General features: G+C 42.7%; 1 protein-coding gene across 8 annotated transcripts; it reads right to left on the bottom strand.

The window, feature by feature from the left end:
• Positions 1-36,527: 36,527 nt before the first annotated feature.
• osbpl8 (oxysterol binding protein-like 8) lies at positions 36,528-112,310 on the bottom strand. Of its 8 annotated transcripts, none has more exons than XM_075471906.1 (24): positions 111,964-112,310; positions 95,424-95,521; positions 79,207-79,243; positions 76,241-76,441; positions 57,803-57,876; positions 55,308-55,388; positions 54,794-54,895; positions 54,090-54,293; positions 52,407-52,491; positions 49,594-49,759; positions 49,213-49,438; positions 48,488-48,672; positions 47,034-47,115; positions 46,829-46,927; positions 46,579-46,675; positions 46,395-46,493; positions 45,447-45,544; positions 43,779-43,868; positions 43,567-43,703; positions 43,292-43,477; positions 42,288-42,441; positions 40,228-40,330; positions 38,615-38,720; positions 36,528-38,086 (listed from the first exon to the last, which is right to left on the bottom strand). In XM_075471906.1, the coding sequence occupies exons 2-24, from the start codon at positions 95,466-95,468 to the stop codon at positions 37,957-37,959; spliced, it is 2,787 nt and encodes a 928-aa protein (XP_075328021.1). In that variant the 5' UTR covers positions 95,469-95,521; positions 111,964-112,310; the 3' UTR covers positions 36,528-37,956. The 8 variants fall into 8 exon arrangements, with proteins under 8 accessions (XP_075328021.1, XP_075328024.1, XP_075328023.1 ...); XM_075471909.1 differs by having other exon boundaries at positions 42,354-42,441; XM_075471908.1 differs by having other exon boundaries at positions 76,241-76,399.
• Between the last annotated feature and the right edge of the window lie 1,278 nt (positions 112,311-113,588).

Genomic DNA, 113,588 nt, shown 5'->3' with positions numbered 1-113,588 from the left:
CAATTGTCATATGTCTGTGCTCTCCACAGATGTGTCTTTTGCGATCTGGCATCATATGCAAAATGAATAATTGCAATTACAGACATCAATGACAGCTCACCTAATGCTGAAAATTAAACCAATTTCATTAGGCTACCCAATACGTATTATTATGATTATTTTTCATTAGTTTATTAGTTTTAAATCAATAAGTGAACAGTGTTTGTCTATGTTTCTCCTATGTTTCTCCTTTTTGTGTAATAAACTATTTGAATATCATTAATTTGCTTTTGGAGTGCGTTTTGACTCATGACATTGTCAGGATCTGACGGTATCTGACACACCTACATGACAGCTGTTACACGCACACACCAGATTTGAACTGAATTGAATTGAAAACACTTTATTTATCCACAGTGCTCCAGTGCACAAATTACATGATTAAATATAACAATTTATAGTGAAATAGGAACAACACAGCCCTTCTGGATGGATCCTGAGTGCCATCATTTTTATTTTTATTTTTAAAATCTGAAATAAGCCCACATCCAACTGCTCCTCCCCTCTGACTGTAGATTTGACCCTTAAATCTTCATTCAGTATCAGTTTAATATCATTCAAACATCACAAGCTTTGAAGAATAACAGGCAGAGAGAGGGGGAGAGGCTTTAATTACGCTTTTAAAGACTGTATCACATCTGTACACAGGTCTTAAAACATGTAAAATGCATGAACAGAAAGAAGGGACCCACCTGTTGAGTAACGCACATTTCCTTATATGGAAAGCCTTGTTGGAGTGGCGGGATGTCGAAATGGGTGGTGCAACCCACCCAGCGACATGGGGCCATTTTCTTCTTTCAGTAGGTTTGTCAGGTGTTAAAATGGAATATTGCTGATTATAAAAGTGTTGGGAAGTACTTTGGCTACTTACTATGGTGAAAAACATTGTATTCAGCTCTTAGTATATCCAATATGGGTGATAAATATCTTAAAGTAAGGTCACGTTGGTCAGCGTCAATTGGGCTTAAAGACCAAAAGTCAGGGGGAAAACAACATAGTGCAGTGGAGTTTTGTTAGCGAATGTAGCCCAAACTTTGTTTCTGCCTCAATAATTTCAGGATTACATAAAAATACTCATGATGATATAGTTTTATTGCATTACCAGCTGGTGGCATGGCTCTCCTGACTGTTGAATTGCCACATGTCAGCCATATCAAAATGAGATTTTGATATGGCTGACATTTTTCAAGCCACTATCATCCAGTTGTAATGACATAGCAACAGCAATGAGCAAATTGGTTTGATTATTTAATGCTTCATTACATGTCCTATATATGAAAACTGTTTAACTTCTTGATGACAAATCATCTTAGTAACAGACATAAAGGTTTATATGAGTATTGGCTGGAATGAATGGATTGGAAATCCTAATACTATACCAACAGAAAATGTCCTTCTGCAACACAACCCAAGTCTTTTTTTTTGTTTATTTCCATGCTCTAAATAATTGAAAGGAGTAGAAATATTTGAAATTGAGCAAAAATGCTGTAACAGGTCATTGTAATTGTTTCTATGTTGTTGTTACCATATGTGCCTGAGACTTGTTGCGTTGGGATACCTATAGGGGTAGATGATTTTCTAAAGTGTAACAGAAGCATTGCTGAAGGACAAGTCCTGCTTAGAAATGCCATGGAAGTTTAGTTGTTCCATGAAAATAGTAAGAGAGTGTGAGAGCGTACAGAACAGAAAGAGCCTACAGAGGAAAAGAGGGATAACATTACAGGTTTGGTGTATATGAGTATGTAAAGCATAGCCTCTAATGGAGACTTACACTTTACAACTTATTGAATAATGATAATTACCTGAATACTCAATCATTCATTTTCCAGTGCTGGTTCTTTCCTCTAAGGGGTCCTTTGTGAAACCATGTACACACTGTACTTTAATTTCTTTCCAGCAATCACATTATGATAGAAAACATAATTCAATTTTAGTGGACTTCATTGTTTAAAATAGCAGTGATGCTCCCTCTCTAAACACACTCTAAAGTTTGCCTTTACAGAAGCAGCCTGCCAGCAGGATGTCTGATGTGTATCAAGTCAACTGGATCCTGAGAGCAACAGCATGCAGCAGTTGCACTGACATCATATTACAGTACATCAAACGATGATGATGGGAATTTTAGTCGGTCTTCACTGCATACTCCTAAGAAATTCTTCTTTGTCTGTTTCTCCCAGCTGCGAAAATTGAAGTTAGTAAACCCCCCATAACATATACTGGCCACACACTACATGCTCCTAAGCTCTAAATGGTTAGGGAATTTGTCTTCAACCCTTACATTTCTTCTACATGAAAAGGACACATCAGTAAGACATGTATTAGAAAAAATTGCTTCGCTTTAAAAAAAAAAAAAAGGGTCATGTACAAAACCATCCATAGACTAGGAATCAGTTGGAAGGCCTTAATTTGCGTCAAATACATCAGTTGGATATGACTGTTAACAAGCATTTCTCATGTCCCCACTGGAATTTTGAAAGACTCCTGGGAAGATCTCCATGGATTTTAGATCTTTAACTCCTCCTTTAAATCAGGAACCATGAATGATTGAAGAGATTTAGGAAAGGACTTTGATTTGGTCCCTAAAACAATTTTGTTTTTGATCTGTCACCTCAAGGAATTTCAAAGATACTGCTCAATTGAAGCCAATTACAATCCAATTCCTTGTAATACAACCACCACGCTATCACTTCAAACTAATTAAATTCCAAATTACTCCAATTCATAGCAAGCCAATTATTTTTTTTTAAAGTTGCCTTAGTAGCTAAGGAAACCAACAGATTGCACCGAAACTTCACAATCTCCCATCCTGTGCTTCCATGAGGCGACGGCGGAAAGAAAAATTTCCCTTTTAACAGGAAGATATATCTGGCAGAACTATCTGTCTCAGAAAGGACGGCCATCTCGACCAGCTGGGGAATAAGAGGACAGGAAAGAGGGAACAACAAGTTCCATAATACCAAACCAGGGATACCTGCTGAGAAAGAGAAATACAAGTTAATGACAAAAACAATGTTATATGCATCATGGGAAGTCCCACAGCAGTCTAGGCTAATAGCAGCGTAACTATGGGATGTTTCAGGGTCACCAGAGCCATCCCTAACTGTAAGATTTATAAAATAGGAAAGGTTTAAGCCTAATCTTAAGGGTAGAGAGGGACTCTCCTTCCTGAACCCAAACTGGCAGTTGGTTCCACATGAGACGGGCCTGATAACTGAAGGTTTTGCCTCCCATTCTACTTTTAGAAACTCTCGGAACCACATGTAAACCTGCAGTCTGAGAGCGATGTGCCAAGGACATTTCCCATGTTGTTGTGGCAACACATTCTGCTCCGGTTCCATTTCTAACTTGGGAAACCTTGATCATCCAAAACTCACGCTCATGCATCAAAACCAATGCAAGGCGCTCCTGACCAAGGATCAGGATGTGAGAACGAGTTGGTCCAGCAGACACAGCAAGAGGGGTCTCCGTAGACACTGAACAAAGAGGACTCACTCATCCAAGACAGGCAGCCCCCCCCCCCCTTTTTTTGTAATGTAATGTAATATAAATTGATTTTTGGTGGATTTTATGTAAAAAACTGAAAGAATTTAAAAACAGAAAGGGGTGAGTGCAAATGTTTTTCTCAATAATTCCCCTGTGCTAGCACCATCCATCATTCCCTCAATTTTGATCTGATTCTTCCATTAAGTCAAGCTCTGAGTATAGGGCTTATAGTGGTCATACGGACACATACACCAGTTTCCTCTGTGGAGCTTTCCAGCTCTTTCAGCGTTACCTTTGGTCTCTTTGTTGCCTCTCTGATTAATGCCCTCCTTGCTGCAGTCTGATTCACTCCACGCCCATCATGTTTTCTTTAAAAAGGCCAGGATGGCGATGGCTAACTTGGCTAACCATGAGTGACATCACATTGGCCACATCCATCTTGTATAGGTGGCGTATGCGCTAAGAATAATAACTAATCTGAGGTAGTCAAATATTTTTTGCCATAGATTTTGTTCAACCTACAGATTATCCATTAAATCTGTTGATAAACCAACAAAAACACAAAAAAATCATGTCACACCTAAGTATGATTTACACAGTTTAAACCCTAAATGCCAGCTTTATGACTACTGGTGAAGGTGCTGTGGGAAGTTCATGCATCTCATGGTGGTCCGAATAAAACTTTTTATTTGTGAGTAGTAACTTCCAAAGATAACATCTTATTGGCCTTTACAGAGTTAAATGTTTCTAATCAGTTACTCTCAGCTTCAAAGAACTTTGTTAGCAACTACAGAAGTAGATCTGTGAGTTGTTAGTGGCAAGCAAGTGGAAACATGGCTCATGCAATGCAGTTCCTAAAACCAATAGTCATCCCGAAGCTTCAATCTTCCTGGAAATAATTATATATCTGTTTACGGTAGAGAAAAAATGTCACGATTTGCACGCCGTCAACATGTTATTCTTTATTTGATGAATAATTAGCCCCAAATGCTCACAGCCGTATTATTCCCTCCGTTCCAGAGTGTCCTTCCTCCATTAATAATGCAAAAGGATGGTGAAACTTTAATTTTCAACTTGAATGCATTTGCAGTATCTATCTGGTGTGCATTTCCTGTCCTCACACAGTCAGGTCCCTTCCACTGTGTGCAAACAAAGGGGAGCTATTTATATTCTAAAACTTGAGAGCGTTCATGTATTGCCTTGAGCAGAGTGACAGTGGAGCCTTGAAAGAGACGCCCAGACCGAAATATGCTCAGGGAGAGCTTGAACAATTCCGATAACACTTAGAGACCCACCTGATGAAAAGAAGCAGAGGTGTTTTCTGACAGTCTTGTTAGCAAATTCAAATTTGTCCCCAATTACTTCAAAACAACTACTCTCTCAATACACCTGACAGAGTCTTTTGCCTCCCAGCACGAGTCCCTTCACACATGTAGTCTCACACAGAGGGCCTTAAGTTAATTGCTGATCAGTTACTCTGGTTTCATCCCTCTGTAACTCTGGTCATGTTGTTTTTCTTTCATTCTATGGCCACAAGGCCTATGTCAGACACAACTATAATGGGTGGTAATTAAATGATTGGAAGCTTAAACTGAGAGGTGATCAATTCGATTGATCATGAGAATTCTAAGAAAGAGTGGTTAGTTTGACAAAGGTCAGCCTGTGATGTGCACTTTGACTATGGTTGCCTGTGACTGAATCAGCAGCTCACTGATAGACCATTGGAAAGCTGTGACCCACGATGGAAAGGTGTTAGGAATAGGCAAAAATCAGAACACTGAATGCAGGGCTGGCCACAAAATCCATTCATCCATCTGGAGGAGCAGCACAGTGGTGTCGTTACTTGGTTATCACAGTAAAAAGGTTCCTGGTTTGAGTCCTGGCCGGGGCATTTCTTTGTAAAGTTGGCAGATAATGTATTTGGTCTACAAGCCTCTGGTTACATTTGCACATTTCATCAGGATTTTTGTCAGGCACAGGCATCAAATCATGAGTAAAAGCATACTATAAGAAAAAGGAAAAGGGGTTTTCTCCCCATTCTGCTGAAAAAGCTGAGAGAGACATCCAGATAACATTAGCCATGCTATTCAACAACAAACGTTTGTGGGTATCTGGCAGAGGAAGAAGAAAGTAGCCTCCTAAGATCTACCATTCGAGGCAGCTGGATTCTCACAAGGCTTGTAAGATGACAATTGGGAGAAAATCCTTCTTGTTGAGCTTCAAGAAATCTGTTTGTGGAGGTGGTAACACGGCATAAAGTGAATTAATCTCTGTAGATTCAAATCTGCACAGTCTAGGGATAACAGTGACAGTCATTGCAGAACCTACACTACTCTCAGATCAGGTACAACACACGGCAACACTCGACCATCATTATTGAAGTGAGAATCTGTAATTATGTCACAACTGAAGTGTAATAATAGCATCTCACAGTTAACAGTGTTTTTAAGAGGTGAAATGCCATCCGCTTCTCAAGGGCACCTTGAAAAAAAAAGCAGAGTAGAAATGCATTCCGTGGCCACCAGACTGTAAATTGTTACAGAATGCCTCCCGTCCACATAGCGAGGCACCCTAATGGGCTGTTTAATGAGACCATCAAATGCAAATGGGATTGTAGTTGTGACTCTCAAGTGGCCAGGCGAAGCATTCGTCTCCTGAGCCTGTGGCGTTGAATATTCCACCTTTGTAATTTTCCATTCAAGAAGTAGATATAACACTTAGCTCAGACTAATTATTGTGCCAAGTACAGACGGATGTTATTGCACAGTGATAAGCACTGCAGTCAACAGTGTCATAATAAAAAACTCATATCACAGCTGAACAATTCCCAGCATTCTTCAAATACTCAATAAACTTTTATTATGTATAATTTCTAATGCATGTCTGCATATATATATATATATATATATATATATATGTATATATATATGTGTGTGTGGCTAAGCTCTGGAGACATATCTACATATACTGTATAGTAGAGCTAATTCTTCTATTCCTCAGTAACTCATTATCTGCTCACCAACTGTTCATTGACTTAATTTGGTATATTTCCCCAAAACGTGACTAAATGTTAACCCCCAACATGCAAAAAAAGCTTGTTTTCAAGAACTTCCTTAAAGATTTATGACTAAATAAGCAATTTACAATGATATAAGAAAAAAAAATAGCTACTTGCTAGCTCTTCTTAGATTATACTTAAACTCTGGGCTAAGTGCTAAGTGCTAACACCAACAAGCTAACATGTTAAGACTACAGTGTACAATAGCATGTACAAGCACAATATTGACCACCATTATCTTTTGTTTGTGAACAAGCTAATGCTTGCTAGCTTGCACTTTTCTTGGACAAGAAAAGATATCTGGACATCTCACTGAATATCCATAAATGTCATTTGGAGGACGTAAGTGAATGTCATCAGGTTAATTGGATGGATCACTGTGGAACAAGTGTCTGTACAAAACTTTCTGTAAATCTTTCAAATGCTTGCTTGCATGGCTTAAACACATGACTGCTTGTGACTAAAACCATTCAACTGTGTCATTGGATTTTGAACGCAATGAGAAATTTGAAATGCGATCACAAATCAATTTATAATTTTTTTCTGAGACTCAAGAAAAGCAGCCGTGTATGTCATCTGAGCAGCTGCCTTTTATCAGCTTTGCTAGCTGACTTTGATTGTGTCTGCTAAGAGGGAGCTGGAGTAGTTATTCTGGAAAAATGGAAGGATTTGGGTTGTGCAGTTAAAGAGCAACAAAGACTGTCAGAAAGAGAAGGCGAGAGCTGAAAAAAAAACGGTTTTCACACATGAACTCTGGAGATTTAAAAAAGAGAGAGTGAGGACAGCTTGCTCCATACTTTTTTGGCAGTTGCTGTTCACACAAGCCCATCACAGCGGGAGACTTTCTGCTGGAGATGTGAAATTAAAATTAAAAATACTTTATCTCAAAAGCAAATTATATAACTTGGAAATGGAATGTGCTCTCCACACTGGAAATGCAAGGGAGGACATGTGGAAAAACGGGTGCTCACATGAGGCAGCACGAGAAAGAAGAAATTACATCGGGGAAATTGCTGAGTACAGCATGTATCTGTTCATATCCACAACAGTGGGGTGTCACGGGTGAAGGAGGAGATTCAGGAGCCAAAATGCAGACTCAAGGCACGAGGTAGATAGGGTTTATGACAAAAAAAAGAACAAAAAGCGCAGACAAGCCATGATACCAGGAGGCAATAATGACCAGAATAATGACCAGAATCTAAATACAGGACAGAAAAACATGGAACAAAAGCATACTGAGAACATAGAAACAAAGATTAAATACCTAGATCATGAAAAAAAGACAGTAGAAAGGACAGTGACAGCAAGTGCCTCCAGAATATTTGCTTGCACATTCATATATTGTCTCATCCACTGATGTAACAGAGAAAAGCTAAGCAAAAAGAAAAAAAAGTGACAATCCAAGCTTTGATCATGTGGGTTTGAATTGGGAGTGAACAGAGGATTAAACTATTTGTTTTCTAGTATCACTCACTTCCAATTGTTGCGCAGAAATCAATCTAATCAAAAATAGACATAACAATGGTGCATGCACTGGATGTAAGTATATAGCTACTGTGACATCGCCAGTTCACTTGTTAATTGACATTTCAATTTGTTGTGTTCGATATCTGGCCATCACCATCTCGAGTCTTTTTGGAGCCAGAAGTGTCAAAATTTGAACATGAGGGAAAACTGGGGGAGTGTTGGGTGAAACGTGAAAAACATGACATCCTTGAGACAAATTTACTATAATGGAACTAGTTTTAAAATACTAGTCCAACACAATGATCAGAAAGAGTGAATATAAAGAACTGTCATGTGTTGCTTATTAGCTTCACATTGCAGGCCCGGTGGCTTAATCCATCATTTATAAGCACTCTTTAATCCTTTTCAAACAAGGTTGTCAGAAGAAAAATAGTCTGTGAATGTGAGGCAGGATAAACGATTGACTTTTGCAGGCCCCCCGACGTGTGGAAATGTAGCAAAAATCAGTCAAAAGATAAGACACACACTCAATCAGGTGGTTTGATTGGTTGGCAAGGCTACGTTAGCAGAGCAAACAACAGGCCTAGAATTAAAACTGGCAACACGAGATGTCAGCCGATTCAAAGTGAATGAGAAATGAAACCGCTGAAGCCTGAAACTCGTAGGTGTGTGTCTTGACTCAGGAAAAGCCAACATTGCAGAACACGCTGTCGTTACTCAGTTTGACAAGACAAACTTGTTGTGTGGAACCTCATATCGCTACTGTGCTGAGTAACATATATTCGATATGTGTTAATTCCCAAAGAAGATAAGCGGCGACTTCATGAGAACATATGTTTTGCTTCAAAAAGGTGCAACCATCGGGTGTAAAGGGCTTATGGGTTCATGCCAATGTGAAACATCGAGAGCATCCTAGGGCCTACCTTATGCCATGTTGCTTTTACTTGATGTGAGCTTTGATTTTGATATCTTGCAGCTGCACATTGTGCTCTTCAAACCCAATTAGAATATCTGTAAAACCTGTTCAATGCCAAGTGTTCCCCTCATTCTTACTTAGGCGTCTAATGGCGCTTTTCCACTAGCTCGCCAGGGCTCGGTTTGGTTGTGTTTCCGTTACAAACGAGTATACTTCGTGCCTCCTCGACGTGGGCGGGGTCGTCGTAACACGTCTGCGCGTGTTGCTGCTCACCCAGTGGCTTTTTGTCGCACAGAAGACAAGAGCAGAGAGCCAGAGAAGACTCCTGGCCGCCAGACAAAACAGTATTGAAAAGTACCGGAGAGTTTTGTTACGAGCTTCACGACGTTTGGAGGTAAGCTAACGGTTGCTCACGCTAGCTTTTATTATCCGCGTTATGACGCTTCCAGTGACGACACTCATCGCCCAATCAGTGGAAGGCAGTCGGCTGATCTCACTTTTTAGTAACGCTTCGGCCCGCTTGGAACCAGGGCTGAGGTGATACGGAAAATCGTACCGGTTGCAGGTAAGGCGTGCTAGTGGAAACACGCAATAGCGCGTCGAGCCGAGCCGAAGCGAGCTAGTGGAAAAGCGCCATAAGTATACCACCACCATGAGGACTGCATGCAGATACAAACCTCAAAATGTTTTCCAATTGTGGGGTAAACCACTCACATCGTGACTATGGTTTTATCAAGACGAGCTGTCTCATTGAAGTGTTTTGGCCTGTTCTGGCGCACAACCTGTGATAAACTGTGTTGAAAGGTAAAACAAAAACTTCTAGGAATGGCCCAGGGTTTTATTTCTATCATGGCATCATTAAAACTATTTTTTTTTGTCCGGCTATCCTGTGAGGTTTTAATATTGACAGCTTGGTATTGGCTGACCGTTACCCCTCGAGTTTCAGGTGAACTGTCTGGTGGGCGCAGTGATGAAAGGTAATGACGAAGAATAATACATGGATACCGCTAAACAGAGGCAACATTGTTAACACCTGCATGACTCGACGAGCTGTAAGAAGAGATGGCTGACTGACGTAGCAGATTTAAATATTAATGACAGTTTACAGCTTCCTTTAACCTTTCCCTGGTCGGCAGATGGTCCCCAGCTTACACACTTTTATGTTACCCACAGGAACATAACTAGATTCTTGTGCCAATGGCAAAAAATCTATTCGCTGAAAGATAGCAGGGGAGAAGGGGCAGCAGTGTCTTGTCTCCAAGGCTCCCTTAAATTAGACACTGGACTAATCAGCAATCAACCAGTTTTAGGAATGCTTTGAAAATAGTTTGGTTCTTGGAACACCTGAAAATAGACCATTTACGTCATTTTTGTAGAGATGTGACAAAGAGAATAAAATGAAAGAAGAAGAAGACGTCTGAAGATTATTTATCCGGTTTGCAGTGCAGAATTTTAACAGAATCGGCTGCACATCTCATTAGAATGAGTCACAAGTGCCTGAGCATTTACTTCACATACTTGGGATGAAGAAATGGAATTTGGTGCTACTTATATTTAAAATATGCCACCTATAATATGGGTTGAAATATTATTTCACCTCAGCTGCCAATTGTTTTCCAATCCTTGATGAATGACTGCCTCCGTTTTCTTTGATTTATGAGCCACTCTAATTTAGTGTTGCACTGCATCTTTACTGTCTCAAAACAGCTAGAGTAATGCAAGACTGCAGTCATATTTGATGGGAATGAATCCTGGAAAGATTTGTGATACTGATAATAAATTTGGTATGGCAATCCATTAGAATTTCATGGCAGCACTTATGTATCTATCTGTGTTGCTTCCAACCAATGCAGAGTAAAAGATTATGAGTATTCAACAAATGCAAATGGACCTGCCTGCAGTTCCACCCCTAAATCTAAAAGCATGACACCCCCAGCAATGGTACTTAGTGTTGGTTGAACGTTGACAAATTTCCAGAGTAAAAAAGACATGTGACAAACAATTAAAAAAACAACACATATGTGTATCTGAAAAGCACAGTGAATAGCTGCACAAGATAATCTTAATCATTTTAAACCTTAGTGTCACTTGTCAACAAAGCAGAACTTTACCCACGATGACTTCTGTCTTTACCCCAAGTTGGGCAAAGCTAAAGGACCAAAAGCAGCACCAACACAAGTAACAGTCCCTTACATCTCAGATTGTTCCACACATTTTACCCCAAGATGTTGCAAAAACCTACTAATATTCTAACAAGGCTTCATGAGCAGATGTAGAACTACGTAGAGCCCTGAGAGCAATATATACCAACCAAACCAAACCAAAAATTGCTCCAATAGCAGCCATCGGATACAAAGGCTTGCTTTAGAAGACAATCCTTATACAGAGGCATAAAACGCTTAATTAAGCGTTAAGCAAGCTGTTTAGTTTATCTAATCCTTCCTCGGAAAAAGGATGCAAAGTGTAGTTATTAAAAGGTAGCTCTCCCCAGACCTAAAGCAGTATTCCTTGTATTTATGCATCATTCTGCTTAGCAAAAATCTTGTTCTAAGTTTCCCGATCGAATTACAGCAACACAGCAAGTTGCTCCAGGTTCTAATTAAAACTACAGATTTTGACAGTGGCCAAGACCAGTGAAAAGCCCCGAAAAACATACACATCAGACAAGTCAAATCTGGAGAGACATCAGTCATTTACACGAGTTTATGTCTCTGTCCCTAATTCTTGGTGACAGGGATCGACACTGACTGGAGGACTTGTTATTGATTCCAAAAATACTTAATTTGATCCGACACACTGCAGGTGTAATTTTGCTACAGAGGGAGTTAATGCCAGATCCAGTTGAATCTTTAGAGCGTTGGGGGGAAAAAAAACACAGAGGAAAAAAATGAGCTCTTTGCTTGCAAAAGCATGGAGGGTTTTTTTTTTTTTTTTGGGGGGGGGGGGGCAGAGCATTGCAATAAATTAGATGACATTACATGCATTGTTCAGTTGATACAATTGCAACTGGAATGACAATAAAATGTCAGTTGATCACAAGCTGACAGGCAGCTTCAATATAAACCATTTAAAGGTTGTTTTACACCATTGTTTTTTCTGCTTTATTGGACATGACGCGCGATCTTTCATCAGCCAGGACATATCAAGAAACGTCACCGTAACCCATCTGTTTAAGTCATATTACATTTTTCCTTAAGTCCTTGAAGACATCATTTCTCCTCTCGCAGCTTGACTCCGGCAACAAGACACAGAGGAGCCGGGGCGACGAGTTTTACCTTTTCACACACTGCCCTCTGGCAAGCGATTCTGCTGACAACACTGTGATGGGTGTAATCCACCCTTCTTCTCACAGACTGGAATCCTGGCCCACTCTCTCTGTCTACCACCACAGAGCACAATTGGAATTGCAGTTTGATCTGCCAGATGGGATTTTCGGCCCAAACTTCCAGTGTAAAACTAATGACTAGTGACTTTAGTCGACTCACGTTTGATCGTCTGTCTTAGCCTTTGCTTGTGGGGGTGATGTACAGCTGAGTCTACGCTCACATTATTAGGGATGCGGCACTACCCTCAGAGGACAACGAGGGGGGGGGGGGGAATTAGGTTGCAATACTGCATCAGAATTGAGCATAGTCACAAAATATCACGCCTGATGCCTCACACACGAGGGTGGCTCATGGTGGCTGATTTGGAAGGACCGGTTGAGACATCTGGGTATCCTGTGAGCACACTCAATAAGTGGGAGGAAAAATAGATCAAGCTTGGCAGGAGAAAAAGAGGAAGAGTGAGAGGCAACTGGCAGCCGCCTGCCATCCCTAGCACACGTAAGAGGCTTGATAAATACTTAACTAGCATGGCATAAAATGGCATAAACCCCCGTTGTGTAACAAGCAGAGAAAAGGGGGACTGAAGGCTGACAGCAAGGAGCAGGTCATAGGGGAGGAGGAGCGTTGGGGATTAGTATTGAGAGTTTACGTCTAGTGCACGACGCCACCACCCTCTCCGCCTTCTCCTCTCTTTGTTTCTGCGTGAAGCTTCCAGCTGTGATTTCCTGGATATTATTCTGATGTTGCGTCACAGCCTCATGCCCGCTGCTGAATAATGTGGCACTGACATCCAGTTTTTCTCCAGCAGCAGGCAACTCACACGTTCAAACAAGAAAATGTGGGGAAAAACACGACATAGAATTGTTAAACGATCAAGTCACGAATTTAAATGTTAATTTCTCCTGCCCACAGTCGCTGTGTTTTTCAGTAAGGACTACGTACTGCATGATAAAATTCTTTTCAGAGAGTGAAATGTGCATCAAATGGAAGGATATTACAGAATGCTAACGAAAGAGGCTGTTAGGTTATATTTCAAATATTATCCGATTATAAGAAAAAAAAGAGACATAGGAGATGCATCCAGTGCACATATACAGTGCTGACGCAAGAGCAAATTCCTCCCACTGGAGAAAACAGCTAAGACTAAAGCTGCCTTCGTGTTTAGAGAGGCAAATTAGTATTTTAGCATCTTTCAGGGTGTTTCTTTGGTTTTACGCTTTACTAAGTAAATAAGCTCTCATTAATCCACAGCCCTTTATAAGCAGTAGAGGTAGAGTTGGCAGCTAGCTCGTGAACAAAATAGAGCATCTAGCAGCTAATAGCTAGACAGTTTTCTCAGGGGATAGATAGATAGATAGATAGATAGATAGATAGATAGATAGATAGATAGATAGATAGATAGATAGATAGATAGATAGATAGATAGATAGATAGATAGATAGATACCTTATTGATCCCGAAGGAAATTCAAGGAGAGTAAAAAGGAACAATTCTGTGACTGAATGTTGAACTTGTATTCTCGAGGTGGATAGAAACACGACACCAAATGGATGCAACGCATGGACATGTTTCTATTAATGCTCAAAGTTTTAGGCAACTACTTGCTGACGCCGTGAGATTTGTAAGGTGATAAATGGAGGTCGAAATAATTATTATGAATGAGTGTGACTTTGTAATGCAAAGGAGATGTTTTGTAAAACTCCACAACATAGGGGTTCGCTGAAACTGGAATGACATTTTTTTGAGGTGTGAGTTGTTTTAGATGGTGAAGTTTTTGCTCTACTGGTGGCCCTGTTTTGACTAGCTTTTTGTTAGCTCAGACACCCTGTAAGAATTGCTCCCCAGTTTACCAAACTAATTGCGCTCCAATCACTGTCTTCTGCGGGTAAGACACTGAATCTTCATAAGTACTTCACACAACGCCACTTCAAAAGAAGGTTGAATTTAAAGCATATCCTCAAACCTGACTTCTTTTGAGCCAGTTATGAAAAACATGAAGTATTTCCACACTGTAAAGAATTTCCCCGTAAAATCATCATCATCAACCATCATCATTAAATGACTAAGCTCTGTCTCTGATTATGCGGGCCGGTTGGACAGTGCTTAAAAATAGCCCTACATTGAAAAGAAAAAGCCTCTCTCTCGGAGCTCTGGTTGGTCCATCGAGCTGCTCTGTAATCCTGTTCACCGCTGTCACTTCGGCCCTTGATAGTTAGCGTCACCCCGTAAGCTCAGCTCCGCTGACTTTTATCAGTGATGCTCGTTGACATGGCTGCCTCCGAACAAAATTAATGTAATTATTTCGAATGTCAAGCAGGGATTGAACTCTGTGCCTGATAAGTTAAACCATGCAGTTGAAAGCCATTCATACTGATTGCAGACCTCAGCTTGGAAATTTCCATCTGCACTTATGGACCGTGATGGGCACAACTTCCAATCCTTAAAGGGATAGTTTGCCTCTTTTGACATGAAGCTGTATGACATCCCATATCAGCAATATCATTTATGAACATTGACTTACCCCCCGCTGCGTCCTGTGAGCAGAGTTCCAGTCTCGTTTTGGCGTTGACGAAGGTAGTCCGGCTAGTTTGCTAGGGTCCCGAAAATAAAGCGTCTTGCTTCTCAAAACAATATGCGTTCAAAAGAGTAATACATTTGCATCACAAAATCGTTAGCCAGAAAAAGTCAGACCTCACAATCGCTTGGTGCTATTTTTGCCTCCCTTCATATCAATGCGTTCAGCCACCTAGCGATAGCCGCACCTGTTACGGTGTTTACTGCTCGGAAGCAGGGGACTGCTCAGTCTGCACTTCGGTCTGCACAGTTTACACAGCCCGTAGTGATACGAAGGGAGAGATAAAATAGCGCCAAGCGATTGTGAGGTCTGACTTTTCAGGCTAACAATTTTGTGATGCAAAAAAGCAAAACGCTTTATTTTCGGGACCCCAGCCAACTAGCCGGACTACCTTCGTCAACGCCAAAACTCAGCTGGAACTCTGCTCACAGGACGCAGCGGGGGGTAAGTCAATGTTCATAAGTGATATTGCTAATATGGGATGTCATACAGCTTCATGTCAAAAGAGGCGACCTATCCCTTTAAGATTCCAACGCACAAAAAGAATCTCCACAGGGCCGTAACAGAATTATACAGGTGAGGATTTAGAGAGTGGTTCAGTTTCCGAAGCCCTCACTCATCAAATGAAGAACGAGTAATTTAATTAATAATGTGTTGCAAAATCATGGGTCGAAATGCTCTGAAGTCTGAGCTGAACAAAAAGAATGTTCAGCAGTTGCAAAAAAAGAAAAGCAAAACCTTCAAGGGGGTCCGCCTCTTCCGTCTTCCTTCAAAAGCTGCGTTTCAACGAAGTCTTTCTCGAAGCCGGAAGTCATTTAAAAAAAAAAAAAATTTGCCTCAATGCATTATTCATGGCCTGGCTGCCGCCGCCGGCCTGCTCGTGTGCCGTGGCCTATTTACAGAGCCACTCGTGAATCCATTAGCTGCGAACGGCGGAGTGCCGGGGCTCATCTGTAAGCAGCTTCACAAGCACATGAATCCATTCATAACATCGGCAACAATAAGAATAACAAAGAGCAGCCGGGCTTATTTTAACCTGACTGTGGCTAATTCATGGATTATGTTGTCAATAACAATATCGGGGGGGGGGGGGGGGGGGGGGGGGGCGGGCTGGAGAATGAATCCTCATCACTTTGATGATGCTCTGACTTTCTAACACTACGGTTTTTCCCATTAGCCTCACCTATATTGTACAAAATATAGTTCTAAACATCAGCGGCATTATACTACTTGACATGATCATGTGAGTTTGAGTGTGCATTTAACAGAGACAATCGCGTGAGAATGGGTGAAAAACTTCAACTCTAAAGCTTTTGGAGTGTTCAAAAAGAATATAGAACTGTATGAATGCAGTCCATTTAGCTTTAAGTGCAATTGTGCCAAAATACTGCATTTATGCAGTCACACCAGAACATAAAACAAACCTGAAAACGATTATTCATTATTCCCAGATGATAGTGCCCACAGCCAGCGAGTCACGCAGTTTACCCAGCATGCATTAGCTTTCTTTTGTTTGTTTTTCAGCCGGCTGAGTTGATTCCTGGGGCCAGATGCGTAAATGATGTGTACACTCAAAAAGCCGTGTAGGCCTTGTCCTCCACACAAGCTGCTTTTTATAAAGAATGTACACGAGCACTTTTCATGCATTTTTCAGCTCACGCCCACGCACATTCTTTTTAGAGCATTGCAACCCCGATATAAGGAGGAAAAGGTATAAAAAAGGGTTTGCGATTTATAATTTACGAATAATCTTTTTACCACCCACAGAACTCACAGAACTGACTGCTTTGTTACTTTTTTAAGCTTGAACTGAGATCACCAAATAAAAAATCTTCAATTATTTGGCAACTGCCCTTCTTTTTTATAGTAGCTTTCATTATTGTGCCTACCATGTGCATTGATGTAGCAACCGTAACATCATGGATGCTTATTTTTGAACATTCCTCTGATTCCTATGAAGCTGGATAATGAAGCTGGATACCCCCGCTCCTCTTTTACCAAGTGGATTTGGACTCCATGCCTTCCGAAAACAGAATTTCCCTATTTCCCAATACTTTTCCGATGTCCACTTCACACCCAGTATGTGCTTTTAGCCTTATTCCATGTGTATGCATCTATGCTGCATGACATTGTGTACCCTGGATTATAAAATCTCTAAAGTCTTTTCCTGAATTCTTGAAATATTTACATTTATATTTAGAACTTTGTGAGTTCAAAAGAAAAGTCAATGAGAATTAAATTTCTTACTTTCAGCATTTGCTGTCTCTGAATATAAAGATCGAGTTTGAATTATTTGTACATCCTGCAGCCATTTTGCTTGCAGTTTGCTTAAAGTTCATATCATCCAAGAAATATTTTTGGTTTAAACTCTTATACCCATTTGACCGTCTTGACCTTTAATCGAGAAGAATTGATGATGTAACATTGTACCCACGTTGGGACCTTTCCACTGATGTTGCGTGAACATAGGTGAAGTGTGTCATCAGTTGTCCATAGAAAGAGCCATTTGGGCCTCTGAGGAGGCAAGGGACAACTGGCCTCTAATCCTGGCGCTCAATGCAAAGCGCCACATCAGCTAGTTTGGACAGAGTGGGGTCATTGTAAGTGGCCGTCGGCCGGCATGTGGACAGCTGGGTCTGCCCTTCAGATCATCTAGAGCCGAGATGAACACTGAAAATCCGCAGGCTGAAAAAAGGGAGCGGAAAAGGGGAATGAACTGAATATGTTGATTAATGAATAAACAGCAAGCTGTGATGCAAATTTCAGGCCAGTTTCAAAGTCGGAAAAATTAGTCACCCGAGCGTTTCTGTTATGAAAGACAAATCCCTCGATCTTTTCAATCATGAAACACGAGCTCATTGATCTCTGTCATGATCAGGATCAAGGATAAGGTGATGATGTTCTTCAAGTTAAGAAGAGAAGCTAGCACTATGTTTCAGGACACATGTTCCCTGCAGCTCTTAGTGCACATGGGTGGTCCAAAGTCTGGTTTTAACCCTTATCAGTCATGGTAGTTTTATGTATCAGGACATAAACACATGACATATCCCACTGTGCTATTATTTATTGAGCAAAAAAACTAAACCAAAATGCATAGCGTGTGTGAAAAAGCAAGTTAAGAGGGTATGTAGCAGCTCCATGCTGCTAAACAAGCTAAACACCAGGCGCGAGCGCCTTTTTAAAGCAGAAATGTTGGCAGTTTGCTGGTCTGAAGCATTCAGACATGTGCGTTAACACAGTGCTAAAGAGGAAAAAAAAAACTCTAAAAGCAACGATTTTAGAGAAGCAATGGTTGCTTTTATGGTATGTCTTAGAAATAAAAAGTTATCGTTCTCAATTGTCCTACACATGCACATTGGTTGTATGTTTTAAGAAGAGAGCCAAATTAAAGTCAATAAAATAGTTGCTTCCAGGTTCATTTCCTCGCTCTTTTTGGCTGAGTGACCATATGAGCTACAACAAAGGAATTTGTATCCCTGCAAACATCTCCCACTAACTTTAGAATAGTCCCTGCAATCCCAAAACAACACAATCTTTCATTGTAGAGCTGCTGCTGCCCTTTTAGATTAACAATATACACGCACCAAGCAATAATCAGTGCATACTGTGTCCAGAGCCAACCATCCAGCGGGGACATGTGGATGATTGTTCGTTCCATGTTTTTCACAGAGAAAGCTGACCTTTTTTTTTTTATTAGTATCGTTTAATGGGTGCCAATTTCCTTTGTTCCAATGCACTGGAAAAAATGCCCCTCCAAAAATAAGTCAAAAAACAACAAATACAAGACGTTTTTGCTTGAAATAAGCAAAAAAATCTGCCAATGGAACTAGTGAAAATCGGCTTGTCAAGATTTCTTGAAATAAGATGTGATATTTGGGACTTTTGAGTTAAAAGTGATCTTGAAATTAGCTTAAAAACCTCTTCAAATGAAAAAAAAAAGCTTGTTTCATGTGAAATATGACTCAAAATAAGATGTTTTCAATACTTTTTTACTTAACAAGATATTCAAGATGTATTGTATTAAAACAAGTCCCTATATCTTGCTGAAATGGTACTTGTTAGGCAATTGTGTCTTATATCAAGTGTAATGAGATACTCAATGAGACAAATATACTTGGTTAGATTTAGATTTTTTCCAGTGTGCATCCTGGAACCTCTCATCTCTGCATGTTCTTATGTATCCTGAACCACTTCACCATCCGCTGTCTAACGGAGGCTAAATGTAATCAAATTAATCGCCCGTTTCTTTATTCCTCTCTTTGGTTCTGACACTCACTGCCGCTCTCATCCGAGCATCTGGCGCCTCAGTAATAAAAAGCTTCCACAGTCCAAAAGCTCTCAGCAGTGTTCTCTCTTAACCTTTCCTCCCACACAGGCTTCTTCCTTTCTCACTGAGTCATCGTCCCATTGATTGTCAGCTTACAGTGTTCTACTGACAGTGACTAAATCTTACATCACATTTGTGCGTCAGTCAGTAGCACAAAAACACATTTCCGTCCTTGTTGAATTTCACTTTATCGAAGAGACACACCCTCTTTCTGCGATACTATTCCACTGTGTTTTTGCTGCTTTTGACCATTTTGACAAAGACACTTCAAAAGTAAAACGACACAACAAGCAGCGACAACAACACGCACCACACAAATGGTGAACAACTGCATTGAGACACCGCACAAACACAAAGTGTTGCACGTTGACCACAGACCACCACATCCCTCCCACTGAGAGACACTTGACAAGCAAGGTTACGAGAACTACTCGGTTACGCTTGAGCGATGAAAAATGATCCCAACAAAATGCTAAACGACCGAAAAAAGTGACGCAGAATTTCCACAAAAACACACCAAGGACCACAGCGTTTTGGGGGCTTTGCTCCAGGACCACTGATCTGTCCATTGCTGCAGGCTATTTAGTTATTTAGCAATTACAACAATTACTTACTTGTTGTACGAATTAATTGGATAAAAGATTAGGATTTGCGTGTCCCATTAAACAAAGCAACGGCTATCAATGTACTGTCAATTATTGCAACAACAAAAAAAAGAGGATGCACCATTTTTTACTTATAATTTCTTGGAGACTTTGCTTAATTTTTTGGTCCCGGTCATTAAAAAATAACACAGTAATAAACAGCCACACACCGATGCAAAAGGATTTCATCTGTTTGAGAGCTCAAAAATAACTGACATCATTTTACCTCTGTACGGGCTCTTTTTTAGAAACACTTTGATTCACCCCAACACGGCACTTCGTGCTTTCTCTTCCCTCCGAAATGTTTAGGGGTTTGGTGGTTGGTAAAGAACAAATTGGATTTTTTTCTTTTTTCTTTTAAAACCACCTCTAAAAGTAATCGTGTTTTTCATCAAAGGAGGGTTAACTGAACGGTTTCCTAACAGCGTCTTGGTGCTTCAGATGTACTGAACACCTGGGAACTGCGAGTATAATCCCACACATGCGGTCTGACTCTGAGCTGCCAATTACAGCGCCAAACCAAGGTCAAGATGGCCGAGTTTTGTCATGTGAGATTGAAGGGGTTTCTGCTGGATGTTTCGGTTGCTGCGGTTTTGATCCCAGTTGTATGTGACATCATTCTTTTGGGAGAATAACCGCATAATGTAAGTGTGAGTCTAAATTACTTTAAACTTTAAATTTGCTATATGAAAGATAAGCATGAAAAATGAACCAAAACTTAAAGCAGATATTATCAGAAGCCTGTGGTTTTGATGTCCACCCATTTTGTAATAACCACAGAAGTGAAGAGCTTCTTCAGAAGATTTAAAAAAAAATGTTTTTCCTCTGGCCAGAACAAGATGCCACCTCTATCTTATGGTGCATGTCTCCAAGGGTTTTTGGATCCAAATGGTCATGCCACTTACCAGAATAACATGAATAACACCCACTAAAATAAGTACATTAAATCCTTTTCCATTGCCAATGTTAGTTTACCCTCAGCGCTGCGAGCTAAAATGTATTCAGAACCAGAACACTACTACTACCATCTGTGGGACAATCTGTAATCTAAAGCCCTTTTCACATATTGGTTGTGGCTTACTTGTGCAAAAAGTACAACCTCATTTACCTGCTATTGTTCATTCTAAGTTATCCTCATACCGTTGTTGGTTAAAGTAACAAGCTACACAATCCTTTGACGTCATAAGACCGCTGAGCACATCGGTCCAAAGTTGAAAAGGCCTTACGACAACATGAAGGGAAGGCATTACACTACATCCTACAGCCTGTGTTGGGCAAAGTTTTTGATGAGCACAATTAGAGGGAGCTGTCCTGGGAGCAGGTAGGACTCAATCAGTCTTCTCGTTTCTTGTCTGCAGGTTGTTGCTGTTAGTTGCAAAGCCTCCATGTGAGACATTACAGAAGATGGATGTGTTTATGTGAAGAAGAAGTGAGCTGTGCTCACTCTTGCGGCCCAGAGTGCAGCACTCCAATTGAAAATTAGCATGTGCACAAGGATGTTGTGTTCCTATCACTGCTCTTTGGGGTTGAAGCTGATAAATACCTGCAATTACTGCAGAATCATATAATATGGGCCAGATGTTAGCCAGCTTTTTGACCAGTGTAAAAAGGGCTTTAAGTATGTCCCGTCTTTTTTAGGTAATCAAGGAGTAATGGTCATTCAGCCCTCCAAATGGCTTTTTTCATGCTCTGTTTGAAGGGCAAGAGGAACAGTACCCTTCATTTGGAATCAGGATTCATTTAGCATGAAGACTGTGAGGACTATAAATCAAGTAGCCCGTCTGCCCAACACATCTGCATAGCAACACATCTAAAGATCCCTAAAGATTCAGTCTCAACAGAAAATGTGTAACGATCATTGTGTTTAAATAGTAGTAGAATCATATATGGTTAAAAATCATGACATAGCAACCATGATTTGTGCAAGGCAGACTCCATGTGACATGACAGGATCCACAACCAGTAAAACGCTTAATCCCAAAGGATGTAGTTTTTTTAATGCCCCAAGCTACTCAAGACTGACAGCAAAGTAGAAAAGGCAAAGGCCTGTGGAAAGTCTTGTGGATTTCGAACATCTCTGTCCTTGTGTAGCGAGACTTAAGCTCTGTGTGTAGAAATGGAACGGAAGCAGGAAACGTGGTCACTGTACAACTTTTGAGCCTTCGCTGCGATACTGCAACGTTTAGCTATGTGGACTAATGTAGCTATCGTATGTTCTTACGTGTGATTGGGTTGCGTTATAACTAGGGCTGGGCAACGATTAAAATCTTTAATCTAATTAATCACACGATTTCCCTGATTAATCACGATTAATCGCATTTGTACGCAGAATCCAAAAATGAATTCAAAAGTAGTGTATAGCTTTTAGCATTTAGTTCTATTTTAAATGTACTGCCATATGAATGAAAGTGCCATAACATTTGTTGTGCAAACACACTTTTAAGATCAGCATCTTTCTGTAGTTTGTATGTAGAAGCCTCGCTCCACTGTCTGTTTCCTTGAATGACTTGCTGGTATCAGTTGTGTGTTTTGCCTTTAAGTGATATTTTAGACTGGATCTACTACGGTGATAAGACAATTCAACTTGGCAGTGTTTACAGATGACTTTGGTTCTGTCAACTCCGTCGTCCAGAAGAACTTCAAAATGAAAATGGCCGAGTAAAAGTTCCGTACCCTTCTCCATGTTTGGTGGATCCGCCGATTACTTTCTTTTGTGGTTCCGCAGCAGAAAGCAACAGACTTTTACAAAATAAAAGCCTGTGAGCAACAGTCCCCGGTTCGAGTTCCGCATTGGACGGCCCTGTGCTGCATGTCGTTCCCCCTCTCTCTGCCCCCTGCTTCCTGTCTCTTTGAACTTTCCTATCCATTAAAGGCACAAAAGCCCTCAAAATTTTTTTTTTGTTTTAATTAAAAAATATATATATATATTTTTAAATAAAGAAATAAAACATGCGTTAATGCGCGATAAAATATTTATCGGCGTTAATAATGAATGCGTTAACACGATAAAAACGAGTTAACTTGCCCAGCCCTAGTTATAACAGGATAGCGTGTCGGGATATGGGATTTATATTGAATTACGTTCAGTTTTAATGTTTTTATCTCTGAGCTTTGAAGATGCAATTAGGTGTATATGCGAACTTTAAAGAGAACAAAACTAGCTCTACGTGCCTTCCTCCAGTTTTTAATGCTAAAGCAAAGCTTAATGTCTCTGTTGTACAGTTCTCTACTTTTTGCCCTGCCACAAGAGCAATTCAGTTTCCGTGCCTAACTGCTTGAAACTGAGAACGAAATGTCCCAAAATGCTCAATTATTTCTTTGACAGTCTGTGTCAGGAATTCAAAGATTGTTGTCCGGAGTGTATTTGATGCCAAAGAAAAACCAAACAGAGGCTGGTATGTCCCAGTAGAGATGAAACGGCAGCAATGACACAGTCTAGACATTTCTTTGTTAGAGGCCAGAATATGCTGAGGATTTACAGTGTTTAAACATACAACATACAACAAAAGCACATGCACAATAGCCATAGGTGCCGATCTTCGAGAGATAACTTTGTCCGGGTCAGGACAAAGTTATCTCCAAACCAAGCAGACCAGCAGAGGTGTCTGATAAGTCAGTGAGGAGTCAGCAGATTGTCGACCACACAGACAGACTGGCAATAAGAGAAGGCAGCGCTTCAAAATCTCTGAGTCATCGCCTGCCTTTCTTTGATTGCTGCACACCCCCGCCCCCTCTCCCAACCCTCCACCAGTACCACCAGCTCCACTTTCCACCCTCCTCTGTTGTTTCAGCCATCGGTCTCGGTGACAGCACATGCAAATAGAGCTGCTAGGAGTCAGGCAGCATCCGCACAAAGCAGGCTATCTGAGAAACCTCCAGCTGCCACGAGTACAAGAGGCGACTCAGACATATCATGGAGTTTATCGGCGGTCAGAGAGTGGCCGGGAGCCGAGCGGTTTTAGAGAACACGATGGGGATTTAATTGGAGCAAATATGTAGTGACTTTTCTATCTGGGGTCATGTGACAGGACAGCTTTTTAAGTCCAAAAAGGGGGGGGGAAGCACGCTGACCTTTATGCCATCAAACTATTGGAAATGTCAAACAAACAGATGGAGAAGCAAATTACAAACTGACAGAAAAATGTCAGGAACTCAAACACAAAAAGGAATCAGACTCCAGCAGCTGTGTTAGAGCGATTGGTCTATTTATAGCAGCACGCTCCACTAACGCAGCCAGTCGTCACCAGCCAGAAGAAAGATTGTAGAGAGTCGGGATAAAGTGGGGTCGTTTACTCCAAGTTATGAGAAAACCTTCAACATCATTCTGTTAACATAAGATGCTATTACCATCTATAGGGTTTGGCTTTAAGTCACCAATGCAGGAAAGATGTAAGAATCCTATGCTAGTCTGATTAAATAAGAGAGGGACAAAACTCACAAAAAAGTTAGGACACTCAAAAAACAATATCTTGATTCACAGTAGAAAATGGAAAACACATTGAATGTTGAAAGTGAGACATTTTACTATTTCATGGAAAAGATGAGCTCCTCTTGAAGTCTCAAAAATGTTGGGACTGGGCCGTGTCGACCAATTCAGTCTGTAAACATCTGGGACCTTAAGAGACCAGCTGCCTTGGCTTTTGGGAGAGGGATGTTGTCTCATGGAGGATTAACAGCAGCTGAGCCTTCTTTGCCATATTTTGTGTTTCATGACGCACTAAATGTTTTCAGTTGGTGAAACGTCTGCAACGCAGGCGGGCCACTTCCGCACCTGAACTCTTCCACTGCGAAGCCCTGTTGTTGCGATAGATGCACGTGGTTAATCATTTGTCTTGCTGAAATATGCGACACATTTCCAGATGTGTAACTTGCCAATTCCATCGACCTTAATGCGCCCCACAGATGCTTTCTTTTGACAAAAAGTCAAATGCTCCCTCTCCTCTTTAGTCTAGAAGATGACTAGATCCAGAATTATCCAAAGATTTCAAGTTTAGATTTCATCTGACCACAAAGCCTTTTTTTCCCCACATTGTGTCAGTTTCCAGGAATGTTTGTATGATATCATGTACTGAAGATGATTACATATTTAAAGTTAAAAAAAAAAAGTTAAATTTTTAGACACAAATTTTTGCAGCTAGTTGAAGCTTTGCCTATATTTACTTATGAGAGACTCTGCCTCTCCAAGGTGCTCTTTATGCATCCAGCCATATTACCGACCTGTTAATTACTTAACCTGTTAGTTCCAACATGTCTTTCCAGCTGTTTCTCTTTAGTGTAACTTTCTTTCCAAGCCTTTTGTTGTCCTTGTGCCAGCTTTTGATGTTGATGATGCCGATGTCGTCAAATTCAAGATGGGCCAATATTGAAGGAATTTACAAAATGTCTCACTTTCAACATTTGATATGTTTTCTATATTTATATAGATATTGGTTTATGAGAACATCTAATCACTGTGTTCTCTTTTATCTATGTTTTGACAATTACTTTTCATTTCACTTTCACCCACGGTGTGTCTAAATGACCCTGGTACACTAAGTGGTTGCTCACCGTGCAGCCACTGCACATCTGGGCGGAGAGGAACAGGGAGAACCAAAAGTAAAACTGCTGGAAAACTCAAAGATGGCGCTCAAAGATGATAAAAACTGATAAACAGTGACAGCACCGTCTTTATCAGCGTCAGTGTCAGGTCAGAGATCACCAAACAAGGCAAGTAAGGTCCCCGTTGTGAAAGTGCAGATGCTCAAAACTCACCGTCGGACGGGTCCCTGTGAAAAAGCTGCAGTGGGGGAAATCTGAGCAGACCCCGCTGTGTTGCTCATCTCATTTGCTACGCCAACATTAGATCAGCTTTTGCTTTTATGGTGATGCGCAGCTAAACGAGGGAAACCTGAGACAGGACCCTTAGGAGTCTGTTAATGAAACTAAGACAAGTGAGGTATGCAAATAATTTGTCTTTGGAGGTGTTTCCTGATCGGGGTGAGAATGACAGATACAGTGAATACCCATTTGGTTTGAGTCTCATTTAGACTGAATTTAAAATGTAAAGTAGTAAAAGTGGAAAAAGCATTTAATGATAACATGCTAACAGCAACACTCTCAGGGTTTGCATTGTTACCTTTTGTACAGACTTTCATTGTCAGCAGAGGATGAACCCCAGTCACGAAAGGATTACTTTTAATTAGCCCCACTAGCGGGTCATTAAGAGAAAAACATGCCCACGCGCCTTTCCTCTCAGTTTGTTTTGCACTAATCAGCTAACAAGCATGCGTTTGAAGTCAGATAATGAAAAGCTACCTGAACTGCTGAGTTTCGACAGCCTCAGACGAACAACAACACGTCTCACATCACACGATGTCATCACTTATTTAACAAAAGGAAGCCAAAATGCAGAAGCGGGGTTAGTCCACCCCATGATTCAGTCATTTATAAAACCAATTTAATCAGCAAAAGCTTGATTTTCTAGCTATTTTCTGTATGAGCTTATCAGTCTCTCACATCAGTATGGAGGGATTTTGGCGCCCTCTTCTTCACAACATAGCTTCTGTTTACTGAGGTTTGCCAGTATTTGTTTATCCACAGCTCTTGGGGTCCCACCATAGCATTTCAATCAGGTCGAGGCCCACACTTTGACTGGGTCATTGCAACACCTAGATTGGCCATGATTTAACTGTCAGGCATATAGCCGCGCATTTGTCTTCACATTTGTCTCCATACTTTGCTATACAGGGGAGTCCGTGGTCAACCTAATGACTGCAATATGTCCAACACAAGCCCAAATCAATCATCCCTCCACCGTCGTGCTTTGACAGTTAGAATGAGGTGTTTGTGCTGACATGCTGCGTTTGGTTTCCTCCAAACATGCGGCTGCGCATTATGACCAAATGACCAATTTATGACCATTTTTCCAGAGGTCTCGGGGCTTTGTTCAAATGCAAATTTAAAAACCTAAGCTTCAGCCTTTGGCTTTGTTTTTGTTAAATAAATAATGACACTGAGTGATATGTCATGTGTTTTTGCCCATGCTACACTCTCAGAAAATAAAGTACAGAATTGTACCTTTACGGGTACGATGGCTTGTCACTGGAACAGTACCCTCAGAAGGTATAGTTTTGGACCCTTGTGGTTTGTACCTTACAGAGACCAATCTTGTACCTCTGGTGGCAATTTTGTACCCTTATACTGAAGTAGTACTAGTGCGTGTCCGGCAGTCTTGTGCCAAGTAAAAGCACCTGAGAGAAACACATTTTGTTTCTCAGCTAATGTCGTCCCAAAATGTCACATAAAGGTGGTAAACATCATCATCCCATTGCTCTAAACAAAATGTTCCAGGGAAATGCAAATGTTTCCCAAAAACAGATATACCTATACTTCTTGGTTGGGTTTTATGCGGCATATTGCCCGCAGGAAGCACAACTATTTGAAAAAAAAGAAATCCCCACGATTGGGGTTGCCTTGCTAAGCAGCACGACTGCATATAAGGTTTGCATTAGAGTATGCTTCGTGTTCAGTAAGAGAGAGGAGGCATTTGCACACATAGGGGTTCCCCACGGCAATTCCTTTTTCTAAAAATAGCCACAGCTCTGCCAACCTCGACAGGAGGGGGAACAAGTCATCATTCCAGGCGAGCATTCAAATGAAGGGAGAGAGATGAGGGGGGGAAGAGGCAAGACCTCTCAGTTTCTGGGCTGAGGTCTTAGCATGTGGGGACAGCCATCTAATTTAGCCATAGCTCACATATTATTTGGAAATTAAAGCAAAAATAATACTAACTATATCAATGACCCCAAAAACGATCCAAATCTCGACAGAAGACAACCAAGTACAGGCTGTTTCCAGGTAATGCACTTTGTTGCCATTACCCAAATTACGTTGCCATTTTCTCATCTGTCCCAGATTTTAGGAGGAAGGACGGAGAGCGTAAAGCTGGTTACATGGCCAGCACTGCCCTTAGTCAGCCCCACAATATGTTAATGTCTGTGTTGTCATGGGGCAGGCGGGGTAAAGAGAAACAAAAAAAAGAATAGAAAAAAAATCATAATAAAAAGACAGACAGCTAATCGCTCCACTAATCCGGCAGTGAAAGGGAGCGGCTCGCTGCAGCAGTTCTTTTATGCTCTGCCGATTCCACAGGGGGATAAACACAACGCTGAGCCAGCACCCAGTGCAACCTCACCGGCCTCGCTGCACTGCAAACACTGCGGATTACCTCATTATATGTCTGTTAACCCATCTAAGCCTACCGGCAAATACAGCCGCCAAGGTGGGCACAGTTCTTTTGGGTGACGTAATGCACCCTTCCGGCGGTCCTCCCTGTTCATCCTCACCTGCAAAGGTTTTTGAGGGGGAAAAAAAAAATTTAAAAATCCAATTTTCACTTTAGTGTTAACTGGACAGGAGCAAAGTGATGGCCAATTACTGTATAAGCTGAGATACACTGCAGACTCATTGTTTGTGATGTATTACTGGTCTGAGCGGCTGTCTGTCTTTAGTGTCTTTTTAAGATGGTGAAATAAAGATTTAAAAATGATGATGATAAAAAGCTAACAATAACCTTTAACACACGTATACTCTGTACCAACAACCTAGGCTTTCAGAGCTACTGCTTTCATGTGAATAAATGTGTCGGCTGAAATGTTTCTGTCGGCCCGGAGCTGTTTCCTGTAGTTTACACTGAAACGTTTCCAGCTTCTTTCATAGTGCTTCAAAGTTAGCTAAATAGCAAGTGGGCTGGTAGCTAGCACTTCCTGCTTGATACATCTAATTTGTACTAGACTGAGTTAGCCTAATAGCTAATAGCTATCATAGCTATCAAGTTAATGTAAAAATGAACTTTGTGAAATTACTGGACCACAATTTAACATTTAGCATTTAACATTTAACATTTAGCATTTAGCGTCAGAATAATTTTCTGTTCGTATGCAGCCAAGATGACTCCATGATGCTAACTGGGTATTCTCAGCCACCCTCTGTAGCTGTTAGATGCTAGTCTTATTTTCAGGAAACAGGTACAAAAAAAGACGAGTGAAGGGAAGTTAATATTTCATCTTAATTCAACATTGAATAGACGACTCCAAGGAACCACTTTGGCCTCTGAGATGATTCAGTCACCGTAGACCTCTGTGTTGTAATGCAAAACGGCCCGACAGAAACGAACAAGCTTAAAAAGTTTACACTTTGCGGTTTATTGTTTTCTTGCTAAATAAAACTGTACAGGGGTGACCCCCCCCCGGTGAAATTGTCCACACAATGCAGTATTTAGAAATCTCTAAAATACCAGAATGTTCTTAAGCTTAAACCAAACTAAAGTTCAGTGTTGTTGACCTAACCGTCCACCCCGACCTCCTCCCTGTTGCTGACTTTGCGGCTCCATAAGGTCACCTGCTTTGTTGCCCCTTTTTTTTCACTACATCACTACATCAATTCAAGCCCACACCAAACTAATTATCACGTCAGCTCTGGTTAGTTGTCACTGAATTTTGTACTTTTTTCACTTTGTGAAGGTAAAATATCTCCTTTCATGATGTCGCTGTTGAATAACTAATAACTTAAGCATCTAAAAAAGGGATTTATGTGTTTGTTCGTGTGAGTTGACTCAGCGTTTCCAATTCCAAATGTATCCTGCCGTCATATTTAACTGATTTCTTATTAGAACACTCGTTGATGCACCACATTTGAGTGATGAGGAGTCCAAGCAGCGACCTCAGTCTGACAGCATGTTGCCTGGACGATGCCAAAGGGGGCGGAGTTTGTGGACAGACCAGAGGATGAAAATGATGACAAACTGAAACCAAGGCAGATTGCATGATAATCCAAACACAAGGTGTTTCCTTTTCTTCCCAACAGCTGCCTTTTCCCCCCTCTCGACAAACCTTCTACTCTGATGAAACTTTGAAACTCTGTTTAATCCGTTTTTTTCTTTTTATTTCTATCACCTTCTTTTACTTCCACCTTGTGCCCTTCTTCCTTCCCAGTTACTTCCTCCTTTCAACGCTCTTGTGTATTACTTCCTTCTGCCAGTGCTTCCATATACTCTTCCTCATGACCTCCTCCCTCTTTCCTTTCTCGCCTCAGAGGAAAGAAAGCCAGTCGTCAGGGTGATGTTTCCTAGCAACAGTGACATCCTGCCCATTGAACATCAGGATCAACCAAATTTGATATTTGGTGGAAGAGGGGAGAGGCTGTGATTGGATGGATTGGAGGAGAGAGGAGGGGTTTAACAGCAGATGCTTTTCCCATCCGTTCTGTGATTTTTAAACTTGTGCATGTGAATATTGAGTGACAGATTGAAATAATAAGTTCTCATCTGCATAATGGACAGCATCGGTGGGAAATTAATAACACTCCATTTGCACAGACTGTTAAGGAAATAATAACGTTCACCATCTCTTCTCCCAGATGTCTCATGTCTGCCACCAAACCTCTGGATCTAATGTGAATTCGATGTTTGGAGAGGAAAGCTTACACTGGAAAAAATCAAAGTCTTACTAAATATATTTGTCTCATTTCTAGTCAAAATATCTCATTACACTTAATATAAGACACAACTGCCTAACAAGCACTATTTCAGCCAGATATAGGGACTTGTTTGAAGACAACACATCTGGAATATCTTGTTAAATGAAAAAGTCTTGAAATCAAATTGTTTTGAGTCACATATCATATGAAACAAGCTTTTTTTACATTTGAAGAGGTTTTTAAGCTAATTTCAAGATCACTTTTATCTCAAAAGTCCTAAATATCACATCATATTTCAAGATATCTTGACAAGCCGATTTTCAATAGTTCCATTGGCAGATTTTTTTGCTTATTTCAAGCAAAAACGTCTTTTATTTGTTGTTTTTCCAGTGTAATTCTTTGGGAAAATCGCTCTTTTAAACCATTTCTACCATCGTTGTTTCAGGATTATTAGCTGGGAACTGCTTCGAGTTTAATTTCTCTGTGAGGTTAACGGTATTTCCCATTCTGTATGTGGTTCCGATTAAACTGGGCTCTACGTTGTAACTTACGTGAGAAGACTTGTTCCTTCAGTACATCAATATGTCTCTGTAATAAAATCCAGACCAGAGGGAGACCACAGAACATTACCAGGAGAACTTTGATAAGAAGACAAGAGGAGGAGGGTTGCAATTCATTTAAGAGAAATTTAATAAAGTTCGGTGACAGTTTGGTGCTTTTTATGTGTTCTCAGTGCAGGTTCACCATGGTTACTGGCAATGGACATTTCTACTCCAGTGATCTGAGACGCCCGCGCGGCTCTGAAAGAAATCACCGTCTGCTTAGGCAAGCAGTTTTCTCTGACATCTGCACAGACACCAAACTGATGGCTTTAAAAAAAAAAATTTTTTTTTAGTATCAGTGTGACACATATGAAGGAGAGGCCTGAGTGTGTTTTCCATAAATTAGCAATGCGACTGAGAACTGAGAGCAAGAAGTTGGACCTCTTGAGAATAAAAGTGACGGGGCTTTGCAGGCAGAGTGATGCTGAGTCTTACTGAAGACGAGCGGGCCTTAAATAACAGCACAGAAGAAGATGAAGGAAGCTTTACTGTCAGTGAAGTGCCATTTCACTCCATCTGTAAGAGCATTTGGTGGCGAATGCGACTACCCACGGAACGGTGCTCTATAATTACAGCATTGCCATGAGCCTTTTCCTGAGCGGGCCTGAATAAAACCGCTCACTTAGGATGACCACTTACAATTTACTATGATGTGCAACGTTTGCACATGAAAACATCGATTAGAGCAGCATTCTGAGGGTTTACTGTGCATTCGACACTTCCCATGCAGTCTGTTCAGAGAAGCCAGGCTCAGCTCAGGCAGAAAAACAAACAGGAAATCTGCAACAAAACTTTCACATCCTTGAAAGGAAACACCAAGGACAGAACAAAGTGGATTTCGGCTCAGCTGGAGGACACGCAGGTGTAGAATCTGTTTGCTGATGCCGAACTGAAGACAGTTTAGGTAGATAGGTGAATCCTCGTCTCATCACTAGGGCTGTGCGATACTGCAAAATTTGGTATCGATCCAATACTAAGTAACTACAGGGCCAATATCGCCGATACCGATACCAATACCGATACTTTTTACTGCTACCATCTACTTTTGTGTAGGGGAGAGCAATGCGTCGTAATTAATTAAGTGAATGCATCATCAATATGCATATTTGAATGAAAACTTGAATTTTCACAATTATTTAATTATTATGTAAGTTTTCCTTTAATTAATCATGTTTATGATAATAATAAAACACAGGAAAAAGTTTTCTGGCAAATAAAAATACTTTTATTAAGGAACTCAGAGATGTTTATAGAAAACTTCAAAACTTAAATTTCCCTTTTGGGGTGCTAATCTGCATTTGCAATGAACAAACTCAAGTTTTTTTTTTCAATTTGAAATGTACTAAGTAAGTTGTGCAAATATATGCATATTTTTATGTAGCGGCGTGGACAGGGAGGAGTCGGGGACTCCGACATGTGCGCTCAATTACACGTTGATTGGGACGTGCGAAGGAAATTTGCTTGGATTCACGCATACGCACGGATTCATGCATCCAGATGTTTTTGTGCGTTGGAGGGCATTTGGGTTTGAGCGTATGCCATGTTTCAGTAGGAAATGCACGCAAGTCTTTGTACATGAGGCCCCTGGAGTTGTACAGAAGAGAAACTGAAACTTAAGAATCGATCTCATCACACAAGTATCGATCAATACCCAATACCAACGTTAGTATCGATACTATCGATATTTTGAATCGATCCGACCACCCCTACTCATCACAAGTTGCGGTGATGTAGGAAGATTCTCCCAGACAAGACAGAGAGGATGCCCTCTGGTGCAGTCTTGAAAGAGTTGACTGGGCTGTACAGTAGGAAAAAAAATGAAACGGCTCTCATTGGTCCTTCTCGTGTCTTTCCCTGAAGTCGAAAAAAAACCAGAAAAAAACAGAAATTTGGGGGTGTTTGTGGGTCACGATGAGGGTCCGGGTCTCATCATTTTCAAAGTTAACGACTATGCCTTCTCAAACTGACTGTGCCTGCCCAATTGCAGCATTAACTGCCGTCTCCTGGAGGCAAGACCACATGATCCAATGGAGGAAGACTGGGAATGTGTCTCTTGTTTGCGAGTTGCTTTAAGTCAATCAACCATTTGTTCTGTAAAAAGCACCTTTCACTTTGAGTAAACTGAGCAAGAGTCCCTTTCTTCTCCTGCAAGTCTTCCACCCTTCCTCTCTTTGCCTCCTTTCCTCTCCGAACACCTTGTCCTTATTCGAACCTCTAATTCCTCCTTCCTAATCCTCTTTTGTCTTCACCTCGGCCCTTCGTTTCTTCTCTCTCCTTCGTGCAAAGGCAGCGCTCGGGTAAAAAGCGACGCAGAGCAGGGACGGGGTAGGGGCTGATATCAAATGTTTTGCTGTTATATGAGACGGACAGTTCTTGCTTTATCAACCTTTGTCAGTGTCCTTGGCCAAGGAACCGACAGCGGGAACAGCCGGCCAATGGAAACAAACTGTCAGGATAAACCAGGACGCTCAAGCTCCCTTCCACATCTCTACCACAGACCTCATATGAGCAGCTGGTGGTATAACCCAAACATGTTTTTCACGTGTCATCTCTGTTTCCTGTTAAGTCTAAAGGTACTCTGTTTATAGTTTGCTGTCAGATTCTTTTTCATATTTATTAAAAACTCTTTCACCTCTTTTTTTTTAGGTTTTGTGTGGAAACTTTCCGTGCGGGGAGTACCCTTGTAATGAAGTTTAATAACTTGGCGCCTGAAATACACAAATTATAACTAGTAGTCCTGTTTTGTGTGCCGAATTTGTGTTTCAGTGCTGTGATCTCATTATTTTTACATATTTCACAGCGAGCCTCCTCGAACCTCCAGATTACTCGGGACAAGAGATTTTGGGAGGATGTAGCATCGGTGGTGGTTTTGTGTGAATCAAAACCAGTAACTTGTTGAAAAAGCTCAAACCAACCCAGCCACAGAAGACAGCGCCACACTGCCCTCTAGTGGCAGCCGAGCTGCATTACACAAGCTGTAATAAATTGTTTACAAACTTGCCTGAAAGATCTTAAGCAATTAAAGTTAAACAATGAGAAAAACTGAAAATACTTTATTCATCCCCCAATGGGGGAAATTCAAATTAGTCAAGTAGCTCAAAAAATTATTAATATTTACAATGATTGTATATTAACAACAACAATAATAATAATACCAATTTTAATTAAAAAAAAATACTACTACTAACTAATAATAATAATAAATGACTAAATACATTTTTTTTTTTAAATCATCGATCAATTTGAGAAGAACTCAGCAGTCACTGTTAAAAAGCTTTATGGCTGTGGGAACAAAGGACCTTCTGAGCCTCTCACTGCGAGAAAGAAGAAGAAATTTGATAGGTTCAACATGGTTTGAGCATCACTGGAAACAATTAGTTGGGAATTGTTTTTATAATCTATGGAACATTTCAAAACTCAGGCTGCTGGTGTCAAAAGCTGAACTTGAGATGATCATCCACGCTTCTATCTCTTCTCGTTTAGATGTCAAACAGTCTTTTAACCTGCGTTGAACCGTTTTTAGGCCATGCAAAATGCTGCAGCAAGACTTAACCGGCACCGACATCACTCTAGCCTTGGCTTCTATTCATTGGTTGCCAGTAAATTTTAGAATTCATTTGAAGGTTTTTAGTCTTCACTTTTAGGGCCTTATGTGGTCAAGCACAGGATCAGTATCACATTTTCATTTAACTTTAACTTTGTGCAATTCTTACTGCTCATTTTTTACCGTTTGTCCAACAATTATTCACCAGCTTTCCCTACAGGTTTAGGAGTATTCCCTGTTGGGACCTGGCAGCTGTGATTTACCGAGTGTGTGTGTGTAATTTAATTGGATCTTTTTTTTTTTTTTTTTTTTTTAAACTTCCATACAAAGTGTAACATATCATCAGTAAATACAGAATGATCAACGCTACATACGGACGCTCTGGGTGATGATGCGTCTTTACACAAACTACAGACAGAGGACACCAGCATGTTATTTGTTTTTATTCTGTTACATGTGACCATAAACTTCCAGGAAGTTACAGTTGCCATGGAGATACAGTAAATATATTCAGGTACTCGAATAGGAAAAAGGGTTTGATTGTGTGTGTGTGTGTGTGTGTGTGTGTGTGTGTGCGCGCGCAAAGTGTGACAGTGTGCACCAGTTTATGACGGCTGCGTGTGTTTGATGTCAAGTAACAAGGAGTGGAATGAAAGAAAAGAGCGGGAATTTATAGTCGGTTTTGAAAAAAACATCGAACGAGAACGGTGACCTAAAACCACGAGCTGGGAAAAAGAAACAAAACAAAAAAAAAAACGAACATAAACCCACATACAAAAAGAGGAATAAATAAAATGTATTATTGCACAGACACGGCAACAAACGTGAGACGGCAGAGACGTTCATTTCCCTCAAAATTTGGTGTGTTAGACGGCGAGAGAGAGAGAGTGAGAGACAAGGACAACAGTGGAGAGGAAAGGTCTCTCTCCCTTCCTTTTTTTTTCTCCTGTGGCAGGAATCAGCATCCAGGAACCAATGCGTGTGTTACTATGGCAACACTTCTGGAGGGGAGGCAGGAGCTGGGTGGCGTGGCGACCCGTGGAGTCGGACTCATTTCTAAGGCTTCATATGGCACGTCCACACTGAAACAGCTGGAGTCCCGGTCCAGGTTCAAACCCCGCCCCCACCCCCATCAGATCAGTCCCCTGATCGGACTTGGACTCTGTGTATGCTCCACAGTCACCCCCCCCCCCCACGTGACTCCTGACTCCTTTTCACCTCTGCTAAGCCCCTCATCTACTCTACCCCCGCTCTGACTCTAGAAGGCACTGGTATATATACTTATTTCTCCACATTCTAACATCTGGATTCTCGACTTTTAAGATGAGCGGTTGAGGCAATGATGCACAGAAACACACGCACGGACGCACTCGGGCCAGCCGGGCAACTTCCAGGAGAACAGCTGGATGCTACGAGTCTTTCTTTGAGCCTGCGTTGGTTTGACAGAGTTCTCATCGCTTAACAGTCTGCTGATGGCGGAGGCAATCGGATATGTAAACGTCGACAAGGCTAACATCATGACAGGCGAAGAGAGATACAAAATCAATGTTCAAATACAGTCCTTGAAGTGGTTTGGATCTTCTTTTTTTTTTTTTTTTAAACAGTTCTGAATGAAATGTATATGAATTATATGTTTAGTTGCGGCGGTGACTGTTAAAAGTGGTTGGAAATACTCAGGCGACACTTAAAAGTTTTTACAGGTTTTTTTAACGCTACTTCTGAGAAAAACAACAACCCACATCTGCCAGAAGACAAAAGGTAACAAACTGAAACTACAATGTACAGTATGCTGACGTTTCCAGAAGGTACGACATTTGGTTGTACTAATCTGTTGTTGTTTTTTTTCCCCCTTTGTGTCCATGTGTACGTACAAAGCAGTGGATGGTTGAGACACGCGAGATCGAAGAGAGCGGTTTGTGCACGCGGCGAGTGTCTGTACAGCGAACCTTGGTGTTGAGTTTGTGGTCGCAAAAAAAATTTTTAAAATCAATCTAGATATTTACACAGTGAACGGGACTGACTTACTCTACACGCTGAGTTTGGCTTGGTACTTGCGTACGTTTGGAATGGTTCAGTTAGTGACAAGTTAGAAAAAAAAAAAAAAAAAAAACTCTAGAAGTCTCAAGTCCAAATACTAAAGTGTCTATATTCTAGTTTCCCTGGAGAGCAAATCCGAGGCTCAAATGCGCTGGAACAAAAGGCGACCAGGTGCCTGCTTCTACATTTGAAGGCCGACCCCTGAAACCAGCTAATCTACACACTCGTTACATTTTCTACTGGTTAAATGTCAGTTCGGTCTAAGACGACAGCACTCGGTTTTTGTCGCGTCCACTTTTGTCCCTGCTAGAAAAAACAAACAAACAAAAAAAATCAACTACACGCTGGACACAAATATCTCAGCTCACTTTTCTTGTTGATTAATAGGGCAGTGGTCACTGGAGTTGACAAAAAAAAACAAACTATAATGTCAATAGGGCATCAAGTTGATCGCAGGTTGACTGCACGAGCAACACGGAACACAAACAAAATCTGACGTTTCCAGTGCATTTGTGCCTTGTAGAAAATACTGTACAAAGGGCTAATGTGCTAACGCGCTCCGGTTTGTAGCTACATGCTTCCTACGGAATATACAACGTGTCAAACATCTGATTTTTTTTCTTTTTTTTAAACAGTGACTTTTGTATATGCAAATGGTGGCGTTTTATCATCTAACAGATTCCAACATCTACTTCTTCCGTCGCTTTGTCTGTCCTTCTCTTCCGCCTGCACACGTGGAGCCCCGCAGCTGAAACCAGAGAGGATCTGATAATACAAAAAAAACAAAACAAAACAAAAAAAAAAACATAAAAGCCACATAGATCGGTCCACTTTAGCTTTTCCCCTCCATTGATCACGTTTTTTTTCGAGCGGGCCTCTACTCGCAAAGGACATTTTTTTTTTGTTTTTCTTTTTAAAAAAAGCATTAAAATGAAAGGTATCCAAGTTTGTCTGTGTTACAATCTGAGCTGCGGTCCTCGTTCCCTGTCGTTTGAGGTGAAATGTGAGTCGGCGGAGCAGTGTCACTCCAGAAAAGCAAAAAACAAACAAACAAACAAACAGTTAAAAAAAAAAAGAAGAAAAAGATGGCTGACGTCTTTGCCTCGTACATCAAGGCAAATCAATAAGAGTGGCAGTCGAAAGTTTGTCGGGTAAAAACCGTCGCTGCTCCTCTCCGTCTTGAAATCTGCGGCTCTCTCCCAGAGATTTGGAATGGGCTGGTGACAAATAAATAAGAGTTTTTTGTTTTTTTCTTTCTTTTTAAAAAGTCTCTTTTCACGTGGAAGCTTCTGCCTTTTCTGGACACGAGTATATGGGTTTACAAAGACAGAAGAAGAAGAAGAAGAAGACAGCAGGAGGACACGGCTTCAGTCACTCATTTGTGAGCCCCTCGAGTCCAAGTGTCACAGTCCTCCTGTTGCGGTGCCTAAAAGTTTCAGAGTTTGTGGGTGAAGGGGATCCATCTCTCAGTGGGCTGCGGCTGCTACTTGAAGATGTAGTTGATCAGGACCTGGAGGACGATGAGGAAAACGATGATGACGTAGTCGCGCTGCTGGAGGAAGGAGCTGCTCTCCACCCGGGCCACGGCGCGACTCCGCAGCACGGTGATGCTCCTGCACACACACACACACACACACACACACACACACACACACACACACACACACACACACACACACACACACACACATCCTTGTTAACCTCCCACTGCAGGACCAACATGAGTTTACTGAGTTGTGGGGTCCACCCTTTTTAGTGGTCCTGGAACTATGAAAAAAAAAATCAGGCAAGTCCCCAAAAATATCTTGATATTAAAAATCACTTTCAATAAACACAATTCGAAACTTTATTTTATATGTTAGTTTTTCGCTACCAAATAGGCCAAGTTAAAAACAAATGCATGAGGCATGTTGGGAGAGCATCCCAAGCTGCTTTAAAGTGGTTTCCAATGTGGGGTCCAGGATTTTGGGCCCCACGAAGACACAGGGCCCCACTTTGTTGGTGGGCTCCCTGTCACATGACCCTCTACAGTAACTAAAACAACTGCACACACACACACACACACACACATTATGGCTCAGAGCTCAAAGGCGCAGCGTCACATCACACCGATGGCACAGACTGATAGACGCCTTTCTCACCTGTTGATGTCTTCCTGCGTCTGCTTTATCGATTCAATGGCACTTTGAAGTTCACTGAGGTCTGCGCCTTTTTTCCTCAGCCGACTGTTATGTTTGCTTTTGTGTCCTGCAACAAAGTACATTCAAGACGCTGCTGAGTTCAAGATGACCTGATGTATTAAAACCATATTGATTGTGTGTGGTTAAACTACATATATGTAAATGTAAATGTATTTTATTTACATCCACAGCCCTTTACAAACAATCCTTACGGTGTACCAAAGTGCTTTACAGCAGGTAATAAATAAAGAGAAGACTAAGTAAAAACAAATAAAAACAATAAAAGAACAGTGAAAGCAATAAAATACAACAAAATCGAATAAGATAAAATAAAATAAAAGTGTCATCATACTACTGGGTATTAAAAGCAATAGATTTGAAGAGGCCCAGGTCAGAAATAAGACGCAGCTGGACGGGGAGCTTATTCCAGAGCCTGGGGGCAGCGACGGAAAAGGCTCGGTCACCCCAGGGTTTGTATTCTGACCTGGGCACTTCCAGCAAAAACTGATTTGTTGACCTCAGAGCTCTACCAGGATTGCAGACTGTTAAAAGCTCAGATAAATATGATGGGGCGAGGCCGTTAAGAGCTTTAAAAACAAACAAAAGTTTAAAATCAATTCTATATAGGACAGGAAGTCAATGGAGGGAGTTAAGAACAGGAGTGATGTGCACACGTCTGTTAGTGTTGGTTAAAAGACGGGCAGCAGCGTTTTGCACAAGTTGAAGGCGACTGAGAGAAGACTGGGAGACGCCGACATAAAGTGCATTGCAATAGTCTGACCTTGAACTTATTAATCTTATTAACTTATTATATACATGTCAAAGAGGGTGCGTGCATTCGTTCAAATGTTGGCAAATGTCCTATTTTGTCCAGCTATCTGGAATATATGTATCTGGAATTGAATAGACGCATCAAGATGTTCGCCGCGAAGCAGAGATACGACATCTCAAAAGATAACTTATAGAAACAACGGCGAGAAGAAAGTAGGGAGGATACCTCTATTTGAATCAGGTGTGTTGGAGCAGGAAACATCTAAAACATGCAGGGCAGTGGTCCCCTGAGGACCAGGATTGGAAAAACACTGCTCTGACGGATATGCGGATATCCACTGCCACCGAATCTTGTGCAGTCGTAACTTCACATTTAGCCTCTGATGAGTGGCTGCTGTGGTCTCGTGCTCCAAACGAGAGCAGCACTAAATGTACGAACCGGAAGGATGTTGGTCAGAAGTCCCATCGCTATCGGCGAATGATTGAGAGCACGCTGATGTGTGCGCTGATTTATTACAAATACGCTGTTAGGGGCACACTTTTCCTCTCCTTTTAGAGAATATATGTGGGCAAATGTAGTTTTCCTCACAACAAGAAAATTAGAAATCTTGTACATTATAAAAGATGTATTGGTAATCATTTCAAAACAAGGAAAGCAGCTTTCCAAGTCATGATCAGATTGAGCTGCGAGGGGCCCGGAGTTTCCCACCTCGATGAACAGGAAGTGGAGTTCGGCCTCACCCGCGGGGCCTCAAACTAGATTTTTCTTGTGTTTTGTGTTACAGTAAATGTGTGTGACTCACGCTCGCTGCCAGACGAATCCTGGCGATCGGGTTCGGGCGACGAGCAGCCGCTCTCTGGGCTCTTGGGCTTGTCGCTCTTGTGTTTCCTCTTTGGCACCGTTACCTGTTCAAATATGCAGATTAATCCAAAAGCAACATGCTGACAAAGAGAACCACATCTGATACGCCACCGGCGGCCGCTTCGGGTTTCAACAAACACGAAGTAAGAGGGCGTAAAATGACACAACAAAAAAAAAGGTGTTATCCAACAACAGTGCGCCCCCACCCCCACCCCACCTCACCCACCCAGCCCGGGTCGGCACTGGTGAAACACTGCGTGAGGCATGCTGGTACATCAGTGAGTCACATGCATTTACGCTCAACAATAACACACAATAAGCATCCAAAATGATCAAACCTGCCAAGAGCTGGCACATAAAAATATATTAAACATGATCAAAAACATCAGATTTTGACCTCTGCCCTCAAAGTAGACGGAAAAGGACCGCGTTCGTTAAAAGTCTTTAAATTTTCTTTTTTTCTTTTCGGTCCATTAACTCTCGGTGAAAATGATCCAATGTTCCAAATCTGAAAGTAGGAATCTGTAGGATTAGTAGTTAATGTGAAGTTGAAATTAAAACTGTGGGCGTTCAGTCGGTGGTGAGAAAAAAACGGTCGACAAATGAATAAATGGCGAGGTCTACTTTGAGGACGTCTAAAACATCTCATGTTTTAGGACAATTGTGAATGGGCCACAGACTTTAGTTTGAAAGGATTTAAACTCTGACCGGATGACAGCTTTTTTTGTTTCTTCTTCTTTCTGATATAACACGTTGAAATGCGTAAGACGTGACGATCGGTTAAACGGGGAGTTTCAGATCGATTTAGGTTTCGTGGCACAAAGGCTGTTCAGAGTTTGCCTGATAAAAGTTCAGGAAGATCAAACCGTGTGGAGGGATTTTTTGACGAGATTCATTCCATTAAGATGTCTCAACAGATTTTAGGTAGCGTGGAGAATTTTCAAAGACTGGAACAAAGAGGGAATTTTTCCTACTTTCTGTAGAATCTATCCTTTAAGAGGGCTGCATGCAGAGCAGCCACTCAGGAGTCCGGGATTACAAACTATGCTCAGGGACACTGGGTCCGCACTATAACTGCAACCATGTCCCGAGTGAGTCTGGAGACCAGTTAACCGTATATCAGCAGATCACCTCGATGTGCTGAACCGTGTTGCATTCCAGGCTGCGCATTAGCCCGAAAGTGTTTCCCGATATTTTTCTCCCTGTTGAACATTGTTTCCCTCCACGTAAGAGCTGAATCTGCTCATAATCTGGATGCAGGAAAAGGAGTTGACCCAGCGTCTCCGATGGTGCACGAGCCAAAGCGAAACCGAAGCTCGAAAGAACTTAAGGGGCAAGAACTTTACCGGCTGCGGCTCTTGGCACGTTGCTACTTTGCACTTGAGTGTAAACATCGCAGTGACTGCCCCAAAGCAGGCTTTAGTTTCTCAACACATGACTCTAGCTAACAGCAGGTCAGTAAACAAGAAAAAAAAAAAAGTTAAGAAATCATTAGCCGACAGAAGATAGAAACAAACAAAAAGGAGGTGAGAACGGGGGTGAAGGGCGACGCGACCGGGTGTTGGCCGCCGTCTGTTAATATAGAGGCCCGCTGAACCAAAATCAGCCAGCTAAAACGCCACGTACATTTGATTAAACATACATTAAATTGATTAAACATTCGCTGTACATACATTTTGATTAAATCAACTGTTTGGAGAACACAGAGTTATCCACTTTCTACAGCATGCAGTTCTACGTGGCCTTCCATCCCATAATCAAGAAAAAAAGTTAGTGACAGAGAACGAAGGAGGAGAGAGATGACACAAGAGGAGCACAGGCAATGGCGGCGGCATCACAGCGATGACGAACACAGAGAGCAGAAGCGACGATGGAGACGGTGCACCAGGTGCAGTGTGAAAGATGGCTGAGGCGGCGAGGTGCTTGTTTTTTTTTTGTTGTTGTTGTTGTTTTTTTTTTTGTTTTTTTTTAAAAAGCACAGTTTTGATCGGGACAACCTACCTGGCACTTGCAATTGTCCCTCCGCGGCCCCTGGTTACTCAGACTAATAAGACTGCCAGAACGTACCATAGGGGTGCGGTGTCGGACCTTGGTCTGGATACAGCCGTCTTTCTCAAATTGGATCAGGTCGTTGAGTGGATCCCAAGGCCTTGTGCTGAGGAGGCGGAGAGAGAGAATTGGAGAATGTGGATGTGGGAATGTAGGGGAAGCAATGGAGGTAAATGAATAGGTTGATTACATTCAAAGCGTTCACACTCTGCCTCTTTGGGTGAATGTCTGATCAAACTTAAGAGTAAAAATCTATAAAGCAAGTTTAGAGAGAGCGTCGTCAGCCACAGTCGTCGCTGTATTTTAATCATTTCAGTCTGCACCCTCTCTGCCCATCCTTTAACGCTCCACCAGTTTCATTTGGCTCGGTGGCTTTGATCTTTTAAGCTAAAAAGAATACAAAAAAAAAAAAACCCAGCAGCTCTGCAGTTATAGGGAGCCACCACTAGATGGCAACCCATGCACTCTAATTCTATGAAAAGCAAACAAATGAACGTTTGCTGTGAGATGTACTTACTTTAAGTTTCCCTCTTATATAAAAAAAAAGAGAACAGGGTGCAGTCAGGCCAGTTTGACTTTTTTCGGTGCACGTTTGCAGTCATTTGGAAGCAACGTTGAGAGTAACAACGAGTTTGTTTTGCCTCCTTCAGCAGATCCATCAAAAATGTTAATGGATCCGGTATTTACTGATAAAACTAAAGCGATTACAGGTCAGTCTGCTGTATCACCATCTACAGGTGTCAGCCTCGCGGTGTCACAGCAAGCAGATGTGGTCGTATGCACCAACTTTACACTGCTGTGGTTTGCATACTCTCAGAGGTGTTGGATAAAATAAAACTAGTCCCCGAGACAGTTTTCAGCTGCTTTTATCTGCCTAATGGAGGGGATGTCAAGTAGCACCCTGAGTTCACTGCACCCATCTGATCTGAAGCTGCAACAGCTGACAAACCACTCACTCAGCATATCTGTAATGCCACTCTCCGGTGACGGGGTCCTGCTCGAACAGGCTGGAGACCCACTCCTCGCATTTGGCTTTGCGCTCGCGGGCCGACTTCCTCTGAACTTCCTCCAGTATGAACTTCTCGTTGGTGGCCTCGGTCTGGTCCTTGCTGTTGATGGCCCGCGTCACCTGCTGCCACAGCCTGGTTGGAGTGGAACAAAGGGCATTTACATCATACAGAGAGAGAGAGAGGGGGAGTATAAACTCTGCATGCTGCTCGGGAAAGCGCACCTCTCTGACTCAAACTCCCCCTGCTCCTCTGGTGGGACAGTGCAGCGGGTCAGCCTGTTCTGTCTCAGGTCCGGCGTGGGGTTCCAGAAAGTGTCCACCATCCCGGTCTTCTTGTCGTTGATGAAAATCTCGCTGTCCTGCGAGGGGAAGAAATTCTCCTTACTTTAAAGTTCTCGCAGGGACCACAACATTGTGAGGAGAACGTGTCTTACCCAGTGTCCCTCTAGGGTGGCCAACACCTCTTTTCCCAGCTTGATCTTTCCACAGACCTGATTGACACAGTCGCTGCTGCCCAGGAATGGCTGACGGAGAGAGAGAGAGGGAGAGAGACGCAGGAGGACGGACACAAGCAAAAGGGAGAAGGAGGTGGGGAGATGGGGAACAGAGAAGGGGCAAGGGAGGGGAAGAAGAAAAGGAGGGGAGAGATTTAAGGAGGGAAAGGGAGGGAGAGATATATGCACATAAAAAAAAAATTTACTGGCTGGATTTACAGTGGAAGAAAGGTTCCTGCGACTCGTTTTATTTGCATTTTTGTGTCAGCAGTATGATAAAATGTAGCGTCTGACTCATTTCCAATGGTTTCACTGGCAGGAAAAAAAAGAGGACTTAAAAAACAAAAATAATACAATATGTCAATACAAGTATCAAAAAAACAGAATTAAACTGTGGCTCATCACAGTGCGACTGTTTCGGGAATCAAATCAGGCAGCAAAAGAAAGCAAGCGGAGTGGAGATGTGGAAGTGTTGGAATCTGAGATGCATTCTGAGGCGAACATGAGTGGTTCTTCATTGATCCAGTTAGAGCACATGATCAAACACAAAAGAAGAAGAAGAAGAAGCTACGTTAATGTAGCGCTAAAGTTAATGTGATATAACGGAGGATGCCAGCTGGCAGTCGGTGATTAAAAAGTGTCTTGAAAGCAGACATCTTGGCTCATTTTGAATTTTATGAAGTCGAGCAGAAACTCGTTAAGTCGCACGTGTCGTGTCAAATCTGCCTCCCAAAAGCTTTTGGGAGGACAGCTAACGTGTTCACCCAGACCACACGTCGACAGCCTGAAGGGATCACAGCCAGCCCAGCTAATGAGCCAAAATAAAAAAAAATCTAAAAAGATTCTGTCAGCTTCCAACACGGTGGACTCGTTGTTGGTCAGTTGAAGACTTTGGAGCCTCGGTACGACCTTCCATCAGAACCCTAACTTTACAGAAACGGCTCGACACAGTAAAGGACTCTTGTGACCAGTCGTTATATGTGAATTGCAGAATTCTGTGCCAACTGAGGTGAGATACTGAAAAGCTGCAGATTTTTTTGCAATAAGGACGGCCGTCAGGGATTTGAAAACGCTAAATAAAAAGAGATTTCAGATTGGACTGAATTTCTCAATGGAGACGTAGTTTTGGTGATATGATTATGTGCTCATTTGAGGATGCGAGCGACTTGGATGCCTGTTTTAGCTGCATCCAGATGGAACTGAGTCTTGAGGCGAGCTGAGACTTGCGCTTTAAAGCTCAAAACAATGAATCCTCACTCCAGCTTGGTTACTGTTGCCATCAGGTATACAGAACACAAAGAGTTCTAGTTTACAAACATTGAAATCATTTGCTTAACGGCGTCTGAGTTGCCCTTTTTCCGCATACCTGTCGCTAATTCATGACATGATAATGCAGTTGGTGATGGGGGGGTAAGTGGGTGGGGGTAAGTGGGATGTTTTTCCAGGAGGATAAAGCGGCGGAATGGTGGAGATGTTGATGGCGTGGGAGAAGTGAGAGATTCAGAGAAGTCACGTGAGAAACAAGTATTTAAGAAGGAAGGCAGAAGGCATTACCCCATTGAGGAAGGACTAACGCTATTTTCCTACTTGTAGAAAACGCAGGCATACCTTCAGTTTGAACTCCAGCTGAGCACTGTAGCCTGTTTTCTCGCATGCAATAGTGATCTGACCACCCAGCTCCAGGGTCATGGTTCCATACAGTATTCCTAAAAGATGTTATTCGGAAAAATGAAAGAAAAAACTCATTGAGCACAAATAACTGAGAAACTCCAACATATGCTTAAAATGACATAAACACCTCTTGTTTTATCTACAGCTTTCCACATGAGAAAATTAGGGCTGGGCGAGTTAACTCGTCATTATAGCGTTAACTCGTTAATTATTTAACGCCGATAAATATTTTATCGGCCATTAACGCAGGTTTTATTTATTTATTTATTTATTTTTAAACATTTTTTTCAGGCTTTTATTTTGTAAAAGTCTGTTGCCGTCCGCTGCGGAACCGGAAAAGAAAGTAATCGGCGGATCCACCAAACATGGAGAAGGGTACGGAACTTTTTTCGGCCATTTTAATTTTAAAGTTCTTCCAGACGGCGGAGTCGACAGACCAAAGTCATCTGTAAACGCTGCCAAGTTGAATTGTCTTATCGCCGTAGTAGTTCCAGTCTAAAATATCACTTAAAAGGCAAAACACACAACTGATACCAGCAAGTTATTCAAGGAAACAGACAGTGGAGCGAGGCTTCTACATAAAAACTACAGAAAGATGCTGATGTTAAAAGTGTGTTTGCACAACAAATGTTATGGCACTTTCATTCATATGGCAGCACATTTAAAATAAAACTAAATGCTAAAAGCTATACACTACTTTTGAATTCATTTTTGGATTTTGCGTACAAATGCGATTAATCGCGATTAATCAGGGAAATCGTGTGATTAATTAGATTAAAAATTTTAATATTTGCCCAGCCCTAGAGAAAATGTGACGAATGTCACGGCGTATAAGCTGAATCCATTGTGACGCTTGCTGGAAGTAAGAAAGGGATGCACTCTGACCTTTACAGTGCGCGTAGGGCATGTTCATGACGTAGTCCTCCCCTCGGTTAAGGAAAGTGAGGCGAGCCTCTCCGTCTAATATGGCCGACAGGGAGTTTCCTGAAACAAAGTGGACAGTCATCCGCTGCGAGTGGACAGAGGAGCTAAAAGCAGCGAAGATGAACGACAGGTCGGTCGTCTGTACCATAGAACTTGGACTTGGCCAGGATGCTGCCACTGAGGCAGAATCCATCTTTCCTGTTGCTGACGTAGAAGGCCGACACTGGCGGATGGTGGGAAACCTGAAGAGAAGAAGTGAGTCAACCACAAATTCACCCTGACAGCATTAGCCAGTACGTTTTCTTCATACAGGGAAAACAAAATGTGGCTATGTGTTAAAGGTGCAACAAGAGCTCGGCAAATCAGACGCCTCGGAGCAGCCGTGTCACCGTTACCTGCTCGGCGATATAGAAGGTCTTGCTGTTGGTCCTCTCATGGAGCCACATGCAGCGGAAAGTCTCTCCGATTATGGGGTTGTAAGGCTTCTTTAACCCCTGTGGAACCAGGGGTTAAAAAAAAACAACAACCAGGGGTTAACCACCATAAAACATCATTTCAGTATAATTTGTTGAACGTGAACATGAAGAGGGCTGAACTGACCTTTGGCTTTTTGTAAAATCCAGAGACGTACCATTTCACCACTTTCTTCATTCGGTTGTAGGCATTCTCTTCCACAGCAGCTCTGAAAGGAGAACTCAACTGAGTCTGACGCTCCTCTTTACTAACTGTTTAACCAACAGGGAACCCTCATGTCTACCAAGGTCATTGTCTATTGGCTGGACAGTTAAAAGTCATTAGGTATTACTGATAGACAGAGATGGGTAGTAACGAGTTACATTTACTCCGTTCCATTTACTTGAGTATGTTTTTGAAGAAATTATACTTCCAGGAGTAGTTTTAAATCTCTATACTTGAGTAGATTTGTGCAGAAGAAACTGTACTCTTACTCCGCTACATTAGGCTACAATGAGCTTCTTACTTTTCTTCTTACCTCTTTGGTATTCTACGCGTCATTATTTTTATCCCCCGCGTACGCCTCATTTTAATGTTTTATTCTGACAGAGAGAGAGACTTCCGCCAAAGGCTCTACCACCTGACTGTGTTTCACCAATCAAACGCAGCCGTGCAGTCTCGTCACGTGACCATACTCAATCTCAGCGGCGGGACGGGTTAGCTTTAGCATTAGCAGTCGTAGCACACAAAAAAAGAAACAGATGAAAAATGTCAGAATCAACGGTCGGAAATGAAGACACAGACGAGGCCTCATACTGAAAGCATGTTTACCTTACAAAGAGTGAGAAACAGCAGCTACATTATGTGTCTTCTGTGTCAACCAAAACAAACGCACATTTCAGCATTCAGAAACTCAACATCTAACGTGATCAAACATGTAAGTTTCCTAAATTCGTTTTTTTCCCCCGTGGATAGGTGAATGTTTGTTTTTTTAGGTTACATATGTTTTAAACATTTCCTAAGTCTCTTTTATTTTTGTATTGAAGTTCTTGAATTTACCTGGATTATTTCAATGTAAGCTATTTTGTAACTAATAAATTCATTTTAATTTATTTTATCAATTGGATGAACTCTAATTTGCCTAAAGATGATTATTTTGTATTTTTGTCTGTCTGATTGAATGCTTGTGTTAAATCAGACGTTACTCAACATTTACTCAATACTTGAGTAGTTTTTTCACCAAGCACTTTTTTACTCAAGTAATTATTTGGATGACTACTTTTTACTTTTACTTGAGTCATATTATTCTGAAGTAACAGTACTTTTACATGAGTACAATTTTTGGCTACTCTACCCACCTCTGCTGATAGATTAGCAGAAGTATGTTTCCAGAGTCAATAAGTGACAAAACAGCATCTAATAAATGCTTATTTAATCTGATATTTTGGAAACTTTTTCCAGTTTTAAAGAATTCTGTAAAGATAAACTTAAGATTACGGAAGGAGGGACTGCTTCACTCATTCAACTTCAAATAAACATCTTTCAAAAATGCCAAACTATTCCTTTAATCAAGACACTGCAAGGGAATCGGAAGCCCTTACTCTGACAGGAAGTCTGCGTGGTAGTAGTAGTCAGACAGTTTGTCCAGGAAGGACCTTGGCTCCAGGATGAAAGTGGGCAGTACCACCTTGGACAGGTCCATGCCGGGTCGAACCTGCTTCAGCAGGGTCCAGATCAAAGATTTATTCTCCTCCGATACCGTTTCCGTCTGAGCAGCCTCACCGGCCTAAAGACACAGTTGTGAAACAATAGAAGTGAAGGATTTTATTTTGCTGCATGTAACCGGTTCTCATTTGCAGTACAAACCCCTTCTTATCGCTACTTAACTACTTCCAATGCGCAAACTTTGACAGAAAAACTGTCCGTGACTGCTAACCACCTCCCGAGGTGTTTAATTAGCGAGCTGATAAGACTCATATTTCATAAGTATGGAAATGCGCGTTAGCGCTTTCACGCTTGTCATATTATCACCACGCTCTGGGACACACCCACGCAGACTGTGATCAAAGAATGTCCGTGTTACAGCATCAATAGCACCAGCAGAAGAACTCGCTAATTCAAACTCATTTGGCAAGAAACCTCATCAAAAAACGAGCCTTTTGAAGATGACTGCCTTCAAGCTAAAGATGAGAATGGCTGCTAGAAATCCCATGAGATCATGTCCTAATCTTATCTCATCTACTGTGCTGTTTCGAGTGGATAATATATCATACAGATTCAAAGCAAGCGTTACGGTTAACTTTGAGTGAGCCCTTTTGTTTCATACCTCCCCCAACTCCTCATGGGATTGCTCAAGGTATGGGGTTTCACGCAGGTGTTCATTGGGGTCCAGGTCGACGTACGAGTCATCCTGGCGCTCTGACGTGTCGCTGTCGCTCTCCTCGCTCTTTTCCAGGCCTTCCGGGTCCGACTCCTCGTGGTCCTGTTCTCCTTCCCGGTCCGATTTGTCAGAGTACAGGTCAGGGTCTTTCAAATGGTCACTGTCGTTGAACCTGAGGGAGACGGGGGCGGGCGGAGGAGCACGAGACATTTACTGAAAGCTCATTATGTAACACTCGAAGAAGGAGAGGTCGTGCTAAACAAAAAAAAAAAGCCCTTAAGGGGGGAAATGTAGTGCCAGCAGCGCCGGTTTAGTTCCGCCACTCACTGGAAACCGTGCATGTTGTGCGCTCTGAGGAGGCTGTAGAAATTAATGGAGTGCTCTCCACCAGTGGACACTGTGCTCATGTCCTCCTTCCCCTCGCGGATCATGGTCCTCTTCAGCAGGCTGGAGCACTTCAGGGCCAGCTCTAAGGCGTCCATCCAGCATCGACCTGGGAGGGAGAATTGATGAACAACTGTTTTCAAATCATCCTCTTCCAAATATCACCTCAACAAAGTGCAGAAGTCTAACCATTTTGACATTTATCTCTTAACATGGGAGTAGCTATTTTGTAACAGGAACATAAACTATATATATAAAGATATATATATATATTTATTTGTTAGGGCTGCGATATTGATACTGCGATATATATCGATATTGCGTTTCCCGATAAAGTATCGATTTTTCAGCTGCGAGTATCGATTTTATCTTTTTTCTTTTTTTTAAATTAATTTTTCTTTTTTTTAAAGCAAACTTTATTGAAAACGTTACAATTAGTGAAAACACAGAACATTAAGGTAATACAATACAATGCCAGGGGGTCACATTATACAAAACAGTGATAAATTAGTTCATAAAAATGTTGTATAAAGTGCTATAGCTCTCACGTTTGTGACATGTTCGTTTGTTTCTGTTTGTCTGGCGGTGTTGTCCTTCCGGTTCAAGGTCGGACCACCAGTCCAATCAGCGACGATTCATGTCAAATCACACTGTCCCTTTTTTCCCCACAGAAAATGATGTAAGTGTATCGTTGGCTGAATATCGTGTATCGTATTGTATTGTGAGATTAGTGTATCGCTACAGCCCTAATATATATATAAACCAGTTTGGCAGAGTTTTGCCAGGTAAACAAATAAAATAGCTGCCGAATAAATAAAATATTGGAAAGCAAAAACTGTGCAGTGGTTAAAAAAAAGGTGATTTAGGGCCAGAGAGACCGACTAAACTTTGTGATCTTGATTCAACGCTGATTTCTCTATTATTTACTGCTAAAAAACGCAAGGACAATGTTAGACATTTTGGGCTAACATGGTTGTGATTGTTCCTGGACTGAGGATACACACATCTTGTGCAACACCAGCGAAAGGAGAGTGTGTGTGTGTGTGTGTGTGTGTGTGTGTGTGTGTGTGTGTGTGTGTGTGTGTGTGTGTGAAGGAAGAGATTACATACTCTTGTAAACCTATTTGACATGCCATAGGACATTATCAGAACGTACTGATGGTCAAGCCAAAATAATCTTAAGCGACTGGAGGAACTCAAAGACGACCCGGAATCATGCGGGAAACCAGCTGCTTTGAGACATTTTGCAGCTCGTTTAATTTTGTTTTTAATGTTACCGTAAATTCCGGACTATAGAGCGCACCTGAATATAAGCCGCACACTCTAATTTTACAAAGAAAATCCAATTTGTACTTCTGTGGGCCGCACCGGGTTATAAACCGCAGATGTCCACATTGTAATATGAGATATTTACACAGAAAGATGTTACATGTGAGGATTTTTAATTAAATCCATATGGTAACATAAACAAATACATACTGCAATTGCTTTTTTTCCCCAAACAGTGCCTGGAACACGATGGTTTTAACTTAAATACCTATCGGTACCGCACAAATACGTGGCGTAAATGCTTTTTTTTTTTTTTTTTTTTTTCGAACAGCGCCTCCGCCGTCTCGCCATCGATTCACTGACGCCAAGATTACGTGCAGCAGTTCTGTTTCCTTCTTCAACAGCCAGATTGATTGCCTTTAATTTAAAAGCTGCATCATGTGCATTTCTTCGTTTGTTTTCCATGTTGAGGGTGAGTACAAATGACCGATTTACAATAATTTAGTAGTGTAAGTGTGTTTGATTTATCGTACAATTTCATTGGACCACTGTGAACTATTCCTTAATTTTATTGGTCTAATGTTATGAGGCAAAATATTTTTTGGCGGCATGGAAAAAAAAAGAAAAAAAAAACATATATTAGCCGCACCGTATTATAAGCCGTGGTGCTCAAAGCCTGGGAAAAATGTAACGGCTTATAGTCCGGAATTTACGGCATTTGTGTTCGTCTTGTTTTAAAGGACACACAGTCACGTCTGCAGCCGGGATGTAATCGTCTGCATTTTCACAGGTTGGTAAATCCGACCCTTGGCCTTGCTTTACAGTTATGAGCACCACGGACAGAGACTCAGAGTAGCAGAGAGAGAGAGAGAGAGAGAGAGTGGCTTGGATGTTTCAGCACCATGGACAGAGACAGAGGAGGCTTGGCTTCTGGCTGCTGGGAACGATCACCGTGCAATGGTGCACGGACGTCTATGATTTTCCTTTTATCTTTTTAAGCCTTCGCTTTTTTCCCTCGTCTATACCTGGTGCACGCACGGTAGTTTGTTGCGGACAGGTAATAAAGAGCAAAGTTCTGTCCACCCAAGTGATGACCACAGTGTTTGTCACACTGTTTGTTGCACTGAGGTTGAAAGGTCCAACACCCATGGCGCACATTAGATCGTTAACAAATTGGGTGGTGCTTCTGGTGTGTTATGCTAATAGCGGCTATCGCAACTTTGAGTGTGCTACAGAGGCAGAACTTTGTTTGTTGTCGTGTCAAAAGAAATCCTTTAGTCTTATGTCAGTTAAACATTGCATCAGCTACAGTGGATACTTGGAGAAACCTTTGTAACATCTCCATGTTCCACAAAAGGCAGTTGAACTGAGCCGTGGCTTTGGAGAAGACAGTTTTTGTGCAGATTTATCAGTGCATCTCTAACAGTCACAGTAAAATGCTCCGGACAAGCCAGAGAAATAGCTGTAAATGACAGCCTGTCTCTTACCATCAGACTCAGAGGCAGCACGGAAGATGAGGTGGCTGCTGGGTAATGGCTGTGTGATGGAGCCCACTGCTTCTCCTTTAGGACCCTGATGAGAGGAAGAGACAGAGAGAGGAACTACGTGTTAAAAAAATTGGGTCACCCTTTAAGTGGGAGGTGGATGTTTTGTGTCAGTCCTGAGATCTCTTTACTTTGAGACTGTTTCAAGATGTTTTAGTGACCCTACTCTCCCATCCCGCATCGTATTCATATTTCTTCTTTTGGTTACTAATGACATTGATAATCTCAGTCAGGTGTTTCAGCAGATAAAGAAAATGTGGATACCCACTTATGTCATTATCCAAAAGAGATTTTTTTTTTTGGTACTGAAGAGGATGGAAAGAAGCGCTGTCCTTTAAAACACAGACCCTTCCCTCATAAAATAAACAAACTCAACGACACTTGCGAGGTCAGCGATGAATACCGAATGACAGCTCGAGAGGACAATTAAACAGAGCTGAAAGAACAGGAACAAATAGAACGTCTGAGCTGCCCAATGTGAAAACGGCTGCCAGAATGAATAATTTCCTTTGTCTGTCCTACATTAAACTAGGATGGGCTGCAAACCATACAGCTAATACCAACATCTGGTTCACCATCTGCACTGCAGGAAACAAAGGGAACTCGCTTTGAACGTACAATGCCTTTCTCTCTAATTACAATTCCTTTTGTTTCGCTCAGTTCACACTCATCTAACCCCATAATTTGTTTTGAAAAATAAACGATCGGATTACATTTGATAGCAACACAGTCACGTATAGCGTAATTAAAGGACATTTGTTGAATTTAGAACTACAGCCAACAGGTGACTGGGTTAGCTTGGCGGGGACGGGCACCGAGCCTGACTCTGTCTACATCTAACAAAATACCAACATAACACACTGTGGCTTAATACAATCTTATTCTACTGTGGTGGCCATTTGTCCATAAAAAACAAATTAAAATTAAACCAAACAAAATCAAAAGACCACTGATGCACCATGGGAATGTGGTTTAACGCAGGCAAAAGAAGATGAATGTCCAAAAATGAATTCTTGCGTTTTTCTGATTATTTATTTCCAAAACAATGAAACAAACAAAAGAACAAAGAAAACCTGCTGCTCTCTCCCTTTCCCTGGTAAAAACCATTGGCCCACCCCAGTGCATGCTGGTACTCCAGGTGCCTACCTACATAAATAGACTCAGGTGCCCAGTGTGACCCAATTAACAAAATATTCAAAACAAATAACTAACAAAGAATATTAGCAAGAAAAATCTAATCTAAATAAAGCACTGAAATGAATCAAATAAAGTTACTCATAATTAGCCAATTACATTTACAACTAGAACCAAAAAACAGAAACTAACTCTACAAATGGCTCCTACATCTACTTTGCATCCTGTACAAATATAAGAGACAATGGGATAATAACTTAACAGCAAGTTTCTATTTCCATGACTTTTCTATCAAAGAGCAAGCATTATTTGTAAATCTTTGTGCTAACTGGTTAGCTAATGTTTGCTAAGGGAGAATACGCTGCCTGAAAACTGTCATTTAATGCAAGTACGGAAAATGCTTCCTTTTTCTGAGCTATATTTATTTATATATATATATATATATATATATATATATATATATATATATTTAGATGTCCAGTATCTTCTGACCTTGACAGCCCAAATGGACTGCTCCAGTGGGTGAAAGAGCTTGAAGCAGAAGCCGTCCTTCTTGGAGGGCCTCTCGATCAGCTCGCAGGCGTTGAGCAGCACCGTTCCCACCCATTGTCCGTTTTTGTGAGTTTTATAGATGAGAAGGACGCCTGGTTTCAGCACGCACCACAGCTTGGTCCAGCTCTTTAGAGTGCCACGGATCTGCAGACATGGTTACAGAGAAACAGGGAAAGTAAGACCTTTTTACTATGTCGTGAAAAAACAATAGCTCCTCTTGAATTTGATGGCTTTGCATGTTCTCCTCGTGTATGCGTGGGTTCTTTCCGGGTACTCCGGCTTCGTCCCACCGTCCAAAAACATGCATGTCAGGTTAACTGGTGACCCCTAAATTGAGTGAGTTAGAGTGTGCACAGTCTGAGGACATATTGATAATATTGATGTTCAGTCTGTACTTTTGAGAGACTCTGCCTCTGTAAGGTGCTCTTTTTAATACCATATAATGTTACTGAACTGTTGCAAATGAACCTAATTGCTTGAAACGCATTCCCCCAGCTGATTTCTTTTAGTACTTTTTCAGCTGAAATTGTAAAATGTCTCACTTTCATCATTCAACGTGCTTTTTTTTCTGATGATAATTGCTAATTATTGTATCCGGTTTACATTGTAAACAGCACGACAGCATTTGCATGCAGGCGCCCCACCTTTAGCCAGTCAGCCATGACGATGACTGACGGATCCGTGATGGTGCTGAGCAGCTCCTTGGTTGCCCTCTTCTTTTCTTCCCTGTAGTTCTTCTTCTGCACCTGCAGAGAGCACAGGGGGATGCATAATGCAGAGACCAACCTGCACAACGGTGGATGTTCACTTTCCACACGCAGTTTCTCTCCGAATTCCATTTGGTAACAAAATAACTCTCTATGGTGTCTTTTTTAAACACCTTCCAACTGCTGAGCGAGGTTCATTGACCTTTTATTGACCCTGTAAAGCGTACTAAATCCTGTTTACTTTGTTCATTTTCATGCTGTTATCTTATGAAGAAATGACTAAAAGCGAGAATATACATTTTAAAACGAGAACATTTTAAAGGCATCGGTGATGAAGCTACACGAAACACCCCACACCCCCACACCAAAGTGTATTTTTAAAACTCATGATGCCTCCGCTGAGAATTAGCGTCCGGACATGCAAGACTTAAGCTTCTTTGAGCTACCTTACCTTGAGGGATTCCTTCTTGGTGAGCTTTCCCCCAGAAGCCGACACATCCTTGTCTGACCCATTGTACAGCTTTGTTTCAGACTGTGAACACACACGAGGACAAAAATGGAAAAGAGCAAGAAATTACGACCGATTCACCTCTGAAGGTATCTCATCAATATGGAGATAACTAAATGTTATCTTGACTGCATTGCATCAAATAATTTTGAGTGTTTGTTTTTTTTCCTGTATGCAAATCAGCATATGCAGACTAATCCGAGACTGGTTCCTGCACTTGCTTCACAGCTTACCCCTGCTGCTCCTGCGTCCCGCCTACCAGCGTGCCAGATTGGATATGCGATCAATCCGATTGGTGCTGAAATCAAACAACAACCCACCTGCTGCTGCTATAAAATCGCAGCCAGTCCATAAAGACCTGTATACACTGATTTTCAGCTGTCCCAGTTAAAAGACGACCGATGTTAAAGAGTCGCGGTGAAATTTTTTGATTGTGTATTCCTACATCAAACAGTGGGAGAGGTTCAAAGACCGCTGCTGTAACGGTCTTGCAGACAGAGATAGTCGGGGACAAACACCTGACCAGATATAGCGCCAGATATTTAGGACGCTCATCCTGCACATGGAATCCAAGTGAGCGAAATTAAATAAAAACCAATCTGGCTGAGCTGGAGCAGCAGAAGCAGAAGTGTGTAGGATCTAGGTGCGGCTCATACCTTGACGCTAACAAGAAGGACGTATGGAAACAAATAACGCTCGAATTGAAACTCAGGGAACACATTGGCTGTGTTCGAAACCGCATACTACATACTTGCAAACTGATCGATCAGACAGTATGCAGAGCGTTTACCCACAATGCATTTCGCTCCTGCCCGAGCCGAAATCAGCCGGCCTGAAGCTGATTTCGCTTAAGCTCTAAACTCTGTAAACTTTAGCAACATTTGAAACATTTTCAGGCGAGAAAGTAGTCGTTTAGATCCCCAACGTGTTGAAAACCTGTCAAAATAGCAGCTATTTACAATTTTGTTCCGACGAATTCGGCGCTTCTAAAGCTAGCCGCAGTGAGCAACACACTTCTGGTTATTTTCACAAAATAAAATACCCATTGCCTTTTATCATAGGGAAAGCCATTACGATACAATTGGTGCTTTTGTTTTGAAAACAGGAAGTGAACCTACCCTCATTGTAGCTAGCTTGAAACTGCCGTTTTGACAGGAAATGACAATCAGCAACGTCACGTTACGTTGCATCTTGGGTAGTTTGAGTATGAGTAGTAACCTCATGATGCATACCCAACATTTCGGCGAATCTAGTATGCATCCGGGAACTTCTCGCTTACTCAAACTCGCTTACTCAAACTCGAAAAGTTAGTATGAGTAGTGGGAGTAGAAGGAGAAGTATGCAGTTTCGAACACAGCCATAAACACACACAGTAAACGGTGCAGTCATTTTTCAGTCTACAACTCATAGAGACCTGCTTAGCGTTGATGCAATTTGCTTGGAGTCTGTGTTGCTCATCAAAATTGCCGCCCACTTTGATTCAGCAGGCACGTCATTGTACATCAAACATGACAATGTAGCCAAGTTCATACGGTGTCTGTCACACGGTGTGAACTTATAAGACGGGTAAAATCCTACAGCCTATAGAGGCCTTCAGTCAGCGCAGCTTTGAGTTTAAGCGAGAGGGTTTCCATCGCGTCTCGTTATGATCACTTGATGATTTGTTCTCTTTCTTGGAGGTTTAGCCAGTGTCTTATCTTTTTAGGAGGGCTACTAGGTAGAGTAGCTCGGTTCAATAAAGTTTCTGATTGCTGATTTCTTCCTGTTGTGGCTCAGCCTGTTAGCTGCTGAATAACTCGAGTCTTTTTATCTTTTCAGTTATACATATTTCTCTTGTGTAGCACCCATGGACTCGCAGTCTTTTTGCGTTCCTTTTGTCATGTTTGGTTACAAATTAGTAATTTGATTATTTTCCTTAAAAGATTAAGATTTTTCCTTCAAACTGCTTTCATCCACAGTAGGATGTTAGCATTACCCACCTTCCCCAAACTTCCCTTAGTTAGCATAAAAAGGTCTTTGCACTTCCCCACACAAGGCATGTGAGGCTCAATTCTAATTCTAACCTGTAATTTAAATCAACTGATGTGTGCATTTTCACTCAAATTTAAGAAGGATTTCGCTCTGGTGAAAACATCTCTGCTGTTGCTCAGACTTCCACATATTCAACGCAGACCTTGACAGATAAAGTAGACGGGCCTCCCCCACACCGAGCGCTTTTGAAAGAAGGGAGGGGTTTGGATGCCAGTTGATAAATGTTTGATGTGGCCCAGTGTATTTGATGAGTGAGTCATCTCAATGTGGGCTATCTCACGCCTGAGGCAAGAGGCAAAGAAGACGTGCAATTTATTTTAATAGGGGCTGGTCTTATTTCAACAGGAAAGCACCCAGTCATTCCAGCACATCACGTAGGTTGGGACGAATAGACGTTTTTTCCTCACCTTGCTCTTGGAGATGGAATTTGAGTCCTCTCTCAAAGGCAGAGGCAAAAGGTCCTCCTTCCCTCTCTCAAAACCTGGAACAACAACAACAACAACAAAATAAAAAGATAAATAAAGCCTCGCATCATAAGGAAATCCTCAGTTCAGCAAACAGATACGTGATCCCAGCGGCACACCGAGTTGCTGTTGTTTCAGGTAGCTTTATCCACGTGTACTTGCGGATATTGACCCAAATCAATCGGTGGTTTTGACAAAACAGACACAGTATAAACAGGCGGTGAGGAAGAAAGGGGATTAGTGCACACCTTTCCAAGTCGCTAATCCTGTGATGTTTCAGACAGCGAGGAGGAGTGCTCGGCTGTAAGTCGCGTCACATGAAAACTGAACCGAGAACCGTTTTACATTGTACAGTAAAAGTAAATAAGTCTTTTTCTTTTGGGGGGGTGTACTGATTTGAGTACTGTAGATGAGACAAAAGTTAGTCAAAGATGTAAATAGTATACGATCATGTTCAGAGGAGACAATGGAATTCAATGGCACCATTTCCAGCTCAAAAACAGTAACAGGCATTTTTTTCATAACTTCTTTTGTCCTCTTTTAAAAGGCTGACGATATTCACCCAACAAGGACAGAAAAACATCTTTTTTTGTGGCATATCTGTGTTTTTATTATTTTTCTCTAAAAAGGCTGGATGAACAGGGGTTGTATTCAGATTAACACAAGTGTAACACACAGGTTTATTGCATCCTTATATTTTCCAGTTTACTATGTAAAAGAGTAAATCAGTTACTCCATTACAAATCGCAGATGGAGCAAAAAGGCTCAAAATGTGCTCTATGCCTATAGCTCTATGTTGTCATATTAACTTGTATGACTGGAGTCCTATTTACATCACGTCAATTACAGGAGGACACTGTCCTCGAGTGCAACTGGAAGCAAGTCAAAGGTGTGAAAGGCAACAAGCTCCAAGTGCCTGATCTGAACTGAGCTCAAATGTGGGTGAGGGGGTTCGGTCTGGGGACGGCGAGGGCAGAAAGTGGATCTGAAACAAAGAAATGCGAACATCGTCACCTGCCCAGGTGAAGCTACTCAAAGTCATCTGTGTTTTTATAAATGTTAAAAACGGGCAAGGATGAATGTTCGATGAATACAGATGGAGGATGTCAGAAGGGACCTAATCCATGACGTCCAATTTAGCGCCTCTAGCCGTTTGCTCACAACAAGGCAGCAGTTTGCCAACTGAGATCCCAGCAGTTGGCGACACTGGTGGTTTTAAGGTGACAGAGAGCCTGTAAATATTTTATAGCTTCTGTCTCCTAACCGAAGATCAGCATTCAGCAGTGGGAATGAAGGAGGCATAAAACTCAGTTTTACTCCCGAATGTGACATTTTGTCATCTAGAACAGAGCGAGTGGGAGGGAGAGGAAACATGCGACAAATGACAGCAGGTCCAACTGGGGTCACAGTGTATTTTGGCTATCCCTTAGTTTTAGTGGAAGCGTGTTGCCACAGCAACAGAACACGGTATCCCTGCGCTGTATAGCCGTTTTCACACGTGAACACCGGAGATGTTCGGGAGAAAGTGCGGCTAATTTGATCCAGTCTTGTCCCACAGTCGCTGCTCACACAAGCAAATCACAGCCGGAGACTTTGAGCTGGGGATGCGCTTTCCCAGCTGGAAATATGGGTGGGGTGGGGGGGGGGGGGGGGGGGGGGGCAAGAGACGGCCGCCGAGAGCGCGTAGGAGGCGGCAGGTGATGCAGAAATGATGCTGTGGAAATCGCTGTGTTTTATTCACAACACGCAGAGGGTAGCAGACGAGGCTACTTACCGTGTTGATACGATAGCTTTGCATGTATGCAGCCACAATAGTACGGAGCGAACGGAAAAGCAGCATACAGTATGATTCATACAGCATACAGTATGTCATAGTCATACACCTAGGCCTAGAAGTGAAATCATCGCAGATCCAATGATTTTGGTTTGATTTTTCCAATTTTTTCTATGGAATGATTAGACTGTTTGGTGAACAGAATGGCATATTGACTGATGTCATAATTTGGGGGAATAATTGATTGCCAATGAAGTAAAGATGAAAATATTGGAAAAAAGTGAAAAAACACCTGATTTCTTTGCATTAAATTGAGCCAAAATCATGTAGAAATGTATTTTAAGAGTTATAATTTATTTGGATGTTGTCTCCACATGTGTTCTGTGCATCTGGAATGCATTTATTGACAGCTTACCCAACCCACTGAGGATTTGTGGAAAATTGTAATTTTCCAACATTTTCTATAAAAAAAAAAATAAAAAAAATGAAGGGTATATACACTAAAATGGCCACAATCTTTTTTCGCAGTGTTTCCGGCAGAGCAGACCCACTGATTATTGCTTCTTAGGGTCAAAGTTAACATAAAAAACACAAATAAAAAGTATGGCAGACCATGTCAGGTTCAACCCATTTTTGAGACTTTGGCTCCCCGACTACAGGTCTCAGCAGAAAGGTCAAACTCTCCCACACATACACAAACTCGCTTACACAGTGGCGGCAAATGCTCCAGGATATTTGCTCGGACATTTATATGTTGTCTCGCTCGCTAAGGTGTCGTTTAGTTTCAATTCAATTCAATTCAAATGACCGGGACAACAGCACCTGCTGCCAGCAAGCATCACAATCACACTGTCGCATCTTCACTGGCAGTCTTTGTCTGCTCAGTAAAGAGGTGTTGTTCCTGAAGCCGGGTCTTGGTGAAACAAATAACACTGCCTTTCAATGTACCCGTTGCATCATTATCAGCACTCCAAGCTCATCCATTTTAGCTGCCAGTGATCTCACACTTCCCGGGATGATCAAGGGAAGAAAGGACGTAAAAACTTCGGTAAAAACACTTGTTTGAAAGTGGCTTATGCGATGCATACATCTTGACTACTGTCTCAGCAGGCTGGTCCCTGGGCTGGTGTTCTGGTGCTTGTTGTCCCCTCTTTCCTGTCCTCTCAACTCCCAAACGATGGAGCCAGATGGCCGCCGCTCCCGAGTCTGTTTCTGCCAGAGGTTTCTTTCTGTTTTTTTTTTTTTCTTTCCAGCATCACCTTGTGCACGCTCAGGATGGGGGGGATTTGGATCGAAGAGAAGTTTGGATGCAGTCTGCTGCTTTCCTTAGCGAGGAAACCTTTGGCTGTATTGGCTCTGTGTGACTTGGACTAATTGGGAATTTAATGAATTGGACTTGATTGAATTACGATTGTATTACAGTTAATTGGATTGCAATTGGCTTGAATTGGACTGTATCTTTGAAGTGCCCTGAGATCACATTTGTTGCGACTTGGCACTATATAAATAAAACTGAACGAAAACTGATATAAATGTGTTTATGCTGCATGAAGAGTGGCTAAATTGACAAAAATAGCAATACCTAGAAATAACAAGAGTGCCTTCGTGTCTTAAGGGGACGCCTTCTTAGAAACCATGTTTCAAGTCACGGCTTGAAACGCTTTTTCTTCTCAGGGTCTCTCTTGAAGATAAACAAACGGGGCATCTGCAGGTCAACAACGATTCTGAAAACAATCTACCTGAAAGTATTATGTAAGCGGTTCTCTCACTCACAATCTCTCGTGAGCCCCTTTCAAAAATAAATTCAAAAAAGTTCGTGCCCTTAAAGTGAATCAATTGCAATCAACACAACAGAATCGGAATCCCATTCGTTTTACCCTACGGTGCAAAAACTCTGTGCAACCTTTCCAATTTGAACCTGAGAGAGATGTAAGCAAGGAGGAGAACACTGACGACACAAGTCAAAATGAGCTTCAAAATGAGCTTCAAAATGAAGACGAACAAAGACGCAAAGGGGCAAGACTCGGCCAAATGTCTGTTTATGAAAAAATATAAAAAATGGTTGGCACGGCATTTGGCTTTCGTCTCCGTCTATAACCGGCAGCACCTGTGAGCTCTTTCATCAGCTTAGGTCGGCTAAATGCTTCAGATGTATTTGGAGACAAGTGGCGAGAACACAGGTGTGGGTTCTTTGGAAGTTGTACACGTCCACAAGCAATTTTCCACTCCTTTCTCCTCTTCTTGTCACTTGGAAAACGGTGTATGCTTACATCACAACCCCCCTTGTTTCCCTTGGAGTGAAAATTACACCCAAAAGCAGCACAATGTGGCATTTACTGTGGTTTTCTCGTTCCTAAAAGCCGGTGAGTAAACAGCGAGAAGCGGCTCGACTCAAGAGGCCCAAAGCAGCGATTTTACATCACCAACCCAGCATGCATTGCGCTAGCAAAACATTGGCTGCGCCGGTAGGTGAGAATATGTGTCATATAGTGCGATTTTTTAAGAAATAACAATTCTTCATTTAGTACTCGTTAATACTCGGCATAGAACGTGACTAAAAAAAAATAGCATATCAGTAATCACAGCTTCCCAACATACCATGTGAGCAGCCCTAGTGAGCAGTTTTTTAATTAAAAAAGGGCAAGAACCAGCACAAAAAAACATGCCCATCTTTAATGTCTCACTATGATTACAACAACAAACTACAAATACAACTAAAGATACATTAAAGATAATGGTGACACTAGTGCTGACAGATGCCGAAGGGGACAAAGCTCAGTCCAAGGAAGACCTTTTTTCCGGCTCTGCTAATCAATTAATCCAAATTTACTGCCGTCTGTGTCGTCCCAGCATTGCCTCAGAGGTACCGATTGCCTTTAGTCAGTACCTGGAGGAAAATAAATCAACAGCATGTTATCTAAAAGACATCCAGATATTCGCGAGCATTCAGAGAGCTACTTGGTCAGAGCTTCCCGACTAAAGGGTTTTTTGGGGGAAAAAACAACAACATTTAAAAAAAAAAATTGTTCTTGTTCTCGTTACATGTGGATGAAAGCCAGGACCTGTGCGTTTGTGGCTTAAGTTGTAGGTGACTCACACTCCACCGCGGACTGACTGAGCCAGAAAAAACTGCAACGATCTACACTGCATCAAAAATTACAGACGGGAGAGGAAGGAAGAATACAGAAGGGACCGAAACAGCGTGGAGACAGGATGAGCTGCACGATGCCAGATTAAAACCTTTTCCACATCAATCTCCACTACCGAATCAAAACAGTCACACCAGAAGGATCAAGACATGCCAGTTCATTTATTTCCTCTCTAAAGAGCATGCTTTCAGGGTAGAAAGGTACATTAGAGCACTGCTGAAACCCCCCCCCCCAAAAAAACAGATAAAGCCCAGAAAAGCAGCACGTCCTGTTTTTCAAACTACTTGACATGTTTCTGATGTACTTGGTAGGAAAGACGAAGGTTGCCACGGCAACAGGGGAGAGTGAGATCAACAAACGGGAGGGGGAAAGCTGGCGCTGTGCGAATGCCATGAAAAACTTAAAGGTGGGCTGTAGAAACCAAAGGGGGGGCTGTTATGAGTGGACTTTCTACAGAACGACCGTTTTCTCAGGCCTGGTTTTTCTTCTTGGTGACGAGTACGACGGATTATCCAGGCATAATACCCACGCCCCCCCCCCTTTAATGTAAAAGGAACATTTCACATATTTGCTGCATCAGTGCTCCTCGTCTATTGAATGAAATAAAAAATAAATAAAAAGGAGATAAAGGGTAGAAATTCTTGTCTTTATCCTATCAGATTGCAGCATGTGTTGTGCCGAGTCACGGTGACCTCAGCGGTTTCTTCTAATTAGGCACCGCGAGGTCCACAGCTTTCTCCGCTCCCTTATTAGTTTGACAAAGAATGAACTGTCGAGCCTTTTCAGTCGTCTGGAATTGGACAAATGGAAGATTCAAATTTCAGATTCAGACTTCTTCCAACTGGGAGATGACGAAGGAATTTGTTCCCCTTAATTATTGTTATTAATTATTTAGGATTGCTTTTAATACCCAGTAGTATGATGACACTTTCATCTTATTTTATCTTATTTGATTTTGTTGCATTTTATTGCTTTCACTGTTCTTTTATTGTTTTTACTTATTCTTCTCTTTATTTATTACCTGCTGTGTAAAGCACTTTAGTACATCGTAAGGACTGTCTGTAAAGGGCTGTATAAATAAAATACATTTAAATTTAAATTTAGACTTTCAGACCTGACTGTGCAGTCTGCCGGCGTACGGGCCACATTAAACCGGCGGCGCTCTCGTTCTGTTTGCACGCGGCGACGGCAGCCCGATGAGACAGGAGCACATTATCTGTGATATGGAGGAGCGTTTTAAAACGAGACGCGTCAGAGAGAAGAAGGGCCATTAGGCTGCTTGTGTTACTGTGGCGGCTGCTTTGTGTGGGTGTTCTATTTATATTTCAGTTGGGCTGACTTCACGTGTGCTGTGTGCAGGGTTACTGGGCTCTTTCCTGAGCCCTTGCGCTTAAAAGACACATTTGCCTGTCTTTTGACCTCAATAAAAGACCTGCAATGTTGTGGTAAAAAGGTAAATGCCGATGATAAAACAAAGGACAGCGTACGCAAAGTCATCTTGTAGTGAACTGGCAATAGTAACAATTTTAATTGTTGATTTTGTGATGAAAAAAAACCCTCCGTTGACTCTGCGAAAGCATCATTTCATCAGCTCACAGAGTCTTAAAAAAAAAATAATAACAAAATATCTAACTCAGTCTTTCTGAGTCAAACAAGAGTCGAGGTTGTCATAAAAAAAAAAAAAAAATCATACCTGCTCATGCTGACGCCTTCAAACCGCTTTAGTTTGAGGCAAAGTGAAGGGGGGGGGGAGAGGGTACTTCTGCTCGAGTGTTAATTCTAATGGACTACTATTTAATAATGAGCTCTTCTGGGGTGCAGCGTTCCTCTTAGTGCTGATACGGAAACCACACGTTTCACCAGTAATTACATTTCTTAAAAAGACATCCCGCCCCGATCACAACGGGAAGAGAAATGTCAGGAAAACAATTAGTCACCGGCGAGGGCAACCGCGAAGCAGAGTCTGCAGAGTGCACCGGCACCAGGCGTTCAAACAAAACTGAGTCATCATCCATCCGTGAGCTATTTTCTGCACAAATAACAGCCTCAGAGTTTTTCTTTTTCTCTCAGCAGATGTGGAGACGAGTAGGTGTGGGAAAAGAAAAGAAAAGAGATCAATTGGAAATGTGAAAACAGGAAAGAGAGGAAAAAGTGAGTTAGCACAACCCTGCCTGCACCAGCTGCCCCCTGCAGTGGCTCTTAAAGCCAGCAACACTTAGCTGAATGTCAAGCTGAAAATGAGGATGAATGAGCCGGGGCCCGGAAGCAGAGAGCAACATGACTCAGACGCTGTCTTGTAGATCAAGATGTTTGTATAGCTGGGGGTCGTGCTACTTTAGACCAGATGAGAGAAGCAGGGGTTTTGTTTTTTGGGCCCTAAGGTCACCGGAGCAAATCTCCAAAGACATGGAAAAGCCTGTGGAAAAGAAAGGGGATACAGCACACCATCTTCCCTCACCAACTGTTATTGAGACGGCCTTTTCAGCACTGTGCTGCATGGTCCAAAAAAAAACAGCTGGCGACAGAGGTTGGATCAGTTCGTGAAAGTCAAAGAAACGCACATTCAGTCTTGGTTTATGAAAGTTAAAAATAGTCACTGGCAAAGGTGGAACAGGGGACGTTTCTCTCTTTGAAAGCCCGAGTCGTCGCCAGCTGTCCGCCTCCAGGTTTGTGGCCCTTTCAGCAGAGTGAACAAAGGCGAAAGATCACTCAGACGGCACTTTCACAAATGAACGCTAAACCGATTTTAATCCCTTATATTCGCCGGGATTAAGTGCACTTTTTAAAAAATAAAAAGAGGATAATCGCCGCACTTTTCGCAGAGGTATCGCTGGAACCTGTGCGCGACCGAGATGGGCTAAGCCGCCGTCTGAGCGCAGCATCAGCGCAAACATATTTATCTCTTTGAAATCTGAACAAAACAAACAAACAAACAGTGCATATATCATTAAGGTTTTGTCTGTCCTTTGTTTCCATTCGTCTCTGCTGTCACGCCGCCACAGTTTTCTTTGCTTGTCATGTGCCCCCCTGACCGGAAAAGAAGAAGAATGCTGCGCACACAAGCAAAACCGGGTTCATTCAGTCTAAACTCTACATTTACATGTAGTTTCGTGGTTTCTTTTACGTTCAACAATAACTAGGGTCTCGCGGCATGCTTCAGCTATTCAGGCAGCCTCTGCAGCCACTTCCTGGCCATATGTGACAGTTGATGCAACTTTCACACACTCACTCTTACTCTCTTCAATAAAAGATTAACCTGTCAGTAATGATAGAAGTAGCAGGAGTAGAACTAGGTGCAATTTAACCCTTTTTTTTTAACAATTTGTGTTACTTGTGTCACCTCTTCTTTATAAAAACAAACAAAATGTATTCTTATTTATAATAAATATGCTGCCTTGTTATTTTCCACTGTTTTTTAAAAAAAAATACTGAATCTGTATATACTCTTGGAAGAGTCACTGACGTTTCACTTTAAATGAGTTATTCATGCACACAAATCCATACGCGAGGTGCGTCGGCCCTTCCCTGCGTTTGCTTTTCCAGCGGCTCTTCTTTAAAGCACTGCTTTTAAAATACAGCATGTTAGACATCTGGGAAAAAAATTCCCTGGACACCCAAAGGGAGTCCCATCCTCTGAAACCCAAAAGACTTTTGTCTTTGCCTCCCAGATGAACTTGAGTCCAGACGAGCTCGAGCAGCGCACACAGACCGAATCGATTAGCAGTTCATCACCAACCGTAGAGAACAGCTGCATGTACGCGCCAACATTTAACAAAACAGAGGAAGTCTCACCACTATTACAGCACTCTTAAGGTAAAACTACGAGGTCCACTAATGAGCCTGCGACGTCTACGTCAGGGGGGCGCTCGCAAAGAGTTTCCACACCGTCGTACACCCACCTGGCAACGAGATGGGTGACAGCTCGTTATAGCCCCCGAAGGAGGCGTTGCGGATGAGCCTGCGTCCGTCCGGGTGTGGAGGTCGAACCGACGCCGTCCCGCCGCACGTGGAGAAGCGGCGGCGACTCAGCAGGCCCTCCTCCTTCATCATGAGGCCGCCGGCGGACGCTCCCTCAGTGGGTGAGGGGCGTGGGGGGTGGGGAAGGAGCGAGGGGTGGGGGAGCCAAGGAAAACTCAAGGGTGGAGGGGTCGAAACGGTCCAATCACCCTCACTCAGCTAGTGTGCAAGTGAATAAATCAGGCAACACACACACAAACAAAAAGCAAACACACACACACACACACACAGTAGCTCAGACAGCAGCAATGAACCAGTGCAGTGCGCCGCTTTCCTCTAGCTTCCTTCAGCCGACTGCCCTTCTCTCTCTGCTCTGTGAGTGAGAGCCTGTAAGTACTTAATAACGAATAAGCTGAGCTCCGCCTTCTCCCTCTCCTCCGGATGGGAGGGGAGCTGCATCTTGGCTTGGGAAAAAAAAAAAAAAAAAAAAAAAAAAAAAACTCCACATCACATCTTTCACTCCAGCTGAATTTCTGGCTACACTGTTTGTTCGTTATCTCAGACTCAAAAGGGACATTTCGCCGTTTTTCTGCCACACCTCAATGGGTTAGTCATCGAGGCGGCGTGTTTCTGACATCTTCAATCCTCGTTTTCTTCCCATGGCATAATTTTGCTTCGTCGTTCATTTATCTGGCATCGGCGGATGATGGAAAACGACACAGGGAGGTGCTGAACTAGTGCTGATAAGCATCTTTCCACCCGCCAACTCGCAGTTATTTGAAAACCGCTATCTGGGAAAACCCCCCCCCCCCAAAAAAACAAATTCCAAATTCTAAAAGACTCAACATAACCGCAGCACCTGAGGCTCAGACCACTGATAAGGGACTGCAACAAGCAGCAGAAGACAGGTCGCCCTGGTAACGGTTCAGCCCAGCTGCCTGCTGGTTCTGACCAAAATCCAGTTAATGTGTTAGGTATTTCTTAACTGAGGACACGCTCACTGAAACAGCAGTTTAACAAACCTGAAAACCTTCTTATCTCACCATATCAAAACGCCCAACCCCAAGATTTTCCGTACCCTCACACTTTGTTGGGAAACATATTATGCACTTGCTCGTTCACATAGGCGTCTACATGCATAAGTCTGCAGCTCAGTGTTAATCTTGGCTATGAAAGCAGCAAATGAGTACGTCGTGCTTAGATTCCGTTGTCATGTCATTTAAGGTCACGACATTCAAAGTTTGTTTCTTACCGTCGGAGCCGCAGTGAAAACAGCTGAGGCGGCAAAAACAAAACAAACCCAAGCTCCCAAAACGGCTCTCTAACTGACTTCTTGGACGTTTGGTACGTCAATCTTTAGCTGCTTCCCCCAAACCACCTCTTCTTTGCCGAAGACCGCTGTGGTTGACTTAAAGTAGGAGTTTAGCAGGGCCAGTGTGAGAATGAATGGCTCTGAAGAGATTGTGGGGTTAATGGCCCACAGCAGCTGGTGCTAATATCCTCATAAAAAGCCATGAAATGTACCCTTAAAAATAACATTTCTAATCCTTACAGCTTGGAATTGCTGTGTAGAGAAGAAGCCATCAGACAGCACACACACACACACACACACACACACACACACACACACATACACACACACAGCGATGCACAAAACAAAGCTCTGTTGAAGACAGAAGGAATTACGTTGTCACACCACTGCTCAGATGACCCTACATTGCTTCCCGGCTGCAGATCGGAATAAGAAAGTTACCTTAAACGAGAAGCCATCGAGTCTAAGAAACAGCTCGGCGAGCAGCCAAAGTAAATAGAATCCGGTGCATACGCATCTTAAAAGTTGACCCATTTAATATTTTACGTATTCATATTAAGGAGATTTAGTATTCAGAGTCAAATAGAGATCATATGAAAAGAGCTTCACAGTGGTGTTAACGTGTCTGAGTGCTGGAAACAGAAGTCCCGTCTGTGCTCAGGCCGGGGACACCGACTGCAGATAACTGTCAGCAAACATCTGTGATGCACTTAGGTCACTGTCCCTATAAACGTTGCCTCAGCGGTACAAATCCAGCTGGATTTTTTTTTTTGGGGGGGAGGGGAGAGTGGAATAAACGCGTCTCGAAACCGACACGAGTCTGGTACGTTTCGATATTTTTAGATCCCAAGTTTGACGCTGGTGAGTGATTCGGTTCTCAGCTCGTGACGCTCAGCTTTTCATTGCCGTCGACATTGAAACTTGTGTAGTTGGAGGTCCGGAAGGACATGACACATGATTTGAATCATCGGGATGGCTCATAGAAGCAGGAAGCAAACACTTGATCACAGCAGGGATGAACAGACTTGGCCTTTTATCTCCGAAAGCAAATCTTTGAGGCGCATAACCAGCTATCAATCCCTCCTCGGTCCAGACTTCCTGTCAGCTGACCTGCCTTTTTGTTTTTAATGGTATCATGTCAATCCTTCCAAAGCTTCTTGCATTGTGCTAGCATTTTACCAAGTCTCTCCTAACTAGCCATAAAAGCAAATTTGTTCAGGATAGCTTGTCGAGCTAACTGTGTTAATCCCTTCAAAAACCGCTGTCCCTGAAGTAAACGATCCCAGTAACGACTCACAAATCTGCAGCTCTGCCTGTCTGACTCAGATGTGCTTTAATTAAAACAGATAATTAGATGTCCTGCATGTATAATTCATATCCCAGACCCAATTAACCCGATTCCAGAGGAAATGTCCATTTCTGCCGCGCCAGTAGCACTTGAGAGTCATTTGAGAAACATTGTCTAAATATAGCCGTCATCTGGGTCATTTTTCCAAGTTATTTCCGGTAAAAGTAGATCCGACTCTTACAAATCAGCACTGACTGTGACCATGGTGTGAACACGTAGAGCCCATTCTTAGTCCAGCACGTCACCAACCTAAATGGAAGGATCCAGTCTGCATCCAGTCCGTCACTTCTGATGTTCGGCTCTCCCTTTTCGTTCATCTTTCCTTCTAAACATACTTGCTGTCTGATGTAGGCACACATGAATTATTTAATTCACTCTGGAAATAAATCTCGACACTGACTTTCCTGTCACTGGGGCACTCTAGTTGAGTGGAGGGCTTATCTGCTCCAACTATTTATGTTCAATGTTTATCATAATGCCCAATAAAATGTAAAGTACGGGTGTCTTATAGAGAGGAACACGTGCTGATTTTCACAATAAGGATCAAATTATTGACACAATTGAGAGTCGTACTGTTAGCATTTCTATGAGCTACGCTAGCACCGTGGCTATAGCTGGTCAGCTGGTCCACCGCACTGGCATAAAACAAAATATCTCGACAACTATTAGATGGATAGGCAGTAATTTCTAAGATATCCAAACTTGCGAAGACGATAAATCTTACCGACGCTGGCGATCCGTACATTTAATGAAACGGACCCAACTAACTGACATCTGAGCCAGCCCCCATCAGGGATAACTTCCGTGTTGCTGATAAACATTAGACTTTTTATCAAAAGCAATCATCAATTGGAAAAATGGAATTGTTCTAAAATGATAAATGTAACATGGGTTTCTCTTCGCCTCGCCCGCACTTTGTTTTTACTGCTAATTGGCTCATTTTAGCATGCTAGCAGGCCTGCTAACATACCAACATTTAGCTCATTGCAGGTTGTTAATGTTATCCATCAAGAGCAGATTCGCTGGGGTGGTCGGTGGCGTAGTGGGTACAGCAGACGCCCCATGTACCTCGCTGCAGCTGGCCCCGGTTCGAGTCCCGCATCGGATGGCCCTTTGCTGCGTGTCGTTCCCCCTCTCTCTGCCCCTTACTTCCTGTCTCTATTCAACTGTCCTGTCCATTAAAGGCATAAAAGCCCCAAAAAATAATAATAATGAAAAAATAATAATAATAAAAAAGAGCAGATTCGCTATAGTGTGACGATGAGCACAATTCGGTTGTCAAATCTGAATTCTCCACAGTTGCGATAGTTGCAAACAACCCAAAGACTCTCATCTTTTCCGGTCATACTGGCGATAAAACATCATTAACATGACAAGAATCACATGTCTGACACAAGATTCTCGGAGCGCACGGCAAGTCCGACCATGACGTGACAACCCTCGAGCTGCAATTCATCTGATACGGCGGTGTGAGTGACACGCCGGCAGTAGGTCACATGCAGATGAACAACTATAGTCTTCCAGAAAGGCGACAAGGAGACTATAAGCCTGGGATTAGCTTCGGAACAAAGAGGCTTTTTAAAACACTGCCCTATGGGTCCACAGTAACAACATTAACGACCCATGGGTCTTCTTTCAGCCCATTTTAAAATTTCATGTCGGTGTGATCTTCCTTCTGTCCACAACAGAAATGAACATATAAAAAGCACATTGCAGAAAAAGCCCAGATCTGTGGAATCGTGCCTTCTCTGGCTCATCGAGCAGCAGTAATGGATACTGTACCTTGCTTTCCTTAAGGCTAACGTTTAAAAAGAAAGTGTCCAGAGATCGAGTGAAGGCATCGGTTTGATCTTCAGTGTCACGCCACAACCGCTCCCTGCTTTCACAACCAAGTCGCGTCGCTCCACCAAAGCCTTCCGTTGTCCGAGCGGCGCTCAGGCCCCGAAGCTGATGTATGGTCCATCGTGTCGGTCGTGTCCTCCTGCGTACCTACAGCCTCCTCACAGTCTACGGGGCATGTGTCTGCAGTCGCACCTAGTCCCTATTAGCGCTCAGCCACTCATTGGATGAGAGTGGAGGTGGACGAAGGGACACTGGAGCAGCAGTGGCTGAGGTTGCAGATAAGACCAGCCCCCTCCATGCTGTTAACCCCATCTAACAGGACTTAATCCCTGCAGCTGATCTTAAATCCATGCTGACCCCACTTGCTCCGGCAGTCCTTTGCTTTTCATCTCCACCTACTCCCGTGCTTTAACTTTCTTTTTGATCGTAAATACTCTTCATCTCCACTCTCTCGCTGCCCTCTCCTGCTTATCGCCTCCTCACACCAAGCGACACACATTCTGCTCCTTTTTCCAAACTCAAAAACAGACACGGCGTCTGTGTTTAACTCCAGAGGGGCCGAGGTGACGCAAGGAGGTTACAGCAAAAGAGGTTTCCGAGCTGATTGGAGACATCTTGGCAAAAAAAACAAAAAAAAAACAAAACAGCTTTCTCGGTTTATTTTCATTCTCCGAGACTCTCCTCGCAGCCAAACAACACAGTATGCGCCTGTGAAGATATGATCATGCAGCAAAACTCAAGATTAAATTGAATCATTAGAAACATTCATCCAAATGCGTCGCAGAAGCCTCGAGCCCAATGAAAACAAAGATGTTGCTGCTCCTGATTAAAGCGTTGCCGATTCTGAGAGCAACAAGGAAGAGTCCAACAACTATACAAGTGTGTGTGTGTTTTTTTTTTTTTTAAGAAGTGTGATGGCCTCGGATACACTCCTCTTTTATGTGTTCTCGACAAGCACTTTTGCAATTTAAAGTAGTGCATCGCATCCACATATCTAAAACTAAATTAGCACGAATGTACCCTGGTGTCGACCCTACATGTGATAAATGTAAACGCGCACCAGCCTCACTCTATCACATGTATTGGACATGTCCCTCTTTAGGTAGCTTTTGGACATCAGTCTTCCACACATCACCAAATTGAGCCCAATCCCATGACCGGTATTTTTGGCATTGCTCCAGATTTGAATCTGCCTAAAACTATCCACAACTTTCCGGCCTTTGCCTCTTTATTAGCTCGACGAGCTATTTCACTTGAGTGGGAGGACCCAGCTCCTCCTTCCTATTCACATTGGCTCAGAGACATGATGTCCTGCATGGTTATTGTGAAGATGAGATACACTAGTTGGGGATCTGAGAATAGATTTTACAAAATATGGTGCCCCTTTTTGGTATTTTATGAGAAACGCACAACAATAATATCTGAGTAGCGCCTTCTGAATTTTTTTTTATCTTATTTGATTTTCTCCTTTTTCTTTTTTCTACCGTCTTGTTTCTTTGTTATTGTTCACCTATGGGGCACATATTTACTTTTTCTAAATATGGTTGGTGATCATTTTTTCTTGTAGTTGTACAGATAATACAAAATAATCTTCCTGTTCAATGAGTCTTATTTATGTTTTGTCAATAATAAAAAGACCTTTGAAAGAAAAGAAGTGTGTTGGCTTGCTGCTTTTCATTTTTTCTACTAACAAAGCCCCCCCCCCCAAAAAAAAACAAGCTTAGGGCGTCATCATATAAAGAGAAAAAATAACGGGTTAAAGGAACATCAGAATCAGTTTTGTGTTCAAAGACGTTAAGGGCAACAACAACAACAATAACCACAGCCACTTGTCCCCCCACCCCCACCTCCACCAGTGGATCAGTCGGCAGTGTGGTAATCTCATTATTTCAAACCTTTCCTGCAGTATTTACTTTTCCAACAAAGTTCGTGACGATGTGGCATCAGATTAACTTGATTTAAAAAGGCGAAAAAAAACGGGGCCCGATGCGTACTTGTCGCTCGGGAAAAACCAAAGATGTGCGTGGCGCTCTGATGCTTTAATCGCTCAAATAAGAAAAGACAGTCAAGAAACAACAACATCTGCCTTCAAAAGGCAAGAACGATCCACTAGAAATCATAATTTACATATTTAATGTGATGAAACACTAATTGACTGAACGGAGCTATGGGACGTGACTAAAAACAGCTACAACGTCTTCACACTTTGGCTGCAAATTCTTTCACGACTCCCACACCCTTCTTCTCGACTTCAGCAATCCTACGTCATTGCAACAGGCATCGTTTCGTGACTCTACATCTGAACACCCGATAAGGATTCAATGTTTCATTCATTCAAACATTACGTTTGAGTTCTAATGAAGGCAATAAACAGGAGATCGAGAAAAACACACCAAGCCACACTAACACTGTCATCCCCGTGAAACCAGACCAATGGCTCTAAGCTGCTCGGTTGCCATGGATACCCTTTCTGCACTGCAATGAGTCGGGGGGGGGGGGGTGTCAGACAACGCTCTCATGCGGCCTTCCTGACCCTTGTTTCACAGATGCAGATGTCATTACATTGAGAGGACAGTTACAGCACCGCCGACGCATCACCGTCAAAGCGCACTTTCAGGAGGTCATCAGATAAATATCAAGCGGCTTTTTCTCCAATGTATCCCATCAATGTGACACTGTCCTGGAGTAATGACAGATTGATACAAAGTGTGTAAAGATATTCGACTACAGTCACCGTTTTTTTGGTGTATAGAGGCTCATTTTGCTCTTGATAAACATAAGACCCATTAATGACGAGAGGTGAAGGCAAGTCTGAACGCTGTGCGTGGTGCAGCGACTCCCCCTAGTGGTGGGAAACTGCCCCCCAACGATCTGCCAAAACATTAAAACCCACTAAAAGATGAAGAGAACAGCATTGAAAATCTTCTCAAAACAATGTTTTGCTGAAAAAAAAAAAAAGGTGAGTATTATTTTGACATCACTCAACAACATATACAATGCTGTTAGGTAACTAACTAACAGCTCCCCAAACTTCACAGACAGGATGCTGGTTACGAGACGCCACAATACACCCCGATGGCCATTGTGTCCATTCCCGGACGTATTGGAGCTGTTCTGGGTACACAAGCAGGGCCGCAGGTGGTATCATATTTAGGGTAATCTGTGTAACGTCTTCAAATGATGACACATTTTCACCACTCTTTACCGTCACAGGAGTGCAACATCCCATTGACCCGATCAATATCAGAAGCGGGCAAAAGTGGACAAAACGAAAACAGATTTTGCAGTTAACCAAGCAAACGTAACATGAATTTTTTTATTCAAAAATGTTGTCCCAATTTCACCAAGCTGGGGTAAAACAAGACCTGACTCTATTCATCAATATCTTTCTGCAATCACAGCAGAGGATCCACAACAAAATAAAACCACAAGAGGGCGCTGGAACATCAGAAAAAGATGCAGGAGCCGTTATGCAAGACCCAGTTGAAATCTTCCCTAAGTCATTCCCCATTTGATTTATCTTTATTCTGGCATGGGGGACCTTCATCTGTGTGTGTGTGTGTGTGTGTGTGTGTGTGTGTGTGTGGGGGGGGGGGGGGGGGGCAGTCCAGAATGATACGGCTCCCTATCGTCAGACCGATAACTCTTCAAGCGTCAGAGCCGATGAGTTGAGAATGCATCGACGCAAGCAGCTGAAGCATATTCAAAGCCGGAAGTTGATTCTTTTCCGAAAGGTCAGGAGTGCTTTACGGTCCTACATGGAAGTCGGAGAATCACAAAAGCAGCTCTCCCTGCAGATGTGTGCATCAGAAGACAGGGCAGACTGACGCAAGGTTTCTCCAGGTCTGGAAGATGTGAGGGGAAAACGGAAAAACTGACAGTCGGACGGGGATTTGAGCCGTCCGATCCTAAAGCTGCCTCTGATGTGTTGATGCAAACCCGTTCAAATAAAACAAGAAAGGCAAAGGATGCAGGATGAAAGCAGTTAAGGAGCTCAGGGCACACAGCTCTTACTGAAGTTCAGTGGTGCAAACATTGAGCTGATGTGTATGGTTTGTGTTTATAAGTGTGCACTGAGATCTTTGATGTTAATACATTAAGCATCTCATACACTCGGTAAGCAGGTTTGAACGTGGTGGCTTGCACATGCTCAGTGGGATTCAGTCTTAATCACAAACAGCATTCCAATAAATCTGCAGCTAATTATATATATATATAATAAAAAAAATAACATCCTCAGAAGTCTGGGGATCCAGAATAAACCGAACGTTAACCGTCACTAACACCTAAAGAGAAGGAAACAAGATTACAGTGGACCGGGGGGGGGCGACTGCGTGAACCTGATGTTCGGCGATGAATCCCCAATCTGCTCTGGTTCAAACTTTACTTTCAGGGAAGACGCATCGACTCGGTGACGTGGCGAGCAAACTTTTTATGGTGGAAACTGAAAGAAGAGGCCCCGTTACGAGGCTCCATCCTGCAAAGCTGATCTGTCAACTGCTGCACAAGAAAGTGATCGAAAAGGGATGAAAAATCATTCGTGAGGTTTAGTCAATGCTTAGGGGGAAAAAAAACTTAAGCTGTTATAAAAGCCAGAGGAGTTGCGTCAAAGTACTAGCTGTGGCTTTTTCTGGTTCATGATTATAGGTGTATTTTACAAATCCGGATTGTCCATCCATCTGACTATATCTGCTTAATCCACTCAGGGTCATGGAGGGGGGGGGGTTTATGTGCACATTCAGTCTTTATCAACTCTTTATCATGGACTCCAGGATAAGATATGATAAGATGAGACAGTCCTTTATTTATAGTCCCACAGTGGGGGAAATTCGGTGTACGATGCAGCTAATAAAAACCTCTTTGTAAGTCTATGGGTTCATCTATTAATGCAATCAAGCTGTTGTATGTTTTGCCCCATCTCTCCATCTCTCCATCTCTCCGTCTCGTTTCCTTAGTACAAAGAGTACATCGCAGACTGTAAAGGGAAAGCCCATCTTACCGTGGGTGTAGCTGATCCCTGGGCTGAGGGTGGAGGGGGAGGCGATGTGCTCCCTGTTGGGTGTTTGGAGGCCCGCCTCCTTCTCCTTCTCCTTCTCCTTCTCCTTGTCCTTGTCCTTGTCCTTGTCCCTCTCCTTCACCTGGCGCTGACTCATTCTGCCTGGGGTCAGAAGGACGGTGTCATCACCGCACGCTATGGCAGCTATGGAGGGGGGGGGTGTAGTGTAAAAAAGGTAAATAGAAAGGACACGATATCTTACTTCAAACAGAGAACATCTACAGACAGCCCTCCTGTGGAGCACCCGTTAGGGGCAGCCCTCTTGTTTTATAACCCCCGTTTGATCGGTTACATAACATCTGCTTTCATCCATGTCTTATAATTTGTTTTTTTTTTCGTATGAGCTCATAACCTGAATACATGAGCGCGGCCCTTATCACTCCACCGTGTTTACCTGGAGCTAATGAAACACACGGGCACGTTACTGCGCAGTTCATTTTCCAACTACCTGACGGATCCCAAGTTGAGGATACCATTTACTGGCCATCAGGAGTTCCAAATGGTTCTGATCTGATGTAAGATCCACAACAGTCGGATTAGGTGAAATACCACAGCAGTTCTGGCAGAACTATTTTCATACCATGTCAAAATTACTTTTGACGATCATAAAGGGTTCTCCCCATGTCGCTATATTTGGGCTCCCGGAAGACCACAACCGGTTTACTTCCAAGCAGCTAGATATCATAGCCTTCACTTCATTAATCGCTAGACGCCATCTTCTTCTTCACTGGAAGTCAACTAAAGCTCCCTCCAGCTCTCAGTGGCTCAACGATACTACGTCTTTTCTAAAGCTAGAGAAGATCATATTCAGTGAAAGGTAACTGACAAATTCTACAACAAGTGGCTCCTTTTTTAACTTTTTTCATTCTCTTCAACCTCTGCCCCCTGATTGATGGACCCCCACTCACTCTCTCCTTCTCTTTCCTCTCTTTTTCCTTTTCTGTCTTTTGTCCTCCTTTTTATTTATACCGAGCAGCTTACACACACATATTACACTTATTATACTTATTCAATTGCTATATATAGATGTCCTTAACTGTTATTTAAGTAGCCCCCCACAATTGTGTATTGTTCTGGAATTGCTGTGAAAAAAAAAAACAACAAAAAAAAAACACTAGAGGAGGTAGACTGTATGTTGTTTTGGTTTTTAACTCATCAAGATGCACATTATTTTGACTGTATCAATACGTTTGCTCAAACTGACAGTGGTGATACAATGCTCAATGTAAATGTGACATTGATTTCTATTCCAATGTGCCTTACCTCCCAATAAAAATATTAAACAAAAAAAAAAGAAATACCACAGAAGCAACTTAACCTTCAAATGTTCAAATGTGCTTCATGTGATCCTTTTCATCATGGACGACTGGTATTGCTTAATGCTGTAAAATCCTCCTCTTTTCAGTGGGTACACTTAATTCTGATGCAGTCTTTTAACAATTGCGTGCTTCATCAGTATTCACCGACAGGTCTTGTGCCGTCACTTGATTATCTTATTATCATGGCCGGCGGCCAACAGCTTATCACGGCGATAAATATAACATTCGAATCTGTGTCTTAGCTTTTTTTTTTTCCCGAGCTCAACACAAATTAACTGTTACGGGTACACGGTGCTGCTCATAACTAGGTTTGAATTACCCACGTTCACCTTTTTCCCCCCCTTCTATTTAGCAACTGAGCCTGCTTCTATACACAGCGTGTGTTTTCTCTTTTCTCTTGATTACAGTAGCAATGGCGAGGACCCACTCTGACATTTTACTAACTCGTTGACCTTTAAATCCTACATTTACTCACAGTTTATGGAACATTTCATCGGGTCCAGGAGTCTTTATACCGATGTAACAACATTACGAGTGTGAAATCAGGCTTCAGTTGGCTTTGGTTAATCTGGACACTCTTAATGGTGACATTTATGACATCTTCAAAACCATAAAATTTGTAATGAGGGACTCCAGATCGGATGTCAACCCTCTAATATCTAGGATCTGGTGTTCTCTTTGCTGTTAAATTGCTTTAAGTGCTGCCATGGCGTCATTCAAGTGACTGCTCCTCTTAACAAACATCATACAGGTGACAGGAGAAAAAGGAGGACAGTGAAACCACATAATGCTGTGCGCCGTGATACAGATAACCACACACTGGAACATTTAAAAGACAGCAAAAGAAAGGTTAAAAAACACTTTCAGAGTTACTAGGCAACCCTGAAAGAACTTTAATAGGTCTACACTAATTCCTTTCCATGATAAACTTCCTCTCCGTGATTAATTTCAGTAGTTTATCAATGAAAAGATAGAAGTTAAAGTGCTGGCAGGAGCCTGCGATATAGTTTTAGAGATAGAAAAATAGAAAGAACTTTTGCCAAGTGTTGAAAATGGGTTATTATAGCTAGTCCCTTATGTTGCAAATAGTCCTAAATATCAGCTGTTGCCTCAAACTGACTGTGCACTGGAAAAAAAAATACCCACTCCAAAAATAAGTTAAAAAAAACAGCAAATACAAGACGTTTTTGCTTGAAATAAGCAAAAAAAATCTGCCAATGAAACTAGTGAAAATCGGCTTGTCAAGATTTCTTGAAATAAAATGTGATATTTAGGACTTTTGAGTTAAACGTGATCTTGAAATTAGCTTAAAAACCTCTTCAAATGAAAAACAAAAGCTTGTTTCATGTGAAATATGACTTAAAACAAGATGTTTTTCAAGACTTTTTCCACTTAACAAGATATTCAAGATGTATTATATTAAAACAAGTCCCTATATCTTGCTGAAATGGTACTTGTTAGGCAGTTGTGTCTTATATCAAGTGTAATGAGATACTCAATGAGACAAATATACTTGGTAAGATTTAGATTTTTTCCAGTGTGTGCATGGCCCCTAACCCTAACCCATCCTCTGAAACGTTGCTGGCTTACCGGAGGTGCCATGATGCTCTCTCAACTCTGCATGGTGCTAGCAGGGGGAACAAGGTGGTGCCAGGCAAAGAAAAGAAAAAGGGGAAGAAAAAAAAAAGGATAATTTGGCAAGAAAAGAGCGTGGCCAGGGGTTGAAACGGTGCGTTTTGAGAGGGGTCGGCGGGGTGTCCATCGTGTGTTGTTTGCCCGGATGTTGGAGGGAGTCGGTTTGCGTGCAGCAGGGTTGGCGAGAGCGGGCGGCATCGGCGGGAGAAGTTGCAGCCACGTGGGACAACGAAAATCGGGGGAAAGGAAAAGGGGGAGACAAGAGACAGAAAACAAAAGAAAAACAAACATTAGTTTAACAAAAATGTCGATGAAGGCACAACTTAACAAAAGGGAGGGGGAAAATTAAAAAAAAAATCTAATCTGGCAGGAGATATGAGGGCAATGATTGGATGGGAGGCAATGATGGCTGATTGGATAAAAACAGCAGGAACAAATAAAGTGACAGTTCAACAAACACACACACACACACACACACACACACACACACACACACACACACTGTCACAGTGTACTTTAGACAGCCTGGAACCAATGCTTACATTTCAAATCACCCGATGATTATTGTTCCATCGACATCAACTAAAGCAGCTGAAGCTGCGGTGTAAAAGATTGACTCTAAATCCTCCGTTAATCTGTTTGTTCTCACACACCACCGAACAATTATGCTCATCATAGATAATTACACTGTCTCCATTATTAACTGTCAGACATTGTAACGTTTGACTGTTTAGAATGTTTTACGAAGGATGCATTAATCACTCATCTGGTGACTCATTTCCAACCGACTCCCAGCTTTGTCCGGTAGGTCATGCTCAAACTATTTTTTTCAAACTGCATGCGCACAACGACACGTCCGCACACTTGTGTCTGTGCACGTCTTTTTTCTCTCTAGAGCGAACCTGCTGTCACACAGGATGCGGTAAGCGCTGCCATTGCTGCGGCGACAGGAAGCAGAGCAAAGGGAGAAGTTGTACCCTATGTGAAGGCAGCCTGAGAAGGCAAAAAAAAACAAAAAAAAAAAAACAGGCTCTACAGGACATGGACACAAATATGGAGGGATGGCGCACAGACCGAGAGACACTTCTCAGATGTTGTGTTATCGTTTAAATACACACAAATCAGCAATCAGTTTTAAAGAGGAACATTTGGGGAAATATAATGCAATGCAATTTTAAATTGGAATTTTTTGCGTACATTTTTCATCTCCAGTGTCGGAATGAGGTCTGCAGCATCGCTTGACGTTGCGACGTGCAAAGCGGTCACCTCTTCGGGCCCATAAATCGTGTGTAATGGATATTCCACTTGTTTTACTCAGCGAATACCTCAGCTGGACTCGAGTGTACTGAAGTGTGCAGGCAGATCCATTTCTCTCTGCCTTGCTCTTCCAAAGGCCGCCACAGATTGGGCCATTCATATTCGCTGTATTATCACAATAATGCACTTTTACAAGGCAGATTTCACACTCCCCGTGCACTTTTTTCCCCAGCCTGTGCTTTATGATTGATTAGTAAAGATAATCTGAAAGGAATCCAGATTATGAGCCCCTTCTTCCTCTGGGATGTAACCTAAAACATCAGAGGTAGTGTTTCTCAATCAGAATAAAACAGAAAGACACTTCTTAGACATCGAACAAGGCCTGCAACTTGCTTCATCGTTTTGCTGACATGTCTCTGACTACCCAAAACAACCCCATAACCAGATGACCCAGAATGCAACAGTAAATGTACATTTGTACGAAGCATATTTGCATTTAAAAGTCTCATTTGGGGTCAAATCTCAACAGATTACAAAGCTCCCACATTGTATATTTGCATAAAAGTGCCAAAAAGTTTCAATTTAAAAATATACAGCAGTCTTGTGCATTTCTGTTACAAGCTTAAGTAATGACAGGGACAGACCAGGTTGCAACCATCTGTCCTAGTCTACGAAAAAGATTTCAACACCCTCGGGACTCCATTTGGCTCCGGCTTATGGAAAACTACCCAAAACAAGACCCCAGTAAACCTATGACGGCAACCCAAACAGCTGCGATGGAGAGTCTAAACGCAGGATGACCTTATAACCAATAGGAGGAGGCAAGACGGCCAGCCAGTCGGTGAGGAGGAAGACAAAGATAACAATGTCACTGATTGGATATCGTTCACTTCGTCAAGAGGGTATTAACAAATGGGCAAAAGAGTCTGCGCTGGACCCCGAGAGCCGCTGGCAGAGGAGGGTTAAAAGAAAAAAGAAAAAAACGACAACACCGAGAGCTTACAACAATAAGGCGGGGGGGATTAGGAAACTGTCACCGAACGTCAGAGGTCGATTAACGAGGCTTAATCTCGGCTCAGCTCATTGTCGGGCAGTTGAAAAGCACAGTTACACCGGGCCACGCCCTCTGACTTGCAGGCCGCTGACGCTCATTCGCGGTGAGGTGAGGCGAGGTTGTCCCTGGAAGGCTGGGCACATTCCTAGAGAGCTCTTCCTAAATAGTTTCAAATAATCGTACAAACAAGCTCGTATTGCCTCAGTCTGCTTCCGTGATCAGAGCCCGAGTCTGATCCCAAAACTACCTCAAAACTATCCCAAAACTACCTTTTACTCAACCAAAATCCTTAGCTCTGTTTCATAAGACAGAAGCTCATGGCAACCGCTGTTAGTTCCTATGACTGACGGACTGATGCCCGAACCCGGGGGGGGGGGGGGGATATGCTCCCTGGAAAAACTGATCGCCCAGATTATTAGTGCGGATTAATTCTGCGGATAAGTGGAGGTGGTAAAAAGGCTGAAAGAGATACAACGTGAAGGGGGGGGAGCAGGAAAATCACAGGAGTGAGTCGTGAAAAACACAAACTGACAGGAGTCTTATTGGTTCAGTGTGATGACAGTGCACGCCTGGACTGCAGCATGTGGCAAAGCTATTATTAGCTATTACCAAGCTCTCTTCGCTTTCAATTGAATATCAAGCAAGGGTGGCGCAGATCGCAGATCCACACACACACACATTTGATAAACAAATACCCAGATGGCAGGCTCGTGTATTGTCTTTGTAGAAACTTTGGTACAAAAGGGGCAAAATATCAAATCAAATCAAGTTTATTTATACAGCCCATTTCATGTACAAAACAATTCAAAGTGCTTTACATAAAATAAAAGCATTGCGGCGGGGAGTGGAAGAAGCATTAAAAATACCTAAAAGAATATAAAGAGAAACAAGTAAAATAATTTAAATGAATTTAAATGAAAAGATAGCGTGCAGATTTCATGCAGAGACACATGAGAACAGAAATGTCTTTAACCTGGATTTAAAAATGTCTACATTTGGTGAAAGTTTAATCTCCACTGGCAGTTTGTTCCACTTGTTTGCAGCATAACAGCTAAATGCTGCTTCTCCATGTTTAGTCTGGACTCTGGACTGGACCAGCTGACCTGAGTCCTTGGACCTAAGAGCTCTGCTGGGTTTATATTCTCTGAACAGATCACAGATGTATTTTGGGCCTAAACCATCAGCAGGCTTTTAAAATCTATTCTGTGACTGACTGGAAGCCAGAGTAAAGATTTTAAAGCTGCTGTGATGTGTTCAGATCTCTTAGTCCGGGTTAAAACTCCAGCAGCAGCGTTCTGGATGAGCTGCAGATGTTTAATGCTCTTTTTGGGAAGTCCAGTTAAAAGAGCATTACAGTAATCGAGTCTACTGGAGATGAATGGATGGATGAGTTTCAGGGGAGGAATGTATCCTGTGTTTAGAACTGCATGTTCTTTTCTTTAGTCTTTCTTTTCCCCTCGCCATCAACAGGTGGAGGCCGAGGCTCTCTGACTGACTGAGAGCTCGCCTCTCCCTCGGTCATCGATGCAACTACAGAGAGCATCTCACCGCCAAGACAAAGTCGAGCACGGCAAAGAATTTTCACTAAATCACATTCGAGTCAGAGAGCGTCTTTCGTTGAAAACAACGTCGTAATATGGCCACAAACTCCAAAGGGTTTTTCGGTGAGAATGTCCAAACGAACACATGCGTCCAACTGATAACAGATGATGGGAAAACTAACAGCTGCCCACCAGTTTGCCTTTGGAAAACTTGATCTGAAATTCCAGTGCACGCCCCGTGTTGAACATGAGCTTGAGGACTCTTTCCACCTTTTCAAATTCCTCTTTTTTGTCACGATCCCTCTTGTGAGATGCAGAACAACCCCACTGCCGTACGTAAAGGTGGCCCACAGCAGTAGTTCCACCAACACATAAGCCAGAGCAGTGTTTTGGGTTTCCGCTGACGTGTCCAACAGAGCAGCGGGTCTTTGATAAGCCCTGTGAAATGAGCGATATCTGGCAGCAGGATGTTGGTTAACAAGATCACAGATGTGCTCGTAAAAAAAAGTGAGTCTAACGTCACATCGGCATCTGAGCCCACAGTAAACAACGGGGTGGGAAGAGCAAACCGTGGCCCGCCGTGTTCGATTCATGAAAAGTCAAATAATGAGTCTGGATAAATGGACTCCAGATGACGGCTCGCGCATTTGAATTCCAAAGTGGTCTGTTGGGCCCTGAGGGCCAAAACACAACAGATGCATAATTTAAAGCTTCCACCGTGACGGCAGATGGATCCAAATTCCAATTCAAAGGTCTCCACCATATCAAGGTGCCGTGCGACTGTGACAATTCTGCTTTACTGGGGGGACTAGAGGACATTTTGCCGTGCGAGTCCTCTTCATCTGCCTTTTATCCGGCTTCCAGACCAAAGCCAGCGGCCTGCTGCGCGGGTGGCATGACGTACAAGGACACCGAAGCCCGTGTGCTCCCCTGAAACCGCAAAAAAAAAGGTTTGTCTGATGTTTGAATTCATTGGAGTATAGTATGGGCAACTAAATCAAAGCCCCGCATTTCACGAGTTTGATCAAAGCAGTAACCTTGAACCGGTTGTTCTTTTGCACCAAAAACATCCACCACAATTAGGACGATATATCTGTTATATACTCCATGTGTATGAGCGGAAAAAGAAGCAAAGGGAAAGTGTGCAATCAGTGTCTGCGCTGCTGGATAACCGACATTAACTTTCAACAACAAAAAATACCCTTGTGCATATTCATACTAATATATAAAAGGTAGCACACATTGAACCCCCCCCCCCCATTTCCTCCAAAGCAACAAAACCTCAGGAAACACGGTCGCAATGCTTTCTCAGCTTCTCAAAGGAGGAAAAGCTCACAAAGGATGAAACGCTGAGACGCGTTACGTAACGTCTAAACATCACTCGCAGCTAAATTCTGACCCAGTTCCTTTCTAGCTTCAGCGCAAGAGCAGAAAAACAGCTGTAAACAGTGTAAAGCTATGATTTAAAATCTAATCAAGAGAGCCAATACAGATTGTGTTTACTATCTATTTTCCCTTTAAAGGCAGGGAAACGATGAATCATGCTTTACAAAAAGAACTAAACCCTTTTAAAGTACTTGTTTATGCATTTAGGGATTTTGAGATGTGCCCTGGGAGTGAGGCATCAGTCCCCTTTATGAACAGGTGAGACCACCACCTCCCACTCATAGGCTAAATTAGACTACCTATTTGTTTTTTACTGGTTTTGACTAGTGTAGTTTAACCATTTCAAAGAGCTTTTAAAAAAAAAGCCCTTCACTCGTAAACAACTCACAAACCGAATACTGTGATGATTTTCTTGTTACATCCACTGCCCGAACCAGATTTAAACAACCTGATTGAGTTGAGCAAACAACAAAGCTGCAGTCAGAGAGTTTCTGACCCAGGCCCGACTGAATAAACAGAGGTTCCGTGAGAGGGAGAGAAGAATCATGACAGACTTCAACATGAGAGGATGTGAATTCTATCCGAGCCTTATTTCCTGACAAGATAAGCACTAATTCAAATCTCCTGACACCGACACAGAGCAGACAGGAGTTGTGGCTGGTCAGAAATAGGGAGGGCAGAAATAGGGAGGTATTCATGCTCGTGTTTAGGGCTCTGGGAGAGCAAGAGAGGAGCTTAGCACAAATTAAATTAAACGGACCGGAGTTGTCGTAGCAGCCAGCGAACCGAAAGGTACAGTCGTGCCACGGTCGTTAAGCCACAGCTCGTTCTCTGACGGTAATACCGACACTGAGCTGTTTCGGGGCTTTAATAATAAAACTTGCACTCAGTTGCTGTTTTATGAACTAACTGACACAACTGGAGCAATTTTTGATGAGTCACTTTCTGATTCCGGTTCTTTTACATTGAAGCAGTTACGCTGCGTCATTGTACAGTTTGTTCAGTTTATACAAACACAGCCATCACCAAGGTGAACCGTTGCCGAGTAACCCCGGCAGACTGGTGGCTCACTCCGTTATGGTTCACCAATGTTTTTGCGTTCAAATACATTCATGACCGCGAGAAAAGAAAAAAAACATGACGACTTTGGAGACTAAACCAATACACCCTTATGTCAAATGGGAAAAAAAAATAACTCATCTCATGAGCTACAGGAACGACTGGGTTGAAACGGCAACGTGATTTGTTCACGATAAAAGTGTGGCATAAAGCGAATGTTTGAATTTTTGGACAATGCCAGAAAGCGGTGCCGAACGTATACGGAACACGAAATGTGGTGTCGATATATAAATAGAAAAAAAACATATCTGTCCAGCTTACTTTTTGGCAGCTTTGTTGATGAATTTGATTGGCTGTAATAGGCCAACTGTGGTTTTGTGATCTAAAAAATAATCCATCCTAAAACTTAAGACTTAGGCTGTGTTCAAAACCGCATACTACTCCTACTACTCATACTAACTTTTTGAGTTAGTAAGCGAGTTTTAGTAAGCGAGAAGTTTCCGGATGCATACTAGATTCGCCGAAATGTTGGATATGCATCATGAGGTTACTTCTCATACTCAAACTACCCAAGATGCAACGTAAAGGGACGTCGCTGATCGTCATTTCCTGTCAAAACGGCAGTTTTGAGCTAGCTACAACGAGGGTAGGTTCACTTCCTGTTTTCAAAACAAAAGCACCAATTGTATCGTAATGGCTTTCCCTGTGATAAAAGGCAATGGGTATTTTATTTTGTGAAAATAACCGGAAGTGCATTACTCACTACGGCTAGCTTTAATAGCGCCAAATTCGTCAGAACAAAATTGTAAATAGCCGGTATTTTGTCAGATTTTCAACACCTTGGTGATCTAAACCACTACTTTCTCACCTGAAAATGTTTCAAATGTTGCTAAAGTTTACAGAGTTTAGAGCTTAAGCGAAATCAGCTTCAGGCCGGCTGATTTCGCCTCGAGCAGGAGCGAAATGCATTGTGGGTAAACGCTCTGCATACTGTCTGATCGATGAGTATGCCGTTTGAAAGTATGCAGTATGTAGTATGCGGTTTCGAACACAGCTTTGGTCTGAGGGCCTTTGGTTGTTATCAGTGTTTCTGGTGTGGGCACAGCCTGCAAGGTTACGCTGAGAAATGACTTAACTTCTTGTTAGACACCTTCGCTGTCTTTTCGTTTGGCTGGGACATAAACGGCCGCTGTCGAAGAAAAGTAGTTTTTTTTTTAATTCCTTTAGGTTTCATAAAGTTTGGCAAATGCTAAATCAATTGCTAAAGCTTCTGTGCCAATTTTCGGGGACTTTTCACAGAGCACAAACTGTTTTTTTTTTTCTTTTTTAAGCCCTCTCATTTTGTTTTTTTTCAGGGGGGACTGCCTCTTTTGAAACTTCTTTGAACCGAGGTTTTAGACGACGACGGTGACGGTTCGGGGCCTGTCGGTCAGAGAATCTGAGCAGCTGACCAAACTCGCTGGTTTAAGCTCTCTTTAGTCAAAATGAATCTGAAACTGGAGCAGGGACTGAAAGAAAAAACTGAAGGACACAGGCTGATTATGCTACTTTGCTTATTTTCTGACATGAAATAAAAACTGATGCAGAGGTGATGTACAACCTTTATGAAATAGATGGATAAACTTAAACAAAAATACTCTTTCCATTGCAAAGTGACTGATTCTTTTAAAAAAAACAGGGTGATTCAATTGATCTGCTTTTAATCAATTTGCGCAGAATTTAAAATTTCATTTCACACCATACAGTAACGGCGGGTACTGTGCGACTCACTTGGCTTAGACCAGGTTTACAGTATTTTCCACACAGCCACTGCAAGTCCCAGCTATCCTGCCCTGCGGCACCACCAGAGTGTGAAATCACTGAGACCAGGCAAGCATGCAGTAATGTCAGAACAGCTTTATCCATCAAAGGGACTGACACATCTGTCAGCGGGAGGTGGGTTCACGGCCAAAGCCCGAGCACAGGCTGACGAGATGTTGCTCTTGGGAGCTGCCCAAGTGGTGCCTGATTTACAGCTGGGGAGGAACAAGAACAGGCGCCATAAATAAAAAACGCTTAATCATATGGGTTATGAGTGTGGAAGCGCCACCTTCACTGACCAAGACTTGACGCGATGCAAGAGTCGACACTGCAATTATTGCCTTTTACTCCCTTGCTGGAGCTACCGTATATTAGGTCTAAGGTTTCCAATTAATCAAAACCAAGGTGCGGTGCAGCGGGATGGACGAGCACCAACTGCAGGGATACCACGGCAATGGCCTCACGATTTAAAAAAAGCGTTTGGAACTAGACTTTATGTCATTTTTGGGGCTTTGAGTGGAAATGTAAACAGGAAGCATAATATTGCCTTGAAGTCGGGCCTGTGAGCTGCGGACAACTCCTTCAGCGCCGTATTTTTAGTTGATTTGTTTACACTGTAGCAAACTGACACCATCCCGTGCATGCTGAGGGAGGCTCCGACGGCTTCTGTTTGCAGTGTACTCATGACTGTAAAGATCCTCAGCTGACTCCGGTACTTCTGAAAAACACAAGAGCTCCCTTCACATTTCAAGAGTTACAACGAGGCTCTTGCCCTGCTTTTTCTTACATCGAAATATTATCGCCTGAAAAGCATGACAAAAAGTCAGCAGACAAAACAAGGATGTCTGCTGCTTTTACAGTATTCAGTCGGTGCATTAAGTATTTACTCTGCCCCGCGGAAGGAGTCGGGAGGCGTGCCGTGGGGGGGCGAAATGGAATCTCACACCGGTATCTGACGGCACTTTAGTAGGCTGCAGCGTTTCGGCAAGTCTAGCTTAAAGGAGGTGTTTGGGGGAGGTGGCTGGGTGGTTTCCGTGGGCCTCACACAGAGTGGAGTCTCAGTTTAACCGCAGCGGGGGACTCGGGACTTAGGGCCATCTGGAAGGGGAGTGGGTAAATGGGTGATACCGTTGTTTAGGATCTAAAGCGGCAGAGGAATCGCCACTGGTACTCTAAGCAGTCGATTCAAATGCTGCAAATGACTACGTTTTTAACCACGAACCTGTACAGCAATGGACCGTGGAATATAATAAAGGTACCTGCTGATAAAAGACAGTGCAGGGAACGTTTCGGCACAGCCTCCACATGGCAGCTAAGCCATTAGCCTGTCTGACATTTAAAACGTTACGGTGCCACCGAGGATTTGCTCAACAATGAGGAAATGGTGCCACTGGCTGATCGCAGCTGGATTCCCTTCTTGTTAGGGGATCGGGATAATTGTCCAGCAGGTGGTTCCAATCACGAATACGTCCCTAAATGAGTAGCAGAAGGAAAAAAAAAATATATATACATATATTTCAAGGTCATCAGGCTGTACTTCATTTCTGCCATCACACAAGCATTCTGGTTAAGTCGGTGTTGTAAAGTCACTTAAATCCTCGGTTTAACACGACACGACTGCTGTGTTTTCTCCATCCGCTTTAGGAAGCAGTGTGAGGTCAGAGTCTGGACTCCAGCAGCTGCTCCAAGTGAACGAGCACGAGCTTTGCTAGCTTACACTCAGCCCCGAGCCTCTCAGCACTGCAACCCCCGTGGATGCAGCCAAGACTCCTGCGGAGCCTCTATTGTGGGGATAAAAAAATAAATAAATAAATGAATAAGACGGAAACAAAAACACAACCTTTTCCTGGAAAACCGCTGCTGCGTAACTGAATCCCAGCAACAGATAAATGGTCAATTTGCCTTCATTCAAACGAGCCTGGTGTGACATCCCCAGAGAAAATAATCGTAGTTTATTTGTTTTTGTTGTAAAACTCATTACGGATATAATTGGACTTGAGAGGGTTGCGTTCAGGAGCTATTATGCTTCTATAATGTACTTGTAACCCTGTCTGTAACTGCTTGCAGAGACCAGAAACAGACCCCCCCCCCCCCCACACACACACACACACCCCACCCCACTCCCCTGTCATTAGGCTCTATTAGAACCACGCTTTGGCTATCAGCCTGCTGCAGCTTTTCCTTATTCATGCACAAATATTAAGCCCCAGACTCTCACAATCTAAGCTGGCTGCACATAGCGTTGGCCTTCATTCAGTGACAACTTACTAAGCAAAAAAGAACCTTGAGTGGAAACTGCAACAGTACATTCAACGTTCAAGTGTGAAACCCTTTCACACGAGGGTCGTGCGTGACAGTACAATGACTGAAGTTTGGCGGCGGCACAACGAATGATTTCCAGCCAATTGAAGCGAAATTCATCATCAAAAAAAAAAGAAAAAAAAAGGCAACTGCACGCAGTGCCATCAACTTCATCTCGGTCTAATCCGCCCGCCCCTGCTTCCCGTTTCGACACACTGACATTGTTGAGGCTCGCTTACAGAAAAGAGAGGAAATGCGTTACCGTGTGACAGTCAGTCGAGGGAACCGAGTTTGTCGCCGTTGCCGTTTGCTCGGGTCGGACTAAAAGCGGTTCGACGTGCCACAGAGCTCAGCCCCGTTTCTCTCTCACCAAATACTGAAGGGAGGAGACAAGGCAGAGAGAACATGCATGCAAGAGAATTTGAGCCTCCCTCTTTCTGGCTGATAAGTGCTCTTCCTCTTCCTCTCCTCTTTCACACTCTGAGCCTTGAGTAATTTTCTTGTTTACCTCCTCCTCCTCCTCATTTGCCCACTCTTAACTCCGCTTTCATCCGTCCTCCGCTCATAATCTTCCCTCAAGCTTCCCTCTTTATCCATCCGTCTCTTTGCCATCTTTTCTGTTACCTTTTTTTTAATGTTATTTTATTTCGACAGCCACGGAACTCGTAAACATACCTTTCAGAGACTCTTTATCAGGGGCAAAAACCTGCAAAACACAGCGCTGCCATAAAAACAAGGAAGTTAAACATTTACTGTTTCGAGAGGGCTGAACCAGTAGGAAGCGCGTAGCTGTACAGACTAAGACGTGCTTGTATGAGTGTGTGAGTGAATGGGTGAATGTGGTATGTAGTGTTAAAAGCCCTTTGAGTGGTCAGCTAGACTAGAAAGCGCTATACAAGTAGAGTCCATTTAACTGGAAGCCACAGTGTAAAAAAAAAAAGAGTCATTAGTGTGAGACGGAGGTTTGTTTACACCCTGGAGCGCAGCTACTGTAACCGCACGGCTCTTGTTTACTGAGGCCCTTCTGCACCAATAAACCAATAAAGTGACCGTGCCAGATCTCCCCAGCCAATGGTGGAAAAATCACCACGGCGGGGGAACGCACGGACGACGCAGCCGCGCCGGAGGACCCATTCCGTGCACGCTCCTCTGCTGCAGGTTTTAGTTTAACCTGCTGAACCGTTTAACACCGACCAAAGAGTGTAGGCCATTTCGAGACATAATGCATATAATATGCAACAGCTAAAGGTTGTCTCTCGGATGCAGGGAACACACTAAGAGCAGAGCCAGTCTCGACACCAAATGCAGGCGAGGTAAAAACTACGGGCCTGGCAAGCCGCCAGGGCCACGAGTACATAGCCTGGGTGCCAACCGAACTTAGCCCCGCCCATAAACCTTTTGGTCGGGAAGTTCGGTCTGGCTCTGCTCAGTTGGGAAATCATTATGCCCGACATCGAATCAGTCGACCCAATCAGATTGCCAGGGCGGGCTTTATACGATGATGGACAGATGATCAACAGGGACATTATCGACGACTACGTCACTAAAGAGCGCTTGGTTTGAATTGGTTTGAAACAAACATGGCTGCCGCTGGAGAGCTAGGGTGTGTAGATTCTGCCATCGAGTCTGTTCTACAGGATGTCCACATTGCATTAGTTTTGAAAGACGAACAGAGGAACGCGATAAAGGCTTTAATCGATAGAAAAGATGGTTTTGCCCTCCTTCCTACAACAAGTGTGTGTCGCTTAATCTACGTCACATACTACGTTGCTCTGATTGGTTGTAGGTCTATCCAATTGAGCGAAGAGGCATTTTTTCTCCTGGTTCGGTTGAAACACGCCCCAAGTCAAAACTCAAAACTCTATCGAGCGGTATCAGACTCACATTCTGACTAGAATCGTGAGTATGACGTAGTCAGGCTAACGAGAACCCCCACCGGGATGACAAAGTAACTCTTTAATGGATTGAAACAGATGCTGGGTTGTTACGTAAGCAGGTGGGCCAGATCTGTCCCTTCAAGGAACGCTTCGAGTCCCTGTAGTTTTGTCACAAGGAATCGTCACATAATCTCGAGGTTTACGCACAAGAAGGGGGTATGCGTGAAAATCCTGACAGAGGACGCCGACTACGTTTTCTTTTCTTTTTTTAAAAACAGAGCCACAAAGCAACGGTTGTAAGAGACCCGCCAACAGCTCGTCTGCTGAGAGAGAAGCCTGCGATTCACATCATGGGATTCCAAATCAACAGTTTTGTTTTGACAAAAAAAAAAAAAAAAAAAAAAAGGGCCCGTTTCCTGCACTGTACCGCGGAGGCCATCGGTATGAAACAACCCGTCCTCCAATGAGCCAATTCAATTCAATTAATTTTTAGTTATATAGCGCCAAATATAACAAATGTCACCTCAAGGCACTTAAATAATAAAGTCCAATTCAAGCCAATTGGAATTCAATTCATTGTAATCATAATTATTTATAAAATAATCCAATTCATTTAAATAGAGCCAATTCAAAAACAATTTCCTAGCTAAGGAAGCCAACAGATTGCACCGAAACTTGTTTTCAGTCCAATCTCCCCTCCTGAGCGTGCCTGAGGCGACTGTCTGACAGCCTATGACCTATACGTGTGTAAATCAAGTTGCATATTGGCGATGCGTCTGTAAAAGGTGTTGGCAGATATATTACGGCCTAAGAATCACAGTAACGGACACGTACACAAGATGAGGTCGCTCTGACTGATCAAGAGCTGCATCATCTCAAGCAACCGGGTATCTATGTGCGGGAAACAAGTAGAGGAGCACACACAAGCTGGGAATAGCAACTGCGTGCTGAAAGAAAAAAAAAAATGTTTTTCTTGAAACTCCAAACTAAATCAGGAGCTTGATAACCGTGCTGCAGCCCGGCTAATAGCCTGTGGTGTATACTTTGCAGCAGATTGGAATGCTGCCTCTGTCCTGAGACAAATACTGAACTATATAAATGTAAACTATATAATATAAACTATAAACTATATAAATGCTATAAACTATAAACTATATAAATGCTGGTCCGAGAAACAAATTCCTGCTTTGTCTCACGGATTATCAAGCTTGTTTTATTACCAACCGCAATGCTCATCCATCTAGGAGCGTCCAAGCAGCATAAGCCTTGTTCCCTCGGCGAATATAAAGCTAAATATGAAACACCTTTTTGAAAAGGCAATTCAACAACAACTGAGGAAGACTTCCCAGTCTCGGATCCTCTTCCATTATTCCTGTGCTCCCTTCCAACCCATTATCAAAGAGCATAATGGTTGCTTTGTGTGCCTTTTCATTGCCGCCTGTTCTGAACAGCAGGTCACCAGCTCTTTCATTACAGTATGTAAAATGCAAATGACAGCAGACCGAATGGTGGATGTTTTAAACAAGGAGGGGCGCCGGCTGCCAAAACCCATCCCGACTGCGAGGATGTCAGAGAAAGCGGAGAAGCAGCAGTCACCTGGTGTGCTTCCCGAAGCGTTTCATCTCGTGTTGGAAGCCTTCCTCTCTATTAGCAGGCCTTTTCAGCAAGCAGCAGGAGAAGCTTGCATCACAATGCATGAAGTCTCACACCAGCCTGATGCCATAGTCAGGGGTCATGTGTGATAAAGTGACAAACACGCGGCCGGCAACCTGTTTAAAGGAGGTTCGGGGCCGAGATCTCGAGGAAGCACGGATTCGTCAACTCAACCCAAAATAACGCTTTCGAAACTAAATGCATCGACGTGGCTTTCAAAACCAACGCGAGCAGTCTGAAGTTTAATTAGGCGGACGCTAAAATAGGCAGAGAGGAAGGCTGGAAAATCTAATTAGCTTGCAGTAATAACGCAGAAAGAGTGTTATTAAAACTAACTTCCACTTTAGGCAAGTGTCAAAGAAACAAGAAAGGGTTTTCAGCTCCACTCCCACGCAATCTCATTGTGTTCCATTGTATGCGGAGGCCTGTGGGAGAGATAGCCAGCACAGTTATCGCCCCAGTTATCTGCCACTATAATTACCCCCCTCCACTTCGCCAAAAAAATTGCTACTGAGTATTACAATAAAAGTGAAATGAAAGCATGGACTGACATATTCGGGAGATCGGAGGAGGGACGCGGTACGTGTGTGTAACGAGCGACAGGTCCACTCCCGTCACATTTTTGGGGTTATTGGTAAGATCTCACGTGAGCATAGAACTTGAACAAAGAAGATATATATATATATATATATATATATATATATATATATACACATTTCAGTCATATATACATAAGGATGGTTGCATATACAGAGCGTATATGCAACTATCCTTAATCCAACATCTCTTAAAACGTTGTTTTCTATGCAGATGACGCAGTTTATAGCTCTTCTCAAGATCGTGCTTTGTCTCAGAGCCGGTGTGCTTTACACTGAGAAACATAGAGCAAGTATAGGGTAAAATAAATGCATTTTATTTCCAAAAAACCTTGTTTTTTTTTTACCATGTAACAGAAAGACGGCATCAGAAACTAATCTGGACACAGCAGTTAGGTTTCATAACCGTTTGTTATAAATGTCTTTAAAGAAGTACCTTTTAAAGACACTCATAAGTATCTGTATTCACGTCGGTATCGATACATTCTAATGACACTCATCGCTCACTGCTCTCCCTGTTTGAGACCTCACGCTTATTTGCACTGCTATTGGTAGATACCCGATTTCTGTTCATATAAATGTCCCGTACACGTGCCTCTAAAAACGTCAGCTGCGTGGTTCGAGTGGAATAAAAGCACAAATTGAAGTATTTCCCCAAAGCCCTCAGGATGCTGAAGAACGACGGGTTAATAAAGCAAATTTCGTCACAGCTAGATTGGCCTTTAATGTGTCACGGGCAACCTGTAACACCAAAACGGGGAGGGGGGGGGGGGACTTCCGGTCACAGAAAAGTAGCACCTAAGCCACGGAGTGAGAACACTGTGCCCTGTTTTTATTTCCAGCGACCTGCTTAATCGCCATTCTGTTGCTGAGGAGGTTGATTAAACACAACTGCGCATGACCTTTAATCATCCGCGGCCTGAGTGGCGGTCTTCTACTGACAAAGGTTTAACCCACACGCAGCCAAGTTTGGTATCTGTCACAGCGAGCAAGACAAGTCTGCGACAGCCTGACGATATTAGCGTCTTAAGCTGATCATTAAAGTTCAGGGACTGCACTCTCGGAGCAGACGTCCTGTCACTGATACCAGCGGGAAGCAGGAACTCTTTCTAAATTAGCAGTATGCATGGAGGTTGAGTGAAGACGCCCGGTTATTAGGGGCCATTATCCGCACCTAAGACGTAATGAGCCAGGGTGAGTGGATTTTAAGTGACTAGTTACACTGGAACTTTCCACATGGAGCACAGAGTATATCATTCAAAATCCAGTCTAACTCAACAAAATCAACTTTGAATTTCTCTGAATTTCCATTTTGGATCATCTACTCACATGTTTGGATGAGCTCACAGAAATAAAACATTTTTTTTTTTAAAGACCTGGATATCCGTTCAGAAACCATTCAACCAGATTACAAAAATTGCAAGGTGCAAGACCGGCCAAAACGGGCGCCAAAGCACCCGGTGCGCCAGTTTTGGTGATGTTATTTGTGGCACGTGGAACTGAGACCTGAGAGTCAGTGCTCTGGGAGCATTGTCATTATATAACTGCAACTTGTGTACAGAGCTGTATATACGTATATCTTATTTCTAAATATGTCAGCGCCTGTGCATTTCTAATGACATGTCCATGCCAGACTTGTACCACTTACCAAAGTTTTCTCAGGCTCCTGCTGGGACTCGGAAGAGGACTCCATGGCTGTCGGAAACCGGAGTCAGGCTTGTCCACGCTGCTCCGATGACTGCATGTCTGTCAAGAGGGAGAAGCAACGGGGTTACCATAAGTTGATTGGAAAACAATTAACTTTTGGCTTGGAACAGCACCCGCTTAAGTGTCGCCGTGTGGGATGGCGGCTTTGCAAGACTGGATTTGCAACGTCGTGCCTACACAGTTATGACATTTCAAAGCAAACAGCTGCAATAGATGCTTACTGTACAGAAAAATACTGCACCTGAAAAATGTATCCTTTCATCTATCTATCTGGTCCTGTTTGCTTCCACTTAAGTTTCCATCGTAGAGATGTTGGAGCATGACACAGTATTTAACCTCTATCTTTCCAGGGAAAGGTTATGCTTCCTGCCTCTTAGCTGCTCCACTGGACCACATGGGGAGTTAGAGTACACGTTGTAGCTTCTTTTATGGCTTCAGAGACATGTTGTTGAACTACTTCCTGTATATTTAGGGCTTTTTTGGGGGGGGGTTGGGTAGAGCGTTTCATTTCACATAGAAAAAAAACAGACACAGCAAAGCAAAAGTAGCTCTTCTAATGTCAAAATCCAAAAAAAAAAAAAAAAAAAAAAGATCTTTTAACCCTATCTATAATTGTTTTACAGGGGTTGACATGTAAAAAAAAAAAAAAAAAAAAAAAGAAATTACACACCCACTTTGACTGACTAAAACTTTCCATTTAACACGAGCCAACTGTCAAGTCAATTTTGAAGCAAACCTCTGAAATCACGACAAAGAAAAAGCACATCAGGCACGTTTCCATAACCCGGTTTGGGGCGAATTAAAATAGGTGCAATAACCCATGGGTGTATTATCTCATAGCTGTCCCATCTACCAGCCCTTTGAAGTCGTCTTCTATGCGTTCGGTGAGGCAAAGTAATGCTGAAAATGGGTGAGAAGGCAAAGAACCGAAGCACGAGACGAGCGCGAGGGAGACGCATCTTAAATGCAATGGCAACACAGCACAGGTTTAGGAAGGTTTAGTGCATTCCAAAAAACTTGCTGTCTAGAAATGTGAAGTTGTTTTTTCTTTTGCAAACTCTAATATTGTGTGGGTGGTGATTTGGGAAATTACTGCTTCTTTTCCAGGGCTCGTAGAAGGCTTTGGAGTCTGCTGTGTGGGCAGTGACTGACAGCTATGATTGGCGTACAACTGCCCCTCTGCTCTTCTTGGCTCCTGAACGCGCAATATCAGTTTAATGTGAGCACTTGATACCGATATCTTCCCAATTAGCATAACGTAGTCAAACTGTGAATGTATGCGAGTCAGCATGCATATCAGGGCCGGATAAGACAGCATTGACTAGAACTTGGGTCTCAAACTGCCTGCAGTGCAAACCAGTGGGTGATAAAACGTCTCAAAACACTCTTCTGTGCAGTTTAAGATTACACGACTGAGTAGCCTCGGGCAGAGTGGTGTAAAAAGAGAGTGGCGACACTCCCATAGACTTCTATTGAAAGAAAGGAATGCGGAAGTCACGTGGGTCACGGAGACGCCACAGTTCCAAACAACGGACGCAGCTCCGTTAACCTCAATTGCTCGTCAAGAACAATTACTGGTAAGTTAATAAAATAACAGCATTTTAAACGTTTTTTTACATTTTTAAGCATTATCTATCAGAAGTATACTCTTAGACATCGTTATTTTTACATTTGGTTAGCATGAAATGTCGATGTTGATGTTAAAAATGGAATGGATTTAGGGACCTAGCTTAAAGCTTGGTAACGGAGGCTAACGTGAGGTAATTAACGTGATCATTTCACTAAAGTCCGTTAACTTTTTATTGTCAGGTGACATTGTGTAAAGTTGTTTTGATTGTTAGGTTTTAAAACATTACCAAAATACTATATATTTAATACATTTTTGGTATTTCTGACGTATTTTCTCCGGTAAATTGATTAAATTACTACATTTTTGGCATAGTGAGGCATTAGCTGACTGTTCTTTAATTAAGTAAGTTTTTTTCAGCATGACTTTGCAGCTGTGATAATGAATTTATTAATTTCTCTGTTGTTGTCAGGGAGGTCAGCAGATGTGGTGCTCGCTGCTGCCATGGATCAACCCTTAGGACTTCAGAACTTTTCTACAATGTCCAAACCCTTGAATTTGATCAAATACAGTTCATTGTTGCAGATTAATCTACCCAACAGTAGAGATAGCAGTAAAATAACTTCTTTATTAAGGCTTGTTTTACATGTTCTATGATGACATTTTATAATAAAATGTTTGGTTTAAATCTGTTTTGTTTATTTTTTTCACAACTGACACATTTATTTTGTCATTAATATGGTTTTAACCAGAAAAAAAGTTAAATTCATATTTTAATCCATCCATTCATTATACCCGCTGAATCCGTCGATCGGGTCGCGGGAGGGGGGGGCTCATTGTCCATCTGACACCAGAGAGAACAGACAGACTGAATGACATCTTCTACAGATAGAGTGTTTGGGACAACAGGAGTAAATCCTGGGAACAGACAGTAACATCATGCTCTGTTGAAGGATGTAGATCTGAAGGTAAGCTGGACCACTGGCATGATTCAGTATAAAGGAGGACGAGGTAGCTGCCCCCTGCTAGCATGCAGGGGTACCCTCTACGATTTAAAATGGTGATAAATGTGTCTCTGTGCTCCAAAAAAGAAAAACGTTGATTAAAATACATAGTCGGTGAAGTGATCAATGCACATTATGGGTCAATATTTACCGAAAATTGCGTCGTAAATGTTAAAGTTATCGTTTTTGTGCTCCGTCCCGCTAAAACCCGTTCAAACTGACTGACAGCGCTGTGATGTTTGGAACTCCGGAGGCTCACATGAACCACGTGACAGCCCTAGCGGCGACTTCAAAGCGTGTCGCAACTCTGTATTACTCTATAGCTCTGGCCTCGGGTAAATAGAGGTAGAGGACTTTGGATTTAGGGGGCAATTTGTTAAATAAAACTCTGATGATTAACAAAAGACTCAATTCAATCACGTTTTGAGCTTTGTGAGGGCTTGAACCTGCTTGCGTTTATCCCCTCTACCGAAAGCAGTAATTTGATCACGGAAAAAAAAAAAAAGAGCAAGCTCATCCAGACCAATCGCGCCGCTGAAGCTGGGCAATAAATGGCTTACAGGCACATGGAATAGATTTACAAATCGTGAAAGCCAAAGACAAATGATGAGCAGGATTCTGTGAGGCAATATGTTCAGGGGTAAAAAAAAAAATAAAAAAAATAAAAAAAAATGCTGCAGGCTTTCGGCAGGTCGCCTCGGTTTATGCATAAAGCTTCTCCGAGAAATTGCATTTGACCGACGCGAGCTTCCTTATGAAAGAGCAGAGAGAGAAAAAGAAGAGAGAATGAGCAACAAAAGGTACCAGGAAGGAAGGAGTTTTAGGCGACGTTTTATAAGATAAACAGTGCCTAATGTCAGACAGAAGACAGGAGGACTTCCTGACAATGGGACAGTCACTAAATCCCTCTGCAAGTCATTCTGCTAATGTAACGCTCCAGTGCTCCGACAGCCTCTTGCCTCCAGCTAAGACGCACTTCAGTTGGCCTCAATTCCCAAGGACCCATCATCCTAAGATAGATGCTTCATACTTTTCCTCAAAGCCAGCTTCAGATATCAGCCCGTGACTCAGCAGTCACACAGCTGAGGTGGGAAAACAACATAGCATGTACTGTTACTATGTATATGTATGTGTGTGTAATATATATATTCTTTTTTTTTAAAAAAAAAAAAAAGGGTGTTGCGCTTTAGCCACTTTCTTCTGTAATTATTTTTGCAAGACCGGCTGACCTGACCTGCTGTGTCCTCTATATTTGTGAGGACCATGGTGATAACTTCCCCGTGGACAACCCTGCACCCATGCCTGTAAACATTCAGCCCTGTTTTTAAGCAGAACCTGGACACGAGAAGACCATCAATGGAGTATTTTAACAGCGGAGGGGTGGAGACTCGTCTCTGACACCAGTCCCCACACATCTGCTAAATGAGTTCTAAACGGTACAAACTTTTTTTGTAACCAACGCGTGTATCAGGCAAAAAAAAAAAATCTGCGCTCAACTCAACATTAAACAAGTGACTGGCAATTCACTCCACTGTCTCCCACACCTCACAGACTGCCCGCTGCGTTACACAGCAGTCTGCTTTAGTTCAATCACAGCAATCGCTGAGCTCTCAAGAGCTATGAATCATTGGCAAAAGATAGAGGTCCTACGCACAAGGAAACCCAACTGCTAGAGGCCCCAAAACAAACTTGCAAATGCTAGCTGAGGGGCTTCTCCGTGTTGGATTCTCGAAACACCAACACTATGACCAACAGCTTATCTAATTACAGTCGTGAGTATCATCTAACTGCAGGTAGAATTGTCTCACATTTAAGGCTGCACAACATCAACTGACGTTTATCGTCACAATTATTTCACATCGCCTTCAAAAATGAACAAAAAAAAACAACAACAACAAAACAACAAAGGCATTACAGGAAATGCTTGGTTAGAAAAAGCGGAGCAGAAAATTCAGGGTTTTCTTTTTTTTTTTGTGCCAGTTTTGATCGACTTTGAAGCACTGAAATGGCTTTAATGATACTATGGAGGTTCTGTTCAAGGGCAGCCAAGGACAGCAGTCATTTCATGATCCTAAGTAGAGTGTAGTGGTGTTTCTGTCCACTCTGACAGTCCGAGAGGCACGTATACAGCAGCCCATCGCCCCAGCTGCGGCTGAGTAATTTGGAAATGATTACTGGTGATTGAGTTAGACATTCAGAGATACCATCATGCGCAACTGGGCATGAGATTGTGATCGGGCTGCCTTTTGGTCACCATTGCATTCGTCATTTCTCTTCTTCACTAAATGCTTCTAGGATGTTTGCAATCGTGGCCCGTTCTGGCTCAGTAATCATGAACCTTCGGGCCTCGTGCACCAAGCTGACGATCATCCGTCGGGCACATCTGGAGAGCCGGGTGAACATCTGTCTCCTGCATCTCAGCCTGCCTCTTATTTTTTTTCCCCCCCAGCCGATTGAACATGTAGATTCGGTGCTGCAGCTGTTTGACATCAAATCAAAATCAAAGCCACCGTGTTTTGTTTGGTTGTTTTTCTCCCACCTCCATGTGGTCTTCTGGTTTTCCTTATTGCATAACATGCGATGTAATGGGATATTTTGTCTGTTAAGACACTGGCAACGTGTGTGGGAGCCAGGATGCAAATCACTGGCATATATTCTGGGATTGTCCAGTCATAAGACATTTCTGGTTAGAGATACACAAAACATTGGAAAGTGTATTTAATGGGAAAATTCCTTTCCAGTTTTGCATTTTTATTTGAGGGAAAGATGATTTTCACCCAGGCCACTTCAACAATTACTTATTTGGTGTTCTGATATGTTTGTAAAAAAAAATAAATAAATAAATCACTAGGCACTGGCTGCTTCCTGACTCCCCCACAATAGGAATGGAAGGATATAGTTAATGAAGTATACATAATGGAAAAAGTTACCTTTTCACTTCGCCTACAAATGAACGGATTTATTAAGTTGTGGTCAGAATGGGTCTCCTATGTACAACAGTCACGACCAGATTTCGTGGAGTTAACAAATTGATAGATTTGGTTTATGTGGTGGTGTTTTGTCTTTTTGTCTTTTTGTCTGTTTTATTTTTTTTATTTATTTTTTTTATTCTTGGGATTTATTTGTTTCGTTTCAGTTTTTCTCATCATCTGATACACAGCTCTACTGTCTAAGGAAAAGGTTGCTCGGTCTCCTGTTTATTTTATTTTATTTTTTATTTTATTGTTTAAAGAAGCCCAGATGTTGACGTCCCAACATACCATGTACATTTCTGTTACATCCCTCTGTTCTTTTTATTTTAATAAAAAAAAAGAAAATGGGAAAAAAAAAAAAAGAATAATAATAAGGTCTTTGTACCTGGTCTACAGCCATGCTAAGAATAGGAGTGTGTGCACCGTCGTGACTAGTTATAACAATAACATCTAAAAAATGGAAGTGAATCAGGGCTTGGGTCTCTATATGAAGAGATATGGTACTTACTGCTCTGTGAGCATTGAATTTCTATCGATCAAACGCTCTTAAAGAATACTGCAAAGTCACGCTGCCATGTTTAAGTGTCTCGTAAGCCTTCGGGTTCGCGCTTCACTGCTCAAACTAGACTTCCTGAATCCAATTCCATCCTGTTACTAAACTGTGCCTCAGTGGTAAACAGCCATACCGACACAATCAAATTACTGGAGTGCAGGGCTGCTTTCAATTCATCAAGCATCAGCTTCTGACGAAACAAAACAGAAAAAAAAAAAAACAGCTGAAGCAGGCGACACTGTACAACAAATGAGCAGCCACACTAGCAACGTCCACTTTCCAGAAATCGGGAGCTGATGGTCAAACAATGTTTCACGGGGAAATGAAATAATAAGACGAAGAGAGCAGGGGACGCGGGGAATTTGTTCCGGTGTAATCTTCATCTTCTGCGAGCCCCAGTCCGGTGGTGGTGTGCTCGGGCTGAGACAGACGGAGAATTAAAGCGTGTAGCTCAGGGAGCGAGGAATATTAATCAACCAATTTGGCGGAGTCAGAGGAGAGCCTTTCCAAGATCACACAGAATACAGGACTTCCACAAGAATGACAAAGAAAGCTTTTCATCCCCCAGGCGGAGATGTAAAAGTACAAAAATCAAGTGACTGCACAGGCAGAAAACAGATAAAGTAGCTGATTTTAAAATAATAGATACTCGCAGACCGGACAGCGTTCCGTATCTTTTGACATTCCTGCCACAGAGATTGCGTGTAATTAGGGAAAAGGTCCCAGGTCATAAATACAGGTCATACAACTCCACAATAAGTCAGAGCATCCCAAGGGCTCGGCTGGAATACAGCCGAATTTGGAAATTTCAATTGTTAATAATCCATTCGCTCACAGCCTGGAGCCAGTTTTTCACTCATTTCTGGAAAAAGGTGGAGCTCTGTTGCACAATGGTCAACTCTACTGAGGCTCATCTCTATAATATCCATTCAGACAACAACTGCTCCTCTCAGCTGATAGAAATTCAGTGCCATCCCTCTTAAGCGCATGTGCCACATGTCTATTCAAGCTGCTATTCACACCTACTACAAACTGTAACATTTGGTACACCAACGGGGTCATATGGAGCACTGCTCGACATCCTTTCTGCCGCTGACAGAGCAAATATGTGCGAGCCTGTCTGTGTTTGTGGAAGAGCAACAATATGGTCTAATAGGGCAATACTTTGGATTTTCTTATAAGTGGCGGATTTGTCACTAGGCGCTTTTTAAAAATGTCAAGCAGCTTAAAAGGTCTGAATAGTTTGTATCTTATATCAAAGACTCAGAGACAACTACTCCAACACTTCAGGATGCAACAAGGCGACTCGGTGCTCACAAACATCCATTTATCAGAGCAACCGGTGGCTCACAATACTGATCGGAAAAAGTGGGGGGAATGAGAAGGACTCACCGCACGGAGTTTCAAGGACACCGTGGGCACCTCGTGCAGCTCAGTCCGGTGACAGGAGAGAGAGAGCGGCGCTGCCTTCTATTTGAACCGACTCACAACACACACGGAACAAACCACCCCTGCCACAAACACAGAGAGGAAGATCACAGGAGGGTGCACGGCCACGGCTCCACTACAGACCGGCACAATGAAAATGCGTATGACGCATGCAGCCTCGGTGGAATAATAGACGTGCGTTTTGTGTGTGCGATACCTCTTGCATAACAGAAATGGTGTGGGGCAGATTCTGCTCAACTGTGCAGCCATTTACACAGTTATGATATATTCTGGAGGATTCACAGACACCAGGATGTCAAACCGGGGAAAAGGGGTTGAGAGCATAAAGGTCACGAGCGATAGTCCAATGACCCAACAATGACCTCAAAAAAGGAGAACTGGCAAAATGGCATCACGGACATCGTGTCTACAGGAGTGGTGCCTTCAGCAGCTGGATGAACAAGGTTCACGTTATCGTCTCAGCGTGAGTATTTCCACAGCAATCTGCAGTCTAACACCACACGCATTCTGAGCAGCTGGCTGTCATCCGGCTGTAGTGTGATGTGACTTCAGAGAATTACCGTAGAATCTTTCATTTTAGCACCACCCAAAAAAAAAGACCCCACAAGAGTGAGACTGTCGCAAACAAAAAACGACAAAGACCGCCTGTCCAGATCAAGTGAAAGCAAACCAAAACACCTAAACACAGCGGCACGTGCACAGGAGAATGACAGGGGCGTGAACGGAGGACCTTACCTCATGCAGCCGGGGCAGCAGAAAGCACCATCGTATCCCACAACATTGTGCTCCTCTAGTAGAGGAAAAGAGAGAAACGGACAGAGAGAGAGCTCAAGATGACATCACCATATTTTTTTTCCTTCGTCCTCCCGTGAAATGTAGGCTACTGCTGCAAGGCGGCCGGTGTCAGCGGCAGCGAGAGCTCCCTCTGTGTGACAGCACAGAAGGGTCTGCTCCACATACTGAATGAGCTCTCCCTGCTGTTCGGTAATGATGAGGCTTCTGTGTCTGAGCCACGAGATGCCGAGACCCAAACCCTACCTACAAAAACCTGACGGAGCTGTCAAACATGCACTCCCACACACGCCTTTGAATCGTGACTATGGGCCCCTTTGAAATCAAGTGTTAAAATCTTACTCCCCCTTGGAAAAATTGGAAAATAAGCTCTCACAAAAGGAACATTATGATGGAGCGATTAAGAAATCCAACATTGCTTTCAGAGATGAGACGCCTGCATTCACCTGCATCTATTATCCTGATCACAATCAATTACATCACCAGCAAGAAGTATAAGAGATGGCAGAAGAGCTGTTTTCTGTGCAAAAGATAATACTGCCAGGAGCAATCCGCGTGAGGGGGGAAATGACACGTTTCGCAGGCAGAGCAGGAACAAGATGTAGAAAAAGGAGGAGGAAATTTGAACCGTTTCTTCCCTTGATCATCATGAGGAATGCGAGATCAGTGGCGGGATAGAACGGATGAGCGTAGCAGGAATATCAAGAAGGCGATATTTGTTTCCCCGAGACGTGGCCGCACATACCACTCTAACGCCTCTCTACCCAGCTGTTAGACAAAACAGGCAGAGAGCGACTGCACAGAGTATCATGCAAATGTGCTGCGTAAAGAAGGAAGGACGCTGTGAGTTTCTGTCCAATTTTGTCTTCCGAGCGAGTTCACCTGTGTTACATCATCAGCTTAGTTTCTGCCAAGCTTCGAAGGCGAGGCCCCGACCCATTCGTGGTGATCTCGGAAGGTTTCAATCACGCCTTTCTCACAACGTGGCACAGTCGAAGTTAGTGTGCGCCTTACTTTTAGTTCACTAGATAAGCTGTTGGTCTCAAAAAAATAAATAAATAAATCTCACGCAAGTGTTTGGTTAGGTAAAGGTTTGGTGAATGCATATGATTCACAACGATCTTAATGCTCAAACAGTTCAGAGAGCACTCACACTATGTGGAAAAGGGCAACGTTACAATCAACAGTATCGATATTCAGTGAACCTTTCCAAGTGCCCTTTTCAATTTTGTGGCTGATTATGATTTTCCGAGCAAGTCACATCTCCCCCTGCTCTGCCCTGCTCTGCTCCATGTGCACTTAAAGGGCGCATGGCATGTTTTCTTCCACGTTTTCTGGCTTCTCTGCAGTGTTACAACCATGCACTATCACCTTATACATGAACAAGAGCTTTTTCTTTTAGCAATGTAGACACTATCACCTTATAGTTCCTGGCTTTCTTTGTATGGTCAAATACTCCAGCCAGAGTGTGAACGATATCCACCACAACCATTTTAAAAGTGGAAGTTACCCTTTAAACACTAAAAGGGAACAAGCCAGAACCTGAAACGGTGAGCGAAACCGTTTCAACCATCTGCGTTGTGTTGGCATCGGGCATAGGAACGCATTCACAGACTGAAAAGGCAGCTAAGGGAGCTAACTGTATTTTGCGTGAATACATTTGTTCGCAAAGCAAACTAAAGTGGCCATTCGCTGCTTCTACAACCGCTCAGAAACACAGTTACGCACACATGAAGGAATTACAGTACTTGGAGTTATGATGGGTGCAGAGCTCATCTGGAGGTGCCCAAGATTAGGAAATAAATGACTGAAAATGACAGACTGGTGCTTAACGTTACAGTCATCTTAACCCTATCAGCTAAGCACAAACAGTTTAATTTACATGCTGGAGCATGAAGTGACCTGGACATGACGTGTGCATGGTACAAAAAAATAATACCAGCAGTTTCTCAAGAGATTAAACGCAGCCCTCTCTTCAGTATTGGTGGTGGTGCATGCAGAGGACCGGCTGCAGGGGAAAACGTGCTGAGAGTTAGTCCATCACTAAGTAAGAGCACCTCGACGCTCTGACCTTAACTTGTGCTGTTTCCCTGAAGGTGTAAACAAACCACAATCTACATAAAAAAAAAAAAATATGTAAAAATCCCTTCCGTCATATTTCTGTTCAAATCTGCATTTTGTTGATCGACCAAAACCTTTTTAATCTTCTTAATATTGAAAAAAAGCTCAGTTTACTTAAAGCTCCATGAAAAAATATCTTAACTGCTACCTCTCACGTTGCCTGTTCATGGATTAAAATAGAATTACATGTTTTTTTGTAGCCTCAAGCTGCTACCCTGCGAGTAACAACAACAGACACAGAACAAACTTGCACGCTAATGAAACGAACTCAGTCTCCCTGTGGTAGCCGAGGCTGAACCTCTCCCAGAATTTGCATGGACTTAAATTGGCTCCTTATCCGGCTAATTGCACTGGAATTACGGTGCCAGTTCAGCCACGCTCTCCCTTACACCCCAACTGTGCTGGACTGCTGTTGCACCAAGTATGGTGTCCAGGTCAGCAATGACGCCCATTCAAGCCTTAGAGCAACGCTGCAGAGCGCAAACCTTAAATTTAAATGCTTCCGACTCGTTTTGAAGTCCTCTGACCTTTATTTTGCACGTTCCCAGCCCTGAAACGGCCTTGGGGGCTCAGATACCACACCGTATACCTTTTGTTACCAGCCTGACACCGCACATTTTTTTCCTTTGTGGTATCACGTCAAACACCAACGACGAAATGACGACACACTTTGGCCGTAATTGAGAAGAACAACAAAAAAAATCTTTAGTGGCAGACGCGGTATCAGTGGAAGTGAGGAAAAAGGAGGTTTGAGAAAGAGTGTACTTTGCTCCTCAAAACAATATGCGTTCAAAAGAGTAATACATTTGCATCACAAAATCGTTGTCCAGGAAAAAGTCAGACTATTTCTCTCTACCTTCGTATCACTACGGGCTGTGTAAACTGTGCAGACCGAAGTGCAGAACGAGCAGTCCCCTGCTTCCGAGCAGCAAACACCGTAACAGGCGCGGCTGTCGGCAGGTGGCACGACGCAGTGATACAAAGGGAGAGAAAATAGCGCCAGCATAAATCAAAACGCTTTTATTTTGTGCCCCCAGCCAACTAGCCGGACTACCTCCGTCAACGCCAAAACTCAGCTGGAACTCGGCTCACAGGACGCAGCAGGGGGTAAGTCAATGTTCATAAATGATATTGCTAATATGAGATGTCATACAGCTTCATGTCAAAAGAGGCGAACTATCCCTTTAAAGCCTCATTTCGCCATCTCAGTTCTGTTTCAGACTCGCTTGCAGTCAGAAATTAGAAACATCTCTCATCTGCGTCGCCCGCTTTCTTCAACCTTGTAAAAATCTGCAAATAAAGCTTTGGAGTGAGCAGCTGGGAGAGCTCATCTGACCTTGGCCAAAGAAGCACAAGTCATGGCCATGTCAGGAGATTAGGCCACAGTGATCAAAAAGCCGTTCCAGCGAGATTGATAGGAATGAAGACGAAAGAAGAGAGGAAAAAGAGGAATAAAACTGCGTATTGTGCAGCCAGTTGTGGCCTAACCCGTGGCAACAAAGAAAAAACGTGTTTTACGAGAACAAAGATAGCGCATGGCCAAAGGCTTCATTCTCAGCCACATCTCTCAGTTAAAGTTCCCCTAAATACCAGCAAAGATGAGCACAAAGCCTCCCCAAAGACTCAGTAAGGCCTGCACCTGCGTCAGCCTCCAAAAACCAAATGGAATATTTGGCTTCATTGAAAAAAATGCTTAAGCATAAGCAACGTTATTCACTGATTATTCGTGACAGCTCCACCATTATCTTCTTCTTGTACCGGCTCTGAAGCTCAGATGAAATATCCACAGCAGAATGCTGGGTGGGGTCACTGGTTTTAGCGGACTAACCAGTGTTTCCCAGACATTAGGCTTTACATGGGCGGGTCAACACGGTTAAGAAACGCCAACACAACTAGAGCTGTTTTATGCCATCTTAAAACTGATTTCTAGGTCTCTCTCGCAAACACAGCGACAACAAACCCGTCCACGGGTGCGCAGATGCACACCGTCGTCAGGAGCGGAGGAAGGATTGCGGGTGGCTCTTCCTGCAGGAACGCTGCTCACAACTTTTCAGATTAAACGTTGCCGGCGGTTCCACACCCTGTACCAAGTTTCTGAATTCAGCTTGGCATTCATGAGTCATCTCATGAGTTCTGACACAAGGTTTTTTTTCATTTTCTTTTTTAAGGTGGACCGTATTGTCTCGTAGTAGTCTGGCAGAAAGTAGTGCCAGCTATGCCGCAAAGCAGGATTCCACTGTTAGAGTAAAGGCTGGGGACCGGCTCACTGCCGTAATGATTTAACAAGTGACAGCAGACAGCTGTCAAGGCCGTCTCTCTTTGGGCCTTGTTTTTTTTTTTTTTTTTTCTCTTAACAAAAGCGCCTGATGAAAGTGAAACACAGTTTCTCCTTCAAGACAGACAGGGCTCACCTCGCTTTAAACACAGAGCAACAGATTACTTTGGTATGAAGTAAAACGTCCGTGAGGTTAACAATATACCACGTTGATTAAAGGAATAGTTCGCCTCTTTTGACATGAAGCTGTATGACATCCTATATTAGCAATATCATTTATGAACATTGACTTACCCCCTGCTGTGTCCTGTTAGCCGAGTTTTGGCGTTGACTAAGGTAGTCTGGCTAGTTGGCTAGGATCCTGAAAATAAAGCGTCTTGCTTCTCAAAACAATATGCGTTCAAAAGAGTAATACGTTTGCATCACAAAATCGTTCATCCAGAAAAAGTCAGACCTCACAATCGCTTGGCGCTATTTTCTCTCCCTTCATTGATATGAAGGGAGAGCGTAGCACGCAGTGATACTAAGGGAGAGAAAATAGCGCCAAGCGATTGTGAGGTCTGACTCTGGACGCAAACTATCCCTTTAAGCAAAACCTATAAAACTACAGAAAAGAAGGTGTCTTTAGCTTTGGAAGCAGGTGAGTGCTACATGAAGAAGCAGCAGTTCGGGTGGACAGAATTAAGGTTCCCGGATGGCCAAAGTTATGCTCTTAAGGTTTAATGTGGGTGGACAGTGAAGATAATGAGCCGGGACACTTAAAAAAAAAAAAAAGAGCTTGAAGCACCCAAGCTCTTTAATCAATGGTCCCGGTGTAAAGCTGACCCTGTCACCACTACGGACACGGCAAATGAACCAAATTAAAAGCGTGTTTGTTCGGTGTTGTTTGATGTATGAGAGCCAACGGCAGCCATGCAACAATGAAATGAAAGGTACACACAGTAATATGGTTTCATTGAAATTTAAACAGCTGTTTTCGTCATTAAGCCTCAGCTAACCTTCACGCAGACGGTAATAAAGGCAGCTAAAGTACTCGCTTGGGGAAAAGCAAGCTGAAATGGAGCCTCGTTCGTGTGCCGCTGTTGGATAAACCCAAACTGGCGTGGGGCGGGAGGAAACCCTCTCACTTTGGGCACATCTGGCGATTGTCAGCGCAAATGCATCCAATCAGCCCAAACCACGGCCAGTGACCCGAGCGTCCCAGCTGGGACGATTGGCCTTAACTGCTGCGCCGGACTCGGCTTTCCAATAACTTCATGAGCATCGTTGCATCAGCCACAGCCCCGACAAAATGTAGTGGGAGCAGAAAAGATGAGGCCTGAGGCAGTGCTCAGTGAGAGCTGAGAGGGTTGTTGCTCGCTCGTACTGGGGCTGCTGTAAAGCCCTTTCAAATAAGTAAACATGACTTGTGACTAAAAATGCAAACGACATTTCTCATTTATATAAGCTTTACATCCCGTTGTATCCTTCTGGTATCAGCTGAAATAAGCACTTACTGTGTCCTTTGTAATTATTCATGAGCACAAACATCGGCAACTTTTGCCGGCCTCGTAGGTTCGGAATGTTGAGTGCAGGAAGAGGTGCTGTGTCGCAGAATAATTCACGATTAGAAATGCATATTTCTTCGACACAGCATGAATTACAAGCAAAAGGTCGCCCCTCCCAAAAGCCTCTTAGTCCAGCCGTACCGCTTTAATAGGACTCAGTATGGTAAAGAGCAGACGGCTACTGCTAATCATATTCTCTTGATTAAGTGATCATCGTCACGTGTAGACATCCTCGTTAAATCAGCAATGTTGGCATTTTGATGCTCTGGGTGCTTATAGGTGCGTGTTGACACAATGCCAAAGAGAACAGACATCAGCAATGATTCCCAGGAAGCAATTGTTGCTGCCCGTCATTCCGGGAGGAGCTTTAGAGGCCATTTCCAAACAGTCTGGAGTCCGTCATTCTACAGCGAGAAAGATTATTCACAAGTGGAAAAACATCCAAGACAGCTGTCGATCTTCCCCCGGGAGCGGACGTCCCAAGCAAGTTCACCCCAGGGTCAGATGGTGCGATGACTGCAAAGTACTAAAAACCCAACGCAGCCCGCCAGCGGAAACACCTAAAAAAAAACAGCCGTGAAGCACGGCGGTGGAGGGCTGGTGATGTGGGCTTGTTTTGCAGTCACAGGACCCGAAAGCTCTCAAATCTCAAGAAGCTGAAGCAACACGGTAAAGAAGTGGAGGCCAAAATTCCTCCACAACGGTATAAAAGACGGATAGTGCCATGTAGAAATTTATCAATGGTTCTACAAGCTGCTGGGGGGTGAACTTTTTTTTTTTATACACACTGACATAATGATCATTTTCGCATGGCTGTATGTCTGGGATAGGATTGAACTATAGTGATAGATAGATAGAAAATACATCTGGAGATAACAGAAAAACAATTTCACATATGATAATATTTTGGTGCTCCCAAAGTAAACTCTGCATTCAAATTTCAAACTACATGCGTATACCTGGGTAGCACACGGCCAATGAGATATGGTTCGAAAAAGGGTGAATGGAAACTCCATTTGACTTTCAAATGAGCTGTTTTTTTTTCTCGTGACCTCGCGTTGCGCTCCTTCGTGAAAGTTTGCATGCAAAGTCTGGGATTGCCCTTCTTTACATGCACCACAAGCACTGGGTGGAAATGCGCCAATACTGTATTTAGACTGAGAAAACCCCCAAATAGGCATTGGCTGACAGCGCAAACTTCTCATTTGATTTAAAATCGTGGGGTCGGCTCGATGTGCGCAAGCTTAAGCTTCACGTCTGATCGTCTTCATGCCAAAAAGGCATTGACACTCAATTAAATGCAGGTGTTTTCTGCCATCTGTAAAAGCTAGGGTAGATGCTAAGCACACAAGCTGGGCTCAAAAAATGAGAGAGAAAGCAATATGAAATTGCAGGTTGAGAGGAGGGGGGGGGTTGTCGATTGACAGGCTGATATCTGATATCAAGCCAGCAGCAACCGGATGCACCAGTTGCCTGACACAATTAGGAAGATTTCTCCACGTCCATCTCCTGTTCCTACTCCTGGCTCCTGTCAGGTGAAAGTGGTAACAGAGCACCAGGACTGAGGAGACAGTGGACATGCAACACTGCAGCAGGATCATATGACTGGGGATGATGCAGGAGGGAGGAGGGGGTTGATATGTAAACACCAGGGGGGGGGGGGGGATATTATCTTTTTTTTCTTCTTTTTTTTAAATAAACTTCATGAAACTTAAATATTCTCAATCAATAAATCTTCCATTGGTTGGCCACATACATTAACAAACTGGCCACAGCTTTTTTTTTTTCAGTCACCACTTGCAGAAAAGCCAAACGTCGTCCGGAGAGGACGGTTGCAGTGAATTAGCCGACGATAATCACTTTCAACTTGATGTGGGCCATTTCTCTGCATGGTTCGGCCTCGCGCACGAGCTAAAAGACCTACGCGGAGACGGCGGCGCGGAGGGAGACGAAGAAGCTGCCACACGTTCACATCAGCAACGCTAATCCTGATTTATTACATAACAATACGCAATGCTCGACTGCAGTGTTAAGTCTGTCCCCCCCACCACAGAGACGCATATAGAATGAGCAATTAAGCTAACCTGAGGTAAAAAAAAACAAACAAACAAACAAACAAACAAAAAACAGTAGGAGATAGAAGGTAGAATTGGGGTTTCTAGTTTTTTGTTGTTGTTGTTGTTTTTCTGCTTGGCACTCACCTTTACTTCGTTGGGGGGCCTCCCAGCGGGTGGAGTTAAAAGACTCACGGGAGAAAAACACCGGTTGTAAGTATCAACGCAGTCCTCTGAGGCGTGTGTCAGTCTGCTAACTGTTAGCTGTCGACGTTTAACGTTTATTAACGTTACTTGGGTTTCACGGGCGGCCGCGGGTGATGCCTCGCGCGCTCCTCGGCCCAGCGACGTCACGCCGGTCCAACATTGAAGTCTGAGAGGGTTTTAATTTAACTTGAGGAATTCTGAGATACCCTCCGCTGATTGTTCACCATAAATTCTCGGACTGTTTGTTAGCCATCAGTGAGCCTGCACGATTCCGTCCTGGGTTTGAGTCAGTAGGCGTTGTTAAGCAACCGGAAAGCGCACTACTTCCGGGGTTAGTTGTCAAAATAAAAGTACATAACCATACGGTGACCATAGTCTGTGTTAACGTCATAGACATTATAAAGAGACTTTTATATGTCTATGGTTAACACTAATGAACTTGCATTTTTAAGCTCCTTTTTTTAAAAGTAACATAGTATTTCTTTTTAAAGTCTGTCTCACAAGAGTATGGAGAAGATCATAACATTATTATTCCACATTGGGGATTTGAACGATGTTCACTGGAAACTTCCTTAATTATTTCTTAGTTTATCTTAATAATATTTGCTAATCTTGTTCCTTTTGCACCCCCTATTTTTCTCGCTTCCCCTCGACACGTTGCTTATGACGTTGCTATACTGAACAATGAGTGTGTAATGTTTGTTGGATTGCTCCTTTTTGCTTGTTTTCTTGTTGTCACTGTGGTGAACGTCAATACTTTGTTTTGCACAAGATGAGATACATACAAAACTGCATTTCTATTTTAGGTAGTAGGAGCACACACAGTGGTTATAAAAGAGGAGTTTCTTTTCATTCTACATTTTCATTTCTTCAGGAATTTATTTTGAAGGGCAAACGCCATGTATCCGACGGAGGGTTCATAACAAGGGAAGTGACACAACGACTGACACAACTTGCTTCTGTTCAGTGATCGTCTGAATTTCCTGGCTGAACAGGACATAAACACGTGACCAGTCACTGATTTCACTTCAGACGCAGAACTCCTGAGGCCTTTGAATCATTTCCAGAATTATGAGTCGTACGTCACACAGATTTATGATACATGGAGTATTTAATCTCCTGCAGTATTCCCTCTCTCGGCAAAACTGATACGTTTATTGTTGCAATTCAAATATGCAACCAAGCAACGGCAGCAATTCGTTCTGAAATCATATTTTTAATCCATTTGAAATGATCAACTATAGTATTCTCGCTGTGGTCTGTTCAGAGTAACTGTTGTAAAACCACTATCATATCATTTTAGAGAAGCGAGGCATCTTGTTATATGTGTATATATAGACTATATCCTATGGTAATATGAAAGAAGTATCTTTATAAAACTGCATAGGACTCAGGAAGCTGTTTTCAGCTGAGGAACTTGGCATATTTTGGTAAATGATGACCTCTGGTGGCTGTTGGAGGTTCACTTTGGCAACAATATAAACGATGGGACACAGAGCAAACTGCAATATGGTCTCTGGTCTTCTCATGAAATTTCAGGTGTCCTTTCATCCAGTAGCTAAAGC

Source organism: Odontesthes bonariensis, chromosome 8 (genome assembly GCF_027942865.1).
Source record: "Odontesthes bonariensis isolate fOdoBon6 chromosome 8, fOdoBon6.hap1, whole genome shotgun sequence".
Classification (NCBI taxonomy): Eukaryota; Metazoa; Chordata; class Actinopteri; order Atheriniformes; family Atherinopsidae; genus Odontesthes; species Odontesthes bonariensis.
The sequence above is the reverse complement of the archived record's forward strand: the minus strand, read 5'-3'. Positions and strand labels throughout refer to the sequence as shown.

Bases quoted from the DNA above. Each gene is read 5' to 3' on its own strand.
- osbpl8 (XM_075471906.1), bottom strand. From the start codon at position 95,468: ATGGAGTCCTCTTCCGAGTCCCAGCAGGAGCCTGAGAAAACTTTG. The intron at 57,877-76,240 runs GTAAGATGGGCT...TTGTTGTTCCAG, and splicing joins AGGGATCAGCTACACCCACG to GTTTTGAGAGAGGGAAGGAG. The intron at 43,869-45,446 runs GTATGCCTGCGT...TCTCTCCGTCAG, and splicing joins AGCTGGAGTTCAAACTGAAG to CCATTCCTGGGCAGCAGCGA.